This window comes from Trachurus trachurus, assembly GCF_905171665.1.
Source record: "Trachurus trachurus genome assembly, chromosome: 12".
In the NCBI taxonomy this organism is placed as follows: domain Eukaryota; kingdom Metazoa; phylum Chordata; class Actinopteri; order Carangiformes; family Carangidae; genus Trachurus; species Trachurus trachurus.
The window spans coordinates 28880587-28995911 of NC_139908.1; the positions used below are offsets into that span (position 1 = coordinate 28880587).

Genomic DNA, 115325 nt, shown 5'->3' on the forward strand with positions numbered 1-115325 from the left:
CCGAGTCAATCAAAATTAAAAACACTACTGAGCAGTCACTACATAGAAAAATACAAAACACAAAGCTCAGCACATGAAGCTGTAGAAATAAATGTTTGTTGTTCACTGTAGCTAAATGCATGTTGCAAAACAAAAAACATGTGCATTTAGCACTTCTCTCCTTCCCTTTCTTTCACCCTCCTCCTTCCCTCCCCACGTCCATTTCATCCCCTTTTCCTTCCTTCTTTTTTTCTTCCCAGTTCATCCCTCCCTTCCACATCCTCTCTTCCTTCACCCTGTCGTCTCTCATCTTCTCATCTTCCTCTCCTCTCCCTCCATAAATGCATATTGCAAAACAAAGAACCTGTGCATTTAGCACTTGTACATAGTACTACTGTAAAAAAAAAAAAAAAAAAAAAAAAGTACAAAAAACAGAAATCCTGTGCATTTTACATGTAGCACTTGTACAGTACAAAAACAAACAGAAATCTTGTGCATTTAGAACTTGTATACAGTAAACCTATGTAAAAAATAAAGTACAAAAATATAGAAATGAGAAGTGCATACGTAACTCAGCCACAGCATCATTTCTCTGTACTGGATCAGGCCACAGGACTTCATGCTGAACTGGCTCATATACAGTATGTATATATGTTCCCTCACATCATTAGACACAAGTGTGATCAATTTTGAGTTGTTGTGTTCAACCGGTGAAACTTGTGCTTTAGTTGTGTTTGGCTTTTGCCACCTGTGCTCAGCATTATGCAACACAGGTGCATCACAATGAAACTGTGTTGGTAAGTTGTGTCTAAACAGGTGAAAAGTGCTGATGGTTTTGCCAAAAGAGAGACTGATTCAATCAGTGGGTTCAGGCAACTGAGCATTCGGTTCAGACAACAGGGTTTAGTGTTTTAGCAATCGAGAAAAACTGTAAGGGAACTCAAGAATTTGGAACCAAAGGTTCCACACTGAACCAGGACTGGGCCAGGAAAACTTCCCTGTCTAGATGCATTTGCTTGTACAAGTCACAGAGGGTCAGAAGTAGATTCCTTTCCGTTTGCTGTGGTCCACTTGAAGCTTTATGTAGCCACAAATGAAGATGAATTAAAAGTTTCCTGCTGGTCACAGACAGCCTTCCCATCTCAGCTGCTCTGAGGCTGCCCATGTCAGTCCGAGGTCGGCCTCTAGAGGGAGACAGATGCTGCAAGAGGGTGAGAGATACTGAACGTGGTTGGAACATCAGATGTGTTTTTCTTTTTGCAAGTTCAACATAGTGAGAGATAATTTGCACATCAGTTAACCAAAAATGATCAATCCTCACACATTCATGAGATTAACTAGGAATCCAGTGGTGTTCTTGTGGAAGAGGAAATGTTTTGTTAAAACAATGTAGCAAAAGGAACATTTTTCAATTTTCCTTCATTTATTGTTAAAGTCACAATCGTTCACTTGTCTTCAGTATGTCTTCCCAATGATAAAACATTGGCCCTTATTTTATTGGAAGTTTTGTATTTCCTCTAAATTTGACCTAAAAGGTTATTTTGGATCTTTTTCTTGCTCATTTAAGGGTGTTGAAACATTTCCATTATTTTTCCTTCCTCTAATTACTGGGGAGGGTTTTTCCCCCTTTAACTCACTGTTCCTGTAACTCATATATGGAGATATTCACTAGAGTTTGATAACAGAACGTTTTCTTTATTTTCCTTTAATCATTGGTCACCACCATTGCTCTTTGGTCAACATCAAGACATCTTAACACCTTGCAAGTTTGCTCCACTACAGTATGACTAGCTTTAAAATATATTTGCCTTTTTATAGTGCATTTATAATTCTGATTCTTTTGGATTTATGGCAGACACTTAACCTAAATAGTTTTCCAAGAGTAAATGTATTATGTTTTGGGTTGAACAGTTTGTCTCGTACTCCCCTCCTCATGCTGTAAACAGGGTGTGTTACTGAAAATGCTCCACTTCCTGGAAAGAATCAGTTCCTGACAACCTCATCCTGTCTTTCTTGTTCTCATAGGAATCCACTGTCCAGTGTCTGTTGCTCCTTGCAAGACAAGACAATTTTATTGTATAGCCGGTTTTTACAAACAGTTTGTCTCAAAGGTCTTTCCACAGCATCGTAACAACATCCTCTGTCCTTAGACCCTCACATCCACTGAGGAAAAACTCCATAGAAAACCCTTTTAACAGGGAAAAATTGGAGAAAGCTCAGGGTGAGCAACAGAGGAGGGATCCCTCACCCAGGACGGACAGACGTGACATAGATGTTGTTACAGACAAGAAAACAGTTTGTGGATGAGTCTAGCTCACATGCTGTGAAGTGCCAAAGTGAACAAGCCATACTGTTTCCACTACAGAAGTGCACATAGGGGGAGTGGGATTGATTGAATGCTTGATGTAAAAGTGAAACTGTGACATTGGCTGTCTCTAAAGCTGGAACGGTGCAGCAAGAAATTCAGCTGGACCGAGAAAAAGTCTGCTGTCTCATCTGTTTGGATCTACTGAAAGATCCAACAGCTGCCAAACAGTGTGGGTGGAACGGTGACATACTTAATTTCCTTTCTATCACTGTGCTTGGACTTATACGTTATCCACAGCTATCAACAAGTGTGTTATTATCAAAATATTTTGACACAAATGCATTAAACCAGGTCACAGATAGAAGAACATCATAGTTTTGAAATATCCAAATTATTTCTGTTTTGTTGTTTTCATTATGGAATCAGTCGTCTACTGTATTTCTTAATGGTTGTATGTCTGTATTGTTGCATTTTGTTTATTTGATCCATTACTAATAATTTGAATATATAATCAAGATGTGATCATCGCCCTTATAATCAGAAAGAGGAGCATTAACTGCTGTCCTGTCCTCCACAGAGCGCTAACACTGGTTTTGCAGAGTATGGTGTGTGCATCCTGTCCAGAACAAGGACATCTGTCTGTTATCATACATCGTTTGTCATCATAACATTTGCCTAGTTCATAAAATAATTAATAATACAGCTCCTCCTCCACTGAAGAAATTCATCCTTCCTTGCTCAGAACAAAAACAAGAGCTTTAAGATCTGTGACGAGAGGAGACTGTAAAATTCCATTAAGAAAATCAACCTTTGTCCAATCAGCTTTCTCTGTTAAGGCCACTGGTGAATGGAACAGTCTCCCAAACCACCTGAAAATCAACAGAAACTATCGCAGTTTCTGTCTTGCCACAAAGAAATGGCTCCTTCAAAGTTGCCAACACTAGGTGGTGCTGCCAGGCTTTCTGTCTGACTTGTTTTTTCTTTCTTGTTAGCACTTCTGTCTCTGTTTCCATCTGATGATAGCTGGTCATTTTTTTATTTTTGTAACTGCGAATTACCATTGTTGGTATTACGTCTGCCACTGTTGCAACTCTTATGTTGTATTTTCACTATTACCATTTGTATAGTTTGTGGTCTGTGTATTCTGTGTATTTTTCCATTTTTTATGTTATGTGTAGGGACTACAGATGGAAATTAGCTGTGAGCTAAATCTGGTGCAACCATCTCCTCATTGTCTTCTGCAAATGATTAATGTAATAGCACACTGTCCCTTAATAAACTAATAAACTAAACTAAACATTGGCCTTGTACGTTACTTTCCAGCAGCTTCTTTTCCTGGTTCCTATTGGGGGTTTTTCTCTCCCTTGTGTCTTTGTTTCTGTCAAACACATCTGGCAAACTGTTGTGTTGATCCAACCTCCTGTCCAGAGGAGAGTTTGAAAGAGATACACCTTTGTTTAGACCTTATTACAGGGCTATTCATTTACAGGTTCAGTTGGGCCAGATTTTTCAAACCAGGAATTTTATCTGGGCCAGACATTTTCAGCGGCTTGTGGTTTTAAACTAACACAAATTATGTATATTGAAACCAAGAACTGTTTATTCATTGTTTCCCCTTAAAAATTGTCACATTTGACACTGAAAAAAGCTTTAACGGAACAGAAACCGAGGTAGTGGTGATACTTAACTCCACTTTTGAAATAACAAAATCAACATCTTAGTCATATCTAAACCCAGGCACAAATCAAAGTGCATAAAAAGACACTGTGGTCACCTATAGGCACACCTCAAAGTGTATAAGAAGAAAAACAGTATTCACAGTCTACTGTAGGAATTTCTGAACTCTCATGGATCAGGTCTTTCAGCACTTCTTATGGCACCCTGGCTCAGGCCCCTGGGCCACTAATGCCATAATCCCTATAGTCATAGCAGTAGGTTCGTTACCTTTAATTGTCGGTGCAAGCTATTTATAGAACGGTGGAGCAGAGCCGCAAGCTGCTCATAGCTACACTACGGAGGCTCATGGGATTTCTTGGTTTCCCTCATCAAACTCATCAAATACACAATCCAACAACTCCACAACGCTCTGGTGGACAAGTTGTGACCTGCACATTCACCACGCTATAAGATAGTCACGTAACATTACGAGACAGAGTTTTTTCGAGGTAAATACAGAGACTGCTTGATCAAAAACTGCCCTCGACAGGAACGTGCATCAGCTGTTTTGCATGAATTACCTCGAAAACAACTAACGTTGTGTTATTATCTCATAGTGTGGTGAATGTGCAGGTCACAACTTGTCCACCAGAGCGTTGTGGAGTTGTTGGATTGTGTATTTGATGAGTTTGATGATGAGGGAAACCAAGAAATCCCATGAGCCTCCGTAGCGTAGCTCTGAGCAGCTCACGGCTCTGCTCCGCTGTTCTAAAAATAGCTTGCACCGACAAATAAAGGTAACGAACCTACTGCTGTGACTATAGGGATTATGATGATGGGCTAATTTGCCAAAATGTTAAACTATCCCTTTAAAGCGCTCTCAGTCAGAACATCTGGAATATTGTCTATGACTAGTTAAAATGACTAAAAAAGGCTGTAGCAGCTAAAATGGAAGTTGGCATATAGGTGTGAAAGGATAATGCAAAGATTAGCTCAGCAGGGTTTTTATGATCTCCTGTCTTCATGAGCACATTACTATTGGTTGAACTTGCCCACACTGCTTTGCAGAAATCCTGTCACTTCCTGTGAGGAAGCCGAGCATAATAACCACTCCTCCTTCTTCCTGTTTATGAGAGATGTTTCAGCCCCCTCAGAGATCTGGCAGACTTACAACATCCTGCGAATTTCCACATAGTACTCAGCTTCGGTTTGAATCAGAAGTGATCTGGCTTTTGCGGTCTGCGGGAGGTGAAATGGCGCAGGGAGGAATTCAGCTGGACCAGGAAAAACTCTGTTCGATCTGTTTGGATCTACTGACGGATCCGGTGACCATTCCCTGTGGACACACCTACTGCATCAAGTGTATTAAGTGTTTCTGGGATGAAAAAGACATGTTTGAAACCCACAGCTGTCCTCAGTGCAGACAGACCTTCAGACCCAGACCTGTCCTGGTGAAAAACACCATGTTGGCAGATTTAGTGGAGGAAGTGAAGAAGAGCGGGCTCAGAGCCGCTCCAGCTGATCACTGCTATGCTGGACCGGGAGACGTGGTCTGTGACTTCTGCACTGGGAGGAAGCTGAAAGCTGTCAAGTCCTGTCTGCAGTGTCTGGTCTCTTACTGTGAGCAGCACCTCCAGCCTCACTATGACTCCCCGGCCTTTGAAAAACATAAACTGGTCGGTGTATCTAAAAAGATTGAGGAGAACATCTGTACTCATCATGGTGAAGTGATGACGATTTTCTGCCGCTCTGATCAACAGATGATTTGTTCTCTCTGCTCCAAGTATCAGCATAGATACCACGACTTTGTCCCAGCAGAAGCTGAAAGGGCTGAGAAGCAAAAAGAACTGGATATTAGTCGACAGAAGATCCAGCAGAGAATCCAGGACAGAGAGAAAGATGTGAAGCAGCTTCAGCAGGAGGTGGAGGCCATCGATCGCTCTGCTGATGAAGCAGTGAGGGACAGTGACAAGATCTTCACTGAGCTGATTCGTCTCATTGAGCAAAGAAGCTCTGAGCTGAAGCAGCAGATCAGATCCCAGCAGGAAAGTGAAGTCAGTCGGGCCGAGGAGCACGAGAAGAATCTCCAGCAGGAGGTGACCAGGCTGAGGAGGGAAGATGCTGAGCTGGAGGAGCTCTCAAACACACTCCATCACACCCACTTTTTCCAGAAATGCGCTTCACTGTCACAAATCAGCGAATGCACAGACTCACCAAGCCTCAGTGTCCGTCCTCTGAGCTACTTTGAGCGCGTGACGGCAGCTGTGTCGGAGGCCAGAGACAAATTCTGCAACATTTTCCATGAGTTATGGCCGGAGATCTCAGCGACGGTGACCGAAGTGGACGTCTTACTGCCCCCAGCAGATCCCAAGACCAGAACAGGATTCTTAAGATATGCACAACAAATCACAATGGATCCAAACACAGCAAACACATTGGTGATATTATCTGATGGGAACAGAAAGGCAAAAGCACTGGAGATATCACTACTGTCAGTGGTGCAGTTTGTAATAGACAGAAAACCAGAATCACAAAACTTTACAGACGAACTCCAGGTTCTGAGCAGAGAGCCTCTGATTGGACGGTGTTACTGGGAGGTGGATAGATAGATAGATAGATAGATAGATATACTTTATTGATCCCAATCTGGGAAATTACAGTGCAGCAGCAGCATTACACAGACACACATTGACGATAACAACATATAGTATAAGAATATAAAGAATAAGAATATAAACTATACATACTATACATAATAAAATAGTAAAATATAAAGGAGTGTAGTGTAGTGGAGGGGTTTCTGTCGCAGTCGCAAGGGAATCAACAGGACAAACAGTGAAAGTGAATTTGGACTCAATGCCAAATCTTGGGCTTTACTATGTATCAACAACAGCTATGAATTCAGACATAACAAAAGAAAAACATTTGTCCCCCCAGGCCCCCAGTCCTCCAGAGTAGGAGTGTACCTGGACTACAGGGCCGGTGTTGTGTCCTTCTACAGTGTCTCTGAGACCATGACTCTGCTCCACAGAGTCCACACCACATTCACTCAGCCACTCTATGCTGGACTTTGGCTCGATTTTAAATCCAAGGCTGAGCTGTGTGAGCTCAAATAGACAAGACTTATTAAAAAGGTAACTGTTGTTGTTGGTTTTTTTTCTGTTTTTTAACAACTTAGCCTTACTGGATTTTGACACAGTTTGTTGCTCAGGTCTCTTTGCTGAGCCCTTTACTATGTGGTTTTGTAGGGAAAAAATGCTGTAAACTGAGAAAAACAATACAAAAAAGAAAAACAATAGCAGGACTAATAGAAATGATAGAGAGAAAGTAGACTATACTTTCGTGATGGCCTTTGTTAGATTTTGCGGTATTTTTTTGTGACATAATCAAATGTCCTGTCAAATACTACAGATCTCCATAAACTGCTGGAAAGGACCATTTATTTTGAAAAATTGAAACGTATTGTGTGGTCTCAAATAATCAAATAAACTTTATTTGTCCCACCAGGGGAAATTTGTCTTGGGCAAGGGAGTTGTAACAGCTGCCATGTAGCTACATGTAAAACATCCATACACAGTACATAATATACAATAAAACAGTAACAAAGGCAAACATATCCAAGGGAAGAGAAAGAAGGAAATATAGTCAAATACTTATAATACAAGTTCAAATAAAAACATACTAAAAACTAAAAGAGCAAGGGATGTTGGTATAAGCCAGCAGGTGGAGGCAAACTGGATGTAATTGATATGATTGGCTGATTGATGAGTTAATGGGCAGGGGACAGGGTGAAAACTGTCTTAACACTGAATGTTTGCCTTTTACTAACTGAAGTTGATATTGTGCCTTACTGACTAACAAACAAAATAGAGCGTCATTGTCTCACTGACTGATGAGATAAGGCTGAACCTGTGTCTCTACACTGGAAACGGCAAAACTGCACACAGTTACCTCATCAGAACTAACACTGAATACAGTATAATCTCCACTTTGACATTACTGATCAACACATCTCACTGATGATTGTTTTATTAGATTGAGCACTTACTCATTTTACCCAATTAAACAAGTTAATCCTGCGTGGTGTGAAACATTTGCCTTTATGTAAGATGTTACGCATTCACTTTAAGTAGTAGTAGAGTTTAGCCTTGTGTTTTAACTAACCTATTGTGTCTTATATTTTTGACTAACCCCCTGAGTTTAAAGACAACTGAAACTTGTAAGCTAACCATATAGATTTGTGTTGAGCTTGATTCATACTGTAATAAATACCAGTAACCTGTTTGATCATTCAGAGGCAAAGTTGAGAGCACACAGAGCCACAGTGAAATCAAAACATCTCCAAGGCCGAAGGGAGGAGAGGAGGAGAGGCCTGTGGTCTGCTGAATGCAGCATTGTGAGGAAGAGCTTTAATGATCTGTATTATCTGCCTTGGACCCTCAGACACCTGGGATGGAGAGTTATGTCAGTTTAGGGAGGGTTTGTTGTGTTTCAGACCCAGAGGTTCGTGTGCTGGATAGATGGGACCAACCTGTGCCAGCCAGAGGGCACCAACGAAGGGAGGGCTAAGTCTAAACCACAGCCACTCCCCACCTGTTTCTGACCAATAAGGATTAATTACACACACATAGTACGAAGTATTAAGAATTAATGTAACGCCTTTGATTTAAGCAGATGACGGAGAATTCTGGCTCTCTTGGGATGGTGGTTGCAGCTAACTACTTGCAGACTGCGGTGTCCTGAACAGGAGAGTTTTTTTGTATCTGATGCCTTTGATGATCCAATTTAATAAATAGTTAACCGGAACGTCGTTGTTTGTCCTCTCTTGGAATAAACGAACACGCGATGTCAGTTTTCCTGTTTTTTCAACCTGACAGGATCCACAGCCATGGCCTCCCCCCTGCCCCCATAGGGGAGGGGTTAGCAGAATGGAACCATCCCCTCCACCCGACCGAGGTCAGGTGGGGTGGGAGGGGGCTAGGTAGTGGATCCGCAGCAGTAGGCCTCCCCACTACCCTAGTGGGGGAAGGGAGGGGCCTCTACCACGAGAGGTGTTGGTTTGTTTATTAAGTAATGAGATGGAGGTGTTTAAAACGGTTGGTCCTACACCTGCTGGCTCTATAGCGCCTCCCTGAAGGCAGCAGCTGGTAGGCTACTCTTGAAAGAGGACTTCATCATTCAACTGTGGATGTGTTCTGTTGTCAACAGTCTGCTCACCAGTGGTTCTGGCCTCTGCAGTATTGTCTACACACCTGTCCTCTGTAGGGATTTGAGGCACATTATCCACTGAGTGCTTTCTCAGAATAGGCTATTATGTTACATCAATGCAGGTAAATACAACCTCTCATTGTGGTAAATGCAGTATCCCTTAAAAAAAAAAAAACCTAAATACTAAGGTCAGGGTGGCCCTGGGATGAAACAACATTTTATCAAATAGATTCCTTTTATCTACAGTAGGTCTATTTCTCCTGAAAAACGAATATATAATATTAACCCTTTTATACAGTCTATGTATTAACCTGACTGAGCATCGTCATAATGCTGGCAAGAGACACAACCAATCCTATATGCTGTTATTAGAAGCGACGTCTCCACGCTGGCCAATCAGGTGAACTTGTGCTGTAAGACAAAGCAGCCGCTTCCTGTCCTGAGCTGACTCTGGCTGACGCAAACTTGCATGTCCATAGCTGTGTAGGCACCGGCAGCCGCTTCTGGGGTCTCACGTCCATTCACCTCAATATAAATTATTTAGTTAGCACACAGTCGTAGCACCCGGAGTGACATGGCGACGGAGGTAACGAAAGGCGTGGAACAAGTCTCAGTGGGTAAGAGAGAGAACGTAGCTTCGCCGAAGCTAGCTAGCGGTAGCCAGCTCTCCAAAGACATGTGTGCTTTGCTTGTTGCATCAGTTTCAGTCGTGTTAGCGGTTAGCATGTAGCTAAGGCTGGTTTCTGGTTTTTTAGGTATGGTTCGATGTAAACCTGAATGGTACAGATTTACACGGTAAAGAGGAAACATAGCGCGTCTGCTGTAATGAAGCTGACGTTCACAATCTGAGGCTAAATCCCAGCTGTCAGTCAGAGGTGCAGCAGCTAACAGGCTGCGTCAGTCACTATGTTACACCCACACCGCTTTGTAATTCTCTCTGAAAGTCATAGCAAGTGTATTTAGTATCTTCTCACCCGTCTCACCACTGTATGTTGAATTAAGATTAAAGGGACAACGAGGAGTTTCTCCATCAGCAGAACGAAAAATCCCACGACAATAAAAAAGTCTCATATTAATGTGGATGAATCTACGTTACCCACACTTGTTAATGGGTCCATTTTCGATAAATGTATCGTTTTGTCTCTATCGTTGTTTTGTTAAGTGGTGGTGGAGATGCTGGGCGAGCCGACCAGTGTTTCTTTACTTTCGGTTTCGCGGACGCTGCCCGGCGGGTTAGGATAATAACGCCGCGAATCGGTCTTTATGGTCAGAACTACAACGGTATCTGATCGTCTTTGAACCTCTGACTTTAATTCTTGATGAATGAAAACCATATGGACCTAGCATCCCTGACGTCACCCATTGGTTTTGGGGAGTCGTTTTTGTGACATATGGCGGCCTGAACAGCGCCATGTTGGATTTACCGGCCGAGAACCCGCCCACTGGACCTGTCACTCAACGTTTCCGCGCTCTAATTGGCCAGATTTTAAACCTAATAATAGTAAAACAGTAGAGTTAAAAAAAATTCACCCCCCTCAGAGTGTGTGCAGGGGTAGAAACTATCGGTTGAGACCAAAAAACGTGCTGACACCAGGCTTTTAACATGTTTATTGAGGATGTAAAGTCGGTGATTTTAACATGGGGGTCTATGGAGACATGTTGCTTTCTGACACCAGCCCCCAGAGGAAGCCGAGGGGGTTGCAGTTTTTTGAACGTGGAAGTGAGCTTCACTTCTCAGACCGACAACTGCCCATGGATGTATAGATCCATGCAACTGCCCCCTTGATGAAAACATTCTTGGCAAGACGTTCCAAGAATTTCACTGTGCGCGGAGGCTCATGGTAAATGTAGTGTGAGAACACTTCGCTTTCCAAAACTCCTCGCTGTCCCTTTAAGAAAGACACCTATGGAGAGTATATATGGTGTATATACGGTGTGGATAAAAGTCTATCTATCTATCTATCTATCTATCTATCTATCTATCTATCTATCTATCTATCTATCTATCTATCTATCTATCCTCACTTCAATGTTGGGTAATGGTGGGGCACACATGACTATTCATGATGTTCCTAAAGAACCAAGGTTACATCCAGGAAACTTCTACATTTTGTTGTGTGCCAGTAGTGAACAGGAAACAGTAGCTGCACAGTCAGTGGTTATGCTCTGTGTTTCATCATGGTGCTGCAGAGTGAGTCATATGTTAGGACAAGGATATGGGATAGACAACTGTAAAAGCCCCTGGTAGAGCTGGTAAAGTCTAATGACAACCCCAGTAAGTGAATGTAGTGACTTCAACACTTAGTTGGGCAGCTATACTCTACATGGAGGATTTGACCTATACATGCACAGTACGTATTCCATGCATTAGTAGTGCAAATCACATCAGATTGAATACAGTGTGAATACATTATTTGTCACACACTGAGAGCCAGGCCATAATATCCAGCATCAGTTGGAAGCTAATCCCCTGCAGACATTACTACTCAATTTTCTGCCACTAGGGGACTCAGTCAAAACAGAAGACAGAGGTTGGTGTCATGGTGAAGTAGGAGTTGTCCTCATCACTCAGCGTCTCAGCTACTCCTCATCATGATGCCTCTAATATTATATAAGAAGCTGTAATGCTACCAGCTATCATGTAGCTGTTGACCTAAAATGCATGCATGCAGCTCTGGTGTTCAAGCCTCAGATGCTTCTTTTTTTTTATGAAAAATGACAAATGAATTCCTATAACAGCTGGGTAATCATGTTTGTCACTCTGCCTCTGTTTCTCAGGTGAGCTCTATGTGTCAGACAAATGTGGGAACGACCAGGATGGAGACGGCACGGAGCAGAAACCCTTCAAAACTCCTCTCAAGGTCAGCAGTCGGAAGTTTCTTCTAAAGTACATGAGTAAAAATGCAAGTGTGTTACCACAAGATGACTGTGGTAGGAAGGAAGTTGCCTTTTAAAATGTAACTTGAGGTGAAGTCCTAAAGTATTGGATACTTTCTGCAAGTCTCCTACTAGGTAAATGTAACTAAGTGTTTTACTTAATTGCAGCACTGGAAGTCATAAGCATAGCATAATGTACTCCTGTTTTCATGTAAAATACATCAGTGTCAGCAGCTCACTGTGTTTCTGATCCAATCCTCACAGGCTCTCATCTTTGCTGGGAAGGAGCCGTTTCCAACCATCTATGTAGAATCACAGAAGGAGGGAGAGGTTGGTTAAAAACTTCAGTTTTTGTTGTTTGTGTTGCACTTTAATTTTATTTTTTCCTGACTTAAAACACTAGGAATGATCCTCTCTTGGTTTGCATGAAAAAAATTCTGCAACATCTGTTTTTAAATCCTAATTCATCCCCTCAGTCGAAGGTTGATGTCTCTTGGGTTTTATGAATCAGCCAGTGTTTCCCATTAATTAACGGCTGCCACAGTCTCTCACAGAAGAAACTGATAAGCTTTTATTAATTCAGTCTTTTCATGGATGTGTTTGTCCTTCAGCGTTGGGCGGTGATCTCCAAGACGCAGATGAAGAACGCAAAGAAGGCCTTCAACCGCGAGCAGATGAAGAGTGATGTCAAGGACAAGAAGGAGGTGTGTGTTTGTGTGTGCACGTCATATGAGTAGGGCTGGGTACCGAACTTTGGTTCTTTTGTGGCACCGACCGAAACGCTTCGGTAGTACCGAGTATCAAAACATGCCTCGTCTTTCGGTGCCAAGTTTCGGTACCCGGAGGTTAATCACGTGATCAAGATCTGATAACGCTGCCGGTGATCAGCTGTAACATTACGTAGTTGCTGCATGCATCGGGTGACCTGTTCCTCTTCACGTCCTGTTCGGGTCGTCCGGATTTTTAATATGAAAACGTCCGGTTTTGATTGTTTTTCATGTGCTTAAATTGACTGGCGCTTTGCACAGAAAACTCCGGTATTTTGTTGCGTTTGACGTAATTCCCGAGAGACTGCCTCTCCGTGCGGCCCCTCGACGCACACATACAGATTATGCTCTCGGCTATTTCATGTTATCAGTCCCTCCTGCCTCTTTCTATCGCCTCTGTATGTGTATGTGCGGCTCCGCGACGTGCAACTGCACATGAGGGAGCAGACGTCAGAGCAGCGTTTCCTCTGCCTGCAAAATGCTGCAGCGCAAGTAGTGTAGCTGTTCACAGGGGCGGACCAACCGTATCTGTGTCCTGGAGGGTCACAACACGGCCGGCGGCCACCACATAGTCACTTTTTTTTTTTTTTTTTTTATTAATTTAATTAATGGGACTACCTGACTGCCATGTTTATGGGAGACCAGGGACAATAGTAACACTTTTTGCATTTAACAAATCAGAAACCCTTAGCCTATTTAAAAACCTAATGTGTCAACTACAAAAATTATGTATGAAAGTGGTTTCCTAATATTTTCAGGTTGCAAAATTCATCTAACTGCAATGAAGTTGTAACACATGCCAGGGTGATCTACCTGTTGAGCCTTAGAAAAGCTGCTGGTTGGAATAGAAAAATACAACTCAAGATTTGTACCGTGATGTGTAATGTAATTTTCATTTTTTTAAGAACTGATGTTATAAAAATTGGTATCGAAAAAAGTATCGTTCAGGAACCGGTATCGAAGTGAAGGTATCGGTATCGGTACCGGTATCGAAAAAATTTGATTGATACCTAGCCCTACATATGAGCTGCTGCCCCGTTTATGGACAATTTCATGTTTTCCCTTTTAATTAGTGAGTCATTAAAATCCAAAGCAGGATATTTGTTTTTCACTCTGGGTGCTATCTTATTTCTTTTTTGCTATTTTAAAAAATATATAAATATTCAGGCCTCACTTGTAAATGAGATCTTTATCACACGGGGAATTCCTGATTAAAGCTACAGTTGGTAAGTCAACGAAAGTGAAAGTCTGCGAATGAGTCAGAAATTTCAAACGATGCACTGGGCTTGTCCCAATATGCACACTAGATCACACTTACACACTTCCAATCCCACAATGCACCACGGTGATGTCTGCCGTCACCGGGAGCCACAAGCCACGTTTGGGAAATGCCATTGAATGAATTTCAATAAAATGAAATTGACGTTTGTTTTATTTTCTTACGGAGTTGGGCTTACTCATTTATGATTTGAATCTTGTGCATACAGACACTTGGAGGTGATGAGACTGTGATCCCGCAGCACTGTTTATTAAAACTGTTGCTGTGCTGTGTGTGTAGTTGCACAAGTGTGCACAATGGCACAGGCTGCACTTGTCAAGTGTGTCCCGATTGCTTTTAAATATCCCTGCGCGCTTGGCCAATTATTACATGCTTGCACACTATATGCAAATGTACGTTCTGCCAGCAAAACGTCACCAAAGTGTGTGTGTAACCAAGCGCACTGATCCAAGTGTGGAGAAATGGGACAGCGCCACTGTCAGGTCCAAACCTCTGCCAACCTCTGGAACAGACCTGGGAGCGCTGGATTCTGGCAAATACACCATTCCAGGCTGTAGGTGGAGCCAGAGGAGTTGGATTTTGTCCTAAATGATCCATTTCATGTACTACTATCAGAATATATTGAGAGTTCCAGCAAATATAATTGTTACCAACTGAAGCTTTAAATAAAGATTATAATAATAAAGCGTTTGCTCCATGTTGTTGCAGGCAGAGGACAACGAGAGGAGAGAGAAGAACCTGGAGGAAGCCAAGAAGATCACCATCGAGAAAGACCCCAGCCTGCCGGAGCCTGAATCGGTCAGACATTCACACTCACACTCTTCCAAGCATTGTAAAGACTCCTGATGTCCTGTATACAAATATTTAATCAGTTGGTTATACTATTATAATGCAGTATGACGAGAGATTAAAAAAATTAAGAGAGGTTAAGAAGAAGCTCAGATGAAGCTCCGTGCAGCTCGAGGAGGAGGGCTACTACTACTGCAACGAACAAACACCCAGACTCTACCTTTAAGTTGATTTGAATAGGTTTCGATGATGATGATGACATGATCAAACTGTTATGACATTGATAATGCAACCAGCTTTGTGTGGCTTTTCAAAAGAAGCAACTCAAACACACTGTTATTTCTAAACCATTCAAAAAATGTTTAGGGCTGCAGACACGAAGCCTCTTTCAGACCAGGGTGACCTTGTCTGGCAGTGTAAATGCTCTTACAACACAAAGTAAATGTCTAAATGTTTGAAAAGATTAGTCTGAAATCATGATGCAGTTGATAATCTTTGATTGAACGAGCTAATGATGTCTGTGTTTTCCAGGTTAAAATACATTTTCTGGAGCCAAAGAGAGGCCAGAGAGTCAAAGTGTTTGGATGGGTTCATCGCCTCAGGAGACAGGGTGAGGACAGTAACACATGAAAATAAAAATGATAAATTCATGGAGATGTTTTTTTGCGTTGTCGGTGTTGACTGTAGATCTTTGTCTCTTCCAGGGAAAAACCTGATGTTCATTGTGCTGAGAGATGGAACTGGTTTCCTCCAGTGTGTCCTGTCTGATAAACTGGTACAACTCTAGAACTCATCATTTCTGCTCTTTTTAAAGAGGGTTCCATTAGTGTTGATGTCATTTTTTGGTATGCACCACTGTGATGGAACAATTCAAGATGAGACACAATGGTACTACTTTAAAAGGTTTAATGAAGGGGTGGGAATTGAGAATTTAGAATGAAAAAATTTAGAAAGAATTTAGCTATTCTAATTCCATTATCAATATTGCTTATTTATCTGATTCCTTATCAATGATTTTTTTTTTTGATTGAAATTCTTTATTCAGTCACATCACACAATAGCAAACATTATCGACACAAACATTATCGACAAAATAGTGACTGAAAAGGCACAGGCAGAAGCATAGTGCTTATATTAATGCCTGTCCTACATACCAAATGAAGCTACCCAGCATTCTTACAATATAAAAAACAAACAAACTCACAATAAGACATAAGACAACAACTAACAAACAAACAAGCAAACGAACAAACAGAACTAACTTAAACCAGAGAAAACAAAACAAAACAGAGAAAAAATGATCTTATCAATTCTCATTGGGTGGGGAAAAAATAGAGAAATTGGTTTGTTTCCATGAATTGTTCTAACAGTAATAAAGTAGACAGGGCGTGCCTGTAGAGGTTTACACTATAGACCATTGTGGCCTGTGGGCCAGCTGTGCTTACATATACCATTCTTTTTTTAAGTATATTTTTCGGGCATTTTTTGCCTTTTATATGATATATATGATATGCATAGTTGAGAGAGACAGGAAATGGCCACATGGCGCCCCATAACATTCATTTTTATATGCGGGAACCGACTAGATGTTGATTTAGTAAACGGTGACATGTTGGATAAACACTCATTTATAATGATGATTGAGTTAGAACCGGTACAGTCACGTGTCTGTGTGGGTGTGGAACCGCAACACCTCCAGGTAGAACAGCTGTAAAACATCTGGAGCTGATTATAAACTAAAGGCTAGCAACAAGTAAACAGCAACATCCACTCACTCTTGACATGAGAGCAGCCCACGTGTCCACATGTGTGTCTGGTTACACACACAGTACAGGTGTGTGTGTGTGTGTGCCGTAGGTGCAACAGGTGTGGCATCACTCAATCTAACCACACACTTTAGAGGCTCGTACCTCCTGCCTACCTGCCGTGTTTGCTTCTTTCTGAACCAAATAAAGCATTGTGTTGTAGAGAGTCCATAGTCAAAACTATAAGCTACAGAGTTGTGAGACTGCTCAGCATTTGGTGGTGGTGTAAGCTTCAAATGTACAAATCTGTAACCTTACCCTTTGTGGAACGTTATTGATGCCATTTTTTGAGCTGAGATTGTGTTTGTGACCGACTTGTTTTCTTCTGGACTTCAGTGCCAGTGCTACAACGCCCTGCTGCTGTCCACAGAGAGCACAGTGGCTCTGTACGGAACAGTCACTCCAGTTCCTGAGGGGAAACAGGTAAACAACACACACACACACACACACACACACACACACACACACACACACACACACACACACACACACACACACACACACACACACACACACACACACACACACACACAGTCCCAGTCACCATGATATCCATATCAACAAGCTGTAGCTCAGTGATCATCAGTAATAATGTCTGCCTTTAACCATACTCATCTCAGAGCAGTGTGGCTCACCAGTTAAAGGGATAGTTCAACATTTTGGCAAATTGGCCCATTGCCCTAATCGCTATAGTCATAGCAGTAGGTTCGTTACCTTTAATTGTCGGTGCAAGCTAATTTTAGAACGGTGGAGCGGAGCGGCGAGCTGCTCAGAGCTACGCTACGGAGGCTAAAGGAATTTCTTGGTTTCCCTCATCAAACTCATCAAATACAAAACCCCAAAATGCTTTCGTGGACAAGTTGTGACCTGCACAATCACCACGCTATGAGATAATAACGGAACGTTTCGAGGTAAATACGGGGTAAATACAGTCTGCTTGCTGAAAAACTGTCCCTGAACGCAACGCGCGTCAGCGGTTTTGCATCTATTTCCCTGTAAAACAACTCTGTCTGGTAACGTTGTGTTATTATCTCATAGCGTGGTGAATGTGCAGCTCACAACTTGTCCACCAGAGCGTTGTTGAGTTGTTGGATTGTGTATTTGATGAGTTTGATGAGGGAAACCAAGAAATTCCTTTAGCCCTCATAGCGTAGCTCCGAGCAGCCTGCTGCTCTGCTCCGCCGTTCTAAAAATAGCTTGCACCCACAATTAAAGGTAACGAAACTACTGCTAAAACTATAAGGATTATGGCAATGGGCCAATTTGCCAAAATGTTGAACTATCCCTTTAAGTTTATTATAGTGATACAAGCTATGATGTAATTATTATATGCCTGTTCACAAACTCAGGCTTCATATCACTAGTGCTGTCAGAGAAAAGTGTAACTTCTGTTCCACCTTCTTCAATGTGGCTAACTGTTGGACAGACTGAATGAGACATTTAGAGACATGAAGTTTTGTTTAAAATAATAATAAACATGGACATTGATGGAGACATGCAGCAGTGCAGCAGGATGGAGGTGGTCAGTGAGTGGTTGTGGTCCTCCCCTCCCCCAGGCGCCAGGAGGCCACGAGCTGCACTGTGATTTCTGGGAGCTGGTGGGTTTGGCTCCAGCGGGCGGCGCCGACAACCTGCTGAACGAGGAGTCGGACGTGGACGTCCAGCTGAACAACCGGCACATGCTGATCAGAGGAGAGAACGTCTCCAAGGTCCTCCGAGTCCGCTCCACCGTCACGCAGTGCTTCAGGGACCACTTCTTCAGCCAAGGATACTGCGAGGTGAAGCACCGCAGCTGACATGACAAGTTATTCACTGATACCGTCTTTATTTATAAAGCAATGAACTAAATATTACTGAGAAAGTTTCTCACTTAGAAATGTTTCAATTTCATTTATTTAAGAAATGGGACAGTACATATTTGTGGGCATTCATAATGTAAATATGAATGAGATTAAAGCCATATGGCTTCTCTCCATCTCTTGTCCCATTGGCAGGTAGGTTGCAGTTGACAGTCATATCGACAGACATATTGTAACATCACCCAGGGCAGCTAACATCAACTGTAATGACCTTCACTAAAATAAACAAGCAGCAGTCCTGTGTGGTCTGTGCAGCTGTAGCTAGGAAACTCCATCTTAACAAGTCACTAGGCACATGACTGAATTATTAGTGTTGAAGTAGTTTAACTAGAGAATCTCCTTCAGGCAGCAGACTAAAGCTTAGGTTTCCTCCTGCTCCGCCACTTGGTTTGTTTGCACATTTAATCAGTAGGTTTCTTATCTACAGCCTCAGTAGAGCTTTGCCAAACATGAGTCCACCACCAAATCTGCTTATCAGCTCATTTCATTATTGACCACCAAAGCCAGGTTATCTTAAAGTTACAATCCTCAAGGTTCCAGTCCGGGGGATTTTGCAACTGTTAACTTTGTTTCCTTGCTGAGGTGTTGGAGTGGTGCAGCCTGCTCTTCATCTCACAGATCAAGTTTTAGGCTAATAAGAAGTGCTAATAACGAGATCACTCTCTTGTTTGTTGAAACATTTTTAATCAACTCTTGGGGGTTACTTTTAACCGCAGTGATCAATACACGCTTCTTATTGTCATGTAGTCACAGCAGTCATAGCAGCAGTAGGAGGAAATGTTTGTTTTAATAAGCAGTAAGTTAATGTAGCTGCAGTAAACACAGAGGTACGACTACAGTAACTCTAGATGATCACATCTAACATGCTGCTGTGATGCAGCTTCTCTAACTGCTCGTTGTTTCCTGGTGTAGATCACTCCTCCGACCCTGGTGCAGACTCAGGTGGAGGGCGGCTCCACGCTCTTCAACCTCAACTACTTTGGCGAGCAGGCGTACCTGACGCAGTCCTCCCAGCTCTACCTGGAGACCTGCATCCCCGCGCTGGGCGACACCTTCTGCATCTCCCAGTCGTACCGAGCCGAGCAGTCCCGCACCCGAAGACACCTGTCGGAGTGAGTGGGCTCACAAACACACACACACACACACACAACACTGTAATTCTGCCCTGATTCTCAGTGTGGATTACGTCTTTGAAGAGCTGCAGAGAAACCTCACGCTGGGATTCCACTGGATGCAGATCCGCTGCGTTCCCTCTCCGTACTCCGCCGTCCGTCAACACTAGGTGTGACCTTGTACACGTGTAAACGTTTTTTACACGGAATGAAACTGTAAGGCAAGGCAAGGCAATTTTATTTGTATAGCCCGTTTCTACAAACAGTTTGTCTCAAAGGGCTTTACATGGCATCGTAACAACATCCTCTGTCCTTAGACCCTCACATCCACTGAGGAAAAACTCCATAGAGTAAACGTTTAGTAAAAAATCCCTAAATGATACATGCAATTTTTTATTTTTTTTACATAGCCTACATTTTGGGGGCTGGGTGAAAAATAGTCCCACACACTGTCTTAATTTAGAGAAAACTATGATTTAATAAAAATGATCCTGTGACGCGCTTCCCTCATTCAGACAAAATGTGTGTGAGTGCGTTTTTTTTTTTTTTTTTTGCGAGCGAGTGTGATGGCGCCGCCACCGAGTAAACTGTAAACGCCCATCCGAAATAAACGCCGGGTCAAACATTGCTTTTCTGGTTGCCAAAAAATATTCTATGCAAATATAGCCTCCCTAAACACAAACAAATAACCTTAAACGGATTGAAAGGGGTGTCTAGAGACATCGAAGACGGCCGAGGACTGAGACGCCTCTGGGCTGGTTGGTCCTGCCCGGTCTGTCCTCTCCTCTCATCCGCACTTTAGCACCTGTCCTGGGCTGCACCGTGTTGGTTCAGCTCCGCTCGCTCCTCGTTTTAAATGACTTATTACTCCTTTTAAAAGTAGCGTAAACAATTTACTGTTCTGATCACTCATACGTGTGTTTAGTTAGACTATACGTTGCATTATTATTAGTTATACCTCAAAAATAAATGACGGTGGGGCGAGCCAAGCTGTAGCCCAGGACAAGTGCTGAAGTGTGGGAGAGGAGGGGAGAGACTGGGCGTCTGCGGGACTCTTGCATCTTGCGGCGGATCAGGAAGGGGACCGACATGACAGGGGGTCTCAGTCTCCTGGTACCTGTGCGGGCCAGGACCGCGGAGGTCAGCGAGATGCACACTGTTGTGGCTCCGCCGGACAGCGGCGCCAATCATGAGGACCCATGAAATCTCATCAATGCACGCATAATCGTGTAATATAGCGGGATTTAGAACCACAAAACCAAAAACTGTTAATTTAATCCAGAGGAGTAGTAGGAAAACATATCAGCTCCGCTACCGTGCCAGAGCGGCAGCACGTGCAGCCGGTGGAATTTAGCCGTCAGTCTGTCCTGAACGAAATTCTACTCTCCTGTCTCTGTGAAACAGGAAGTACAGCAAGTTAATATCACACCTAACATACTCTGTACAAAGCCTGGAGACACATGAAGATGTTGTCAATCAGGTCCGCTGTCTCCTTAACCTGCTGCACCCAGTAAACCTGTTCAGAGACACCTGACAGGTTTTTCTCTCCTAACACACTAGATCATTCTAATAATTATGTACCGTAGATCAATCAACAGGCTTTTAAACTGTAAGAATGTTTCCCATTGTTCCGTTAAAAGGCTCCCACTAAACCAGGAAAACTGCATTTGTGGAAAGCAGAAAAGCATTAGTGGCTCCAGAGGGAGTTTTTAAAAGTCTGATGAGTTGCCTCCAGTGAAGTCGTTAGTCTGAACAGTCACAAATCACATGAAATCTGATTTTTGCAAACCCGATCGAAACCACCTTCAGGAGGTTTCAAATCGCATTCAAACAGATGCTTCTCAGATCGGTTTTGACTGACTGTGACGTCACTCTACGCCATGCCGGACCGCCCTCTGTCCGCCCTCTGTCCGCCCGCCTATTTTGAGTTGTGGAGCGATATCAACGGAGCGGAGCAGTCAATGGAAGACGGACGAAAACAAATGCCTCATTAATCTGTGGGGAGACGGCTCATGGATGGCTCCGTTGCTGTTGTTCTTGTTGCTGTCGCAATTATATGACGTCACACAATACACACGCTGGATGACACCTCCGCTCCTACGTCGTTGCTGCAGCAACCTGTCAGATTGGTCAATAATGTGGCCCAGTCTGAACAGAGCCAAATCCCATTTGGACACTTGCTAAAAACTGTGTGGACAGTCAGCCCTAAAAATCTGATTTGAGTCAGATTCGCCTGCAGTCTGAACGCGGCCTAAGTAACATGATTGACAGGAAATGATAACTTCTAAAATCCATTGGTTCATGTAGGAGGATGAACAGCAGCTGCAAGTCTGCCCCCTGCCTGTTGTTTAACATAGGAGCAGGAAAGGAGAACTCTTCTTCCTCTCCCTCTGCTCCTGTCTCTTCCGTGCTGTGTGTGGTGTTTTATTCATGTGCTTGATCACAGTGGAGCTTCTGTGTCACAGTTTGGTGAAGAACACGATGCAGCTGCCTGTTAAAGCTGGACTGTGCTCCTTTCTCCTCTGTGATTGTATTTAAAATAGGGCTGTCCTGATTAATCGACCTAATCAATTACGTCGATGACGTAAATACGTCGACACGTGCAAAATACCGTCGAGTTGTTTCCGATTACGTCGATGACGTAAATACGTCGACAGGTACAACACACCGTCGGGTTGTGAACCATAGACTGTAACGTGCAGCAGAAAAACACATGCTGTACCACAGCAGCACCACGGCCATGAACGAGCACCTTAAGCTGCAATATCGTTCCGTTCATTCACCTCCGCATAGCGCTCTTTCACCGTTAATGACGCTCGCTCGCTCTCTCTCTCTCTCTCTCATACACACACAGAGCGAAGGGTGCGCGGTAAAAACGAAACTCATACGGTCCAATCGCGGACCCCCCGCGCCCTCCTCCCTCGTCCGACCCACAGTTTCCTTGTTTTATGTATCCATAGATGTAAACACGTCCTCGTGTTGTCTTTTTTTTTTTTTTTTTTTTATCCACTCCGCTGCTGCTCTCTGTGCACCCGGACGCAGCACAGCAGCAGATCATAAGTGAGGGTGATGTCCTGCACCCCGGCTTAAAGAACATCCTAGAGGAAACACTGGTCTGCTCCATGACTATACTAAATAAATGTGCCTATTCAAAATCATTGTGCTAATATTTCAGTGTGCACTCTGCTTTATCTGTCTATTTTCCAGGTTAAAGCAAACTGATGTGGCACAGTTTTTCCCCTCCAAAAAAAAGATTATTTAGAGCATTGGTTCCCAACCTTGGGTCGGGGCCCCTATCAGGGGGGCGTCAGAGATGTCAGGGGGTCCACAGAGCTTTGTTTGTTCTGAGGTTTTGAGGTTATCAAAATTAGATTTGTGCATATTGAAATTTTAAAATTCCAATAACACATCCAATTGGATAATCAAAATCATCAAAATCAATAGGAACAAAAAACCTACATACAACCTACCTGCTTATAGGGACTTCATAACAATTATGACACAACAAAGGAAAATTGACATAAAGACAAAATAAAAATAGAACAAAATATAATAAAACAAAATAAGGATGGAACAAAATAAATAATATAATATAAAAAAATACATAAAAAGGCTTTTCTTTGACAAAAGCAAGCGGGGGGGGCTTTGAGGAAAGAAGGTTGGGAACCACTGATTTAGAGGAATGCACACCAGAAAGAGTATCTGAAGAATTTAAATAAGAGAAGTGTTCAGAATTGTTTTTTTGTAAATGACTAATCGGCAACCAAAAAATAATCATTAGATTACTCAAAAAATTAATCGTTAGACTAATCGACTAATCAAAAAAATAGTCGATAGATTAATCGGGAGAAAAATAATGGTTTGGGACAGCCCTAATTTAAAACACACTGCAGAACTTGACCCAGTAACACAGTAACTGTTACAAAGCAGCATGTACTGAGCTCTCTGTCTATTCCAAGTCTTATGTTGTCCATCAACAACACCACAGCCACAAGAGGTTGTTCAGGTCTTCATCTCTCTAAGCTTAAGTCTCTGTGTCACAGTGACCATAGCTGTGTCATCTGATAACACAATAAAGCCAGCAGCACACAAATGTGTATTGGTGCTACTGCTGTAGTAGGCAGTAAGGCAAGGCAACAGTTAACAGTTAGTAACATTTAACAGAAAGAACTGGAAATGGAAAACATAAAACAGTATAAAGACATGTATTTTAAAAGAATTAAAATAAAACCCAGAATAGTAAAAATTGTAAACATACAATTAAAAGCAAGATAAGAGGATAAAGAAAGTACAAGAAAAAAAAAACACTAAAATAGAGCATAAAATACTGTTGATGGTCACAGTAAATCGAAGTGAAATGTTGCATATGAATTGTATGAATTGCCTGAGAAAAGAATATAATTGGTCCCTGTGGTGATTTCATTCTGTATTATCATTATTAATCTTCTCTTCTCTTCCAGGTACACTCACGTGGAGGCCGAGTGTCCCTTCATCTCGTTTGATGATCTTCTGAACAGACTGGAGAACCTGGTGTGTGACGTGGTGGACCGAGTGCTCAAATCCCCGGCCGCACAGCTGCTCTACGACATCAACCCGGTACACAGTGTTTTTAATATGGGCTTCGAGCTTAAACAGAGTGTTTAACTGTGTTATGGAACCTTCATCAGTAATATAGTTGGTGTTAAATAGCAGTGCTGTAATGTTGAGCTTCAGCCTTCATTCTTGCCCTTAGAAACAGAAACTCAGGCTCCATGTAAACAGGCTGCTGTGGAGTTTTTGATCACATTGCCTTCACTGGCAGATCCATATTTAGTTATATGTAGCAGTACTGACAACGTTTTCTTTCCAGAACTTCAAACCTCCCAAGAGGCCGTTCAAGAGGATGAACTACACTGAAGCCATCGAGTGGCTCCGAGAGCACGACATCAAGAAGGACGACGGCACCTACTACGAGTTTGGAGAGGTGACGACAGAACATGAGCCACAATCACACATATCTAAATATACAACACACACATCAGTCTCTGAGTCAGTCCACTGTCGTTTCAGGTCTCTTTTTTAATATAAAGTAGGTTTTATTTGAAGGGCAGTGTGTGTGTATAGTACTACTATTAGTAGTTCCACGGTCATTATGATCAACCATTCACTCAGAGCTGAACCAAAGTGATGCTGTTGGAATTACACTGGGAGACAGCAGACAATGAGAACAGCTATTTCCTGTTTGTTGCTTGTTGAACAGGTGGTTTAATAAAGTTATAGGCCTTGTACTTTTTGTTGCACTACAGTAATGTTCAGTAATACTTGAACTGCAGTAATCCTCCATTATCCTATCTTACCTTCACCTGCTAGCCTGGGGACTGGGTAGCACTACTACTAACTGAGGCTTTTTACAGCATTACATGAATGTACATAAACAGAAAAAGATTGAAGAAGTGTTTACTCAATCAAGTAAAAAGTTGACTTTTTAAATCAAAATGGTCTTAGTTTGATTATGAATCTAAATGTGTGTGTGTGTGTGTGTGTGTGTGTGTGTGTGTGTGTGTGTGTGTGTGTGTGTGTGTGTGTGTGTGTGTGTGTGTGTGTGTGTGTGTGTGTGTGTGTGTGTGTGTGTGTGTGTGTGTGTGTGTGTGTGTGTGTGTGTGTGTGTGTGTGTGTGTGTGTGTGTTACAGGACATCCCTGAGGCTCCAGAGAGGCTGATGACAGACAGCATCAATGAGACCATCCTGCTGTGTCGTTTCCCAACCGAGATTAAATCCTTCTACATGCAGCGCTGCCCTGAGGACAGACGCCTCACTGAGTCGGTACGAACATCCGTCACACTAGAACCTAGTTAAAGCTCTGCAGTCAGCAGCTGACAGCGTGACCTTCTCACTGAGCTGATTTGACCCATGTAGGTGTGTTGGTGTCCCTCCTTCTGCCCCTGTAATGCAGTAAAGTAGTACAACAACATGTCTAACCCTGTAGGCATAGAACACAACAACAAGGGGTTCACTGTGAACTGGCACATCCAGTACCAGAACCACCTGAACACCCGGGGAGCTGAGCTCAGACCAGTCTGACATGAAATGTACTCTACATAAATAGACAACTATATATAATGTACTTACTCATGAGGCATTTAACTAACACAGTTAGCACTAATATACTGTATTATTTAATGAAGCTGTATGTTATGAACCGTGTTGAGCACTTTACTTTAAAAAGTAATTATTTATAGTAACTAGTTACTTTCCCCAAAAAGTAACTGAGTCACTACATGATAAAAGTAACTATTTAGGAAAAGTAGCTATTGTGTTACTTTTTTTTATAAAATACTCAAATATGTCTAGGGCTGAAACGATTACTCAAGTAATTTGAGTACAAAAAATGATCGAGGCAGTTTTTCTGAATTGAGGCTTCGTTTAAAGCAGAACTATGCAGGATTTCAGCTGTAATTATTGTGGCTCGGAGACACTGTGATGGTTGAGTGACCTATTATGAGGAGAATGGGGTCAGTTTTTAAGATGCACAAATATTATACTTAGTAAGCATATCAGTATCACAATTATTGATTGTTCATTTGCAAACATGTCCTTTTAATATAGCAATTTAATACGGCAAAACACCTTATTAGATTACTTGATTCATCAATTAAATAATAGGAAGAATAATTGATTACAAAAATAATCGATAGCTGCAGCCCTAAATATGTCAAATGACTTGAACTCACCCCCCTTTAACCCCTAACCATAACCCTAAACTCCCGTTTATCTGGAACTAGTGTTGTCACGATACCAACATTTTGGTACCGGTATCGGTACCAACATGTTTTTCGATACTTTTCGGTACTTTTCCACATAAAAAGAGAACACAAAAAATGTCATTATTGGCTTTATTTTAATAGAAAAATGTTGGACCATAAAACAGGAAATCAGTAAACAGTTACTGCTGCTGCAGGATTAACATTCCATCTATATTAATCTGAACTCTTCCTAAATTAAAAAATGTCTGTTTAAAAATGAACATCAACTTGTTTTCTTTGCATTATTTGAGGTCTGAAAACACTGCATCTTTTTTTGTTATTTTGACCAGTTGTCATTTTTGGGAGAAATTGTTATCAGTAGTTTATAGAATGAAACACAAATGTTCATGTTACTCAAACATACACCTATTGTTTCCCATATGTAGACCAAATTGATTCTGTTCCCCCCACCCCCATCAACGCAATATCGTTCCGTTAATTCATCTCCGCGTAGCTCCTTCACTGTGTTCACTCACTCACAGAGAGAGAGAGAGAGACAGAGAGAGCATGCAGCCAGTGGTGATCCGCGGTAAAAACAAAACTTATTAACGAGGCTGTGGCGGCCGTCTCTCGCGCGCGCGCGGCGCACACACACAGACACACACACAGACACACACACAAACACAGGCATATGGACAGGTGGCGCTGTAACGGTAATGATAAAAAGCACCTTGCTTCGTTTGTGACTCGCTCTCTCGCTCCTCGCGGCTCAAATTACAATGCGGCGACTTCACGCGGCGACGTCACCGCTGCCGGCGGCGCAGAATGAAAGTACCGGTCCCATCTAAGCGCAGTATGGTACCGTTTTAAATGCGTTAGTACCCCGGTACCACTCTAGTACTGGTATACCGTGCAACCCTATCTGGAACTAACCAACTCACTCGGTATTGCTCCGCACAGGCAGGCTCCCCGACGCCCCGGAATACTGAGTGAGTTGGTTAGTTCCAGATGAACGGGTTTATTCCGACTAGTTGATGGACTGAAAAAAAATGTGTACACTGTACGTACGGGTGTATTATTTTGGGACGGGACTTCTTGAGTCAAGTAACGGTGCAATTTATTGTACGTAACAGAGCTATAATGGGGGAAACAGTAACTGTTTTGATTACTCGTTACAGAAAAAAGTAGTGCCGTTTGTAACGCCGTTATAATAAATGACGTCAATATTCTGCACACACGCATGGGAAGTTGGATTTCCTAGGAAGAAGAAGAACCACAGTGGCGAATAATGAAGACAGAGGGAAGGCTGTGCAGGAACCTTCAAACTGACCAGTCACTGTTCTGTTCTGCAGGTGGACGTGTTGATGCCAAACGTTGGTGAGATTGTGGGAGGCTCGATGCGTATCTGGGACGCTGAGGAGCTGCTGGAAGGATACAAGAGGGAGGGGATCGACCCCACCCCATACTACTGGTACACTGACCAGGTACAGAAACCCAGTCATCTGGAAGGACACTGACTGTCTGTAGCGCTGCATGATATACGCACTAAAAATCATCTTGACACCTTGCAGTTTAAGAGCAGTTACTGTGCGTTCACACCAAAAGCTTCCAAAGCGTCAAAGCCCGGCGACACTGAGCCACCACAGCGTCAACAGGCGTCGCCGCGCTTCCAAAGCGTCACCAGATGAGAAGTTGAACCCTGGTTAACTTTAGGGTAATTAGCTATGACGCGGTTAAGCGGCAACCGGCGGCAGCCTGTCAGAATGGAGATGTCCGTCGGCTGCCTTTTTCCCCCTTTTTTTTGTATTTGGGCTCCCCAATGACCAGTGCGATCGAACTTTGACGTCAGTCACCTGACGAGTGGCCAAAGCGGCTGAAAATATTTGCCGTTTTGGAAGCTGTCTTGTCTGACGCACACCCTCGAGCGTTTTTGACGCTTTGGAAGCTTTTGGTGTGAACGCACAGTTAGATAACTGACTTTGCTGTGACCAGTACTTTAAAGGGACATTGTGTAACTTCTCCTGTTATCTATTCACGAAAAGTATGTTTTTCATTAATCAGTAATAGGGATGCCACAAACGATTATTTTGATAGTGGACTATTGACAGGCTGCTGCCGTTATGTGTGTGTGTTTCAGAGGAAGTATGGCACCTGTCCTCATGGTGGTTACGGCCTGGGCCTGGAGCGTTTCCTCACCTGGCTGCTCAACAGACACCACATCAGAGACGTCTGCCTGTACCCACGATTCATCCAGCGCTGCAGACCCTGAACACACACACACACACACACACACACACGCATACATACATTCATCCTGTTTGTGTATCTGGACCGCGTACTTTAGCCATAAATCGTGTTGCTACATCAAATGTAAAACAATTCAACATCCTGTCATGTTCCCATCTCCTCACCAGTTTCTCACCTTCCTCCTCATTTGTTCCCACTTGAAACCTGCAACAGACCATTTCTGCCTCTGCTCGTGCTCGATGGCTGATTATTTAACCGGTAAGAAACACTGTAGTTTCTTGTGATTATGCAGTGTACCTGCGAGTCCTGGACAAAACGTCTCACATGATTCTCAGTGCCGCTTCATTCAGTTCATTTTATTATTAGTCTCCACAGGAATGTGTTAAAGTTAGACTTGAGGATTCCTGTGGACATGTCAAGTGAAATAAACCACTAGTTCAACTTCTACTGATGTGTCGACACCTCAGTATTGGCTCTTTTAGATGCATTAGGACACTAGAAAGCCTTTAATCGCAGCCATCCTGTTGTTTTCCAAAGTAAACGACCATGTAAAGCTTTCACATCAAGTGTCTTTGACTCCAGCAGCCAAGTGCTGTCATTGGCTAAAATATTTTAGATGCCACATTTGTACTCAAAGTGACCAACTCTGAGCTGTGAGATTGTCTGTTTGTGGCCCAAAGAAAATCTAGAAAACAATGTTTGATTCACAGAAATCTGAACAAACCTGGATGGAGGACAGTTACAGGGTGTGCTGCCACACACACACACACACACACTCCACTCGGGGTGAATTTTTTTTTTTCCCTTCAGCAGTCAGTCCAAACTTTAATCAACAACTGCAACACTTCTTTGCACGTTTTACGTACATGGGAACATTTTCTTCTTTCCTTAAAGAAACGGTTCTGGAAATAAAACGTTGGGTCGTCGGTGGTGTGGAGATGTGGAGATGTGGAGATGTGTCGACGGTTTCAGGGAGTCATGTTTGTCTGTTCTGCCTCTTTGCTGGAAAATACTCCTCAGCTCAATAAACTGCACTTAAGTCAAATACATGGTGGTGTGAGAGTTTTTCTTCAGTGTAGTTGAGTTTCCTCGGTCTCTGGATTGTTTAACCGTCACTTTTCAGACTTCTCCACTTAGTAAATTATTTAATAATCAACTTTTCTATTCATGTATTATGTCCCTTCACCCTCAGGCAAAAGAGACTGTAAGTCACATCCTACTTTCACTCACTCACAATAATTTAAGACTTAAAATACTTGTTTCTGGTACATTAATTTCTTAACCGTGTAGCGTTACATTTTTTTGTTAGTTGTCATTTGGTTTAGTTCCATTGCGATCTCTTAGTATTTTCTTTGCTGTTTTATAGACTCCATTTATCCTTAGTTATTCAGATTTTATTCCTCAGTGTCTTATATAGTATGTCTATTGTTTTATTTCCTTTTATTGCTTTTCTTATTTCATCACACTGTTTTATTCAGCTGCTCTTATTACTGCTTTTACTTTTTTATGTCTTTACTCGTTTTAATTGTTTGTATCTCTTCCTTTTCTTTTTTTTATCTCACTCATTTTATATCATTATCTTGGGCTGTTATAGGTTTAATGTCTGTTGTTGGACTCTTCCACCATTGATCCATTAGCATCAAGCTTTTGCCTGAATGGCCAAATGGCACATGCACATCATGGATGTATTATGATGCACATGTGTAGCTGTTAGCTTGTGGCTGAATAATTAGCACAGCTCATCAGCAGCCAGTTGATGCTCAGCTGAGTGTAGAGCTGCAGTTCTCCTCGTGGCCACTGGGAGGCTGAAAACTCACCCAGCGGCTTCTGTTGAGATTCCAACACAGAAAAAACACAGTGTGACTCTATTGTGTAACATGGTGAAGACAGACAGGTATGTAGACATGTCTCTGTGTGAGGACTTCCCTTTTGAGGAGCTGGTTTAGACCTTTCTTCCTTCATGTGAGAGGGTAAATAGTAAGCAAAGTGAATTCGTGTTAATAGTATATAGCACTTGTCACAGACACCAGCCAGAAAGTGCTTGAAAAATCTAAATAAGCTATAATAAAATAAAGATAAAATGTGCAAAAGGAAACAGATACAAACACTGTAAACTACCAAAATCAGCAGGAAGGATTTAGCTGCTTTTCAAAAGATTCCACAGAGTGTTAGAGACTAGTTGTGTTAGAGATGGGAGGTTGACAGGGAATTTTTTTTAGAATTTGGTTTTTATCATCTTTTAATTGCAGTAAATAATTTGCTTCTAATTGCTTTGAAACAGTTTTCCAGTTCAGACAGTTGATGGGGTTAAATATGGATCATCATGAAGAAAGAAGGAAGAAGGAAACAGCTTCGGTGCCAGTAAAGCCTTCTTCCTTCAGTGGCCACTCCTGCCTCTGTTCTACTCTACAGTTATCAGAGCGTCACATTGAGCATTGCTGTCACAGTATCAGTATGAAATTGGATATAAAGTTGTTGGTCACAGGGCTGGATCACATCATTTAAAACGGTGCCCCTCCAGGTGTTTAGCTCTTAGCAAATGTAAGTTAGATCCATTCATGTGTTCAGACTGTTTTAATGCTGTAACGTTTAGGGGAGAAAATACTGCTCAGCTCCTCAGACAGACGGTATTAGTGAAACCTACAGAAAAGAACAGTAGAAAAGCAGGTTATGCTACTTGTCTTCATCAGAAATATCATCTCAACTAAAACCCCACTAGACATTAATGAATCCTTCTTTGCTGACAGACATCATCATTTATTTTCTGTTGCCTCCTTGTTAGAGTTGGTGTAATACAGAGAGCAGTTATATGTAGAATAGGAGTGGTTTTCATCACTATGTTTCTTAATATCAGAAATTAGCACAATATGCTTTAAAAACATTAAGTAGTTGTACTTCTTTACACAATAAATATGAAATGTACAGTAGCCTAAGAATTATGGGGTTGCAATATGTAGCCTAGGCTACTGTCTTATTGTAAGAATTATATCATAGAGGCTATATCAGTTTTTCTTTCACTCAGGTATTGCTTATGAATCTCAAGGTGGCCAGGGGGAGGACTTTTTTTTTTTTTTGTTGTTTTTTTTAAACACAGTGGTTAATGGGGGTTCTAACTAAACAAATAAGATAGTGAATAACCATAACTGAAAGCCTAAGTCTGTACACCTCTCTGCAAAATGATTGGGGGAGAAATACTCCAACCATCTTGCAGAGAGAATACTGACATAGCTACTGCATTATGTGTGTGTTTTTGAGCAGAGTGAATGGAAACAAGAGACAAGTGAATTTCATTGTAAGCTATACGACAATGAATGAATTTATTCATTCATTCATTTATCGACCATCACTGTGCAGACATGTCCTCTCTCTCTCTCTCTCTCTCTCTCTCTCTCTCTCTCTCTCTCTCTCTCTCTCTCTCGCTCTCTCACACACACGAATCCCGTGTGGGCGTGGTCGGCACGAGTGGAGGCGGAGATAACATGCGATTTAGACTAACGTAGTGGTAACGTCATAGCAAGAGAATGATCCTGCGTCAAGGTAAGAGAATAAACCAGAGTTTGACCGGAAATGTGATAAAATTGTCTCCAGGATAAAAGCATGAAATCTTACAGAGTTACTGCTTGTTATTTACTGAGTTAGAAGTGTTCATTATTTATTGCTAACTTTATTTCAACCAAAGGCAATAATATCAAATATATCAATCCAATTTTATTATTCCCAAGGGCAATAATAGATTATTATGAAGGGTTTAATTTAGGCTATAAACAACATGTCTATGTTGTACATCTATCTATCTATCTATCTATCTATCTATCTATCTATCTATCTATCTATCTATCTATCTATCTGTATTTTCATTATTGCTATCTCAAGATTTATAGGATTAAGATAACATTTTTTACCACTATGTAAGTAATTGTACTACATACATTTGCAGTGTAATTTTTTCATTTTATGTTTTATTCATTAGGGCTGAAAATAAGGAATTGTAATGTAATTGTTGGGATACTTAGAAATATGAATAAAACGACTAAATTTAGACTCCAAATAGGTACACCAGTTAATCAATCCGTCATAAATGCCCCGAGACGTCGCATCATCAAAACTAGTTTTATTTTGAAAGTGAAAACCGGTAGTTGTGATAGGTGTCATTGACCGACTTGACGGAAGTGTGTCCAGTCAGCCGGTGGTAGTTGAAGGAATCCGGCTCGAGCGTCAGTCAGTGAGGGGAAACACTCGTGGTGAGAGCGGCTGACAGCGGGGGGACCCAGAGCCGGTTGGAGAAGGACCACAGACCACAGACCACTGACCGTTCTCAGCCCTGAAGACAGGAAGTTACCATGATGGCAGTCCTGGGCAGCGCCGGGCGCTTGATCCACCGTGAGTGTGACAGTGCAGCTAACTTAGCCTCATAAAGCTGTGCAGGGAAGCCGTCAAGTTTCCTGCTGCAGCTCGGTGTGTGACACGGCTCAGTAAACTGTGTTCCTCCGCCTCTTTGACTTGATGTAAAAGCAGCGTACTGGGACGGAGCCGTGTTGGTTAGTGCAACGTGGTGTAAACTCAACAACACGCCGCTGACATTGGCAACAACATTTCGTAAAGGGACGTGAAGTGTGCGAGGACATGGAAGCAGCACTTCCTGTTGGGACTTTCACAATAAAGTCCTCGCTGTAATCCTCGCGTGTATTCATTCACATTACTGAATTGTATTCCATCGGTGTTTGTTCCTACATACAGAAACGACTCTGTCATTGCACCCATTGTCCGTGGTTAGCGTTTTTGTCATACAAATGAGCGATGTTTGGTTGTCACGGTGCTTTTATTTCATTAAATGACGGCGTTTCCGTTGGTAGCTCGTCGCTAACACGCGCCGACTTGGTGAAGCCCAACAACATTACTGTAGGTTACAGTTAAATGTTAATGTTACATAATGGACTTATCCCGTACTTGTGCTGCATTTAGAAACGACTCGGAGATCCGCACAACACAACGCTCAGCCGTCAACGCGCCGTGTTTTCACCACAACTCACATTTTCACAGTTACACAATTCCAGCGTTGTGAACTTGCATAATGTGAGCAGGCCTCCTGGTGGCGCCGCGCGGTACTGCAGCCCGTGTTATGAAAGTACAGCTGACTGTGACTGTGTGCAGTGCACTATTAACCTGTGTACAGTCCACATTGTTCACAACACATTAGTTTATTTGTGTTATATTCAAAATGGTTGTGTTGCACAGTTGTGTTGCGTGCAGTGGTGGTTATTACTACACTATGTATGGTTAGGGTCACTTCCTGTAACCCCCTTAGAAAGGTCAGTACAGAGGAAACAGCCGCCATCAACATTACAGACATTTCCACAATTGAATATCTTTTCTCTGTTTGTGGGATCATGGGATGTGAATAGTTGCTTTGCAAGTCGATTTACGGTGTGTGCCCCCTAAATCTTCTGCTAGTGCTCCTAAAATTTCAAGTTAGGTGGCCACTGTCCTCCTAACTAAAAAAAGTTGTAGTAGGTCAAGCATGACATTGAATTGGCTTAACACTAGGCCATAAGTGTAAAGAATGAATTGAATATGGTGCACGACTGTGTAGGGAAGAAAGAATAAAAAGCTTTTTACTTTCACTTTCTAGTTTTAGATTCCATTTCCCCACGTCACTCTTTCATATCCTGAAAGTCTGAGACCACGTCCCCATTGGACGATAGACATGTACACCACTGTCAAACAAGTTGATGATGATAGTAATAATAATGAACTTTATTATATAGCACTTTTGTTTTTATTTTTTTCTCTCAACTTTTTATTGGTTTCCATCAGAAAACATAAAAACAAGATAAGAGCAGAAAGGGCTCAACAACAACAACAAGGCAAAAAAGGGAAAATATATATGTATATAAATAAAAAATAAATAAATGCAAAACAAACACAAGACAAGAAGAGGAAAGAAAAGAAAAGACTGTATGAGGTGTCCAAGAAAGCTTTCTGATGCCCCACATCGTGTTAGTGTTATTCTGTGATTGTGTGATGTTGAAAGTTTCGCTACAGTGAAACATTTGTACTTTAATTATCGGCCAAATTGTACAAACTCACTTAGATTTCAGATTCTTGCATCATGATAGAAATGAGCTGATCAGATAAAGACGATGTCAGATAGAAGAATAAAGTGTTGTCTCCTTGTTTAGTCTTTGCCAGGAGCACCGTCAGTCTGAGTTTGAGGAGACACTCCACTGCTGCTGCATTGGCTCAGACTGCAACACCAGAGACGCAGGAGAACAGGTAACACACACACACACACACACACACTCGGATGTAATAGTTTCCCACAGTCTTCCCCCCTTGGTGGCGGTGTCTTTGCAGCAGTTCTCCCCTGGACAGTTGATGCTGAGATGTGTCTGCTGAAGCGTTCATGTAGACTCTGATCGGAGCTGCTGTTAAGTGGTGATTTCTGAGGCTGGTGGCTCAGATGAAGTTCCCCTCTGCAGCAGCAGCAGCAGCAGCAGCACAGCTCAGTGTTGGCCTTCCTCTCCTGGGACGTCCTCATGAGGGAAAGTCTCACCACAGAGTCTTCATGTCTTAAAGTAATGGTGCAGTGTCGTCTCTCTTTGCTTAGTTGAGCAGTTATTGTCACAGTGATTGACTATAGTGTAGTTGCCCAGCAGGGCGACAGTCACAAACACTTTGTGAAGAGGAAATTCTACTAATGAACCTTTGACAAGACAAAACTATTTATTGAAAAGCCTTCCAGATGACCACCTCAAGAGGCTCATTAAAATTAAGATAAACGATAATATGAGACAATATTGTGCAAAACTGTCATCATGGTATCAAATCTATTTATTTTTTAGTTGACTATATAATTCCATGCATTAAAGGGACAACGAGGAGTTTTGGAAAGCGAAGTGTTCTCATACTACATTTACCATGAGCCTCCGTGCGCACGGTGAAATACTTGGACCGGCGCAAGACGGACGTCTTGCCAAGAATAATTTCATTCATCAAGAATGAAAGTCGGAGGTTCGAAGACGTTTAAGATACCGTCGTAGTTCCGACCATAAACGGCGATTCGGCGGCGTTATTCTCATGACTCGCCGGGCAGCGTCCGGGAAACTGAAAGTAAAGAAACGCTGGTCGGCTCGCCCAGCATCTCCACCATTAATTAAAATAACAAAATAACCATAGAGACAAAATGATATATTTATCTAAAATGGAGCCATTAACAAGTGGTAACGTAGATTCATCCACATTAACGTGAGACTTTTTTATAACCAAATAGAAACTCCTCGTTGTCCCTTTAAAGGGATATTTCAACATTTTGGCAAATTCGCCTATTGCCATAGGAGTAGGTTCATTACCTTTAATTGTCAGTGCAAGCTGTTTTTAGATCAGCGGGGCAGAGACGTGAGCTCTGTATGGCGTGCGGTATTTTCACCTTTCCCTCATCAATCTCATCAAATACACAATCCAACAACTCCAAAACACTCTTGTGGTCAAGTTGTGACCTGCACATTCACCACGCTATGAGATAATAAAGGAGTTGTTTTTGAGGCAAATGTGTAGCCGGAACTACATTCCAGACACGGCTACTGGGTGGAAGTAGTTCTTAGTATTTGCTTCATGTGTCATAATGTTACATTAGCCTATTAACATTATTATCTCATAGTGTGGTGAATGTGCAGGTCACACAACTTGTCCATGAGAGTGTTTTGGAGTTGTTGGATTGTGTATTTAGTTTGATGCGGGAAATGTGGAAATCCTGTGCAGCTCACGTCTCTGCCCCGCCAATTTAAAAACAGTTTGCATGGGGCGGTGCGTGGTGCAGTGGGTAAAGCGGCCGCCCCATGTAGAGGCTACAGTCCTTCAAATCCCGTGTGGGCCAGCCCTTTCCTGTCTATCTCTACTATCGAATAAAGGCAAAAAGCCAAAAAATATATACTTTAAAAAACAGTTTGCACCGACAATTAAAGGTAATACTCCTAAAACTATAGGGATTATGGCAAAAGGCGAATTTGCCAATATGTTGAAATATCCCTCTAAGGTAAAATAAAGAAACACATATGAATGGCTAGACATATCCACACCTACATGTAACTGGTACTAAAATGTACACTCACTCTGATAACACTGTTGGGGTAATGGGCTCTTTGCACAGCTCCACTACTTCCTGAACTTAATGCTGCTCTTTTGTTTCCCGTCTTACATTATTGGACAACCTGATGAATCCAGGTGTGTCTGAGTAGTCACAATGGTCAGACACACCTGGATTCATCAGGTTGTCCAATAATGTCAGACAGGAAATGAAGGAGCAGCATTAAGTTCAGGAAGTAGTGGAGCTGTGCAAAGAGCCCATTGCATCTGCAGTGTGTGCTCTTGGGCTGTCATTGGGTCATTGTTGAGCATCTGTGAGTGACAGTTGCTGTTTTCTGTAGATCAGGATCAGGCTTGGGCAAACTCCTGTATGGCCCATTAAACGTTTTAATCCAGCTCATTGAAATTCTAGCTAAGACTTTAAAAAAGGGTGAGCAACAACACTGCTCCCACTGAAACTGGTTGAATGTAAGTTTCCCTTTACTTTTAGATGTCTTTTATATTAGTTTACACAAACACTCTCCATCCAGCTGATACTGACACAGCCTGACTGTCACATTTTAAAACTCATTGGGGCCCCTGAGCCAAAAAGTTTGCCCTACTCTAAACTAAATGGTTGTTAATATCAGCTGAGTCCGAAGTTGAATGGCAGACTTTCACACCATTGCAAAATGAAGCAGAAATTCACAGAGCCAGTTACATGTGTTTGTCAGACAAGATTTGGCAATTTGTATTTTAGAAATACATTCCGTTGATGGTTTAGCTTTTCTAGTAAGTAACTAACTTTTTCAGGGCTATAATTGACTCGGTCTGACTTGTGAAGAGCCTTGGTGTGTGGACAGTGTCCGGACTTGACCTCTTGGTATTATTAGAAATGAAACAGTTGGACTATTTGGCTTCGGCCCTCTATCGATGTCTTTTCACACACTGTCTATATGGAGTCGCTCCGCTCCTAAGGCTTTTTGGCTCCTGACAGCGGGTACAGTAGTGATGCATTGTGCTATGGACAGCACTGTGGCACCCAGCCTTAATGACAAGCTAATATTAGCTGCTTAAGCTCAAGTTTCTTTTACTGGCTGACAACACACACAACAAGGTGACATTTAGTGGTTGAGTCACAAACTCTCATAAAAAACAGAAACATGATAATTATCATTAGCAGATTGAGCCAATAGATGACCAGTATTAGGTACTTGAGCTAATAGCTCTGTACTAGTACAACAGACTCGTATTCAGAGCTGCTAAAACATTTCACTGATATTTTTCCCACTAAACATAAATCTAAAATGTCACAGCCACAAAAAAAAAATCACAGCCTTAAAGGGATAGTTCGCCCAAAATTGAAATTTCACGATCTACTCACCCTCATGTGGACTAAGGGCTGGGAGAAGTTTCAGAGTCCTCCATGGCTTCTCTGAGTTACAGGGAGTCTCAGCGTAGCAGTGCATGTCCATATAACGGTTGCAAATGGATACCAACTGTCATCGTAACAAAAAGACACACCAAAAAACATCCAAATACCTTCATGCTGCTCGTATGTAATGTCCGTCTTGTATTGAAATTAAATAAGTCTATTTTTCAAGCTTGTTTGTAGCGGAAGCTTCTCTTCCCGGTTCATCAAATTTGGACGAACCAGGGTCTGTCCTCTTCCCAGTTCATCCAAATTTGACGAACCGGGAAGAGGAGCTTCAAGAAGCTTCCGCTACAAAACAAGCTTGAAATATAGACTTATTTAATTTTTTTGGGACAATTTCACATTTCGGGGCTTCAATACAAGACGGACATTACATACGAGCAGCATGGAGGTATTTGGATGTTTTTTGGTGTGTCTTTTTGTTATGAAGACAGTTGGTATCCATTTGCAACCGTTATATGGACATGCACTGCTACGCCGAGACCCCCTGTAACTCAGAGAAGCCACGGAGGACTCTGAAACTTCTCCCAGCCCTTAGTCCACATGAGGGTGAGTAGATAATGAGTGAAATTTCAATTTTGGGTGAACTATCCCTTTAACAACATGCTAAATAGTTGCTAGCAGAATAAGCTAACTATCAGTTTCAGAGGTGGCTGGAACAAGCCAACAACAGCTGCTTCCAGTAGAGCTGTTAAATCATCACAGCATGTTGTTGCTGTGGGTCATATTGCTGTTTTATGTAAACATAATAATCAAAAAAATATCAATAATTCTTTACACAGGCTGCTAAGATATTATATTATTATATAGATAATACACTTGCTGTAAAAGTCTAAGTCTTTAGTTGACAGTGGTGACCATGAGGCATTGTTAGATATGAGTTACTGATTGTCAGTCTCCTGCACCACAGGAAACCTAAGACAGGCATCCTGATGCTGAACATGGGAGGACCAGAGAAACTAGAAGATGTCCACGACTTCCTGCTGCGACTCTTCATGGACACAGACCTGATGAAACTCCCTGTGCAGAAGTACGCACTGTTGACACACACACACACACACACACACACACACACATACATATTGTCCCAACAGAGTGTTTGTCCAGGGATACAAGTCATTGCCTGAGACATGGACTCAATGTCTTTACAGTGAAAAACAATGCAAATACAATTTTACAGTTTCTCACATTAACGTACATACAGAGACTGAGCAGTATAAAAATACATTTGTCTTGTTTTATTAGATGAAAACGTTTAGTGTCGTAACATTGGTTTCATATTTCCTGTAAATTCACACAAACAGAAGAGGACAAATGGGGGAGGTAGTTGGGTCACACTGTGTCTATTTCAGATCCTTTCTGATCATTTCAAAGTTGTTCTCCCCACATTTTTGCAGATTTGTATGTGATTTTTTTGGTTTGGATCTGTCCTCTGCAGTAAACTCGGTCCGTTCATCGCCAAGCGTCGCACGCCGAAGATCCAGGAGCAGTACAGTAAGATCGGAGGAGGCTCACCCATCAAACACTGGACTTCCATGCAGGGAGAGGGAATGATCAAACTGTTGGACGAGATGAGTCCTGACACAGGTGGGACCTCAGTTAACTTTGGTTTTAGTGGAGTTTTTGAAAATGTTGTGTATGTTTGTGCTTCTAGAATCTGGAAGAATCTAAGAGTCTGACAATATGATATGAGTGGTGTTGATATGATATATTGTGATATATTGCAATACTGTAAACAAGTCCTGATATATATTTTTTCCATTTATAGAAAAACTCTCATAGTATAAAGAACACAATGTTCATGTACAAACAGAAACAGTTTATTTGAATGCATTCAGACTCAGGACAGTTTCATCTGGATTCATAACCCCCAGTTTCTATAGCATCCTATGTCACGCACATATAAATACTGTTAATATTGTAAACAGTGATTTTAGTGTATCAATATCGTTACATACTAGGGATGGGCATTTCGAATAATTTTCTAACCGAGTATCCTAACCTTGTCGTACCCTGGTAACCGAATACTGTAATAAAAAATAAAATGACGTCATGTCTGACGGACAGAGCGCAGCCGGTGCATAAATAAACTCTGACCGTCAGACAGTCGCATTACTGACACACAGCGTCGTCAGACTAAATATCAGGTGGATAATAAGAGTAGAGACTGGAGTTGAAGATGCACATATGGGGCATATGTGCATCTTTATGCCTGTAAGTTTTTTTTCTTTTTTTTAAATCATTAGCGGTGCTTATCTATTAGTCCACACTACATTTTGGTGCCGTCGCTCCTCTCTGCCTCGCATCGTCTCAGGAAATAACTGGGAAGGTTTCAGAATGTTTGTAAACTGAAAGCATATTTTCTAACAGACTTGATGACACCTGTCGTCTCCGTCCCGACGGTTTACGCCGAGGGAATCACCACAGATTATTTTAAAAGGTTTGAAAGTTCGAGGCTCGATCCAAAAACGCTTTTACACAGCAGAAAATCACGTTGCTTGATCCGAAACTGTTTAACACTACAAAAAGCTGAACCACGGCATGATAATGTAGTTTGATCCGACACTAGACTGCGCTCCAATGTGCTGTTTTTTTAATCCTAGGTTAACCAGATAATAAATTCATAACCGGATAGTAGATTGCCTACTTGGGTATCCGGGTACTCGGGTAACCGTGCACATCCCTAGTACATACCTAGTGTTTTGTGCTGGTGGACTGTGTTGCTACCAGTCAAGTGTGTGTGAAGGGGAGATAGAGACAGTGGTGAAGGAGTGTCTCTTCACACGCCTTCAACACACCTCACTGATAAGAACACAGTGAGCAGCAGTTTGAAAACTGACCATCCACTTGAAAACAAACCAGAGACTGTAAACAACATGTAAACAAAAAGAGTCCAGGATGCCTTCCCTTCCCTTCAGGTTTTTATGTGATCGTGCAGCTATTTGACCCAATAGGGGAGTGTGTTTCATTCATACACAGTTTGAATGCAGCTGTTACACAGTTACTGATGGGTTCACATGATTGACTCTTACTGACTCTCTCTGTCGCTCTCTCATCAGCTCCTCACAAGTTCTACATCGGTTTCCGCTACGTGAACCCTCTGACGGAGGACGCCATCGAGGAGATGGAGAGAGACGGGGTGGAGAGAGCTGTGGCCTTCACCCAGTATCCTCAGTACAGCTGCTCCACCACAGGTACAGATACAGACGATGGAAACAAAGACTGCTCTCAGAACAGCTGTTAGAGCAGCGATGAAAGTTATATCTTGCTTTGTCCCCTCGTTCATTTTGCAAAGATATGATGCAATGAATCAGAAGGGTGGGAAAACAAGATAAACAAGGCGTTTGTGGCCGTTAGCCTGACCACACCCAAGGTGTTATCCAACCTCTTAGCCTCTGACAAACACACACACTGTCATAGTCATTTGTGATGTTATCACTGAAGATGCATGGTGATGCAGGTTGAGCACATCCTCCTACATCTGAATACTATAAACCACATCAATCAAGTCCCATTGCTGGAGCTGGAAGAAGGATCTTTTAGAATGACGACAGGAGCAAACACAACGTAGGATTCAGAGGATTTTATTGTTGTGATTCAAATAGATCCACTGTTGTTGTGCTCATTGTCCGCTGTTTACCCAGCATCCTCCAGCTTGTTTTGGTGGGATTAAGCTCCTGTCTGAGGACATGGGGAGTTCCACAGACAAAATGTATCACAATGCTGTGGAGAAAGGAAGATGAAGGGTGTTCTGTTAACATGTCTGCACAGTGCACACGTCACAGCAACAACAGCCAAGTGTGCTACTTCATATTGCTCATAAGGAATCATTCAACTCTCTGAGCTGGAGAAAAGGATAGTTCAACATTTGGCAAATTCGACTATTGCCATAATCCCTATAGTCACAGGGGTAGGTTCATTACCTGATTATCGGAGCATGTTGTTTTGAGATGCAGAGATGCAAGCTGCTCAGCTAACACAATTGAGGTAACAGTACATAGTCTCCTGTCCCTCAGAACTCATCAAATACACAATCCAACAACTCAAGTTGTGACCTGTACTACATTCCAGACACAGCTGCTGGGTACTTCCGAGTATTTGCTTCATGTGTCATAATGTTATATAATTAGGCATGTTTATGTCATAGCGTGGTGAATGTGCCGGTCACAACTTGTCCACCAGAGTGTTTTAGAGTTGTTGGATTGTGTATTTGATGAGTTTTGAGGGACAGGGGACCTGTACCATTCATCTCCATTGTGTTCACTGAGCAGCTCACATTTCTGCGCCGTGGATCTCAAAACAACATGCACTGACAATTAAGGGTAATAAACCTACCCCTGTGACTATATAATAGGGATTGTGGCAATAGGCGAATTTGCCAAAATGTTGAACTATCCCTTTAATCAATATGTCCCTCTCTTCTGGTTAAGTATAGATGAATGAGTCATGTAAAGCCCTGGTTACACTTGGCTTGGCTCTCCCAGACTATACAGAGAGTATAGTGGTGTATAGTGGTGCATGAGAGAGTATAGTGGAGTATAGTGGAGCATAGTGGAGTATAGTGGTGCATGAGAGAGTACAGTGGAGTATAGTGGAGTATAGTGGAGTATAGTGGAGTATAGTGGAGTATAGTGGTGCATGAGAGAGTACAGTGGAGTATAGTGGAGTATAGTGGAGTATAGTGGAGTATAGTGGAGCATAGTGGAGTATAGTGGTGCATGAGAGAGTACAGTGGAGTATAGTGGAGTATAGTGGAGTATAGTGGAGTACAGTGGAGCATAGTGGAGTATAGTGGTGCATGAGAGAGTACAGTGGAGTATAGTGGAGTATAGTGGAGTATAGTGGTACATGAGAGAGTATAGTGGAGTATAGTGGAGTATAGTGGAGTATAGTGGAGTATAGTGGTGCATGAGAGAGTATAGTGGAGTATAGTGGAGTATAGTGGTGCATGAGAGAGAGTATAGTGGTGCATGAGAGAGTATAGTGGTGCATGATGGAGTATAGTGGTGCATGAGAGAGTATAGTGGAGTATAGTGGAGTATAGTGGAGTATAGCGGAGTATAGTGGAGTATAGTGGAGTATAGTGGTGCATGAGAGAGTATAGTGGAGTATAGTGGAGTATAGTGGTGCATGAGAGAGAGTATAGTGGAGTATAGTGGAGTATAGTGGAGTATAGTGGTGCATGAGAGAGTATAGTGGAGTATAGTGGAGTACAGTGGAGTATAGTGGAGTATAGTGGAGTATAGTGGTGCATGAGAGAGTACAGTGGAGTATAGTGGTGCATGAGAGAGAGTATAGTGGTGCATGAGAGAGTATAGTGGAGTATAGTGGAGTATAGTGGTGCATGAGAGAGTATAGTGGAGTATAGTGGAGTATAGTGGAGTATAGTGGAGTATAGTGGTGCATGAGAGAGTATAGTGGAGTATAGTGGAGTATAGTGGTGCATGAGAGAGTATAGTGGAGTATAGTGGAGTATAGTGGAGTATAGTGGTGCATGAGAGAGTATAGTGGAGTATAGTGGAGTATAGTGGAGTATAGTGGAGTATAGTGGTGCATGAGAGAGTATAGTGGAGTATAGTGGAGTATAGTGGAGTATAGTGGAGCATAGTGGAGTATAGTGGTGCATGAGAGAGTACAGTGGAGTATAGTGGAGTATAGTGGAGTATAGTGGAGTACAGTGGAGCATAGTGGAGTATAGTGGTGCATGAGAGAGTACAGTGGAGTATAGTGGAGTATAGTGGAGTATAGTGGTACATGAGAGAGTATAGTGGAGTATAGTGGAGTATAGTGGAGTATAGTGGAGTATAGTGGTGCATGAGAGAGTATAGTGGAGTATAGTGGAGTATAGTGGTGCATGAGAGAGAGTATAGTGGTGCATGAGAGAGTATAGTGGTGCATGATGGAGTATAGTGGTGCATGAGAGAGTATAGTGGAGTATAGTGGAGTATAGTGGAGTATAGCGGAGTATAGTGGAGTATAGTGGAGTATAGTGGTGCATGAGAGAGTATAGTGGAGTATAGTGGAGTATAGTGGTGCATGAGAGAGAGTATAGTGGAGTATAGTGGTGCATGAGAGAGTATAGTGGAGTATAGTGGAGTATAGTGGTGCATGAGAGAGAGTATAGTGGAGTATAGTGGAGTATAGTGGAGTATAGTGGTGCATGAGAGAGTATAGTGGAGTATAGTGGAGTACAGTGGAGTATAGTGGAGTATAGTGGAGTATAGTGGTGCATGAGAGAGTACAGTGGAGTATAGTGGTGCATGAGAGAGAGTATAGTGGTGCATGAGAGAGTATAGTGGAGTATAGTGGAGTATAGTGGTGCATGAGAGAGTATAGTGGAGTATAGTGGAGTATAGTGGAGTATAGTGGTGCATGAGAGAGTATAGTGGAGTATAGTGGAGTATAGTGGTGCATGAGAGAGTATAGTGGAGTATAGTGGAGTATAGTGGAGTATAGTGGTGCATGAGAGAGTATAGTGGAGTATAGTGGAGTATAGTGGAGTATAGTGGAGTATAGTGGTGCATGAGAGAGTATAGTGGAGTATAGTGGAGTATAGTGGAGTATAGTGGTGCATGAGAGAGAGTATAGTGGAGTATAGTGGAGTATAGTGGTGCATGAGAGAGTATAGTGGAGTATAGTGGTGCATGAGAGAGAGTATAGTGGAGTATAGTGGAGTATAGTGGTGCATGAGAGAGAGTATAGTGGAGTATAGTGGAGTATAGTGGAGTATAGTGGTGCTTGAGAGAGTATAGTGGAGTATAGTGGAGTATAGTGGTGCATGAGAGAGAGTGAGGTGGAGTCAGTGTTTCCCATTAATTAACGAGCCTTATTACACGGCTCTATTGAATGCTGCTCTCTGATTGGTCCAGCGCTGCGTTCTGCGGTCTGTTATTTCTGTATAACGGACCGTCGTCATGTATAACAGACCGTTGCTAGGGACGGCGCTCTGATCAGCGCAGCAGAGAAAAGAGAAACTATGCAGGATATTTACCTTGTGTTTCATTTTTACCGTCATTAAACAGCGTCGGACTAATAGTGATGTTAGAGATAAATGATTTGTAACCTGTTACAAGTAGAGTGGAGGCTCCAGTCCTTCCACATCGTGGCTGGAAACCAAACCTGCTGACCAGAGCCTCTGACCCGGTGTCAGCTCTCCTCTCGTCTCGGTGCAGCTGGCACCGCGGCTCCGCGACACAAACGCACCCCGTAAACAGTAAAGTTAATCTCTTGTTTATGACAGATACGACTACACACAATACACACATTTTAACACGTGTATTGTATGGTAATCCATCGATCCACTGATTGATTATCAAAGGCTTCAAATGCACGAACGGGAGGAGGCTCGGCAAAACAGCGGAAGTGACCGGTCTTGCAGATTCGCTAAATGCAATTTTAAACCGATGAAAGTCGTATTTTGATCAACATTATGTTTCAAATTAATTATTTCACTCGTAAACCGTGTTCTAAGCGGGATAATGTACAGTTGGTCGGTTGTTATGGAGAAATAAACCCCTTCATGTTGAATGAAACCCCTCCGCTTCGCGTCGGGGTTCCATACAACCTGTCGGGGTTTATTTCTCCATAACAACCTCCGAACTATACATTATCCCTTACATAGTCTCTAACAGAACTTTTTTCCCCCGTTAATTGTGCAGTGTTTAAATAACTTGACTCTGGACCACCTCCACATCAGTTGTACTGATAAAATATGTCCAAGCTAAATTCATTCGGTAGAATTTCATGATATATTTAACACAGAAGAGCACATGATAATATTGAACGGGCCCCATCACTAAACTCTATCTGATCTGTTCCTTCAGTGAGAATGACAGGGTCTTCTGTTACAGCAGCCTGACAGCTGTGTGTCAGAGGATTGTGGGTGCAGCTGTGTAACACAACACGGATGTTACCAACATTAAATTAATGTGCTTGTTTGTTGTGTGAACAGGCAGCAGCTTAAACGCCATCTACCGTTACTACAGCAACAGAGGTGACAGGCCAAAGATGCGCTGGAGTGTCATTGACCGTTGGCCCACACACCCACTACTGGTGGAGGTTAGACACACACACACACACACAACAATTTGTGTGTCTGATGCAGAGTTTTTGTTTTCATACTAAAACTGTAATTGTCTCCAGCTGATTGAAACAGTTTCCTTACCAATCACTTTGATTACATCTTGCCACAGTCATTTTGTTTTCTCGTGTTTAGCTTTTTGTTGCGTCTGAGAGAAATAGGAGGCTGTCCATCATTTTACTGTAACGTTGTGTGTGTTTGTGTGTGTAGTGTTTTGCAGAACACGTCAGTAATGAGCTGCTGAAGTTTCCAGAATCAAAGAGAGACGACGTGGTCATTCTGTTCTCAGCACATTCGCTCCCCCTGTCTGTGAGTGTTCCTGCTGATGATGATACCAATCCCTCTGCTGCGTCTTCTGCTGACATTGATCAGACTGATAGCTCCTTTGCTGCTACTTCTATTGATTGTTCCTAAAACTACTGCTAGTAATGTAAAGGTGCATGGACATGAGTGTAACAAATGCAGCAAATATTCTCACTGCAGAAGCTGAAGCCAGAACAGTTGTTTTTTTTTTACTCAAAAATTGTTTGTGTCCAAGTTTTGGTTTTGCTATTATTACAGTTGTTGCTTCTTTTATGCATCTATTATTTCTGATTGAGACACACCTACTTTTTCTAATAGAACTGACGATACCTCTGTTGTGGACCCTGTACAGGTTGTAAACAGAGGTGACCCCTATCCTCAGGAAGTAGGAGCCACAGTTCAAAGAGTCATGGAGAGACTGGGCCACTGTAACCCTTACAGACTGGTGTGGCAGTCCAGGGTGAGCACACACACAACAATCTTGTTTTCATTATAATGTTTTATATTATTTCATTATCTTTACTTCACCCATCTAACAGCTCTGTTGTACCTGATTCTGACTCCAACTACACCAACAGCTGGTCATTCAAAGGGATATTTCAACATTTTGGCAAATTCTCCTATTGCCATAATCCCTATAGTCATAGCAGTAGGTTCGTTACCTTTAATTGTCGGTGCAAGCTGTTTTTAGATCGGCGGAGCAGAGACACAAGCTGCTCAGCTAACGCTACGGAGCCATATCGTATTTCCACGTTTCCCTCATCAAACTAAATACACAATCCAACAACTCCAAAACACTCTGGTGGACAAGTTGTGACCTGCACATTCACCACACTATGAGATAATTATGGAACGTTACGAGACAGTTGTTTTTGTGGCAAATGCGTAGCCGGAACTACATGTCAGACACGACTGCTGGTTGGACTGATTTCAAAAGCAAGTAGTTCTGAGTATTTGCTTCATGTGTCATAATGTTACATAATTATACGTCATTTCATATCGTGGTGAATGTGCAGGTCACATTCGGTGACTCCAGAGTGTTTTGGAGTTGTTGGATTGTGTATTTAGTTTGATGAGGGAAACGTGGAAATACTGTGCAGCTTGCGTCTCTGCCCCACTGATATAAAAACAACATGCACTGACAATTAAAGGTAATGAACCTACTCCTAAGACTATAGGGATTATGGCAATAGGCGAATTTGCCAACATGTTGAAATATCCCTTTAAAGGATTTGACTTGTATCTTTTATAACCCCCAACTAATTGGGATGATGTGTAAAATATGAATAGAAACATAATGTGATGTGTGCAACATTTAAAGCCCATATCTAATTGGAGTAACTGAGTAATTGTTACATTACGTTATATTTTAAATTTAATGGCAGCAGCATATTTCAAAAATGAGTATTCATATGTACAGTTAGTTCATAATTATTTAGTCAGTCAGATTTGTATTTAGTTTTTATTACAAATGCACAGCTGACTATGAAACAACGTTCAGTGTAGATGTCAGGGTGAAGTCTCACAGAGTGTTCCAGTTGTTGCCACAAGGAGGAGCCACTCATCTGTCTAATACTGCAGAGCAGCTCCACTTATTGGAGTGGGAGGCTCTCGGTGACATTAACTGTTGTTGATGAATAGGAGGAGGACAGGGAAGTGGTATTAGGCTTAGCCAGACATGGAGGCTGGAGTGGAAACACTCACACTGTCCACAACAAACCCAATATGTAGGAGACTCTGAATGATACTAAACACTGTTTTTATAGTATTCAAACATTACAGGGAGGATCGACTGCTGAGCTGATGTCACAGTCATTGCAGTTGAAAGCTCAGAAAAAGCTTGTCTCAGATCTCTGATAAAAAAAAAACGGCGGTGTCCTGTCATCTAGGGCTTCCACTGGGTCTTAAAAAAATAAAATTTGAAAATCATAATTTTAGGCCTTAAAAAGTCTTAAATTTGCTGAAGTATTGTGTTTCAAGTCTTACATAATTTTAGACAGGTCTTAATTTTCTTAAGCCAATCATAACTCTACCTCATACGCTCAATAAAATGCTCCCACAACACTTGATTGTGCTTTATTGCAGCCAGTTTACTTGCAAGTAATTTAGTGACTCTGCATTTCTTTTGTACGTTTTTGTTTTCTTACATTTCGTTCATAATGGTCTTAAAGGGATAGTTCACCCAAAATTGAAATTGCACTCATTATCTACTCCCCCTCATGTGGACTAAGGGCTGGGAGAAGTTTCAGAGTCCTCCGTGGCTTCTCTGAGTTACAGGGGGTCTCGGCGTAGCAGTGCATGTCCATATAACGGTTGCAAATGGATACCAACTGTCTTCGTAACAAAGAGACACGCCAAAAAACATCCAAATACCTCCATGCTGCTCGTATGTAATGTCCGTCTTGTATTGAAGCCCCGAAATGCAAAATTGTCCCGAAAAAAATTAAATAAGTCTATATTTCCAGCTTGTTTTGTAGCGGAAGTTTCTCGAAGCTCCCTGGTCCAAATTTGACGAACCGGGAAGAGGAGCTTCCGCCACAAACAAGCTTGAAAAATAGACTTATTGAATTTTTTTCGGGACAATTTCGCATTTCGGGGCTTTAGTTGGTATCCATTTGCAACCGTTATATGGACATGCACTGCTACGCCGAGACCCCCTGTAACTCAGAGAAGCCACGGAGGACTCTGAAACTTCTCCCAGCCCTTAGTCCACATGAGGGTGAGTAGATAATGAGTGAAATTTCAATTTTGGGTGAACTATCCCTTTACAAAGGTCTGAAAAAGTTAAATTTGAGTTGGTGAAACCTGCAGGAACCAGACTCAGCAACGTCTTGTGTTTGCTCCCTCAGGTGGGCCCCATGCCGTGGCTGGGCCCTCAGACGGACGAAGTCATCAAGGGTCTGTGTGAACGAGGGAAGAGGAACCTCCTGCTGGTGCCCATCGCCTTCACCTCCGACCACATAGAGACTCTACATGAGCTGGACATCGAGTATGGACAGGTGCTGGGGGAGGAGGTGAGCAGCTCCTGGTGTTTGACTTGTGTCTGCAGCTCAGTACAGGAAGCATCACATAACGCAGACACTAGTGTAGGGTAAAGAACCAAGGTTGTGAGCTGTATCTATTATCATTTTCCAAATTGCCCATTAGTCGAAGGGATTCCGACTTATTCTCTTGGTTGTCTTTGGTGTTTGTACACCCTGGTTGGACGTGATTTGTAAGACACATGCCTGTCTACAGTATATGTCACACACAGCTGTTCCCCAGAGAACTGTGGTCCCCATCATCGACTCTTTCAGAGCTGGTGATGAAGAACCAGACTGTCTCTGGGGTTGAGCTCCAGAGACTCGGTGTGGAGGTGGTAGGAAACTAATCAGGGCTTCATAGCAAAGACACTGGTTGCAGCCTCTCCGCTCATACGGTGAGAAACAAGATTCTCTGGTCTAATGAAACCAAGACTGAGCTGCCTCAGCTCTGAGGGCCATGTCTGGAGGAAACCAGGTACCTGCATCCCAACAGTGAAGCATGGTGAAGAGAGGCTGGTCAGGGTTGATGAAGAAATCGCTAGTGAAAACCTGATCCAGAGTGGCTGGGACAAAAGACTGGGCCAAAGGTTCATCTCCCAACAGGAGAACACTGGAGTGGCTGAGAGATCCAACCAGAACCCTGACCTGAAGTCATACACGGCAGGGAAGGCAGCCAAATCCATTTAGGGGAAAAACACAAAAAACAATGTCCAAGAATACAGGCAAAGTAAAAAAAAAACAGGCAGGCAGACCCTAGATGTGTGATTGTTCATATTATAAATGTGTTTATAACCCCCAAAATGGGTTCAAATTATTTTTCAAAAAGTAACCCAACACAAGCATCCCAGAAATTGAGTTGAAGAAATAACCCAAGAGTTTTTAGTGTGTAACCCAGAAAAAAGGGTAACTCTTTGAAAAATAACCCAGAAATGGTATATAACCGAAGCAATCCAAGAATTGTGTTAAAATATTAGCTCTGTAACCCAGAAAATATGTTACTCTCTGAAAAATAACTCATAATTTTAACCCAACACAAGCAACCCAGAAATTGGGTTAAAGAGATAACCCGGGAGTTTTTAGTGTGTAGAGTTAAAGCTGCAGCTTTGTTTCCTGTCGGTGTGTGAATGTGTGATGGCACCAGTGAGGAGACCATGTATCAGTGTGACTGGAGCCATGGAGATGCAAACACCTTTTTTTTTCTACTTCTGTACTTGTGAGACACACGTCCTCAGTATTGATGGACTGGTTCACTCAGAGACAGAAGTCCCAGACAACACACACACACACACACACACACACACACACACACACTCCACTTCGGATGAGCTTCACTCCACAATGAAACCTGCGTTTTTGTTTTTAAAAGAAAGGAACTTGGAACAAAAAGATTTTATTTCTGTTTTGAAATGAATTTGGTGATATTCTCTGAGTGTAGGTATACAGTGTCTGTCATGGTGTTTGATGTGGTGTGTGTGTCTAAAGTGTCTGCCTCTGTCTTCAGTGTGGTGTGGAGAACATCAGGAGAGCAGAGTCACTGAATGGGAACCCTCTCTTTATGAAGGTAGGTTTAACACACCCAGTCCGTTCTCGTCTATTTACATGGACAAAGAAGACACATTTTTAATTCCGTTTCCTACACTTAATGTTAAAGCGTAATTAAGAACAGATTTTCCGTTTGAAGAGAAAAGCAGGGAGAAAGGTGGTGGAAAGGAAGAGCAGATAATGAGACATAGATACTGTATGGCGGTGAGAGAAGGTTGTGTGAAGTGAACTCCTCCTGCCTTCCTTGTGTCCTTCCCCTTTGTCTCCTTTGTCTCCTTTCTTCCTTCCAAACCCCTTCTTCCTTTCCCATGTCGCCTCCCTCCCTCCCTTCATCCTCAACCCTGCAACCTTTCTCACAACAGGCAACTCCTCCAGCTGTAACAGCTCTGTGTGTGTGTATGTGTGTGTGTATGTGTAGGGTTTATTAAAGGAAAGGGGCAGATCAATGGGAACCTTTAGAGCTGACTACAGTAGAACTGAACTGCCCAACTGGCTAGCTGGTCAAACCCGCCGTGCTCTAAGACCTCTCACCAAGTGCGTATGTATGTGTGTGTATGTGTGTGTGAGGGAGAGAGAGTGTGTAAATCAATATCCAGAGGATGATTAGTTGGTAGTTACTGAAGGATGGTTTCCTCGGTGTGGCTTTAGTTTCTCAGTCTGCTGCCGTCTGCAGCAGCCGCTGGAAGATCAAGAAAACGACATTCATCAGAACAGGAGAGTTTTCAGTGCAGAGCCGAGCCCCGCTTCAGTTTGATCAGTTCACTCTCACATTACTAACCTGTACATCCAGCTTCCTTTTTCACTCTCTCTTTCAGACAGAACCTTTTTTACTTTCTTATCCATCCATTCACTGTCTTTACCACGTGTCTGTGCAGTGTCAGGAGGGAGCCAACCGCAGCTGACACAGGGCGATGAAGGAGGGTGGGGGGGGGTTCAGGCACTAAAAGAAGCCCTGGTTAGGCTCAGAATAGGACGAATCAACGAATCACCTTTACAACTACTTCCGGGTAGAAAACCAGCATGAGAACAATAGTGACGGACGAGACTTTCGCTATATAGTATACAGTATATCTAATTTTTAATGTTAGAAACTCAACACTTCCCCCCAGTGTTTCAAATTAAAAGCTGAATAAGAAACCAATAACTTAGATTTCCTTCCTTTCAATGTGAAGCATCTATACATTAGTGATGGGCATTCATGATGGAGGCTTCACACTGCAAGTAAAGACGAGGAAGAGAGCGACTGTTTCTTTGCCTCTCCATATTGAATGTGTGTGTCTTTTGTTGTGTCCAGGCTCTGGCAGACCTGGTCCAGTCCCACCTGAAGTCCAACGAGCCGTGTTCCCGCCAGCTGACCCTGCGCTGCCCGCTCTGCACCAACCCCACCTGTGGAGAGACCAAGGCCTTCTTTGCCAACCAGAAACTCTCATAGAACTGCACCACCAACACACGCACACACTCTGATGCCTCTCCTGCAGTGGGGCTCACCTGTGAAGAAACACAAGGCCTTCTTCATTACACAGAAGTTTCATACATACGCACATAAACACACACAGTTTCCCCTGCAAGTGTCAGTTCACATGCAGCAAGAAGAACAGACCCAGTGGTTTCTGCAAATACACTCAGATGGTTTTGGTCTTGTGATTGGATTTGGTGAGCCACCAGATTCTTTATTTTTTAAACAGACAAAAGTCAACTCAGAATACTTAGTATAGATTCTGACTACTGAATACAAATTCATTTTAATGAATGTCAGAAGATGCTGTTTGATTTTGAAAAGTAAGCAGCATCAGGAAAGCACAAATTGTTCCTTAGATTTAAGAAAACCGTGCTGTGATGTAGATTTGCAGATTCCTTCTGAGAGTCAATGACAGAACTGACACTGCAGAAAACTGTTCATATCACATCAGAGCTACAGGAAAAAGCCTTGCACTAGTTGATTTGTTTTTTGTGTGTTTTTTTTTAATGACATTTCCCCTTGCTTACATTCCATTTGCTTAGCCCCTGCAAACCTCCACCAGAGACCCTGTCTCTCTTCTCGCCAGTGTTTGTAACAGTCAAACATGATGATGACACTGCACGCGAGGGATCTGGTTGGTCGGCTGATTCTCTGCCCCTCCCCCCCGTCTCACCTGACGCTTCACGCCACTGACCCCTCCAGCTTGTAACCCCACCCACATCGTGCTGCAATCCCTGCAATGTGATTGGAGGAGGTGGATGCTGCTCAAAGTGCTGCTGCCTGACAGGTGCATACCAGTGAGTCTCTGAGAGAGAAGAATTATTTAAGGATTGAAGATATAAAGCTTTTGCTGTGCATTCACTACATGAAGATATAATAATGTGATTAGAAGTGTCAATAATTGTATTACTCGTCCATTCACGTTGGTGCTGAACGGAGCTTCTGTTTAAAAGTGACAGCGCGTGACCTCGACAACAAAGCAGAGTTAAGCTGTAGTTCAGCTGAAATTTAAAAAGAGAAATGAAGCATCAGGGGTCAGGAACTCTCAGGGTGCCTTGGAAAAAAAACATTGAGATGGTTTACAAGTGAGGAGAATTAGATTGTGAGTCATTTACATGTTTTATTTCTGTACCGTTTTTCTCCTCTTCTTAACGAAGTCAATTGAAGTCAAATACTCGAGCTGTTAACTCAAAACCAATTAAGATGTATTCATTTCAGTGTTGGTTAGTTCACATGCAGATGTAGCTACTGCAGATCACTGTTGAACCCCTGATAGGAGGAAACAAAAGCAAGTGTTTCTGCTTTTGATTTTCATTATGATGTTTAAGTTACTGATCATCAAAGAGCTGCTTATTAGTTAATTGTAGCTTTCTGCTACATCTCACTGGAACACAGGGCTAATGCAGGCCGCACCACCCTCCTCTGCATTACGCCGGGGAAACAGCACTGAGTAGCAATGCTAATGTTAGCCAGCTAAGCTGCTAGCATCCACTTCCTGAGAGAAACACAACATGTACAGTCTGGTGGGTCCTTCCAAATGTAAAGCCATGCAAAGAAAGTGTGGCTAACGCTCTGTGAGCTTGCTGAAAAAGGGAAGACAGATTTATATGACTATAAACACATAGCAGGCTGTTCTCCAGGCAGTAGAGTAGTCAATGTCTAATGACTAGCTAGTCTGATGTCAGCCAGTTACTTTCACATTCTGCTTCTCATCACTCATCTAATTCTCCTATCATTCATATGGAAATGATTTTGGAACAAATTAAGCATTAAACGGATAATTCAACATTTTGGCAAATTCTCCTATTGCCATATTCCGTATAGTCTTAGGGGTAGGTTAATTACCTTTAATTGTTAGTGCAAGCAGTTTTTAGATCGGCGGGGCAGAGTCGCGAGCTGCTCATGAAACGGTACTTTTGCATTTCCCTCAAAGCTCTAAATACACAATCCAACAACGCCCAAAATGCTCTCGTGAAGAAGCTATGAAGTGCACATTCGCCACACTGTGAAATAATATGAAGCAAATACTCTGAACTTTTAAACCACTCCGCCCAGTAGCCGTGTCTGGAATGTAGCTCCGGCTACGCATTTCCCTCCCAAACAACTCTGTCTGGTAACGTTCCATTATTATCTAATGTAAATGTGCAGGTCACAACTTGTCCACCAGAGCGTTTTGGAGTTGTTGGATTGTGTATTTGATGAGTTTGATGAAGGAAAGGGGAAAATACCGTGCACCTCCGTTGCATTAGCTGAGCAGCTTGCGTCTCTGTCCCGCCGATCTAAAAACAGCTTGCACCGACAATTAAAGTTAATGAACCTACCCCTATAACTATAGGGATTATGGCAATAGGCAAATTTGCCAAAATGTTGAACTAAGCTAAGGAGGCTTTTTCTGTCACTAACACAAAATGTTTGTGCTAGTTAGTGCTACGTATGGTTCTCATGTGGAGGGAAAACATAAAGAAACATCACAATAATGCTGGAGCTGTCCTTTAATGCAGTATATTATCTTTAAAAATCTAAAGAAGTAGCACAGATGTATCAGAGTTTGAATAGATAAAGTGTAGGTTAAGAGTTTAGTTTGACAGTGCTGATAGACGCTGAGCTCTGCCTAAGCCTCAGTGCAGTTCCTGTGTCCACTCACACCTTGATGGCAATGCAGTAACTCACTGAATAACTTCATTTAGTTTAGTCATTAGGTGGAAATCCAGAGTGTTTCATCTGATCTCACCAGTGGTCACTGCAACCACAGGAAGTTGCAGGTTCAATTCCACCTGCTGTTGTGTTTGCTCGGGACAGGACGCCATGGTAACGTGTGAATGTCAAAAGCAAACCTCAAAACTAACAGGCAGTAAGTTGACCTCTGATCTCTGACCCTGTCCCCTCTGTTCTGTCATGCCATGACAATGTGCCTTTTACACTGACGAACTAGAAATACTGGACTTGTGCTTTATGTCATTTTTATATGTGCTTAACCAGGAAAAATCCACCCTGAAATCTGACTTGACATGTTCCTGCTGTGATGTGGGCCGTCGACAGCTCTCTCCGCGTCTTTCAATTCCGTGTGTTCAGTTCTTCTGTTACAGTCAGACACATTGGAAACCACAGCCTGTGTAAAGTGGCAGTCTGTGCACCACCACTTTGTTGGTGGAGAGAAACGTTTCTGACAGGTGGACATCTTCCACTTGATTGAAGGAACTAGGGAAGTGTTTGCAAAAATATTAAATCAAAACCGTAAATGGGAAAACAGACAGTGACTTTACCAACTTTGTGATTGTCTAATCCCAAAAAGACAAATGAGGTCTTTGAGACCTAGAACCTCTGTGATTGGATCACTAACCATCAGTGGAGCTGTGGGAGGAGCTGGTCACCCGCTGTCTTTCTCCAGTCAGTGTAGTTGTACATCACACCTTGTACCACATGATGGCTGGACACTGGTGCTTTTGGACGTTGTCAACGATGAGACGCCATGTTGGAAGACCGATGAAGACCAGAGTCTTCTTCTCTTCTCATGTAGCTCCAGCAGCCTCCCAGCACATCAGAAACATGCAGATAGACGTTTGACCGGTCGTCCAACATGGCTGCAGGTCCTGTCCACCGGTGGTCTTCAACAACGCTGCATGATTTACAGCTGTTCTGCTTGGTCCATTCTCCTGCTTCCACCGTGGATGCATACAGATATGCACTTTACAGCACATGTTCTGGTTCAGTACAGACATGTTGGGTGCTCTTCCACTTGTTTCATTTGGCACCATTAGGCTTTTGAGGTATATTTCATCAAGAGTGTGACAAACTCAGGGTTTCCTTTGTCTAATATCTCTGCGTGCTTAACTGAAGGCAGCTGAAACGGTGACCTACTTGGCTCAACCCGGCTCAAATATCAGTCTTGAGGATTGCTCTGCAAGGTGACCCCACAGACACTCAAGCTCAGTGTCCAAACCCTTCAAAGTACAAAACAATAGGTTTAAAAAAAGAGAAAAAAAAATCTGAAAAAACAAACCGCTTCTTTGATACAGGTGTGAAACCTGGAATAAGTGCAGAAATGGCAAAGATGTGATGCCACAGCAGGAGGACAGATGTGCTGTTAGGCTGGGTTTTTCCTCCACAAACATGGTTTTTAATTTATTTCCACTTATCTTGTGTGTCACTTTGACAGCTCTGTTGTGTTAAAAACAGTTTTGCTCTGTGTGAGTATGTTTAGCTGAAAGTGCATTGTGCAGCACTTACATTGTGTATAAATTTATGTGTGTATGTATGTATATGTAAACATACATACATATGTATATATAACAAACGCTATAGCTTTCTTGCAGCTCCAGCGTCATTTGGGTTGTCTGAATTAATTTATTTTAGTTTTTTGGATGTGTTCCACAGCACTCAGACATGTCTCCACTGTTCAGTCATGTTTTGTTTGTTTTTTTTATATTTGAGAGACATGAGCGTGATGACACCTGATGATGAGTCTTCCTTCTAAATAAAGTACAGTTGAAAAAGAATACAACCGACCACTGGTGTTTGTGTGAGTTTCTTCAGTCACAACCTGCTGTGTGTTGTTTACACCCAACTTGACCTGTCACAACAACTTTATGTTGATAAGTTAAACAATAGGTCATATTCTGCTGAATGTGAAAAACAAGTTGCAGTTTGTAGATGGAAATACCTGCAGCACACTTTGCATAAAAATGTGTTTTTTCTCCTGTTTTCATTGATTGATCATAAAACTGCATCAAACACGCTGTCTTTATTTCTTTTTCCTTTATTTGTTGGAGAGGGACAGTGTACATTAAAGAACATTTTAAAAAGATAAAATGGAAATGCACCCAGTTATAGCCAATAGGCTCATTTCTGTTGGCAGCTGCCCTGCCAGATGGAGCATGGCAATGAGACCAGTCACAGTCTTCAGCAGTAGTCAATATATCTGTACCTTGCAACAATTTAGTGATGCTTGGCCATATCTATGGAGACGCTGTGTGTGCTGTAAAACTGTCAACTGTAAACTGATTCTGGTTCAGTTTTGTGTTCACAAAAGATAAGAATGCATTTAAATTGTGTTTACTGCACAACACACTTTACAACAACTGGCTAGCAAAGTGTTGAGATGCATTCAGTCATTTCATGCCTTCATATTGTCATGTCGCAGCCTTGTGAAAAATCCCTCATCAACCTAAATAAATAAGAAATGAATGAGGAAGTGAAAACATTATTTCGTATTTTTTTATTATCAAAATTCAAATCTCACTCATTATCTCCTCCCCCTCATGTCGACTAAGGGCTGGGAGAAGTTTCAGAGTCCTCCGTGGCTTCTCTGAGTTACAGGGGGTCTCGGCGTAGCACTGCATGTCCATATAACGGTTGCAAATGGATACCAACTGTCTTCGTAACAAAAAGACACACCAAAAAACATCCAAATACCTCCATGCTCCATGCTAGCGGAAGCTCCTCTTCCTGGTCCGTCCAATTTGGAGAAGCCACGGAGGACTCTGAAACTTCTCCCAGCCCTTAGTCCACATGAGGGGGAGTAGATAATGAGTGCAATTTGAATTTTGGGTGAACTATCCTGTTCAAATCAAGAACATATCCCTTTAACTGAACCTCAGGCTAAAAAAAATAATGGTAAATCTGAAGCACCAAAAACTGCAGTTCCTCTAATGACCACTTGATAGTGCTCTAAGAGGTGAGGTCATTCCCATAGACTCCCATGTTGAAACTTTACAGCTGCAAACAAACAGGTCCACATCCTGGTGCAGGTTTAAAGGCTTCAAGTTTGCATGTTGTTATTCCAGTTCCATGTGACAATGGCTGTCCAGCTGTCTGCCTCCCAGCTGGACCTGGCTTCCTGGGATCTCATAGGCTACAGGGGAGTAATGAAAAGTTGACGACCAGCTGATACTCCTGTTCATGTCTGAGGGGAATGAACAGGAGTAGTGGCTGCTCATCAGGGACTTTGTGAACTGGTGTGAACTAAATCACCTTCACTTGAACACTAGCGAAACAAAGGAGATGATCATAGACTTCTGGAGAAAGACGACTCCAACAACACAGGTGAACATCCTACACAGATGCACCTGCAGAAAGGGACCATGTCAGCTACGTCTTCTGAGAAGGCTGACATCATTTAGAGTCATTAAGGACCTTCTATGACATCATGGTGCCATCTGTTGGGACAGGAAAAACATAAACAAGCTGATCAAAAAAGCAGCTCTGTGTGTGTAAGCCCCCCAGTGTAACCCCTCCCACAGCAACAGGATGAAACACCCTCAGTGTAAAACAGAGTGTTTTTATCCCAATGGCAGTTAGACTATTTAACAGTTCTAGATAGATGGTCTGTAATGTCTGTTGCACTTTATACCGTTTTTTATCTTTTGTTTGTCTACCAGCAAGCAATTTTAATCCGTTATTGAGCACAGTAGTTTTTAAAGTAGGCTATCTTCATGTATTATGTATTTTATTTTTTTGTATAATTTATTTACTCAATGTCCTGATTATCTTGTATGCTGCTGTTACAAATGAATTCCCCCTCTGGGATAAATTAAGTATAACCTAATGTAGATATGAGTAATGTGTTTCAAAATGTATTTTGTGAAATATCATCTCATGCAGATTAACAACGTTTCCTCAACAGTCACTTGTTTCCATTCTGAGTTCATGATTTTATATGCTGACTTTAGAATTCAACTCAGATCCCATTTACATCATCATCATCATCATCATCATCTTCTTCTTCTTCATCTCTGACTCTATAGTCCAGGCAAAATAGCGTTTTACGACAGACTAATTGTCACAGAAGGTTTTTCACCATACATAATTTCTGTTAGTTATTTGGCCCCTGTTTTGGCTGCTTGCGGCTTTATGGCTTCTTGACCATAAGTCAATTAGTGTTGAGCTCATTTACATATTTAAAAATTAATTTTCCAAGAAACTTGAAATACAGAAATGTTACTTTTCATGTATACTTTTATTGTGTGAAGTGTGATTGTGGTAGGAGTAAAGGAAGAAAAGAAGCCTATTCGGGTGTATTTTGGGCATATTCCATTAGTGTATTGCTAATTTGCATATTCAAATTAATTTTTCCAAGAAACTTGTAATACAAAAAATGTTACATTTCATGGATACTTTCATCATGTAAAGTTTTATTGTGATAGGAGTAAAGGGAAAAAAATAGCAGCATTGGGGTGTATTGTTGTCAGCACTTTATACAGTAAATAATTATGCAAATTAACATATAAAACATATTTATATAAACATATTTCCCCAACTAGGATTTCTTAGGACTTTTAGTATGTTGTTCTGGACACCTCATAGAAATGATGGTGAAAAACATTCTGTGACAATTAGTTCTATTTTTGGGTCCAAAATGAGCTAAATTGCCTGGACTACTAAACACAGTTACTATAGTGACTGGTTCTCATTAACATCAGTATTTATGCTCTGACCTAAATAAACTAAAGTAAATAACCTGTATAGCATTATGCACTGAGTCTTGTTCCCTTGCTTCCTTTCCTATTTCGTTTAGTTCCCTTTTCTCATCCCCTCTCCCCTTACTCTTGCTGTCCTTGTCTTTCCATCCATCTGTTTCACCTCTTCTATCATTTTTCCTATCCTCTTTTTTTCTCACATCCTTATTTGCTCTTCGACTTGTTCTCCTTCATTCCCTCACTTGTTTCCTTCTCCTGTCCTCCGATCATTTTCATCATTTTCTCACCTCTCCCTTTATCTTCCCTTTTTTTCCCCTCCTCCATCTCAACCTCTGCATCTCTCCCTTTCCCCTCTGGCATCCTCCTCTCCTTTTCCCACTCATATCTTTTCCAATCTTCACTCCTTTCTCCCTCACCCTCTCATCTTTCTCTCTCCTGTTCCTCTCTCCATCCTTACCCCAATTTTTCCCCTTTTCCAATCTTTTCCTCATCTTCCGCCACAGCCCCCCATCCCCTCACACACATCTTCCCACTCATTCCTATCTCATTCTCTCCCTCTCCATCTCTCCACCTCTTCCTCCCTCCTGTCTTTTTTTCCCAGCAGTCCCCTGCGGTGTTGCAATCACCTCTGCTGCTGTTGATTAAGCTGAGAGAGATTGGCTGTCCACGACCCAATAACCCCTGAAGGCGCCAGGCTGGGTTGAACAACCCCCCACCCAACCCCCACCTTTTCTCCCTCCTCTTCCTCATCTGAGCCAGCTACAATTCCTCTTTCCATTTCAGCTCCTTCTTTTTTCTTATAACCTTTTCTCCTGTCCTCCCTGACCTCCTTTTCATCTCTCCTCTTTTTTTCCTCTTGTCTCTTTGTTTTCCCTGTCAGATATTCTGTCCTGTCTCACCTCTCCTCTTTTATCGCTCACTGTCTCCTTCCCTTCCTTACCTCCCCTTGTGTCCTCTTGTATTCTGTTCTCTCTGTCCTCTCACCTGTTTTCTTCTTCCCGCGCTCACAGATCAGGGGAATGGCACTTGAACAATGGTTCAAGTGAGTGTGTGGGATGGACAGTGACAGTTGTGGACGTGATGAGACCACAGCAGCTCCGACAAAGTCCCATTTATGGTCAGAGTTTTGGAAGGTGTGGTCAGAATGACACATGACTATGTTTCCACCTCTGTCTGGACTGACACACATGAGACGATTCAGGTGCATGTGAGAGGTCGGTTATAACAACACAGTGTCTGAGGAACAGCAAAGAGCTGCAGTGTTTTAACAGTGTTTGAATTGAGTGTGTGGACTTGAGGTTCATTATCACGTTGCTCTCACCACTTCAAATTGAGGCTGATGGGAGAATCAGAGAGCAACTGTCAGTCGTCATGTTCAAAGTAAGATGTGTGTTCTCAGCAGCAAACTCCAGAGCCATGTGGAACGTTCATCTGTCTGAATCCTCTCCTCACATCCTTAATCTTAGCTCTCATTTTACCTCATGTTCCCTCTCACTTTTCTTTCTTTCTTTTTTCTTTCTTTTTCTGAATTCTGTCTCTTTCAACACTGAAATCGTTTTCCTTTTAACTCTGAAATCTTTTCTTTTGACTCTTTCACTCTTTCTGTTGGCCCAGCAGCTCTGGGGGGGAAGGGCTGTTCAGGACGAAAGGTGTATGTGTGTGTGTGTGTGTGTGTGTGTGTGTGTGTGTGTGTGTGTGTGTGTGTGTGTGTGTGTGTGTGTGTGTGTGTGTGTGTGTGTGTGTGTGTGTGTGTGTGTGTGTGTGTGCGTGCGTGTGTGCTGCGGTGACTGCAGACTGCTTGTAATTGAAAAGCCGGGCCGCGAGCGCTTGCAACCCCTGTGACCTCCTATTTAGAGAACAACCATTGATTTCTACAGAGAGAGAGAAAGAAGAGAGAGAGAGGAACAACGTAAAGAGAAATTGGAAAAAATTTGGGAGTAGAGAGAGAGGACAAGACGGAGGAAGGGAAAGGCAGATAAAAACCATGGGTTTAGATGATGAAACTATATCTGTACAGATCTGCTTTCGTCCCTTCAAACCAGGAGAAACTTAAGTGAAAGTCTCATGTTTCATGAGTCTATTTTGTAAATCAAAACAATGCTAATAACAATTTTATACATTTTTCTAAAGTTTTCATTCAGGTGTATAATCAAATTGAAAATGCACTAGGTCCCTGGTTTCCTGTTCCATCTCCAGTGTTTGAGTGATGCAGCCTGCAGCCACCACCGCTGGGTGGATCTGCTCTCTTCTGAGGTATGTGGAAAAAGAAAAACCTCTCTCAAACAGAGGAGTTACTGGTTTAGGTTGTTTTTCCCCCTGCAGATTTGGCATAAGTGAGAATATGTGTTTACCACCTGCACATTCTCTCTGCTGGCTGCTCTGTCTCTGCAGGTTTTGTTAATCTGGCCCACAGGTAATAGAAAGACAATGTCATTGGATTAACAGCTACAGAATGGACCAGTGTTTCCCTGGCAACAGAGAGAGTACGACAAGCAGGAGGATGGGATGGAGTGATTAAAAGGGGAGGGGAGGAGGAGAGGTAGTTTAAGGAGAGAGGGGTGGGGGGTGACGAGGTGGATTGATGAGCGGAGATGGACGCTGGTATGATTACACAGAGAGAACACAGAGGAGAGAGGGGGTGAGAAGCAAAGAATGAAGGAGGAGGAGATGTAGAGAGGGACAGAGGAGGTGATGGAGTCATTAAAGACAGACAAAGAACCAGATGGATTGATGGATAGATGGAAAAAAAGAAGTATATCTCTCATTGTTGCCGCCGTTCTACAAAAACTCAAACTCCACAAAGAGGAAAAGACGCTGGTCTTGTTTCCTACCACTAAACCTCGTGTTATTAGCTCCATAAGACAAAGTGCACTACATATCAGATCCCACATGATGCCATTGTTTCCCATCTGTGTATGATTCAGTAATGAAAACATAAGAGATGGGTCAGCTGTACATGGATAAGACCATTGTGATTTCTTTATTGTTTTTTTTTCTTCTTTTATACATAGAGTGGAACAACATTAATTCTCCAAATATCTCCTTCATGTTTGATCATTGTTTTATTCCACACCACAAGTTTTCAGTTGTTTCTCTTTTTCTGTTCCAACCAAATGTAAATAATAATAATAAAAAAAATGCATAATTTGATTTTTGATTACTGTATGACAAACGATGAAAGAAAATGGTAATAAACAATCCTCCAAAAGACAAAGACAAAGTAACGAACAAAGGAAAGACAGTGAACACGAAGGTGGGAGAGTGTGTGATTTTGATTGGATAGTTTGGGTAAACGTAATGTTTTGCGGACGAGATGCTTTAATTACAGTTGACATGTGGCTGTAGGCTGTCTGCTGTGAATTCAATGGACTGATTGTGATTTTGTTCAAAATCTGACATCATGAATCTGCCGCTTTGACCTTTGACCCTTCACTATTTTTTAGCTGAGTCGACCTGAAAAGTACAGCTACGTAACATAGATCTGATCAGCCCTAAGGTCCATGAAAGATGATGTCATTCTTTTTTGCACAAGTTATTATCATGTCATGCAAGTTACTGTCTCAAAATATATCATCTTACAGGATGTCAGGGGTTCTGTATTAGAATATTTATGCCTCACTGTGATTTCTTCACCTGCAGCTCTGTGGATTATCATGTAAATATCAGGGTATCTTAGAACAGGAAGTTCTTCTTTGCCTGTTGCTTTAACTGGGATTGACTGGTCCAAAGAGCTGCAAACAGATTTTCAGTGTTTAGAACCAGATCAAATACATTCTATAGTGTAGCTGGCGGTTAATGCTCACGATAAGGGATGGAAGACAAGTAGGACTGGAAATGCTGTGTAATCCCCTGACTAACACTGTGTGAACTCCAATAAAAACACAGAATACTGTGCTCAAATTTGAACACTTGCTTTAATTTTCACGTGGAGGTTTTCACTGTTGATCTTGTCAGTGAAACATTCAGGAGACTGATTTAACTTGAGCCCAATAAGGAAACACTTTGTACTCTCCTGTCTGTACCTTTGTTCAATAGCACATTTGTTCTCTCTCTCTCTCGTCACAGTATTCAAACATCAGGTTTGAGCAAGTTGCCTTGGAGCTGTTGGAGTTCTGCAGCTGCACTAAATATCATTAAAATGTTACTTTCTACCTCTAGTGGCTAAAATGTTCTATTTTTGGACATAAATGATCAAACCCTTAGAGAATTATTTATGTCCAATTCAGTCCTAAGTCTATCTGGAAACATCTCAGCGTCCAACTTCCTCAGCTTCTGTCATATTAGTTTGGACAGTCAGTGTATTACTACGCCGCCAGGAAACGTCAGATTCCCTCAAGTGCCTCAAAATGTTTGTGATTTTCCGGTTTGGCAGAAGGTATTTACAGTGAAATACAGTGAACCTCACTAAAGATTGAATGCGCAAAAAAAAAAGAAGGAAAAAGTTGAACAAATACGGCAGCTGTTTGCCTGTCAAACCCATGTCCTGTGTCTCCATCACAGGGACGAACACCTGGTGTCCCAATGAGCTGGCAAATGTGTTAGCTAACTGTTGCTCAGTGGTTTGATGCTAGCAGATCAAAGGTCATTCTAATACAAGATGCAACGTAGAGTCCTGTATGTGAGATGAAATGAAAGGGTGCTAATAATAAGGTTAATTATAAGAATCACAATGCATTACACGGCTAGCTAATTGTAAATATACTCATGCATAAAATCTGGGCTATAGCACTGTGGTATGGATAATGGAACTGTGACGGTAGCAAATTTAACACAGGAAAGGAAGTGCACCAAAATAAGAGCTCAAGAAATAATGCATGGAAATCAAGTGAAACGTGAATGGATTTCAAATGAAATAGATGGCTCAAAGAAAGTGTTATTATGCTGGGCTGAAACAAGTAACTTCTGGCATCATCTTTCCAACAATGTTCCCAATCCCAAAAATATCCGCAAAGGGACAGTGACCCCTTCAAAAGAACCAGAGATCCAAAAACAAAATTAGATTGTAAATCGTAAAATCCCTCCATCCTCAGAATGGACAGAGAGAAAACAAGAATACATCAACAAGAAAGAGAACATAGAAGAAGACAAGCATTTTTCATTTTTGGTTTAAGCGTACCTTTTGAACTTTTACAAAAAAAAAACAAAAAAAAAACTTAAAAATGTATAAAGCTTTTTCCCCACATTTGTTTCATTTTTAAGTTACAGTTACCAAAAAAGGAAGAAGAGCAAGTGAATATTTCATGACATATGCTATTATAACATCATCCTACCACTAGTGTCTATGAGGTATATCTGCAACAGTTCGGTAAAGAGAGCACGGTCTGCGCACAACACTCACAAGTTTGTCTTTGAGTTTTCCCACCGTTTAAAGCTTTGCAACCATTTGAGGAAAGAGGGGGGGGGGGGGGGGGGCTGTGTTTCCACTGAAGCTGTTTTCACATATTTACTTTTGTAATGTAACGTTGTAATGGAGGTGGTGACATCTTGATGTCACAAAATGATTCATTCAAGATCTCTCTGTTTTTTTCAACATGTTAACGAATTGAGACATCATAATAACATTTAATACATGTGCTTGATCACAAAATGATGACAAACATGATTTGAAAAGAATACGTTTTTAAAGTTGTGATTATTAATTTTTTTGTTGTTTATTTTTCTGTTCTCCTGTTCTTGTTTCCTTATTTCCTAAATTTCCCACAAAATCACCATCAAAGATTTATGTATAAACAGAGATACAGTTTTGTATTCGTACTTCCTTTGGGCTGCAGTGAGAAGATGATCTAAATCTGAAAACCACATGATTTTCTCTGGAAACTCAGCTCAAAAGAGAGAAAGACAGACAGATAAAAAGAAAAGAAGAGAAGAGTCAAACAGAAAAGTAAGCCTTTGGTATTCACTCTGGATGTCTTTGCACTGATTGCATTGCAAAGCAGCAGAGCCAAGTGACGGTGGCCTCGGCGCTGAGGTATTTATTATTCACAGGAATAGAAAGTTTATAGCACAACAGAGAGGTCTAGACTTCGCTTTGGTTCAAGCAAGGCACTCATCCAAGGTTATCTCATACTTTGCAACGAAAGCGCTATCTGTGTCTTCGTTTGCAAAACCACCCGCTCTGGAAAAGCAAAGTGTGGCAGGAGAAGTCTGAAGACCGGCTGAACCCCCCCACTCTAAGATCTACAGATCTGTCCCTCCACCATTTGACTTCCCGGGTTGATTTTAAAGCCAAATGTTTGTGAGAAGGGAAGTTAGATGGACAGGAGTAGAACATCCTACTTGCACATTGCTGCTGTCATTTAATTTATTGACTCACAATGATTACAAAGACAATATTTTAAGTGTCTGTGACTTTGAAACATGGGCTTGTTCACATGGAACTCTCCAGCCTTAATGCTGGGGGAAAGGATGACTATAGTATGCTTCGGTGTAATAATCAGTCAAATGACTATTCACTCTCATCAGTCTCCAGGTTGTGTTTCTGATGATGTGCAGGCAGTAAGGCCAACAGAGCAGATCCAAGATGTCCATCTATACAGTACAACTAGGACTTGATCTTTGTCATCAATGATTTGAGTGTCCTGCTACATGATTTGTTTTTTGGTGTGTGTATCTTCAGATCTTTACAGTCTGAGCAGCTGTGGGACTGTAGAGGAGTAACGTGGTGGTTTTTGGTTGTCACAGGGTCAACTGGAATCACTTTGGTGATATCACATCAACAGAAACTGTCCTTCTGACTTAGGTGAAGGTAAAGACCACAAGTAGTTCATTAAGCATCCTGCTGCTCAAACACATTTAGTGTTGCACAAAGCAAGACAAGGCTGAGTGTTACTGGAAAGAAAAGTTTGCAGTTGATGAAGAAACAGGAAGTGGATACCTGAACACAACACCAACACAGTCATCTCCACCTCCATCATATAGGCTACTGTATGCTTTCAGGACTGTTTTTTGTTTTTACTCCTTTTTTTTCTCAACAGGGCATCATGTCTATCATTCTGCAGCTTCAGGTTTGTGTGTAGTGGTGTCAGTATGCACTGTTTTGTAAAGTTCCTTTGAAACATACTAAGACCTTAAACTTAAAGTTTTATTTATGCATTGTAAGGTTGTGGGAAAACCTTTTATGCCCATGTATAATAACATTTCCTTCTAATAACTATTACTGAATTTGTACATTTGTGCAGCTCTAACACTTGTTGAATGAAACGGCCCAGTGAATAAATTCAACGCAAAATGAAAAAAGACTTTTGATCTACATATCTATAATCACTGTGTTTCTCTGCCTGTGCTCCCTGATATGCAGCAGTCAACCCGACCACGCACTGCTCCTGCATCTTGCTGTATTCTTTCAGAGGGAAAAACGACAGACAATCAGAGGAGAAGAAGGGGAAGAAGAGAGAGATAGAAAGAGTAGAAAAGAGGACAAAATGTGGCGTCACCATTTAGAAGAGGAAAGCACAGAAGCGTGGTGCTGAGCGCAGACCGCACTGAATAAGAAAAACATCTTTGGTTTCTTTGGTTTCATCAACACGATTAAAAGGACAAATGGAAAGTCAGTGAGGTAGCCTCTCTGGTTCTCACTATTGATATAGAAAGTTTTTTTTTCTTTTTACACACTCACAAAGTCAGTCTTGGAAGCAGCTAGCTTTAAGGGACTTCACAGATTTCCTTCCTAACGGGTAAAACAAGTAGGTGTGTTTTCATTCACGCTGACACACACACACACACCAACATCCTGGCATTGAAGCAGCTGTAGCGGTGGTGTGTGTGTGTGTGTTAACATCACATCCTGATTAGAATGACCTGGATAAGCTCTAATCGTGGTTTGAAAAAAGTGGAAATGAGCAGATTTGATGAGTGATGGAGAATCCAATTAAACCTGAACCACCAATATGGAGTGTATGAAATATGCTACCCAGAACTTCACATTGTGTTTGAGCTTCAACATAAAGATGCAACAATCCTGATAGAAATATGAGACACAATAGCCTTTAACATTATACAGTGGCTCAAAAGATAATGTGCTGAAGTGGCTATCCATGTGTTGTACATGTTAGCTCAAAAAGATTGAGAATAACTCTTTAAGTTTCTGGTGCTCATGTTCCCTTGAATGTTTCTTGGGTTGGTGATCACAACATATTATTGTCTTCACTGTAAAAAGCATATTTTTAAAATGATCAAATTAGATTTCCATAGATGTTACACAAGCATTATTATTCAACTTAGTCACACAGATGTTTGAGATGTGACAAACATGATAATGTTTGAAATAGAACAAATACCTAAATAATGTTGCCTTAGAGTTGATGTTGTAATATTGATTCCATGGGAAAAAAAACACTCATGCAGGCAAAAAGATGCATTACATGTGTACATCATTTAGTAAAGTAAATGTATGAAATCTTAACCAGGATATGAGCTGCGTGGATGTAAACACACAGTTTATTGGCCTCTCAACGATTCCAGTTATCTTTGGTGAGTCAGTTTATCTCAGTGTGTGGCCCTTACTTCACCTGATCAAGTGTCACTAACATCAGTCTGAAACTCATTGCTTGTTCAAGAATGGTCAGCAGGATGCAAACAAATTGAAAAACAACCAATAAATTAGCCACAAAAATCACAAGGAGGAAAAGAAAAACAGATGCAGTGCTCATCATTCGATGCTATTATTTGTCATAAAGAGATTGTTTTCATTTTCAAAAGAAAAAAAAAAGAAAAAGAACAAAAGAAAAAGAAAAATCAGTACCAGGACAAAAAACTAGATTGGCTAAAGAGTGAGAGCAAGTCTTGACATTCAGAAGTACGTAAGTCTAATCTGACATTCCTACATTGTTCTGTCATTAAGTCTAAACATTCATAACACATTTCATTTGCTTTTTAAAGTAAAGCTAACTAAGAATAAATTAACAGGCCTGGCATAAGCACTGCATCTTTGATGCAACTAACATTCTTAAATACTCATAAATATTCATCAAAAAACAATTACATCTAATTAAATAACATTAAATTATTATTAAGTACAAAACTAGTGTGTTCTAAAACACCTCATAAATAAATACATCATCAAACAGAAAGAAAAGGGAACGTACAATGTAAACTTTGGCAAAGCTAATCATCAAGGGAAAAGGTTCAGAGGGAGATTTGGCAACAAAATTTGTTCGCTTAAATTAATTCACAATTAAAAAGAAAACATAAATTACGTTAAATAAAAAAATGACATATTGCAAAAACCTAGGCAGGAACATAGTGGTAGTATTAGTTGACACAAAAGTATTGGCAAATAATTTTTAAGTACTTAAAAACAAACAAGCGATGAAACCTCTTTGGGACGGTTTTTGGTTTCAAATCCCCCCTCCCCCCCCCCTCCTTTTTAAATGTTTTTTTAGTTTATTTTTAATTTCATTTTTTTGGTTTGGCAGGTTTAGCCTGTGTTACATCCAGACAGAACTGCAAGTGGGAATGAAAAATGGCCGCCACCCCCTGAGCCAGAAGCCACGCCCCTCCGGTGGGCGCGGTCAGCAGGATGGGGGCGTCAGGGGGGTGGAGGATTTCTTTGGACTAGAAGCTTTACATACAGAAAGAGAGAGAGAAAACTAAGGATAAAGCTATTTGACCGATATTTTAGCAGTTTCTCTCAGCGGGTGTTGACGTAGTTGTTTTTTGGTTTCGTTTCATTATTGTTGTATTTATGGAGCAGCAGCGTAGTCCCTCCCCCCTAAAGAACAAACTGACAGCTGGTGGGGGACATGTCCACCCACCGGTCTCAGTGAGGGTCCTCCTCCAGCGTGATGTCATAACAGACCACCTTTACAAACTCCTTCACCCAGCAAAGATTTTTCTTGTTTGACAAAACTCAGCTGAGCAGAACTTTCTTCTCTGGATTGTCCACAGTATGTTCATAGTTTTGTTTTAGAGTCACATTCCCTCATTGGGATGTTCAAATTCAAATTTAAATATATTTCTATGTTTTTGTAATTGTTGCATAGCTACAATTTGCCTTAGCAGCTATTTACTTGCCTCATTATATATATTCTATTTCTAATATGCAGCCCTAGTTTCACAGGCCGGGAAACTGTGGTGGATTCTTACCACAAAGTGACCAGATGGGCTGGCAGGGCGGGGCTAACTGCTTAGCATGCTAACTTTGAGAAAAGATAATGAATGAATGAATTTACAACTTTTCTAAATAGCAGTTAATGCTAATGCTGGCTATGGTATGTAGCAAACTCACAAACATCTCCTTGTAGTTTTGTACACGAGAGCCTGTTTTCTATTCAAAATGTCCATACAGGTTTTACTGTGGACATAGTTTTTTCCAGTTTGATTCCTCACAACAGGTCAACAATCCAAAGCCTTTCTGCTTCAGCAGGTTTTTGCTAAGTTTGGGGCGGAAAGTAGAAAATCAGATGCAGTGAGATAAACAACACTGTGGGTAGGAGAATCCATTGACCTGGATCACAGATCTGGATCCTTGACTATTCAACAGGTATGGAGGAAAAGGAAAAGGAAAAGGGATCAGTGTGCTACTGTTTGTACAGCAGAAAATCTTTGGTATGTACTGTACGTTTCACAAAGCATTATTACATTGTCAGTGTCTCTGCAGTAGGGAGCGTCGCCGGACAACAGCACGCTCACCCTGAGGCGGTCGGTTCCAATCCCCAGACTGGGTGGAAGGAAAGAAAAATGGAAGATGGGAAGTGTTTGGTGGTTTTTGGTGACGCACCGCCAGGCTGCTTTCACCTCCACTCTGTCAAAACCTTTTCACTTTCACATGAATGAACATGAAGCTGGGGGCGAGAGAAAGCGACTCTGTGCTGTTGTCTGGCGGCTTCTCTTACTACTGCTGGAGACGGTTGGAGGTAGACTTTGTCCTGTGGAGCAGGGGGATGGCGTTTGGTGGAAACAACAACAACAACAACAACAACAACAACAACAAAATCATAATCACAATGAAATAAAAACAGAGGTTTTTCAGTGGAAAGGTTTAGTCATGGTAACACCACGCTGGAGGAACAACCCTTCAGAATAAGAGATGTTTTGAAAGGACAGAAAGGTAGTGGGGGATATTCAAAACCCAGAACACACTGCTCCCAGCATGGATACACACCATGCTGCTGGTGTGTGTGTGCTGAGGATGTTTCTTATTTTGGGGGGTGGGGGGGGGCTGGGGGAGGAAACTGCTGCTGGAGTTAACGGTGAATCTTTGGTTTGTTAGCTGATGAGGTTTCTGTTGTTCTCTAAACCATTTTTTTTACTTTGAAAAACTGCATAGGCACACGTTAAAGACACTCTTCAACCGTGAGAGACACATTAATGTTCTGCCTTTTTCTGGGGGGTTGGAGGGAAGGACACGGTCCTCCGCTGGTTCCGTCCCTCCGTCCCGTGTGGTTTTACCCTTTTCAGTCCCCGACCTGCTTCCCCCTTAAAGATGGCCTGACTCGACACCAGGCAGAACAAAGCTACTCCTCTGCTCCCATGATGTCATCCGTCTCCTCCTCCTCTTCATCATCAACCTCCATCCTCGACATCGTCCTCCATCCTTGACGTCGCCACCACTCTTTTTTTTTTTTTTTTTTTTCTTTTTTACTTTTTGGTAATAATTCTCTTCCATCCTCAGTTAGTTTTTTTCCGTTTGTTGGAACAGTTAGGTGCAGAAAAAGGTTTTCTTTGGTTTCGATTTGTCAATAAATAGAAAAAGTGTCCATTTGTCCATTTTTTTTTTATCTTAAATCATTCTCAAAGCCTTTGGCTTGTCTCTAACCAGGCCACAACTCAGCCTGGGGTTCCTAAGGAGCAGGGGCTGCTGACTGACGCCTTTCCTTTGGTTTTGTTTCTTTTTTGGTTTGATAGCTTGAGTGAGAGATGATTGATGAGGTGATTGCGTATGGTAAAGGCTGTAAAAAGAGCAGGAGGTGGTGCGGTTGAGGTTTTAAGGGTTCGTTAGTATTTACATCATGTTTAAAGGCGGTACTGTGTGATGCACTAAAATCAGGTGGTGGGATGTGGTTGTGAGGGATGTTTGGTAAAACGTTTCTAGACACAAAGGCAGTCAGAGACCTTTACCAAACATCCGACTCTCCTATGCTGCAAACAAAGATTCATCTTAAGCTGAAAAAAAAAAGTGGTAAAATTGTTTTGGTTTACAGCTGATCTGTCCACAAACTTAATCAAAATCATGTGTTTGCAGCGTGAAGACCTGTCCTCTTGTCTCCCAGCCCACTGACCCTGTGAGAGAGACGGAGCTGCCGGGCATCGTCTTTAGATTGTCCTCTTTAACTATTACAAAGGCCCTGATTCGCCTGGACAGTCCGTCCTCCGCAGGTTCAGCCTAGTCACTGGTTTTGCTCTTGTGTCTGTCAGTTAATGGTGTTAGTTGGTTGGTTGGTTGGTGATGTTTTGTATGACGGCAGCTGGAGCCCTCCAAAGAGCATCTTAGTTCTACAGCTGGATTTACAGCAAAAGGTTCCATCTGATGTTTCTGTTTAAGGATGGTTCCATTAGAAGACTGCTCTTTATGTATGGTGGGGTACTGTTGTGTCCATAAATCTCATTTACATGTGAACGTGTTGATTTTTACAATCACAGATGAAGCCTTTTGATTTGAGTAAATCCAGGCTGAGGTTTTAGCTCCGCCTTAAGTTGTGCATTAAAAATTCCATCTTAAAGTTTCTAATGTAAATGTTCAGCATTAATTATAGATTCAACTCAAATTGTTTCAAATGTCATCAAACAGCACCTCTCTTTCCATACAGGACAAAGATTGTGCTAATGCCAAAATGCTGAGTGGGGAGCTGCTGCCGTGGTGGGTTACCATGGTAATATAAATGATGGGTGGGTGAAGCCAGGGTAAACTGGAGCTTAGCTTTGGTTTTTGCTGACAGTGTTTCGTACCGGGGTGGGAATTCTGGAAAACATTTGGGAAATGACTCTTTAAAGTTGTGTGCGTGCATTTTTGTAAAGCAAGTGTATTTCCTTGTCAGTGTGTGTTTGTGTGTGTGTGTTTGTACATTTGTACATTACAGTGTGTAATGACAGATGCCGAATGGATTTCAGCCACTGTTTAGAAAAAATGGCATCCTGAGTTTTCTAAGATGTGAAGACCACTCGGCAGAGAGTCCAGTTTCTATTGCAAAAAAAATGTGCTTCAAGATTGTGCTCACGTATGCTTCATATATTCATGTACAATACACTAACACTTGACTCAATGTAGAGTACGCTGAGTAAGCTTGTAGTTCTAGATGTCGGCTCAAATTATGAGGAAAGTTGCATGTGCCATGGTGCATGTTTGTGTGTGTGTGTGTGTGTGTGTGTGTATGTGCGTGTCTTTGTTTGTGCTTGCATATTTTGCCATTTCCTAACTGTCTGAATCCTCACTGCCCGCTTTAAAGAGTCAAATCGTTCCATGCTGCTTTTTCTTTGGTTAAAAGTGAAGAGTTTTATCAGTGATCGGCCATCTTGATTTATCTCAGGTCTCAGTCTCGTTGTGTGATAAAGAACAATTTGGAAGGGGATGTTTGTTTGTTTTTTCCAGTTAGTGGCGATAAAGAAGATCAGGATGGAGACTGCACAGCCACACACTCTGCCATTAATTAGCAGATTTTAACAAAAGAGTCAGAGCTGTGCAGGCTCCTTCCAGGCCTGGGTAGAGATGAACTTCTATTGGAACGTGGTCAGTTTTTCATGATGGGAACCTCTTATCTCTGCTCTGCCCTCAGCTGCATAACCTGATAGAAAAAAAAAAAATTACAATCCAGCCATGACAGCTTTCTAGATTTGGCTGTGCAATCTCCACAACCTGACATCTGAATGAGAACTCTGCGCCCACTGATGTGTCGCTGCCCTCTCAGGACATGGGAGCTTCTTCTCACACATTCTGCCATCATAAAGCTTTCATTTGTTTCATTGTTTGGTTGTTTCCTAGCTTATATTGCATATTAGAAAACATACATCGTCTTCTAGTCTTTGGTATTTGGGCTAGTGTGTCAGCTTATTGTCCTTCAAGAGACATCAACAGTGAAAGTCTATGATTCTTTAGCTTAGTTGGGTTTTTTTTGTTTTGTTTCCCCCAGTAAGGATTGTGTGTTTGTTTTTTCGAGATGAGTTTACCCTTCGGCTTCTTTATGGATTTAGGATGGAGTTGTAAAAGGCGGTTTGGCTACAAACTATAGACGTGGCAGTGAGCAGCCCCTCTCTGTTTGTCACCCTCTACAAAAGCAAAACAGACAAACAAACAAAAAAATGTAAAAAGTTTGGTTTTCCTCCTCGCTTCGACTGGACAAAAACCTGGACCCACGCCCTTCACGCCTTCACGTCCCTCCCTGCATCTCCGTGGCACCCACCCCCATCAGGACCCCTCCCTCGCTTCCCTCCCTCCCCCTCCCCCCCTCCACAACATCTATTATCACGCTTTGGTACAAGTGCTGGACGCCGAAGACTGGCCGCCGGGGCTGGCTCCGTCGTCTGTCCATTTGTCCAGGCTCCGGCGTCGAGCGTTCATGAAGAAGTTGCTGACGGTGGTGAGTTCCAGGCCCAGCTGCTGAGAGATGGTCAGCTGCATCTCTTTGGACGGCCGCTTGTTCTCCTTGAAGATGGCCAGCAGGGTGCGCCGCTGCAGGTCGGTGAAGACCAGCCGCGACTTCTTTGGTGTGTTGTTGCGATCCTTCGCCGTGTCCTGTTCCTTCCGTTTACACGCTGAGAGGAGGGAAGAGACAGCAGAGGAGAGGAGAGGAGAGAAAAGAAAAACCTTATTTAGAGCTTTTCAAACATTAAAGGGATAGTTCACCCAAAATTGAAATTTCACTCATTATCTACTCACCCTCATGTGGACTAAGGGCTGGGAGAAGTTTCAGAGTCCTCCATGGCTTCTCTGAGTTACGGGGGGGGTCCACGCAGCATAATGGTTGTGAATGGTGCTCACTTTTCTTCGTCCAAAAAGACACACCAGAAAACATCCAAATACCTCCATACTGCTCGTCTATAATGTCCCTCTTGTATTGAAGCCCCGACATGAGAAATTGTTCCGAAAAAAATTAAATAAGTCTATATTTTAAGCTTGTTATAGCGGAAGCTCCCAGTGACTCAGTTCACTGCTCTTCGCACTGACCGGCGGAACAATTTCTCATGTCGGGGCTTCAATACAAGAAGGACATTGCAGACAAGCACTATGGAGGTATTTGGATGTTTTTTGGTGTGTCTTTTTGGACGAAGAAAGTTGGTATCCATTGACAACCATTATATGGACAAATACTGCTGCACGGACCCCCCGTAACTCAGAGAAGGACTCTTTGTCCACATGAGGGTGAGTAGATAATGAGTGAAATTTGAATTTTGGGTGAACAATCCCTTTAAACATTGCAGGAGATTTCGCAGCGTCTTTCATATGAAACACAAACACACAAGTCCTTGTTGTTGTGTAAGCCTGCATCTGATACTGGATCTGTTTACCTGCTGTCTGTCTGTCTGTCTCCACTGTGGTAGACTATTACTCAGCTGTACCAACACACGTCTGGTGTTTCACTACAGAGAAGTAGCTACAGCTCTGAAGGCTTAACATGCCCAGCTCCTCCACTGTCCATCGATCAATAACCAATAACCAATAATACCGGCCTCTAATCACAGAAAATCCCTTTGAGCGTAATAATGAACACACGGCTCACCCGTCTCTCTTCAACATATGATGCAGTTTGGTCAATTTATCACCTGGCTCTCTTTTCACTTTATCCATGACTTTACTGTTGTCTCACTGTCTTCATGTGTCCATGTTTTTTTTTTTTTTTTTTTTTTACATTTAGCTACATTTTATTCATTTGTTTTTAAAATGGGACAGTAGCTACATATTCATGAACACAGTTGTTCTCCATTGGTTTGGCTCATTTCTTGAAACAGAAATTACATTCTCAAAACAACATGGACAAACCTCCAACCCACTTGGCAACTGTTCACAACAGAACTGAATTTCTCATTGATTTCATCAAATTGCAAATGTCTTCGTACATCTTTGTAAATGATTAAGTACAGATAGCTACAGTAGCACAATGTCCAGGTGAATAGATCTCTACAGGTGAGTTGATCTAAACTTATTGTTGATTCTCGGTCTAATGGTTGTTCTCTCCAAAACATGTCAGCCTCATTTCATTCTATAAGTCATCACATGTACAATAGTCTGTTCATTTGTCAAAATTAGTCAAGAACATAAAATCATGAATAACATGTATTTACTTACAGCACTGTAGGCTACTTCACATTTTCCTTGTTTTTGTTTGTGTTTATATTACAGTATATTATGCTGTATACATTTTCTTACTCTGTTGAATGGAAGTTACTTTACATGCACTGTAAAAACTCAAAATCCTTCCAAGAATATTTGTCTTATTTCTTGTCAAAATGTCTAATTTCTAGTCAAAACTAATCTCTTTCCACTTAAAATAAGACTCATCACCTAAAAATTAACTTGTTTTTAGATCATTTTCACTTGTTTCAAACTAATTTTCACTTAAAATAAGTAGAAAAATCTGCCAGTGAAAGCAAGTTTTTTGTGCTTGTAATAAGGAAGAAAAACTTGCTCCACTATCAGATTTTTCTACTTATTTCAAGTGAAAATCTGCTTGAAAGAAGTAAAAAAGTGTCTAAAAACAAGCTACTTTTTATGTGATGAGTCTTATTTTAAGTAGAATAAGATTTGTTTTGACTAAAAATAAGACAGATATTCTTGGTAAGATTTTGAGTTTTTGCAGTGTGTGAATAACCATGGTTACAATTTCCTTGGCAGCATGAGTGCAATGTGTGATGTCAAACCTTGGAGGCTACTGTAAAAACCTATTATTTTATTTGTTTATTCGGTTTTATACACAATTGCATTCTATTAACTAGACAAAAAAAACTAGTAACCACTGTCAGTGAAGGACTGAGCTCAGACTGAGTGGAGGACATGAGGGACATTTCACTGCTCCTCTGCCATAGAGACAAAACATCTAAACATGTTGACTTGCAGTGCTCACACGATGCCAAAGAGACGATGCATTTTGGGGAAACTGACTATTTACGAGAAAGGAATTTAGTTTTGGCACGTGAGTGAACTGTTTATGGAGAGAGATGAGCTTTTGCAAGTGATGTTGTGCTGAACTGTAACACTGTTTTACCAAATTATCTTAGAGTTTTGAGAATGGAATTTCTGTTAAATAAAATAAAATAAAATAAAAATCCCTTGTCCCATTGGTAGGTAGTTATTGGATAAAAGAAAGACAGACATAAAATAAAACCCCTTTAGAAATGCGTGATCAACAGCAATCAGCTCCAGGGAGAGGCCGACATCTAACAGACATTACATGCAAAATAATGTCATAAATTAATGAAGATATCTCATTCCTCCAAATTGATTTCTATACAGAGTAGAGTCAAGTTAGAGAGAGAGGTCATCCTCATGTTTATGATAAGGTTGTACTGAAGGTGAACTGAGCTTTTTAAATATTCATACAAGAAGAAGAATCTATCTCTTTCTTTTATCTGATCTGTCTTATTTATGCTCTCACTGCTTTTATGACCAAATAAAACAACAACAATAATAATAACACCCTCTCTAATGTGTCTGCTGCTCTCTCAGTCTGTCAGTGGGTGGTGGTGGGGGGGGGGGGGGGGTAGGAGGAGGAGGAGGGGGAGGTCTGGGTCTGTTTGATTTGATTACCACTCTGAATTAAGTATGCACGAGTCAGAGCCTGATCAATATAAATCAGGTTAAGGACTCAATTCAGTAACAAAACTATTATGTAAGGGGGAAACTATCTTGGCTGTAAACACACACACACACACACACACACACACACGGCCACATCCCTCCCCCCGTCTCCTTTCAGCCTCTTATCACAGCATTTAGCGACCTGACAACAGAATGAAAGATTAGGGCTTTTTGTCTCAGTGCTGCTCCCTGTTGTCTCACGCTGCCTGGCTGGAGCTTTACAACACGCCTGATCCAAACACAAACATGTTGTTTATGCTGAGAGACACATTCAAACACAGACTCCATGGTTTATGACCACACCATCTTATTAAACTGGAGTATTTCACATGTCTTATGCATCATTCTACAGTCAACGATTGCTGGTCATTTATGGCAGGATTTCAAAATTAACAACACTTTACTGTTAATACAAACAAAAAAATCAGTTAAATAACACTCCATTGACCATTTTATAACAGAACTATATTACCCAGGGGGCAAAGCAAAAAAACAGACACGGAGCATTGTAAAAGGTTTGACAGCAGAAATGATATGTAGGAACTTCAAGGATTAAAACCTGGGTGGAAAACCCGGTCAACTAGCTGCTGGAAAGCTACAGGGGCCAAAACCCCTTTCTTGGATCATTTTGCTGGCAAAATTATGTAAATGCAAATATTTAGGTACTACAATGGCATAAATAGTCATACAACTATAAAAGCTGGCAGAGAGTATCTTGACACATAGGGGGAGGCATGAAAAAAAGATTCTGGGGTTTGTTGCAGCTCGATTTTAAGATATCACCCTCAACATCCCAAAAAAGACCAAAAAAAGTACTGTTCGCCTGACAAATTCTCATGAAAATTATTATTTTTCAGCACTTTATGGAGAATATCTATGCCTAACATTATAGAAAATGTCCTTAATTCATAAGCTTCCATTTGAGTCCAAGAAGTGTAAATTAAAAACATGTTCATTTTACAGAAAGCAGAACCCTGCTGCCAGTTGTTTGAAAGATTTGAATAGTGTAGAGAGGTTTCTCCCACAGTCAGGTAGATTTGCTGTGTTGGAAAATGTTACAGTAGCATGTCTACTAGATGTGAATGGTCAGGATCTGGTGAAGAAGAGAGAAGAGGAAAACCTCCACAGAACTCTGGGTTTTTACTGTAGGAAAACCAGCAGAACATGGTTGAATTCAATTGCTGTAGATAACATCACAAAGTTAAAAGACTCAGATGTAAATGTTCCTATGCTCTCAGTGTTCATCACACAATAATCATTCCTCTCTTCTGTTCCTCCCCTCTCTGGGTGAATGAGTGAAGTGTTGTTGAAGTGAAGATGAATCCTCCATATGCACCGGAGTGGAGCTGTTGTGCTTGTAATGCAATTTGTCACTGAAAGGTGGCACTATTGATCTCTGAATATCAGCGTACAGCATTAGGTGAATATGTAGTGTGTGTATGTGTGTGTAGGAGTGTGTGAGAGATAGCAATGCTTTGAGTCATCTTGACTGCCAGAGAACTGAGAGACGGAATAGCATCAGAATCAACCTCATCCTTAAAGTCACAATAAATACACACTTTGTTTACAGCAGCTGCACTGTTCCTTATTGAGGATTAATATTAATGCTACTAGTTTTTTGTATAGTATTATATTAAGGGGATATAAACAACAAAAATGTGTCACCGTTTTGTTTTTGTTTGTTCAAAGCTTAGGCTAGAGTCACAGTTGGACTCTGGACCTGACTATTTACTGATGAGATCTGACTGTGAGCTAACAGACCGATGGGTGGAATATTAATCACACTAGTGTTACAGCTTTGCTATTAGAGTCGTATTGAGCTCCTTTTCCTCTCTGTTTATAGACTTCTACGTTATTATTTTGGAGAATGGAGGAGAAACAGCAAAGTCCAACAGCTCTTCTATTTTCATTTACACTTAGATTAAGACTTAGAGACACTTCATTGATCCCAATGGAAATGTAAACATCCAGCAGCAAGGACATATTATGAGGACTTAAGTTAAAGAAAATATACACTATATACACCCAATGATATATATTAAATACTAAAAATAGAATAATAGAATAAAACAGAAAAAGAAAAGATAACTAAAATAGAAAAAAAAATGTGCCAAATATATATAAATGTGTGTAGTGTAATGTACATGTAATGTAATGTCCTCCTAGGGATGAATAAAGTATTCTCTACTCTACTCTATAGTCTACATAATGTACAAAACTGTCAATAGAAGAAACTGTGCAGACGGCTATGCAAAGGTCATGACTACATCTACAGACTGCTCCTTTAACATCCTGCTCCACATCTGTAGTAAGAAGAAATGGGCTCCTTGGAAATATACCCATATAATAATATGGATCATTAATATTATTTAGGTGTGTGTGTCTGCTCCATAAGTTTCTGTCTGTTTATAAATATCGTCAGTGAACCCTCCCCCCCCCCACACACACACACACACACACACACACACACACACACACACACACACACACACACTTGCTCTCTCCTAGTTTCTGCTTACTGTAGCTTAATGAAAAGCAGTTCAGCAGCAGTTCACACCAGACAAGGTTTTTTTTTTTTAGTAAAAAAAAAAGTGCAGACACATCTACGTGTAAAAAGGAAGCAATCAAAACCCCTCGCAGAGTCTGCCATCGACGGAGAAAGAGCACGCTCCAGTGATTCAATCAGGCTTCTTCTCCTCCTGGTGGAGGTGACAGTAAGGATCAAATACGCAATTATATTATTCAAAAGGGGTTTACCGGTTTGAGGAGGGGTGAGAGGTAGCGTGTGGGGGAGGGGTGGGTATTCTTTAAAGGTAAGGGCTGAATCAATAAGATCAATAAGGCATGGTTCCTCTGTCTTTCATCAGCTCTCCCAGTCTCTCTGTTAGTCTTCAGTGCGAGGCTAAATGCGTCTCTAACTGCAAAAGAGCTCAGCAGAAAATACAGAGTCACTCACGCTGCTGCACTTTCCACTTCTCCTCCCAGTGTGGAGCCGTTACAGAAAACACCTTCCATCAGAGCGCTCAACATTACTGTAATCAGCAACCACCGTTACCTCATAGATATCATAACTGGATATCCGCAGTCAGAAAAGCATCATCAGCACAATGTTCATCATGACTGTGGTCATAGTAGTATCTTAAATATGGCTCGGTATTGAAACACTGCACTTCACACAAGGAAATGAGTCACTATTGGAAAGACCATCAAGAATGCTGGAATCATATCTCTGGTCAGAGTTCTAATCTGAACTATTCTTTTATCACAATCAAGAATATTTTAAAGTGTTATGAAAAATGGGTGATGTAGTCTTCATTTGTCTTCTCAGTATGAATCCCATGTTTCAGGCACAAAGCTGGTGCCAGGATTTGGTTAGCCTATCATAAGACTACAGAGCTTCATCACAACCCTCCACAATCAGTCTCATCATCCTCACTATCACTATCACCACTGTGACGACGCCCGTTGCCATCCCGGTCATCCTGATCGTCACAATCACACAGTCCAATCATCCTCCTCATCACTGACCACTGCCATTCTCATCATCACTATCATCAGAACAATTGTCCTTTGCTTCTGTGGCTACTGATTTGGGAAAGTAACACTGATGATTTAGTACATTCACTTTGGTTTGAGGAGATTTCAACATTTTGGCAAATTGGCCCATTGCCATAATCCCAACAGTTTTAGCAGTAGGTTCATTACCTTTAATTGTCGGTGCAAACTGTTTTTAGATCGGCGGGGCAGAGACGTGAGCTGCATGGTATTGCCACATTTCCCTCATTAAACTAAATACACAATCCAACAACTCCAAAACACTCTTGTAGACAAGTTGTGCACATTCACCACACACTGAAATAATAATGTACAACAATTATGTAACATTACAACAACTTCTTGCTTTTGAAGTCACTCTGCTGAGCAGCCGTGTTTGAAATGTAGTTCCGGCTACACATTTGCCTTGACAACAACTCCGTCTCATAATGTTCCATTATTATCTCATAGCGTGGTGAATGTGCAGGTCACAACTTGTCCACCAGAGTGTTTTGGAGTTGTTGGACTGTGAATTTGATGAGTTTGATGAGGGAAAACCGGAAATACCATATGCCTCCGTAGCGTTAGCTGAGCAGCTCGTATCTCTGCCCCGCCGATCTAAAAACAACTTGCAAGGCAAGGCAAGGCAATTTTATTTGTATAGCCCGTTTTTACAAACAGTTTGTCTCAAAGGGCTTTACATGGCATCACAACAACATCCTCTGTCCTTAGACCCTCACATCCACTGAGGAAAAACTCCATGGAAAACCCTTTTAACAGGGAAAAATCAGAGAAACCTCAGGGTGAGCAACAGAGGAGGGATCCCTCACCCAGGACGGACAGACGTGCAATAGATGTTGGTATACATACAGGACAGTTTACAGTTTAGCTTGCACCGACAATTAAAAGTAACGAACTAGGCTATAGGGATTATGGCAATGGGCCAATTTTACAAAATGTTGAAATATCCCTTTAAAGTCATCTTTTTTGCTGACCCTTCTGATTACAGCTACAATTATTAACAACAGGGCATGAGTCTGGCCATTGAAGTCAAAGAAGCATTTGACCACATGCCAGGGACTCAGATATGCTGAATATTTCATATTCTATTATATCTTTTGTTCCTCAGTCAACCCAGGCCCAGTATGCTAGCAATGTAACATTCGCATCAGCTGCTTTGACAACACTACAGTATTGGAGGATAGCAGCCTGGACTCAGGCCACATACACAAATGAAGGGGTACATTTTAAAAACACTATCGGCTGTTTACAACCACCGCTGAGCAAGAGGTCAAGTCTTCCAATGTGGCTCCTGAGAGGCATTATTCCACCTTAAAGCCTGTCCTCTATTCACTTGAATGGAGTCTTGTTGAGTCAAGTGCTGAGTCTCAAGAGCTGGTAACACTCACTGCAAACACATCAATGTATTATACAGAGGTTTTAAGAGTCAAGGGCTGCTGAACGTCAATAGAAACATCAAGGTAATGTTTTATTGAAGTAGCCATTTGAAGTGAATACGGAGAAACAGAGAGAGCAAACAGAGAGGCTAGGGAGTGAAAGAGAGGAGGGGAGGAGCAGAGAAAGAGGGAGGGAGGAATAAGAGGATTGAAAAGAAAAACATAAGGAAAGCAGGAGGAGAACAAGACCATCCTCGCTATGTGAATATTTAACCTCAAAGAATTTAACATAATTGTTGCAGAATGTAAAGAAATAACAGTTTTGTTTCAAAAACACCTGTGTAGTGTAATTCAATCTGTGTTGGATGGCAGCCACGATGGCATACCATCCCGTAATGTGATAGTGAGTCACCGTATCGCCCAGTCTGCCCTCACTCCAGAGGAGGAAGAGGGACAGCAGCCCCATGGGCCACAAACCAGCTTCAGCAGCAAAGAGAAGATGTGATGGAAATAAAAGCACAGTTAACATTGGGATTGTTTTCACGGCTGGAAACAGCTTCTGGAAGTAAAATATGTTGGTGTTCATTTTGGATATAGCTGCCATCATTTTCTGTCACTCACTTGTTTCATCATGTGTTGTAATAAAGTGGCCTTGGGCAAATCAGTGTGATTTGAAACTGGGTCGTCTGGTGGAAGCCCAGATGTTCTTGGTGGATGAACTACACCAAAAAGTGACATGGTGGAGTGTAGGCCTGAAGACAGGCAGGTTTCCAGTTTACAACAGGTAAGGTGTGCACACAGCCAGGATGTTTTTAGATGAAATGTATGAAATTCCTGTTGTGTATAATCATAATACACCAGACACCATGTTACACATACCTCACACTGATGGATTTAATAGTTATTGTCAAGTGCACATGAAGAGATTGTACACTCTGTAATTTAATCTCTATAAATCCCTTAAAATATTTTAGAAATTAAAGCAAAGCACACAAATCACATTCAAACTGAAAACACACACACACACACACACACACACACACACACACACACACACACACACACACACACACACATGAAGCTAAGGATCAGAGCACTGGTCATACAGCCTGTAAACCTCTGCACTATTCCTTTAAAAAGAGAGCAGAACAGTAAGGCACAGTACAGTGAGCTGTGCTTCTTTTTTCACAGCATCCTGCTTCAGTCTGTGGCTCTTGATGCTAACAACTGAGCTGACGGGGAGGATTTTCCTTTTTGTCCATTTCCCCCTCTGTCTGTGTCTTTGATGGACAGACACAGACAGATGAACAGTGAAGAGGGAGTCTGAACTGAAGAGGTGGAGAGTGAGGGGTAAAGATGGAGCATACAGAGAGAAATTAAAAAAGGGAGAGAGTGAGAGAGCAGAAGGTTTGGAGATCAATAAAACTGAATATAAAGTCATAGATGTCTGTCAGGGCTGCACTCAGACAGACAGGCCTCATTCTCAAAGAAAAAAGGATTTATAGCACAAAAGCCTGTCATCATGTGGAGAGCTCCATCTATCTCTTTATATAAGTCTGTCTCTCTCTGCCTCAGACATTCCTCCTTTATTTGTATTTTACTCTTTTCTCTTTTTCATCATTATTTCCTCAATCACCCTCTTTACCCCCCGTTCCCTTTTGTACATATTTTTCTTCTTTGTTATCTCCTCTGCTATTTTCGCCTTCTCTTTTATTTCGGTCCTATCCATCACCCATATTTCATCTCTTCATTTTCTCTTAAAACTCTCTCCTTTGTTTCCATTATCTCTTTGACTCTCCTCCTTTGTCTTCCCCGTCCTTTCTCTTTCTCCTCCTCCATTGCTTTTCTTTCTTCCTGCCTCCTTTCCTCTGCCTCTCCCTCATCATCCAGCCCCTCCTCCCTTTCTGTCTCTCTCCTCCCTCCCTCTTTCTTCGTGGCTCTCCTTTTCCTTCTCTGTTTCTTTTTTTATTACACCATTACCACTTAAGCCTTGGTATCCATTACACAGAGGGCATATAAGTGCAGGGTAAGTAGTAAAGTCACCCTTCGACATACACTTCACTGCTTGTGTGTGGCGCCACATTCGCTTGCTTGGACACTCTGTCATGAGCGGGCAGGGCTGTGTGATGCTGGGATGAGACCGTTCATCAGATATGACATCTGTTAATGTCTGCCACTTCCCTCTGGTGTCACAGGGGACTTTTCCCCCAAATAATCACAAATGTTAACTGTTATTTAATACACTGTGTCAGGCTCTCCACAGTACTTCTCATAGTGTAGCACTAAGATGTGTTGACAAGTCATTTCAGTCACATGGTCTTCCTTCACAGCATCATCACTTAGAGGATCTCTCCAGAAATAATATTTATGCTTATTGATCAATAGTACACTCAAGGTACCAGTAGTTGTAGCAGTCGGTGATGGTGCTTTGAATCAAGCTGCATTCAATAGGTTGTTCTGTAAATAATTTAGTTTTTGATATTTGACCTGTTTTTTTTTTGTTAGCATATTTGTTTAAGCATCATTTTCAAGGAAAAGAATACAATCATATTCTGCCATGGAGTAAGGAGTACCTCAGGGTTCTGTCCTGGGTCCTCTGCTTTTCCTTCTATTTATCTCACCTCTCGGCCAAATTATCCACAGTCATGGAATTAACCACTGTTACGCTGCACGCTCAGGCTGGTGATTCATCTTACACAATAAAATTAGAGATCTCTCCGGCTGCAGTGAAAAGTTGGATGTGTTGAACTTTTTGCTCCTTAATTCAGGCAAAACCAAGATGCTGCGGTCATCACGACCTGTCATAGACACAAGTTTGATCATTAAACAGTAACTCTTGAAAACTGCATGATTTCTCATATCTAGCAGCCAATAATCTAGATGTTACATTCAACCCTCTCTTTAGATCAGATCAGAGTCGAGATCTCACCAAAACCATTTCCTTCAACTGCGTTACATAATGAAGATTCAACCTTTTCTGTCCATGACTGAATCTTGATTCAGGCCTTTGTTTCATCTAGACTTGATCACTGAAACATTTTGTTTTTGTGTTGAAGTGTTTCTGATTATATGTAAAGTTCTAAATGGACTTGTTCATTCTTACCAGCCCTGATCTTTTAACTGTATAGTCCATACTGGTTACTCTCATAATGTAGGATTTCCTAAAAAGGCTTCAGCTGCTGCAGAGCCCTTTCCTATCAGACTCCTTTGCTGTGGATCAGCCTTCCTGCTGACATGAGGACAGCTGACTCCATTCAGGCTTCACATCCAAACTGAACACACTTTTTTATATGTTAACCTTTAATTAGCCCTTAGTTCCTACAGTTTAGGCTTAGTACCTGTTCTCCTCCAACCTGCAGTAAATGACTCAGTCTCAAACAGTTTGCCTCATCACTGATGGTTTAGATCAGGTTGTAGTGCTGACCAGATTATTGTAAACTCTCTGCCACTCTCTGCATCATCAGCAATTAGTTTTCTCTCTTAAGCACATGAGCACCAGGCTGTCAGTCTCTCTGTCTCTCCCCTCTTCGCCTCTCTTCCTCTCCCTTGTCTCTCTTTCTCTTCCTACCCAACCCAACCCGACCCGTCAAGACAGAGGTCCGCCCACCCTGAGTCTGGTTCTGCTCCAGGTTTCTGCCTCCTACAATGATTTTTTCCCCCTCATCATATGTGCTACTCAATGTTGGATCAGTTGTGTGTCTGTAAATTCTATTATGAAGAGATGGTCTACACCTTCTCTATTTGTAAGTGTTTTGTAAAGTGTTTATTTCATTGAGATGAAATGAAATGAGAAAAAAAACTGAAATTGCCCATACACATTCAGGTTCACCCTGTGTTTGGGGTAAATTACCTGAGTGCACTGTTATTTATTAATAAGAGGTTTTCTACATTGATGCTCAGGTTAAAAATGCATACGTTTACTGATTCACCTCAAACATGTGGAAACTGTCTCTGTTTAGTTTCACCAGTTATGTAAAAGCCAAGCTAAACATATCACACACGTTTGTTACAATCCATTCAATCCACCAACAATATGATCAATGATGTATTGGTCAAAGCAACCACTCCACCAAAAAGCACATAACCAACGAATTTCCCTACGGGGACAATTAAAGTATATTGAATTGAATTGAAATTGAATGAAGAGAATATACCAAATGCCAATAAATACAGTAAATTAAGACATTAGGATTGAAAATGTTTCATCAAACACACAGAATGCACACTAACACACACACACACACACACACACACACACACACACACACACACACACACACACACACACACACACACACACCGAACAGTTAACACTTCTCTGTCATGTTGCTACATGTATATTCTACCTGTGTCCCTGTGTTCTGACTCAGTGAAGTGAATCTGGTTTCAGAGGGTCTGGCAGACAGGAAGTCCCAGACCTGACTAGAAGCTCATGCTGGCAACATGCATCATATCTCAGCACTTAAACCCACACACACAGATTTACATAGAGACACGCGGCATTGTAGCACTTAGCAGTCAGCACTCCACCATGAGCTTTTGTGTGTGTATGTGTGTGTTCGTGTGTATGTGTGTGTTTGTGTGCTTAATGCACCAAGATACTTTCCTTCTTCTGTTTTGACAAGATAACCGGAAATGGAACAACAGACACGCTGTTTATCTCTATTCCCCTCTCTGTCTCTCAGTAGAAACAGTCTTATGCTATCTCTTATGAATACGGCAGCATAGACATGTACCTTCCTATTGATTCAATTAGTTTTATTATTTTGGATTCTAAACAAATTCTTGTCATCTCCATTTTCAAGGGCCCACTGTTGAAAATGACAGAGGTTTTAGTTACACACTCGATGTCTTTAGACACGTGTCTTGGTCCATCACTTTGATCCAGATTGAAATATCAACAACTCTTTTATTCCTGTTGATGTCCTCTTCTCTCTCCATACCTGTCCGTCATGTCCCCATTCAGACACATTTGGAGTAAAAGTAAAACTACTCACATGCCCATTTGACTTAGCTTTCTTTTGTTTAGCGCTAATTAGGAAAAGCAAGCTAACATGCTAAATGAAGCTTCTGACTATGCTTAGCCTATATTATAACATGGGACTGTGCATTCAATAGAGCTATGGTTGACAATGTGTTCAAAGCACACAATCAATATAGCAAGACTGTGAAGTAGTTACTGTCTTGTTGGAGTGACTTAATCAATAAAAATTATTAACTTTTTACAATTAGTCAATTAATCATCTACATATTTCTGAATGATATGCAAGATATTGGTGTAACGGCTGGAAAGAGAGAGGACACGGTGGTGGTACTTCCTCATTTGCTTCTTCATTTGCTTTACATTTACATGTCCAAGCAAAGATACAGATGATGACACTCAGATGTTCCTTCATCCCCATGGACACACTTGTTACGGTTATTCATGTGGTCAGTGTCAAATAAACCGTCCTGCTGCTGTACAGTAAACTCATTGAAGCACCACACCTGAATTACTCCACCACTGAAAATAGATCCCAACAAAACCAACGTTTCCACCTGTTTGAATGGTGTTTAGCTGTTTTAGGACGTTACAGAGATGATGACTGAACTGCTAAATGAAGTAGGCTAATATGTTTGTGAAGCAAAGATTTACATCTCCAGTATGATTACATCATAAGCAACATGTACAGTACTGTAGGTCTTTTGTCTGTTTACAATAAGAATCAGTTCTTTGAACCTTCCAGTGTGAATTATTCCACATTCAACCTCAGTGTTAATGTAAAAGCAGCATCACATATACAGTATACAGACCCAATGGATCATTCTGTTTCTGACTGACTGTAGTGAGGAACAAAGAGGGACTAAGAGTGTGTGTCACTGCAACAGTGTGTGTGTGTGTGTGTGTGTGTGTGTGTGTGTGTGTGTGTGTGTGTGTGTGTGTGTGTGTGTGTGTGTGTGTGTGTGTGTGTGTGTGTGTGTGTGTGTGTGTGTGTGTGTGTGTGTGTGTGTGTGTTTATCAGTGTATAATCTGTACGTCCACAAGGTCTGTGATGACATCACCGGACAAAGGTCCCTCTGCCTGCTGACACACACACACACACACACACACACACACACACACACACACACACACACACACACACACTGTAATGTATCTCCACTTGTTTACCAGAAGAAAGCAGCTGACCAATCACAGCCTCTGGTGGCTCAGTGATGTCATTGGGCTGATGAAGAAATGGCCTCAGAGGAGTTTGATGTCATCCACCTCTCTCTCTCTCTCTCTCTCTCTCTCTCTCTGAGTGGGTCTGTTTTTCCATTTAGTCTCTTTCACCCACACAGTTTGGATGGTCACTAAACAAACAGATTTATATTATCATATAAAAACAACAACACCAGTTGACAGTAAAACAAAAGCAGTGTGAGGGTTTATCTCTCATGTTCCTGCTTCTGTTTGTCATGATGTGTGAACTAAACTGCTGACCGTCTCTAAATCGACTGTAATATTTTATTCTTTCCCTTGAATTTATATATGTTGAATTAATGTATGAGCCGCCCTGGGAGAACACCTTCACCACGGCCTCAGAGCTGCAGTGCAGTGACCTTTTTCCTCTCATGACCTCTAAAATTGAATTAAGTGTGGATGTGACGTTTGAGCAGCTCAACCAAAAACAGGGGTGCAAAGTCATTCAGGGTAGAAAAGATGCAAAATGTCAGGGGATGGGGGAGTTGTGGCTTTTGGAACCACTAAAGAAACAAATTATATGTGACATTCATAAACTAATTTCACACACTACAGCTTAAAGAAAAAGTGACACAGTTGTATTTCAATTCAGCCTCTGTCGCTCTCAGTTAAGATAATTAGGCTGTTTAGCAAATTCCACTTGACTACATCATATAACATTTTCCTGAATCAGTCTCGTGTTCCAAACTTTTTCAAAAAGCAAATTGTTAAATTAACAAACTGTTAGCTTTTTGGCTTATATTTAGTAATGTTACACAAGTCCTTTCACAGCCTCAAAGGGATATTTCAACATTTTGGCAAACTCGCTTAGTGCCATAATCCCTATAGTTTTAGGAGTAGGTTAGGTTTGTTACCTTTAATTGTCGGTGCAAGCTGTTTTTAGATCAGCGGAGCAGAGACGTGAGCTGCTCAGCTAATGCAATGGATGCTCATGGTATTTCTGTGTTTCCCTCATCAAACTAAATACACAATCCAACAACTCCAAAACACTCTTGTGGAGAAGTTGTGACCTGCACATTCACCACGCTATGAAATAATAACGTATAATCATGTAACATTACGACACATGAAGCAAATACTCGGAACTACTTGCGCTTTTGAAGTCACTCTGCCGAGCAGCCGTGTCTGGAATGTAGTTCAGGCTACACATTTGCCTCTAAAACAACTCTGTCTGGTAACGTTGTGTTATTATCTCATAGCGTGGTGAATGTGTAGGTCACAACTTGTCCACCAGAGTGTTTTGGAGTTGTTGGATTGTGTATTTGATGAGTTTGATGAGTGAAAGGCGAAACGTCTCTGCCTCGCCTATCTAAAAGCAGCTTGCACCAACAATATAAGGTAATGAACCTACTCCTAAAACTATAGGGATTATGTCATTAGGCGAATTTGCCAAAATGTTGAAATATCCCTTTAATGTCTGTAACTGGCTACAAGTGGAATAACAAGTGGCCCATAGCTAACATTAGCACTGTGTACAACTCAAGCCCAGTGGGCTGACCTCCTCGTTCTTCCCACCTCTCAGGTGGGAATTATAACAAAAGCGTCTGGCTTTTGTTATCATTTTCTTTTGACAGCTCAGAAAGCATTGTTCCCATTTCATTGCCCATGACTTGAAGGCAAAGAGCCATCAACACCAGATGCCACATCTTCACCCAAACATGAAGTTTACACATACGCAAAATAGTGATTTATCCTTTTCTTGTTTTTCATGTTATTATAGAGAATAAAGTTGCAAATACAGCCACTGACTCCACAGCCATATTATATTTCATTATGGGAATCATAGTAGCTAGCTCAGATGGTTAAAATATCTAGAAGTCAAGGCAAGGCAAGGCAATTTTATTTGTATAGCCCGTTTTTACAAACAGTTTGTCTCAAAGGGCTTTACATGGCATCACAACAACATCCTCTGTCCTTAGACCCTCACATCCACTGAGGAAAAACTCCATGGAAAACCCTTTTAACAGGGAAAAATCGGAGAAACCTCAGGGTGAGCAACAGAGGAGGGATCCCTCACCCAGGACGGACAGACGTGCAATAGATGTTGTTACAGACAAGACAGTTTACAGTTTATGTCACAGAATTTGCGAATTATGGAAATGTAGAAGTGCTGAAAGTCTCTGGAAAGAAAGTTTGAAAAGCTGAAAACATCCACTGACCTTTAACCTGCAGAGTGTTGACAGTGTCAACAGTCAGTCAGTGTCAAATCAGAGAGAAGCTCTGTTTGGACATCACACACACACACACACACTGACAGATTAATAGATGATGAGTTAACCAGCCTCTCAGTACCTTTTCTTATCAGCTGTGTGTGTTTTTGGGCAGCCTGGCTCTGTCTCACATACTCAGCCTCAACAGAGCACAAACACAAGAGAGATAATATTCTCTGATCAACAGGTCGCATTGTGATCTGTGATTGATCAAAAGGAGGTTGGGCACCTACAAACGGACATCCTGCTACACCACTCGCAACCATGTTTGTCCTCAAATGATCAGCAGAAGGCGATACAAATTGATCAGATTTCCTACCCTGAAATAAAATAAAATCCGCTCAGCGTTCTGATTTGTGTACTTTTATTTTTATCTTCATATTTTATTTATTCATTTCTTATCATTTTATTAAGAAATGTATTTTACTTTTAGAGTTAATTCGACTGTTTTTTTTTCTTTCTATTTTTTTCCTCTTTATTTTTACTTTTTTCTCTGTCATATGTTGCTGCTCGCTGTGTCCTGTTAAACCTGTCTCCATTAAAGGCTGTAATATCTACAATTGGATCCCATCCATCCAATATGAAACATAATCCAATAACAGACAGATTCACCTTAATGAATCCAGTTATCTGGCCCAATCAAATAGAGGAGGATTCCCTTCAAACCCATCTGTCTGATCCACATAAAAGTGGCTGCTTTTAATGCTTTTACTGCCAAATCTACAGGAGGAGAGCGCAGAGGAAAAGAAGAGCGATCTGAGCCGTAAAGTCTGGTTTCTCTTCTTGATCAGTGGGGTTTAGTTTCAACTTGAACGGCAAAAACAGCAAACATGGAACAACAAAAGGTCAACTGAATAAATACAAACTCACCCCGGGAGAGAAAAAAGACGTCACAAAGAGGTGAATACAAAAACAACAGGGCTACACTGATGACAACTGGTTCCTTAGGTTCTTTAGTTCTAGTGAGTACTAGCTGCTGCCTCGCAAAAGCTAATGGGGATCTTAATAAACCAACCAACCAACCAACTGTGAAAACACATGCAGGACAGTTATGCTCTTGCAGCACGGCCAACATGTAGGACTCCCTCTCCCATTCAGACATGCAAACAACATTTACACATTATTGTCACTGATCAGGCAGCTTGCTTGGTGCATTCACTTCTGAATGCCTGTTATTAGGGTTCTAACCCCAAAGGGTTAGGGTTCCAAGTCCAGCTCAATGTGCTCTACAAAAAAGCCTCTTGGATCGTAAAGGCCACAAATATAGATTTGTTGCTAATTTGCATAAACCAAAAAACAGTCAAATGAGTAGAACTTTTCAGATTTTGACACCAATTTTGGTGCACCGCCTCTGGGGACTAAGATAGTCATATCTATTATGAATGAGCAATACTGGTCATTGCCGTCAACCAAAATATTCTTTCAGAGGGCGGGGCTTAGCAAATATTGGCCATAAATCATTCACCATTTGTCTAATAATCATAAATATTGGTAGATATCTTCAGAACAGGACTAGGAATATGCCTACCAAAACATTTTGAGCTGGACCCATAGGTGCCACCACAAATGACATATAAGCACAACTGAAAAACCAGATTTGGATAAATCTTGAGGTGTGTATGAAGCTTTCAGCTCAGCTGGGTCAAGAGGTAGAACCCTGTTGATGTTGCTCAGTCTTGAGACAGAAAGGTTAGAACCCAAGAATTGCCACCTGCAGCTATCATTTATTTATTTCAATTCATTTTAAATTATTAATTATACCATTGTTGGTATTGCAAAATTAAGCATGTTAAGCAAAAATTGCTGAAGGACTTCTATGAAAGGTTAGGCTATACCAAGATTGATTGATATTGATTAGTCAAGCTATAGGCCGAGCGTAGTTATAGGTACAGGTGAAGTCCCTTGCTCCTTGATCTTCACTTGATCTGGAAGTAATTCACTGCTCTGATTGTCATTGTCATTGAAAATCTACACCAGCACAGTTTTATACCAATATTGACAGACAGATAAAAACTTAATTTCTTCGAAAGACAATCTTTTATTTCCCCATTTAACCTGCATCAAATGATTAGTAACTTGAGTTTACTGTTTTTACAATTACCATTAATGATTAAAGATTAAAAAGGATGGCAGGAAATCACAGGGAATCAAACACATTTGACTTGATGTAAAGACTTCTCTGCCTTAGCCTACATGTAACAACTTTAAAGACCTAACTATACACTTAGAAGCTGGTCTTCTATCATCCTGGCAGCATAAGCCTTCACTTCTGTCTCCAGCACACGCTGCAGGTTGTCAGCCTGCCGTCTGGCCCTGAGGACTTGAGCTTCATACCTCTGGGTGTGTTGGTATGAAACCTCATGGAGAGCTGTGTTCTTCTCTCTCTCCTCTCCAAGCTCCGTAGTCAGTTCACAGTTTAGTCTGATCTGAGTGTTGAGCTGGGTTTTCAGCTGCTGCAGCTCTGTCTTTAGAACCAGCTCCTGCTCTGATGCTTTTTGTTGAGCTAAACTGATCTCTTTGGTCATCCTGTCAATCTCAGCCCTCAGGTTTTTCTCCACAAGCTGATGTTCTGACACCGTGGCAGCTTCATACCTCTGGCCGTGTTGGTATGAAGCCTCCAGTTTCTCCAGTTCTTTCCTGGGTCTCCTTCTCCCGGTTGAAACACATTTGTTTCAGGGATTTGGATTTCTTATCATAGGCTACATCGTGTAGCCTTCGACACCATCATTTGGGCCTGGATCTTGATCCTCAGTTGTTGGATTGTTGCCTCTGGACTACAACTCGGCATTGCATTAGTTTCAAGAAAGTTTGAAAAACGTTATGCTTAAAAATCACACTGTGTGCTCAGAAAAGACTGTCTGGATCATGAGCTATTGTGTTCTCTTCTGTATACAAGTATTGTCTGATGATGTCACAACAGACCTTTTGACATCGAAGCTGAGTGTTCCATTTTTTCTATTTAAATGATTAATTAATTAATTAATTGATCTATCCTTAGTGCCACCGGGCTAACGCTCTGCACTGACCTCTATGGCTGTGGAATAGCTGTCAATAGGTATTATGGTTTTTGATCAATCACCGCTGAATGTTGAGATTATAATGGGTGTGTGTTGTGTGGAACGTTCAGGCTAGAGTGGGTGACATCATCAGCCTGAGTGGGAGAAGTTGCCTTAAATTGTCTGAATTTCTTCTTCCCACGCTGCTCCCAGCCCCAAATTAAACTCTACACACATGCTTTTTTCCACAGTTGTAGACAAACATGTCCTCTCTCGCACAATGTGCTCAAAAAAACAGAGAGACTTACAGAATTTAAACTGTGAGCCTCTGAGTGCAACCAAGCCCCTTCCTGCTGCCAATTGACTCCAAAACAAAGATTCCAAAGACTCAAGTTCAGGAAGTCCTCTGGACGGTCCGCTTCTTTTTCTGCCTCCATTCCTCCCTCAATGGGGGAATTTCTAGGGTTAGGGTTATGAAACAGCAGCTCAAACTGACATGACTATAAGTTATTACAGGAGATGTCCCTGTTAAAAGGGTTTTCTTGGGAGTGGATGTGAGGGTCTAAGGGTAGAGGATGTTGTTGATCACCTTTGAGACAAACTGTTTGTAAAAATGGACCATACAAATAAAATTGCCTTGCCTTGCCTCATTCCACCACAACAGAGCTACAGCATGGTTTACAGATGAGACTTTAGTCAAAAGGTTCAAAGAGAAACCACAAGTTCCTTTAGGGATGCACTAGTGTTAGCATGTTCCCTTCCAGCTAGCATGTTATCAGTTAGCTCACCTGGGTAATAAATGGAAAACAAATGGATCGAGCACATCACATCCTTTGATAAAGGAGAAACAACTCATCAGTGAAAAAATGTGTCATTAAAGGGATAGTTCACCCAAAATTGAAATTTCACTCATTATCTACTCACCCTCATGTGGACTAAGGGCTGGGAGAAGTTTCAGAGTCCTCCGTGGCTTCTCTGAGTTAAAAATTTAAAATTAAATAAGTCTATATTTCAAGCTTGTTTTGTAGCGGAAGCTCCTCGAAGCTCCTCTTCCCGGTTCATCAAATTTGGACGAACTGGGAAGAGGACAGACCCTGGTTTGTCCAAATTTGACGAACCGGGAAGAGGAGCTTCGAGAAGCTTCCGCTACAAACAAGCTTGAAATATAGACTTATTTAATTTTTTTCGGGACAATTTTGCATTTCGGGGCTTCAATACAAGCAGCATGGAGGTATTTGGATGTTTTTTGGTGTGTCTTTTTGTTACGAAGACAGTTGGTATCCATTTGCAACCGTTATATGGACATGCACTGCTACGCCGAGACCCCCTGTAACTCAGAGAAGCCACGGAGGACTCTGAAACTTCTCCCAGCCCTTAGTCCACATGAGGGGGAGTAGATAATGAGTAATTATCTCAATTTTGGGTGAACTATCCCTTTAAACAGAGGTGTTGGGTGTAAGTTGGTATGCTGGGAAATATGACAGCGGTGTACCCTGACCCATCCATGCACATTAGCATTTAGAGGAAGAAGAAGTAGAAAAATACTTTATTCATCCCATGGAGGGAGATTCAAATTGTCCAGCAGCTTACATAACTTATAGTGATATGATATTACAGTAATTGCCAAGGATAATGATAGCCACAAATAGGATTGTGCATTTTGATGGGAACAGGAATGACCCTTTCAGTTTCTACAGTATTTATCATGCACCACCATTGTGAGTTGCCTTTGGATCTATCAGACATCCTCCTGAGGATGCTTCAGTGTGCACAGACATTTTGGGCCAAAGCACAAACTATATAAAAAAAAGAAGGATTTTACAGATAATGAGATAAAGCCTCTGCAGATGAATCTAAAATCTCATTTTACCACTTCACTGATTCTACTGCTCTGCTTCGGTTTGATATGGAATCCACTGACAACCAGGTCACTGACTAGAAAGCCACCTGAGCTCAGCCGCCTCAGCAACAACTGACACCACAACAGCAGAGGACATACAGTGAATTCATATACCAGCCCATCGACAACAATCAATAATGACTACAAAGACTTCTCTCTGAGAAAACCGCTTTGTTTAAAGAGACTTGTATTCTTATTGGCCAACACAGCACGACATCACCATTTATTTTCAGTGCCAGTGTTGATTACCATCACAGAGGAAAGGGAAGCCTGTAGAGATCACCAGCTCCGTGTGCACACTCACATCTTGCTAAGTTATTCATTTGCATGTAATATCTTATACAAAGTGGTCTGTTATTATTATTATTATTCTGTGGTCTGAGCCAATGAAATACACCTCTCTCTCTCTCTCTCTCTGCTCTCTCTGTCTCTACACCCCACCTCTCCCATCTCTTCCAGGAACTGGTCTGGATCAGGTTCCTGCAGATCAATGGAGATCTGGGTCCGCACCGTTTACGTTATCATTGCCAGTATTAATGCTCTTTTAATCTGCTCGGGATTACAGCCATCGATCCACATCAGCCGTCCACATGCGTGGCAGAGCCCAAACTGCTGCTTCACGCTCACACACACACACACACACACAAACACACACACACACACACACATTTCAGGAAAAAAAAAGACACTGACTTGCAGACAGAACGAGAGAGAGTGAGAGAGACACGAAAGAGAGAGGAAGGAAAAATATGCATTTATGCATTGTTTTCAATTATAATTATTCATTAATTATGTGTATCTGGTGTATTTTACATTGTTTTAATATTATCATATAACAATGTTAATAATAATAAATAATAATAATAATAATAATAATAAGGGTTCTAATAGCAGCAACTACAATAGTAATAATCATGATAGTCAAATTTTCATTTGTCTTTTTTTTTAGTGAATGAGTGACTCTGATCTTGTGTTGACATTCTGTTTGTAGCACGGTTGGTCTTTCACTATAAAGCCTGCCCGCTGCCTGACAGCTCCCTCCCGCCTGTCGCTGGTCATTATGCCTCCGACAGAGTTATTTCAGCTGCACAGTGACACCAATACTAATTAAAGCCGCAAGCGGCGATGGCGGCCCTCGCTGCCCATGCCACCGCGGGGCCTGAGGCACGCTGTGGCGCGGAGCAGAAATGGAGGAAAAACCCGGAAGGAGGCCAAAAATGCAATGTTTCGTTCATCCACCAGGGGGCAGTCACCGCATGTGGTCTGGTGCGTTCAGGGGCCGCCCCTCATCACTCGTGTGAAGTTTGGAGTGAATCGGACAAAGCATGAGGGAGTTATGAGCTGTTAAAGGTTCGTCCACTAGGGGGCAGTAATGGGATGCGTGCAGGTGTGTTCAGGGTCAGCCCCTCATCACACATGTGAAGTTTCGTGGAAATCGGACAAAGCATGAGGGAGTTATGAGCAGTTAAAGGTTCGTCCACTAGGGGGCAGTAATGAGATGCGTGCAGGTGTGTTCAGGGTCAGCCCCTCATCACACATGTGAAGTTTCGTGGAAATCGGACAAAGCATGAGGGAGTTATGAGCAGTTAAAGGTTCGTCCACTAGGGGCAGTAATGAGATGCGTGCAAGTGTGTTCAGGGTCAGCCACTGATCACACATGTGAAGTTTCGTGGAAATCGGACAAAGCATGAGGGAGTTATGAGCAGTTAAAGGTTCGTCCACTAGGGGCAGTAATGAGATGCGTGCAGGTGTGTTCAGGGTCAGCCCCTCATCACACATGTGAAGTTTCGTGGAAATCGGACAATGTTGATGCAAAAAATGGCACTTCCTGCTACCACCGGGGGGCGCTATGAGTTACGTGGGAAGTTAATATATCGGGACGTTCAGGGCGGAGCCATCATCATGTCCAGCAAGTTTGAAGTTGATTGGATGAAGTATGTGGGCGTGAGAGCCACTCGTATGTACATGGCGAGCACGCCATAGTGTATTGAGCGCTGGCAGCCACGCCCTTTGACCTACGGACTCACGGAGCACAAGATAAGCTCAGCTAGGTCTGACGATGTTGTGTACCTAATTTCAACTTGATCGGGCGAACGCTGTGGGAGGGGTTAATTTTAGGCGGGAAAAATCAAAACCAAAATGGCCGACTTCCTGTTGGGTTGAGGTCATGAGGTCAAGAGGCTTTTTTGCATATCTGGGTATAATACATATGTGTACCGAATTTTGTGTGTGTACGACAAAGTAAGACGAATGGCGATGCCATTGACACGGGTTTGTAGGGGGCGCTATTCGGTAATTTAGCGCCGCCCATGTGCGACCACCCAAAAATGTCGAATTTCGGATCAGGCCGGACGTCCGGGCAAAAGTTGGCGCATTTTCGAAGTCGGGAAAGGGGCCAAATTGGGGCATGAAGGCGACGGAATAATAATAAGAATAATAAACAGTACGATTTCAATAGTCCCTCCGGCGAGTGCTACTCGCCGCTCGGGCCTAATTAAAGTGAAAGAGGTAGAGACAACGAGAGGAAGGAAACAAAAGAGGAATGACAGAAAGAAATTTGGAGCGAGGTCCAGTTGGCTTGTTCTATATAAACATGTGTAAATCAATCCTCCATGATGTTAGGAATACAGTGTATGTAAATGATCAGCTCCTGCTCTGCACCCTCTCCACTGCATCAGGCCTGACCTAAAAACATTTTTTTTTTTTTTTTTTTTTTCAGGTTTCCAATATTGATTGGACCTGAGACTGAATACAACTGGAACCTTGAACAAATTATATAGTTTGCAAGATGAGCCTCATGAGATGTATCGAGTTGTTTTCAACAGGGACTCGAAAAAACATGACATTTCACTAAAAATCCAACACCAGACTGTGAGTGCACAAAAACAAAATCATAAAGATACAGAAGATCTCTGGAAAAGAAAACTAAAATAACAAAAACAAAGACAGACTTATTCATTATTCTGATGAAGATTAGGGTGGGAATTCCTTTTCCCTTCTACTCCTGCAGCTCCAGTCTGATCACAGGCCACAAGGAGAGAAAACTACTCAGGGGTCACACAAACAAACAAGGGATTTTAACAATGATGTTACTGTGGTGAGATACACAAACTGACACCATCCTTTGCAGCATGGTTCAGAGCTGGTTCCTGTTCTCCCTGCAGCTCCTTGCGTATGTTTGTGTGTCGTATTGCGTAGCTGATTGTGCGCCGCCTCGATGAGCTCAGAGTCCAGGTGTCACGTTTGATTTGACCGCTGCAATAAAGTGGCGACAGGACCATTTTCTCCTCTGAACCCGAGCAGCTCAGTCGGCCCCAGACGCATTTCTATTGCTCCAACGCGACCGGAGCAGCGTAATTGGTGTGGACAGTCTTAATAAAAAATCACTACGCTATTCCTCTGATATTCTTATTGGGAGCTACAGTGAAGGTTGTGGAGGCTCTGAAGACGCGAGGCTGATGTTTGGAGTTTACAGATTGAGTAAAGATCGCTGTAGTCAGAGCCCCCACATAAATCAACAGGCAAACTCTTTCAGATATGTGCAATCTTCCCCTAGAATTCACCTGCTAGATAACAACAGCTGGTCTCCAACCTCTGCATCACACTTTGAATCAATAGGTGTTGTTGGTATACATTTGTGGGTACGGGCGGGTTTTTTATTTGCTAATAAAAGCTGGTTGAACACTTTTGTCATTTCTGTTCACACCAGGTTGATGTTCTGGTGAAATGGTCATTGTGTGTTTTTCAAACTTATTTCAGGGCTGGATGGTGTGTTAAAGCAGAAGTAAGCCATCCGGTGGTTTTGGCTAACTTCCTGTCAGCCGATGGAGTTAGCAGTCCCCGCCCTCGTCCCTACGTCACCACATTCACGCGCATCCCTTGGCTGCACACACAGAGAGGACCGCCCCTTTATGCCGTTCTCTCTCCTCATTGGATAAAGGTTGTAGGATACAAGGAAAGTTTTCTCCTGGGCTTACAGCAGAGCAGAGTGACTGACAGACCAAACACTCTATAGAAGTGATTGCCGTCGGAAGATACAACTATTTAAGACTTATATTAACACAAACATTCCGCTTACTTCTGCTTTACAGTAACATCACTGCTGGCTGGAGTAAGAGTAAAAAACTGTCTACTGTAGAGTCATTGAATCAGATTGTAGCTTTTTTATTATTCCCTTTGCCGACACAAGTCAAATGCTATAGTCGTTGAATATTTTTGTGGGAGCACTATGATGAGCAAGGTGACGGTTATGTGAGTGGCAAAGATAGCAGAAGGCATCAATCAGCCTTACATCTACATTCTTCACTCCTGGTTCTCTTCTTCATATGTTCTGGCCTGTTCACAACTGTCCAACTACTGGGAAACAACACTTAGAACCATAATCCAAGAGAGAAAAAACAAACATTCCACCTGAACCAAGGTTAACTCTATTAGGGGACAGGTCGATGCTGCCTGTAAGGGCCAACAAAACCAGACTATAAGAATAGCTTTGACAATAGCCGATAAATGCATAGATCTAAATGGAAGAGTGAACACCGCCCATACCCTCGCTTTGGCTTAGTGAGCTGACCTCTGGTATAGAAAATAATACAATCTAAAACAAAGGCCAGATACATTTGAGGGAATATGGGGTAATTTGATTGAACATCTGAACACAGCAGACATAGTTGAATGAAGGATCACACCAAAACTAGACGTAATTGCTGACTAGAGAATCTATTTATATTTTATTTGACTTTTCCTTTTATCAATGTATCTATGTATTTTCACTATGTATTTTTCTTCATTTGTTTTGTTTTATTTTATCTTATTATTATTTTTTGTCTATTTTATGTTATGATCTTATAGTACTATGGTTTGTATTTAAGTATATTTATGTAAATATACTTAAATACAAACTACTGGTACTGTAATGGGAAATGTGGGGAGGGTGCGGGAGGGGGGCTTGGGTTGAAAAATATGTTCACACTGAGTTACTCAAACACTTGTCTTGAATATGGAAAAATCTAATAAACAGAATGTTAAAAAAAAAAAAAAGAGTCTCCACTCCTGCATGATGATGTCTCTAAATCCAAAAACACACAAGAGAAAATAGTCAATATAAACATGTGTAATCTGGGATGGATCTGTGTGCTCACATCCCCAGATTCCTCAGTGACAACCACTCACAGCTCCTTCTGGACACACAAAAGACCTTATACTAGGTTTTTCCACATATGCAGTCGTGTTCCGACGCAGCCTCTGTCAAACCTTCTCACGCTGACACACAAACAAACATCAGAAGTCTCTCCCCACCGGCCTTAAATCCATTATTACAGATCAATAGCAGCCTATGAATATGCAGCAGGTCGGAGCACAAACCCTGAAAACAGACACAGACCGTATTCCCACAGTCTGAAACTGTACACACACACACACACACACACACACACACACACACACACACACACACACGTGGACTAACTGCTGGTAATCCGTGTCATAAAGCAGAGTCCAGCTCATTAATAATGCACTATGTCTGCTCGCAGCAGGATGCATAAAATGGAAAATATTTAGGTTCAGTCATTCAGATTTTCAGGACAGTTTGAGTCTAAGTGGACATTAAAGGATCTGTCATCAGATGATCTATGGCTTTCTCCTCCAACACATGAAAAAAAAAAAAGCAATGGATCCTCATTACAGCATTGCCACAGAGTCTTCCAGCAACTCGGCCTTTACTGGAATACATGTAGGAAGTGCAGCTTAACAGCAATAAACAAACAAATAAACAAACCAACCAAACTGCGACATATAGAATGAGTGTGTGAGAGCAGCGGGGTGCCGTGCTGTGGGAATTGATCCTGTGATCTGTTAGCGTCCAGCTTTGTCTCCTGCTGCAGCGTGCCGTTTGCACTCAGCTATTCTAACACTGATTTCAGCATTGTTTTCTTTTCATCCATAATTCACTTTGCAGTCACAAACGGGGCAGCATCCTCCAACCAAACAATGGACTCCTCCTCTCCCTCTCTCCCTCTCTCTCTCCCTCTCTCCCTCTCTCTCCCTCTCTGGCTCTCCTTCACCCTCCATTTTGCCTGGTTAACCCGGCTGCGAGGTGAAGAAGTGAAGTGAGCAGACCGAGGCGGGTCACGCCGAGATTCCCATCAATAATTCATTGGGCCGTTGCTGCCTCTGCTCTTGTGTTCAATTCCCCCGACAATCACATAATACCTCCCCACCAAAAGAGAGAGAGAGAGAGAGAGAGAGAGAGAGAGAGAGAGAGAGAGAGAGAGAGAGAGAGAGAGAGAGAGAGAGAGAGAGAGAGATGGGTCCAAGGGAGGAGAGAGAGAGACAGCGAGGAAAAGCAACAGATTCAAAATGAGGCAGAAGCAGAAGGCAGAGAAGGAGCCAGTCAGATATTTATACAGATTTGTTACTTCCATTGGAATTCTCATTAAATCTGTTTTGTCATTTCTCTACTCAGACTAGGTGGCCAAAGGTTTGTGGACACCAGGACACCATGCATGATCTAACACAGGGGTTCTCAACTACACTCGTCTCACTCTGGGCTCCACATATTCCCATGGTCATTAAGTCACGACCCACTTTTATAGAATTCAAACCAAGATTTTTTTTTTAAGCCTTTAAAAACTCATTTTGCTCTTTATTGAGCAAAGTGCATTTCAGAGCACATGAATGAAACTGAGGAGGACCATGACAACTGCATGTACAGAAGTGAATAAAATAATATCAAACTGCACAAAATGGAGACCAACAAAACGATATATTTGACTTCTAATGCATCTCTGCATTCAGAGCATATTCACAAAAGTGAATAAATATCAAATTGCACAAAATGAAGACCCACAAAACAAAACAAGATTCACTGCATTCAGGCCACATTAATAAGAAACTGATATCTTTGCATTCAGAGCAAATAATGAGTAAGTGAGGAGGAGCATTACAACTGCATGTGTTCGCGTGACGCATGCCTTTCAATATAGGCTAAGTTATTTTTCAAAATAAAAGACATGTCCAACATCAGATGTGCATTAAATATTATTTACTTTTTTGACCAGCTGTCCGCGACCCATCCAGAACGGGTCCGCGACCCACTTTTGGGTCCCGACCCACCAGTTGAGAACCACTGATCTAACATATCCTAAAGCCACAGGCCTTCATCTGCAGCTCTGACAGCCTCTGTTGTTACTTAAGTACAGGTTACTTGTGGTTTTCATGATTTTCGGTTGGTTCCTAGAGCCTGCTCCCAATATTTCACAGTATTTTACATAGAGCTGTTGTTTTGCTAATTGATGACTGATGACTTGCTGGCTACTTTCAGCTACATCCATGGAAACCTGCAACTAACAATTTTCAAAAATGTTGATTTCTATCAGTCAAAAACAATTTAACAGTTTCAAAAAAATGTTTTAGAGGGATCTGACCGGTCTTAATTTTGCCCAACCACCTGACAACAAACAACAGGAATGTGCTCATGATGTGTGGTTTGCTAGTATTTGACTTTTTGAGAATTCACAACCTGGTTTAAAATAATCCACAATATGAATATAAGTCACAGCCATAGTCCAACCATGTGAAATTGACATTAATGTGAACAAAAGTGTCAAACTGAATAATCAAATGAAACTAAATGGCAGTTTAATTATCAGGCTACAACGGCTCTGTTCCAGTGGGGGAGGAGAACTCTTAACACCACAGCTCCAGCTCGTCCAGAATGAGAGGAAATGCTTCACAGTTTGAGGTAGGAGGACCTGACTGGTCTCAACCTCATTCAACACCACAACAGCCTGGCTGCAAAACAACATCCACCTTATGGATTACATGTGTCCACAAACCTTTGGCCATGACAGCAAATTTTAAATGTGTAAAAATGTGAAAGACAAATTCCTGGAGCTTGATATGAGACAGAGACAGAGACAGAGACAGAGACAGAGAGAAAGGGACAAAGAGAGAGAGACTGCTGGGGAGGCTTTTTATCCTCACACTAAAATGAGAAAAATGACTTTTGGACAATTAACTGACCATTCAAGGTCCAATATGTGATAGGATTCACAGCATTGGTTTATTATAATAATTATTCCTGCTGTTATGAACTAACAGGACATGAATGCAGCAGACTCAGCGAGTCAGAAAACAAAAATAGCTCTCTTCTTCTTCCCTCTCTTCCTTCTCTCCCTCCTCTCTGCTTGTCTCAGGGTCAGGGGAATATTTGCTCCATCTATTGTCTGAGTGTTGCAGCTCTGACCTTTGACCTCAGCTCTATTGGTTTCTTGTGGTGCTGTTGATCTAGGAACTGAAGCTCCCTCTGCTTCTACAGTCGTTCTACAGTCACCGTGGAGGAGAGCTAGAACAGCAGGCCAAACCAGGATGACAAAAAACAAAAGGAACATTTTCATATTAAAGCTTGAAAGGAAACAATCCCCTTTTTTTGTTGTGTGTAAAAAAGTATCATAAAATTATAACACTATTACCCAATAAGCCGTCTCTTTTTCACAGTATCACCCGTAGTGCCTGCCCTGACTGGCTCCTCTTACCTCAGCCTTGATAATATGCAACGTCTTTTTCACCTAAACTTAGCTGCTGAACTGAGCTTTCTATTTGTGCTGTTTACTTTTTAATGATATTTAATGATTTTAACTGATCATTAAGTGCGCAAAGATTTTTTTTTTACTAAGGGGATATTTGGTACACTGTCAGCTCTGAACATACAGAAACATCCATGCAGTTTTTTTTGTTTAGCTGGCTAAGACAAACTGCTCACAGCTCCAGAGCTGTCTGATTTGCATGTGTCACGATCCCCTCTTCACCAACTGTTGAATTGATCCAAAATCTAAAAGTAACTGCAGTCAGCTTCCTTCTTTTAAAGCTGCATAAACCTCAGCCCATCATTAGATACAAGAGATGGGATTTCTCTCATCAAATGTTTCTGCATCCTGCAATTAACTTTGTATTTTTTTAATTACATTTTGAATTTTCGTTTCATTTAAAAGAAAAAGGTTTCCACTTATTTAATTTCATAATCTTGTCAATCATAATGTATACAAATATTGTGATGAGGTGGAAATATCAGCGCAATGTTCAGAAGCAGAGGTGCAGATCATATGAATGAAAAGCTCCACCCTCTACTCAACATCACCCAGGCCACTTCCTATGTATGAACCTATAGATTTATTAATGTATATCATCAAATAGCTGAGAGTGACAAACCACAGACCAAAGACACCGAAAAGCAATCTCCTGCACAGATAATCTCTTCCTCATCAAGGACAACACATATTTCAAATACGTACTGGAGGTCTGAGCTGGACTGAATCAACCCAGAAAATCAAGGCCATTTCAATATGGACTTCATCAGTTTTCTTACAAATGGGGCATGTACTGATTTCAAAAGAACTGTCGAATTGAATCTGTTCAGCAAAAAACAAGTCAGTTTTATACCATGACTCCTGCTGCTCTACCTGTTAATTAAATCTCAGAGCAACGTTCACACACTGAACAGATATTACAGATATTAATATTGTGATGTGACGCAGCCATAAGATTACCAGAGCAGGTATTTCAAAAAATCTCTGATACAATCTCCAGATACTATAGAATAATACATAAAAGATGTTTATGGTAAGTGTAAGTTGTCATTAAATAAAATAGTTTAGTTTTTAGTAAAGTTTTTTTTTCTCCAATAATTTAGGAACATTAAATATTACATGAAATAGTGCTCAGGTTTATACATATTACATCAACTAATACTGAGAACATTAACCTACTGAAACTAAGAAACAATGAGGTCATGGAGTGTGTAATTTTACATTTTTTAAATTTAAATCTCTAAAGAATATCATATAAATACACTCCACTTTTACAACCGTTCACCAATCAGTCAGAAACAGCGGCTACTTTTAAATTTAATTATAAAAAAAATTGAGTCAAGCTGTGGAAAATAACTCAAGCTACTAATCTATTTTCTAATGACTCAGAGTGAACTCTTAAAACAGGCCATAAATACACACCAATCGGACACAACAATGAAAGATGTTTGGTATAAATACTCTACTCTTTTTTTTTTTTACAGGCCACACTCTTCTAGGAGCTTCTTCCTCTCACTGGTCTGGGATCTGTTTCCTGCTACTTAAATGCTAAATTTACTCCCTGAGGATCGATAAAGTTTTTTTTTATCGTGTAGTACATTGACAAGATGATTCAGGTAATTTCTAACATTATTATACACTTATTATAGTCACTGAGGATCCAACACACGCACACATAAGTAAGTCTATAGAATGAAGTTAGAACTGGCATGTTTAACTCCACATAGGTTGTGTCCTTTAAATTATCTGTGCATGTTTCCTATATTGTTATGTACTTTAAATTTGACATTTTTACGTACTGTTATCTCAACGTGTTTTGTTTAAATGCAGCATTGCAAAAGGACACACCAATATCTATAAAGTTGATTTATTTACTTTTCTATATGACACTAAAGGTTACAGGGACATTGTTACTCTCTTGTAATGTGTAAAACAAAATATATAATTACCAAAAAAATGCATAAATTAATTGGTTTATTTTACTAACTTCATGTTGAATCTCTAATCTGCATGATTAATAATCGCAGTAATACACAGTCCACTTAAAATGTTATGTATGACCAACATCCCTGTACAAATAAAGACAAAACAAAACCTGTTTTTTTTTTTCTTTTGTGGAAACATTTTTAGGGTCATTTGATGGGTTTTACGTATTCAGTTTATCCAAACATGACATCTGTAGAGATGGTTTTCACTGAACAGTCAAATACAAAGTGAAAGCAGAAGTTAAGGGGATTTCTTTCTTTAAATTATTTCAGACAACTGCAGCACATTTATCTCATGACTGTTTGCATTCACTTTGAGCTAACAGACCGTTCACAAAAGCTCCAAACTGTTCGACAGCGTTGTGTGATCCGTCATACTCTGCTGTACGCAGATACTTGCTATGGCAGATTTTTAGTCCCAAGATCTGATGCCTTTTCCTTCGATCAATAAAATAAACTGAAGCAGAGATGAGTGAGCCGAGGTCAATCGGCTGCTTGTTTCAAACTGGAAAGTAAGTTTCAACATGATTTTCCCAGTGATCCCAGGTCTATCAACACCATTTCCTCTAGGCCCATTTCTAATAAACCCTACATAATAAACAGTTCCAGCCAGGTGGCTATCAAATAACAGATTCAAAACTTTGAGAACTAAATGAAATCAGGCAACAACAAAAAACTAAATAATGAATTGTTTGGTTGAAAAATGTCTCCCTCATTTTAAGATAATATACTGTAACTGTAACATATGAATAACATAAAAACACAACAGATTTCATTCAAATGAGTGAAACACTTTAACATAATACACATCTACGCTCTTCCCTCTCTTTATCACACCATTATTTTTTATTATTTTCATTTATTTTATCATCGTGTCTCTGATTGATTTGACTTACTTCCTCTTTTTTTAAATCTATTTCAAAAAAGAAAAAGCGGCATTACAAATTGACTTATATTTTATTTCTAATGTAAAAGATGCTGAGTTTAAAATGAAGTATTTAAACACAATGATTTAGGCCGATCTATGCAACGCTGAAAATGTCCCAAACTGGAGACAGTGGACTTGTGTTGTATCTGCTGCTTCACACCTACTGCATAGACGTAAATGCTGCTCCATAGGACACAGCTGCAGGTGAAGACAGATGATTTAACTGATTCAAGTAATGAATCAGGTGGATAACTGCTCTTTTCAAAGGACCATTAATCTGCAACTGATTTCTAATTTTGCATTAAAAATCGAAAAACCATTCACTCCTCACCACCTCTACATAACAAACAACATTACACTGTTTATATTAGAATATTCCTGCATAATGTGCAGTAGTCTGGCCTCGGTCTAATCCACTGTCACCCTGATCCTCAGGAGCCACCTGATCCTTTTTTATTTGGATCCCTGCTGCTGCTGCTGCTGCTGCTGCTGCTGTGTCCCCTGCAGACAATAGAGGCTTGTTGTTGGGACAGAAACCAAGTCCCTCACTAGAGGGGGCACCAGACTCACTGATGCTACAGACCTTGTGTTTGTGTCACAGCCTCCTGATCACTTCAAGCTCCTCACTATCAATCAGAAAGGCTGCTGTGGTCATCTCTGTCTGCTCTGAATGCGTCCTCACACCTCTGTCCCTGTCCACACCAGAGCAACACAATGAGCCTTCATAGGCTGATGACAGCAACACAACTCCCTATAAAAACATCATGTGCCTTACTGAATTAGGTTAATCAACATCTTTGATGTTTAATGTTGTTAATTCTTCAATTCTTAATTAAAGGCCTGTATTTTTATTTCTTTTTTTCTATTTAATTTTCCTAATTGACTTGATTGAATATTTTAATGAAAAGCTTTTAGAAATTTAGAGCAGAATAGAAAACTGGTCTGGGTAAAAGTGTGTGAGTGAAACACATGAAAAGCAAATGTGTGTTACTGCAGAGAGAGAGAGAGAGAGAGAGAGAGAGGAAACAGTTGGAGGGAAATCCCATGACCTTGTCATTTCGTATCGATCTCTTTGTGTTATTGATCAATAATGGTAATCATAACACCAGTGATTCTAAATAAATTTCATTCACCTAAATTGGAGCTCTGAACTGAGTGCGCCAAAACAAAGCCAGCGGAGGATGGGATGTCTGCACAAATTAGTGATTGTGGGGGGAAATGATCTTTTGATTTTTACGGAGTGAGTTCCTGCTCCTGCTCCTGTCCGGACGCACACAGCCAGCCCCAGCAGCGGCCGCGGCTCTCTGCTCTTACCTGCTAGTCTGAGGGCCGACATCCTCTGAAACTCGGGCTCCTGCAGCCACTTCCACATCCTCCTGAAGGTCTCCCGGCCTGACTTTAGTTTACTCCAGGGTTTGGGGTTCCGCAGCAGGTCCGACAGGGTCCCCTGAGAGCGGCACAGCACCCTCTGGGCGAAGATGGCCTGGGGGATGCTGTACCTCTTCAGCTCCGCCGTGATCCTCTGCGCCACCTCCTTGGTGTTGATCTCCTCCAGCTGCCCCGAGCCGGTCCCCCCCTGCGTCCCCGAGGAGGAGGGCGGTCTGTCCCGGGTGGAAGCCAACACGGGCCCGTGGGATGGAGACTGGAGGTGGGGGTGGGAGTGAGGGTGGGGGTGGGGGTGTTGGTGGTGACCCGCCGAGGAGGCGGCCGGGTGTCCCGGGTGGTGCATCCCGTTCAGGTGCGGCATCATCCCGGCCGCGGGGCCGCCGAGGCCCCGGTGCTGCTGGTGGTGGTGCTCCGCGCCCCCCCGGGCCAGCATGGAGGCGGTGTGGTGCGCGTCGAAGTTCAGCATCTTGTCGTGGCCGCCTCCGTGCGCCGTGGTGCCGTAGTTGTGGAGACCTTGTTGGGAGTTGTGTATGGAGCCCAGGCCGTTGCCCAGCACCGGGGAGAGGCTCTGACCCATCCCGGACATGTGGTCTTTGTGGTAGGGGCTGTACAGGTTGTTCATGCCCGGCAGCCCCCGCTCGTCGCGCATCAGGGTGAAGCTCCCGCTGACGTTCCCGGAGAGCCGCTGGTGGTGGTGGTGGTGGTGGTGGTGGTGGAACTTGTCGGACACGGTGGAGATGGGGGGCAGCGGCTGCAGCGGGGTCAGGGTGGTGTAGGTGCCGCTCATCCCCATCCCGGGGGAGGACGTGTCGCAGGGGACGCTCATGGCGTGGTGCAGCGGCAGCGACAGCTCCGGCCGGTACGACTCCCCGCTGCCGTCCAGGATGCTGGCCATGCCGGACACCATGGCGGAGCGCGAGGACGCGGCGGCGGCAGCGGCCAGGTCCTGATGGATCCGCAGGCTGGACGCCGCCGCCGCCGCCGCTGCCGCCGCCGCTGCAGCCGACAGAGAGCCGCCCCCCCCGCGGCCGTGGTGGTGCGGGCTGTGGCCGCTCATCAGCTCAGCGTCCTGGGCCACGGAGCTCACCGACACCCCGCCATGCAGGCTGCCGATGCCGTCCATTGTCATGTCCGTGTTCATGGCGTACGCGTCCAGGTCCTTGGCCAGGCATCGATAGGCGTTAGTGTAAGCAGTCTTCATTCATCTGTCCTCTCAGTCCATCAGGTCGAGCGGAATTCTCTCTCCTTCTCCTCCTTTCTCTCGCTGCTTCTCCCCCTGATGCTCCGGGATGGGTCAGTATCCCACTCCTCTCCTCTCCCCTTTTCCTTCACTCCCTCGGTTGTTCCCCCCGTCCTCCTAAGGCCTCTCCTCCAGCTCCACGTCTTTGTGTATTTCCCCCCCGGTATGTGCACATAAAAAAAAAAAGTGTTGTTATCTCGATCATACGGGCCTGTGCGGTGGCTTCCCCATATCCAGCTCTCTCCTCCTCCTGCGTTACTCTGCTGCTCAGACGGGAGCTGTCCACGGTCCCCTAGCAGACCGCTCAACCCACCGTGCTGCGGGGAGGAGGAGGAGGAGGAGGGGGGGGAGAAGCGGGCTGATGGAGGGTGACTGATGGAGCATCGGACCAATCAGAATGGCCGGCAGAGATAGCGAGAGCGTGGCCCACGGAGCGGCCGGCCAATCAGCGTCTTTGATGGCTGCAGCTTGGTGGACGGTGCTGATGTCCAGGGTGCAGGATTCTAATGAAACATCAGTATTGTGTAGTGTCTTCCTTTGATTTAACCAGAGTAATCCGTCTGTAGCACTATATGTGAATGTAAAGCGTCCACGTTATGATCTGTTCTGAGGTTTTATTTTCTCTTAGGTTATATTATTCTTATTTATAATTGATTATTTAGATTTTTTTTTTAGAAAATAGTACTCTCATTTGTGATATCACAATAAAGACTGATGCCACGTGCATGTGTCCCTATCTCCAGCTCTGAAAATAAAATACTTTTGTTGCATCTCTGTGATATTTATCTCCTCTGTTAATACTGATATAATCTGAACAGGATTCCTTCTGTTTTATCCATCCTTAATTAGAAATTCCTTTAAATCTGAGTCTCAAAGTTTATTAATGGCATGAGAAATCTCCATCGGCTAAAGGAGTGTGTTCAGTTGTTTTCATGACATCACAGATGAGAAGTCCTTTTGTTAATTCAGATTATGTGTTAATTAAGAACTACAAAATGGACCGTGTTGCTCAAATTATCTCTGCCGTTATTCATATAGAGATTCATAACATTTACAGCCCTGAGAGAAAGATGCTGCAGGTGAAAACTGATCAAAGTGTATTTTCATAAATCTCCTTTTTGTGTAAATAGGGTCTGATATAAATCATGTAATCAATAAAATAACAAAGAGACAAAAAATAATGATTGAAAACTCACAACACTTATTATTATTCTCATCATTTTCCTGTAAAATTAACAACAGGGAGTTTTCAATAAGCTGGGCAATAAAGCATGACGAATACATTCCAGTCTCCTTATTGGGGTCTGAGGGAAATGAATGTGAAATTAATTCAGTCTTTCTGCAGACGGCCGGGTGGCTGAGGACATCCTGCAGTGTCCATGTATCCATCATTAATGGTTGAGGGTTTTTGTTTTTTTGTGCTGCAAACTGAGGACGCTGCTCCTGCTAAGATGCCATTTGCCCACAGGCGTCTTTAAAATTTGATCTCATCTCACCTCTCATCACCTGCTGCCTCTGATTGCAGCCGTGACAGGAAACAACACATAATACACACATGAGGAAACCAGAACTAATGTGACGGACATCCCAAACCTTCCCCGACATGACGGACAGTTTCTCTTTTCTTATTGGTCTCTGGCCGCCGGCCTCCAGCTGTCTGTGTCATCTGTGTTTAGTGTTTGTCTTTTTACACTAAACATCTCAACTCCTGGACTTCCCCACAGCACATGAATGCAACTGGAGGACAGACAGGGAGTCCAACTCATCACGCAGTGGAACTCAGATGTCCAGACTGGTCAAATAATAACACAATACTCAGTGTGACAGGATATACTGTATGATGCTGGATGACACAGTGGTGTAACATATGACATCATAACATGACATCAAAAGATGGCACATCATAGTTTAATGTAAGAAAGTGGTCACAATGAAATTCAATGAAATGCAGTCTACCTGTAGTAATATGATTGGAAGATATAATATTAAGATAAGATAATGTGACGATATGATTTGATGATGCAGTTTACTACAACATGATGACACATCTAGTACTGTGATGTGATATATGACATGTAACACATAACTAAACATAATATACTGTAGAAGCAATGCCTCTGTTTGTTTGTTACTCTTGTGATGTCTGATGACTTAACACGACACAATAAAACATGCTAATAACCAATGTTTTATTGAACAAATGAGGAAGTAACAACGAAAAACTGTGTATGTACAGTTTATACACTGAAAATATATTGAGAACCCCTTCAGCTCCATCCACAAGCAGGAAAAAGACAAAATGACACAACTAAGGAGAGTTACTGAGTATCCACAATAATATAAAAATAAAATTGATAATTATTGTTACAAAAAATATCAGGAAAAAAGGGAGATGAATATATAAATGAATAAATACATAAAGTTCATACAAATCAAGTCATAATGATTAATGCTCATACATACAGAAATGCCATAACATCAAATAACATTAGAGGATGATATCATCATCATAACATCTCATGACATGATGCACCATACGCTGTGTGTGGTGTGGGACAGATGTTTGCAGCTGTGCAGCGCGGTGTAAAGGATGTGCTGGTGCATGTTGGGACACTATCGACAGCCTCTGGGTGGAGTGATGAGCGTGGGAGCTTTGCACCGAAAGAGCATTATGGCCTGTAGCCTGTTCATTTTACAATTCATTACACTTCCAAGGACAAACGGCTGCTAAAGAACTGGGCCTCCCTCTCTCACAGCCGGCCTCTCGTTCACTGATCCATCATCAGCAAATATTACAACAACAAAAAACATCTACATACTCATTTCACATTAAATATCTAATAATTCTGCCTGTGATGTACACACAGCCATCTTAAGCATCCAACAAAGACTCCAGGTTACATGTCTGTTACTTGGAATGAACAGAATTCTACCTGCATCATCCCCAAACAAATTTCAGAGCAGTTTCCATGCAGGAAAAGTCTTGGAAAGGATGAGTGGAGGAGAAAAGAGGCTGGAGGAAAAGGTGGAGGAAAAAGGAAGAGATGGGGAGGAGGAGCAGGATGAGTAGCTGGGCAGATGCTGCTTTGTTTAAAGACTGTTGTGCAATTAAGGACAGAAGAACAGAAGCCTGACCCATTTTACTCCTTTTGATCAGCTGTCAGAGGGACAGGCAGGGGGTCTGCTGAGGGACGACCTATCTGTCTCTCTGTCCCTCTATCTGGCTTTTCTTCAAACTTTCAGCTGTCTCGCTGAGGGAAGCTGAATGGAGAGCCCGGTCCACTGCCATTTTCTTCCTGTTTCGACTGGACATTCCACTGTGTAGAGGGAGCGGAGAGGGAGGAGGAGGAAGAAGATGAAGAAGAAGTGGAGGATGAGGATGAGATGGACAGCAGAGAGGAGGATGAAGAGGAGATGGAGAGTGGTGAAGATCTGTGTAGTTGAAAATGGGGGGGGGGGGGGGGGGGGGGGGTAAAGGAGCAGCTGCAGGGGGAGGAGGAGGAGGAGGAGGAAGAGGAGGAAGTGATAGAGTTTTGAGTCAATATTCTGGTGTAAACAATACACTGACATCACTGCCAGGCATTGACTGAAGCTCCGCCCCCATGCTGGAGATTTTTTTATTTAAATTTTTTTTTATATAATTATTTATTAATGAACATTTAAGCACACATTACAATAGTTAGACAAAGGGCAAGCAAACAAAGTGAGACAGAACAAACCAGAGAGCGGGGTGGGGGGGGGGGGGGGGGGGGGGGTGTTGAGAATTTGTTGGGAATAAAAACAGAGAATAAAGAGGTTAATAAAAAGAAAAAGAGGGAACAAAAAAGGGGGGGGGGGTGAATGGTGTGAAGCAGTGTTTGAAGGGATCAGCTCTGGACAAATTGTATGAAAGGAGACCAGGTGTTATATTATCTTTCAAGGTGAATGTAAGTTTTTCCAGATTCAAGTGTTCAGTTAGCAGGTTGGTGGCCATTTGCAAACATTTTCTACACAAGCGTCTGATGGTCAATTTTCACCGTTTTCTCATTTTATTTAAGACAAAATAAAACAATTTCTTACTGGTATCTACAACTACATGCTGGCTACTCTAAAGCCTTCAACGTTTCCCCCAAAACCTTTGGCCACAACGTCGCTGTAACTGTTGTCAGTGTTATAACAGGTCAACTGTCCAACGGCTGCAAATACTGAGAGGCTGAGAGACACAACTGACAGGCTGTAAACCAATCAATACACACACACACACACACACACACACACACACACTACACAATCGTGAAAAAAAACAAACAGGGAGTGTTCATATTCAAATTACACACAATAAATAAGAGACAGGAATCAATAGTGGAAATGTTTATCATGAGGTCAAATATTCATTTATTGGAGTGTGTGTGTGTGTGTGTGTGTGTGTGTGTGTGTGTGTGTGTGTGTGTGTGTGTGTGTGTGTGTGTGTGTGTGTGTGTGTGTGTGTGTGTGTGTGTGTGTGTGTGTGTGTGTGTGTGTGTGTGTGTGTGTGATTGACTCAAAACAACCAGATCAAGGCAGTGTGTGTTTATGGAGGAACACGTCACTGATGTGTCTCTGAATAACAAAGGAACAGGACTCGTCACATCAAACACTTGTTACAAGGAAACTTTAATGTTGCAAGAAAACTTCCCAAGTCATTTGAATGATTAACTCACATCCATTCCATTAGTATATTGTAGCATTTAATGAGTCATCATTGTTTCGGTGAAACAGCCATGATGTGACAGTGATGGCATGTATTCACACAGAGAGAGGATATTATTTGGGTGTAGGAACAGCGGACAGTGAACACGGAGGTAAAGTTCATTTGTTTTGTTGCAGACATACAGTGGGACATGGACCGACTGACAATCATTAGCCTGTCTCTATCTGTGCTGTGTTCAGGGTCATGCTGTTGTGTCACCACTGCTACAGTAGATCAGGTTCAATGTGTTGTATTTGTCACAATGTTCATGGTTTGTACAGTGTATTCAATTTAAAAATTGCATTCTGTTCTAGTTGTAGTATTCTCAATGTCCAGTTGTTGCATTATCCTATATTTCTATATTTCAACATTTAAATTATGGAAATAGCAAACACCACCAGTAGTGCTACTGCCCTGTGATGTTTGTATCATTTAAGATGAGCCTTATTGTGACAGTTTTGTTCTGCACCTGTATTTTACTTGTTGTAGTGTGAATATTTATTCTGAAAAAAATTAATAAACACACTTGTTAAAAAAAAAAAAAAAAAAAAACACCACCAGTAGTATCACTGTAAATGTTAAAAA

General features: G+C 41.8%; 4 protein-coding genes across 5 annotated transcripts; 3 read left to right on the forward strand and 1 right to left on the reverse strand.

Annotated features, from left to right (window-relative positions):
- The first annotated feature begins 5157 nt into the window (after positions 1-5157).
- Positions 5158-7303, forward strand: LOC310994318 (tripartite motif-containing protein 16-like). Its single transcript, XM_083982960.1, has 2 exons — positions 5158-6450; positions 6733-7303. Exons 1-2 carry the CDS (start codon positions 5197-5199, stop codon positions 7057-7059), a joined length of 1581 nt encoding a protein of 526 aa, XP_083839086.1. The 5' UTR covers positions 5158-5196; the 3' UTR covers positions 7060-7303.
- A 2274-nt stretch (positions 7304-9577) lies between these two features.
- On the forward strand, positions 9578-29223 carry nars1 (asparaginyl-tRNA synthetase 1). Its single transcript, XM_083983244.1, has 15 exons — positions 9578-9768; positions 11930-12012; positions 12293-12358; positions 12640-12732; positions 14783-14872; positions 15395-15473; positions 15568-15638; positions 17005-17091; positions 18225-18446; positions 19440-19639; positions 24100-24235; positions 24489-24602; positions 25310-25441; positions 27714-27845; positions 28499-29223. Exons 1-15 carry the CDS (start codon positions 9726-9728, stop codon positions 28628-28630), a joined length of 1680 nt encoding a protein of 559 aa, XP_083839370.1. The 5' UTR covers positions 9578-9725; the 3' UTR covers positions 28631-29223.
- A 3581-nt stretch (positions 29224-32804) lies between these two features.
- Positions 32805-52985, forward strand: fech (ferrochelatase). The gene is made up of 11 exons (XM_083983791.1): positions 32805-32988; positions 34788-34881; positions 39015-39134; positions 39543-39691; positions 41164-41298; positions 46056-46162; positions 46395-46493; positions 46840-46947; positions 49337-49501; positions 51012-51071; positions 52347-52985. The coding sequence occupies exons 1-11, from the start codon at positions 32949-32951 to the stop codon at positions 52482-52484; spliced, it is 1215 nt and encodes a 404-aa protein (XP_083839917.1). The 5' UTR covers positions 32805-32948; the 3' UTR covers positions 52485-52985.
- Positions 52986-62881: 9896 nt separating this feature from the next.
- On the reverse strand, positions 62882-110263 carry onecut2 (one cut homeobox 2). 2 transcript variants are annotated; one of them, XM_083983776.1, is made up of 3 exons: positions 108721-110263; positions 104154-104252; positions 62882-74611 (listed from the first exon to the last, which is right to left on the reverse strand). In XM_083983776.1, the coding sequence occupies exons 1-3, from the start codon at positions 109991-109993 to the stop codon at positions 74322-74324; spliced, it is 1662 nt and encodes a 553-aa protein (XP_083839902.1). In that variant the 5' UTR covers positions 109994-110263; the 3' UTR covers positions 62882-74321. The 2 variants fall into 2 exon arrangements, with proteins under 2 accessions (XP_083839902.1, XP_083839903.1); XM_083983777.1 differs by lacking the exon at positions 104154-104252.
- Positions 110264-115325: the final 5062 nt, after the last annotated feature.

Excerpts from the sequence above, each read along its gene's own strand:
- nars1 (XM_083983244.1), top strand. The coding sequence starts at position 9,726 with ATGGCGACGGAGGTAACGAAAGGCGTGGAACAAGTCTCAGTGG. Across the intron at positions 14,873-15,394 it reads GCCTGCCGGAGCCTGAATCG|GTTAAAATACATTTTCTGGA; the intron begins GTCAGACATTCA and ends TGTGTTTTCCAG. Across the intron at positions 19,640-24,099 it reads ACCCGAAGACACCTGTCGGA|GTACACTCACGTGGAGGCCG; the intron begins GTGAGTGGGCTC and ends CTTCTCTTCCAG.
- LOC310994318 (XM_083982960.1), top strand. The coding sequence starts at position 5,197 with ATGGCGCAGGGAGGAATTCAGCTGGACCAGGAAAAACTCTGTTCGATC. Across the intron at positions 6,451-6,732 it reads TACTGTCAGTGGTGCAGTTT|TGGAGGGGTTTCTGTCGCAG; the intron begins GTAATAGACAGA and ends AGTGTAGTGTAG.
- onecut2 (XM_083983776.1), bottom strand. The coding sequence starts at position 109,993 with ATGAAGACTGCTTACACTAACGCCTATCGATGCCTGGCCAAGGACCTG. Across the intron at positions 104,253-108,720 it reads GTCGGCCCTCAGACTAGCAG|CTCTCCTCCACGGTGACTGT; the intron begins GTAAGAGCAGAG and ends CTGCTGTTCTAG. Across the intron at positions 74,612-104,153 it reads CAATAGAGCTGAGGTCAAAG|CGTGTAAACGGAAGGAACAG; the intron begins GTCAGAGCTGCA and ends CCCTCCTCTCAG.
- fech (XM_083983791.1), top strand. The coding sequence starts at position 32,949 with ATGATGGCAGTCCTGGGCAGCGCCGGGCGCTTGATCCACC. Across the intron at positions 34,882-39,014 it reads CCAGAGACGCAGGAGAACAG|GAAACCTAAGACAGGCATCC; the intron begins GTAACACACACA and ends CCTGCACCACAG. Across the intron at positions 46,494-46,839 it reads CACATTCGCTCCCCCTGTCT|GTTGTAAACAGAGGTGACCC; the intron begins GTGAGTGTTCCT and ends GACCCTGTACAG.